The sequence below is a fragment of the Pinus tabuliformis genome, chromosome 2_1 (genome assembly GCF_031772625.1).
Source record: "Pinus tabuliformis cultivar Carrire ecotype Pingquan chromosome 2_1, CPIR1, whole genome shotgun sequence".
Classification (NCBI taxonomy): domain Eukaryota; kingdom Viridiplantae; phylum Streptophyta; class Pinopsida; order Pinales; family Pinaceae; genus Pinus; species Pinus tabuliformis.
In genome coordinates this window covers 636,408,336-636,552,514 of record NC_142299.1, presented here as the reverse complement: position 1 = coordinate 636,552,514, position 144,179 = coordinate 636,408,336, and the positions used below count along the sequence as shown (strand labels likewise).

Sequence of the window (144,179 nt, the reverse complement as noted above, 5' to 3'; positions counted from 1 at the left end):
GTAGAATAGGGTTTGGGAATAGTGGGATGTAGGGATTAAGGTTTGGGGATTGGAAAAAAAATAGATGAAGGGAATAATGTCTAAGGAGTTTGGGAAGGGATTAGGAGATAGGTTTTGGGCAAATGGATTTAGGGCATAGGGTTTTAAAAGGAGAATGATAAACAGATGTGGTATGAAATGTATGAGGTAGTTTTAGAGACAAATTAGGGTTTATTTTTTAGGGAGGTATAAAACACCAAAAATTCATGTAAACCCTAGTTTCAACTGAAAAGAGGCTCTACTTACTTGATAGGAGGTGACATGAGGCAATTGTAGTGATTGACGATGATTTTTAGAGGTTTGGAAGCTTCACAACCCAATGCGCAGTGCCACCAGCCCAATGCACAGTGCCTCCCTAATGCACAGTGCTAGTGTATTTTTCTGAAAAAAGTTTGGCTCTGATGCGCAGCGCCTCCCTGATGCGCAGTGCCAGCCTCCCAATATGCAGTGCCACTTCAAGGCTAGTTTTGGCTACCTTCCCGATGTCAAAATTGGGCATGTGATAGCTCATTAGAAATATTGTCGAGTCTACTTTCCAGAATATCTTGAATTTTTCAATTTGGAGTTCATTTGCCCTGTCAAAAGTCAAATCTCCCAATATTGTTCAAAATGTGCAGAATGAGGTTGCCTAAATGTAGAGTGCTATTGCAGTCAACTTTTGAAGGTCTTCCTCAACTCCAAATTGAGCTCATGATAGCTCATTGGAAAGCTCTCTCTAGCTAGATATCATTTAAATCATCAAGAAAGTCATTTGAACATCCCAACTACGTTAAATCTTGATTTTGCCAATGTCACTCCAGAAGTGCATCAATCCTCCTAAGGCCAATGATGTTTCCGACATTTCTCCCAAACCATGAAACCTGTGTAAAAACTGAAAGACATTTTTCTTCTTTGGTCAATGATGGAAAAAAACCTCTCTCATTTTTTTCAAATTCATCTTTTCTTGCTCAGAAACATAGTTTGAATAAAACCTATCCCGATATGTGGAACAGGGGATTTGTAGAAATGAAGGGGATGAGGGGCTTCTAAATTATTGAGAAAATTTTGGGAAGTAAGGAGGGATGTTAGGAAGCAAGGGAAGTGTAATTTCAAAGATTAAGTGAGGGGAAGGGGTCCAAAAGGGAAAAACACAGGCCTAGCCTAGCAAATTGTCAAATTGTAGCAATAAGCTAGGGTTTGTGGGAAAATGATGAATTTGAGGGATATCAGTGATGGAAATTGTTTAAGAAGGTATATTATGGATAGGGGAAGGTGTATAAACATTAGGAAACAAGTTTTATTGATCATTTGGCCATCCAACAAAAATTTTCTTCAAAATCCTAGGAGAGGGAAATGGGCCTTATCCAAGTACAACTGAAGCACGAACAAGGTGTAAAATGACCCATTGGAACCTGAAATGATGATAACTCTTTGAATGATGGTACACTTAGCCAAATGGTGAGACACTTGGAAAACTTTGGAAAACAAATCCTAGACCTAAGACCTAGTGATCAAATTTTACTTGAAGACTCACTGAAATGACAAAATTTGACTTTGACACCCTGAGACCACTTTGTAAGAGCATATTTGATCACTGATGGAAGGCTTCAAAGGCTGACACTAACATTGGCTCCATTGGGGATGGTAGCTCCTTGGAGGTGCCAAGAACACCGTAGACCAAGTAGCCTTATCCATTGGGCAAGGAGTCAAAAACACAAACTGAAATGGATGACTGAAAACTGACGACTCAAAGACACAAACTGACTTGAAACTGACTCAATACTAAAACACAACTGAAAAACTAGAAAATATGCTCAAAATGGAGCTTATTCAATAAAACCTACTCTAATTGTTCCATTCATCACCTGATCATGTGAAATGAAACAACCAATGCAACCAAGTAAGCATTCTAGCTGTTGTTTGAATTCTCTGCAAGCGCTTTCTTATGAACAACAAGAGAGAACTACTGAAAGGCAACTTCCATGAAAACTTGTAAACAGATCCATTGAATAATATGGATTCTCTATCCGACTCCAAAAATACTGCATAAGGATCTTGAAATTCATGTGCACTGGGACTTAGCTCATCCGATGGATTACTTTTCTCCTCCTCATACCATGAATGCAAACTTTCATCTAAGCTTTATGACGAGACTCTTGCTAAAAATGACAAAGAAACCGGCTGCCGGATCAAGTTTGTATCAATACTTGTTTCAAGCTCATAGTTAGCTAGTGGAGAAGGACTTTGACTGCAGACATCATCCAACACATCAGCTATTGGATCATGAAAAACTTGAAAAGGCTATTGCAACCCATTTTCTATTGGTTCCAATGAGATTGCATGATTTTCTACAGGCTACTCATTTGAAGATATACTATGAAAATTTCCCTTCAAAAACTGAAATGATTTGAAACAGAATGGTACAGAATCATCTTGCATCATTTGATCATATGTTCCAGATTCCAAGTCTTCATCTGCAACTTGACAATCAATGGCATTCGATGGCTGCAAATCTAGATATGAGAAGTCTTGAACAAGGATCTCATTGCCCTCTAGATGGTCCAGATCAAAACTTATTGACGGTTGATTTCTGATTGAATGAAAGTTGTCTCTAATGATCTGAAATGAAGCAAAACAAAAAGGCAAAGATCCTTCACTTACTTCAAAATTTGTTGCACTTTCCTCCTCACTTCCATAGCTGATATGCATCAGCTGATCACTGTATTCAAGCTGCTTAAAGTGGACTTCCTCCTTCCACAAACTAGCTGCTGATTTATCTGCAAAACTAGCTTCTGTTTGGAGGACATAATCATCATCATACTGATCAAACTGAGGCAAATCATCAGTATAAAACACATCATCAAGCATACATGTCATATCAATAGATCTCTCTTCTCCAAGATGATCTATAAAACAATCATTATCAGGTCTATGACAACTGGGATAATAAAGAAAATGTTTTGGATCAGCAACTTGTTCCTCTTCAATCAGCGAGCCATGGTCTTAAACATTATACTCATTCCTTGTGGTGATCCTTTGCATCATCTCTTCCACTACACTTACCAAATGTCGAGCTTTACCTCTAAAGATGTTGATTCCTCTGGATCTATGTTCTTCATCTCTTCCTCCTTCAACTTTGCCCTTCTGATCAGCAAATTAGCCTCTACATCTACAACATTGTTTTGTATCTCTTCAAGTGTTGCAAGGTTCCTTTCTCTTAGCTGAAACTCCATTTTCCGATCAAAGGCATCTGGGTAGTGCAAGAGAGTAGATCCAGGAGGAGGTCTTATATTAACTGGCATCGAAAAATAGACTGGGTTAAACCTAGCAGAAAACTGTTGTACTGTCTACCCTGGCAATCTTTTCAACTAGTTATACTCTTCTATAATCAAGAAAGGGTTTTGTCTAACCACCCACTTGTCGAGGAAAACTTTGACGAACCGCTGGAAATCTGAAATGCTCGCATCAGGCAAGGTTTTGAACCAACTCTTAACTTTTCCTTGCAAAGAAAGAGCAAAAAGCCTAATACTGACATCCTCTTCATCAAATTCAAAAAGGTCAAGAAAATACTCAAAATTCAGTACATGTCTCTCAGCAGTGATGTCGTCACATTCACCATCAAATCTTGGTAGATATAGGTAATGATTTTTAGGGAAAGCATGGGATATAGGAGGTAAAATCAGAGGCTTGTATCTATCTGGAATTTTACAAGGTATATGAATATGTACAGCAGGTGTAGAATCAGTCTTTGTCTCTTGAGGTTCATCAGTTTGAAGACAGTCATCATAAAATTTAGAAGAAGGGTCTTGATCAAGATCAAAAGCATGCGCATATTTTGTATCCACAATCTTCAAAGGGAAAGAATCAAATGCAGATCTAGGATCTTTCCTCAAATACAATATACTTTGTAAAGCCTTCTTGACATTCTCGGGAAAAGAGAAGAAATAATTTATAACGAAGAACATAATGTCTTGGATGAAATTCCAACTTGAATACCTGATATTTCCATATTGTCCTTTCCTGTTTCTGCTGGTCAGGTTCATCCTCTAGTGGAGTCCTTGGATCTGATCTCGAAACTGATTTGGAGTCGCCAGGTGAATGATTTCAGCCTTCCTATGTCTAATCATTGTCCACGATCAACAATCAAATCTGAACTTGATACATTTTGTTGAGGAACATAAAACTATGTTCCCTAGTATGGTCGCCACTATGTTGGAGCCTAGATCGACCTCAAGCTGAAGGGAGGCAATCTTAGGATAACCACAAACCATGCTTAACCTGGTAGCTAACCCTACCAGGTCGGGATAGGGCTCTCTCCTTGTCAATCTCAATTAGGATATTGGCAGTTAGGGCTTGAGATGACTGAATTTAATGTAGATTTTAGGCTAGGTATAGTAGCTCAGGGTTTCTGGTTTTATTTTTAGGTTTTGGTTGCTGGATCAATTGGAGAAGGCAGATTGGGTCCGGGAAATCAACTCAGGGATACAGTCATGTTTTGTGGGCGAGGTATACAAGGTTTTATGTACTATAAATGGATTAAGATGGTAGATTAAGACAGCTAAGGAGTTGAGGAGGGCATAAAGAAACTATGAATCCTCTTCAAACAGTTGAAAACAATGAAAACCAAATGCATTCCCAAGACAAAGCACAGTAGTGTATTTTGTCCATTCACCTTGATTCATTTAGTTTTAGAAGAGAAATATGGATTTGGATACATATAAAACATAAGAAAAACTCATTACAAACAAGAAACAATACATAAACTCACTGTCACAAGAATCCCACAAAAATAGCAATGAAACCTGGTTTTATTCCTTGCCAAACTTCTAATACAAATGTTCAATGAGTGCCACCACTTCCAAAAGAGTCAAACCTTTACAAATGACTTAGAAAAGACATCATATAGACCTCAAACCATCTGAACTATCCATAAGGGGTCAAATCCATGAGTCAAAGAACTGTTTCAACAACATCTAAACTAGGAACAAGAAATTAGGCAGTAGAACAGCTTGCCTCTAAAACTAAGGAAACTGATACATTTAGTTTAAAATCACCTTTGCTTTGATGTATCTACCCCATCAAGTGTTTTACATCAACATTTACATCATATTACATCATTTACCATGCAAAATTTACCAAGAAAAGAAGAAAAAGTCAACTGCTGAAGAGACTAGGCGAAATTTGACTTTTAGGCAAAATTGACAAAATTTGCCTGATGCGCAGCACCCTGAGCCTAATGCGCAGTACCGCTTCAAGGCTACTTTTGGAGGCCTTCCACTCATCCAAATCAGGCCCAAGATAGCTTGTTGGAAAGCCCTACCTATCTAGTTTCTAGAACACTTTGAATTTTCTGATTTGGAGTTGATTTTCCCCTTCAAAAATCAATTCTCCCAAGACTGCTTCCTATGGGTCTAAAAAATGGCAGAGAGGGCATTTTTTGAGTGTTTTTCCCCTTTTGGTGGCCAAGATCTTCTCCAAAATTGATGAAACTTTCTGGGTTTACTTATTTTTTGATGCTGAATCCAAATCTACAAGCCATTTGTCAAGAGTATGCACCAATTAAATGCGTAGCGCCGATGGCGTTGGGCATCAGCCGGAATTTCCTGTGTTGCCTAATTCAAAAATTGGAAAATGACAAAATTGTTTCAAAATTTGCCCAATTTTGGCTCAAAGATGCATCATGGGTTACTTTGTTGGGCTAAAGTCACATCAGCCAAAATGTTGAGCTTTTCATCCTTCTTTTTTCCTTTTAAGGCCCTCCTTAATCTTGCCTTAAGGTGCTTGACCCTCTTGTTGCATATTCATGCCTTAGCATCTTGTTGTCTCTATTTGCTTTCTTCAAAAGGCCCTCAAAGTGGATATTTACCATTTCAAGCCATATCTCTCTCTCATGATCCACTTAGCCCTCTCTAAATTAACTGACAAAGCTTGTATCTTGTCCTCTTGCTTCTTGATGATCATGTCTTTGACAATCCTTGGATCTTGAGCATCCAAGTCAATGACATTAACTCTTTGTGTCTCCTCATGGTCAACAAGGTAAAAATATCTCTCCATTTTTATGATTGTGAACACTTATGGTTGCATGGACAATGGTGAAGTGAAAACAGAGTGGAGGAATGAAGTTGACAGAGTGTATGGAGGGGTATGTGAATGTATGAGATGTAAATAGAATTTAGGGAATGTGAACGGGATTTAGGAAAGAGGGTAGGGTTTTTAGGGGAATAGGTAAGGTTTGTAGGGGAGTAGGTAGAATAGGTTTTGTATGTGGAGGGTTAGGGTTTTATGTAGAATAGGGTTTGGGAATAGTGGGATGTAGGGATTAGGGTTTGGGGATTTGAAAAAAATAAATGAAGGGAATAAATTCTAGGGAGTTAGGGAACGGATTAGGAGATAGGTTTTGGGAAAATGGATTTAGGGCATAGGGTTTTAGAAGTAGAATGATAAATAGTTGTGGTATGAAATGTATGAGATAGTTTTAGAGACAAATTAGGGTTTAGTTTTTAGGGAGGTATAAATCACCAAAAATTCATGTAAACCCGAGTTTCAACTTAAAAGAGGCTCTACTTACTTGATAGGAGGTGACATGAGTCAATTGTAGTGATTGAAGATGATTTTTAGAGGTTTGGAAGCTTCGTAGCGCCTCCCTGATGCGCATCGCCAGTGTATTTTTCTGAAGGAAGTTTGGCTCTGATGCGCAGCGCCAGCCTCCCAATATGCAATGCCAAATTCAAGGCAAGTTTTCACTGCCTTCCTGATGTCAAAATTGGGTGCGTGATAGCTAGTTGGAAATATTTTTGAGTCTAATTTCCAGAATGTCTTGAATTTTTCAATTTGGAGTTCATTTGCCCTGTCAAAAGTCAAATCTCCAAATACTATTCAAAATGTGCAGAATGAGGTTGCCTAAATGCAGAGTGCTATTGCAGTCAACTTTTGAAGGTCTTCATAAACTCCAAATTGAGCTCATGATAGCTCATTGGAAATAGCTCTATGTCTAGATATAATTTAAATCATCAAGCAATTCATTTGAACATCCAAGCTAGGTGAAATCTTGATTTTCCCAAGGTCACTCCAGAAGTGCATCAATCCTCCTAAGTCCAATGATGTGTTCGACCTTTCTCCAAAACCATGAAACCTGTGTAAAAACTGAAAGAGGTTTTTCTTTTTGGGTCAATGATGGACAAAAACCTCTCTCATTTTTGTCAAATTCATCTTTTCGTGCTCAAAAACATAGTTTGAAGAAAACCTATCCCGATATGTGGAACAGGGGATTTGTAGAAATGAAGGGAAATGAAGGGGATGAGGGGCTTCTAAATTATTGAGAAAATTTTGGGAAGTAGGGAGGGATGTTAAGAAGCAGGGTAAAGTGGAATTTAAAAGATTGAGTGAGGGGAAGGGGTCCAAAAGGGCAAAACGCGGGCCTAGCCTAGCAAATTGTCAAATTGTAGCAATAAGCTAGGGTTTGTGGGAAAATGATGAATTTGAGGGATATCAATGATGGGAATTGTTTAAGAAGGTATATTAGGGATAGGGGAAGGTGTATGAACATTAGGACACAAGTTTTGTTGATCATTTGGCCATCCAAGAAAAATTACCTTCAAAACCCTAGGAGAGGGAAATGGGCCTTACCCAAGTACAACTGAAGCACAAACAAGGTGTAAAATGACCCATTGGAACCTGAAATGATGATAACTCTTTGAATGATGGTACACTCAGCCAAATGGTGAGACACTTGGAAAACTTTGGAAAACAAATCCTAGACCTAAGACCTGGTGATCAAATTTTACTTGAAGACTCACTAAAATGACAAAATTTGACTTTGACACCCTGAGACCACTTTGTAAGAGCATATTCGATCACTAATGGAAGACTTCAAAGGCTGAGACTAACAAGTTGATCATAAGATGAGATGGGATACTCATTTAAAATTTTCTCTTTGGGCTAATAGGGTTTCTCCCAAAGCGCAACAGGTAAATCTCCTTTCCAACTTGTTTATGGTAACAAGGCAAGTTTTCCTACACGGTTAGCTTTTCTTGTCATGAAAATTTTGCAAGATTATTATAAAGAACTAGATGACTTCACAAGAAGGATACATCGATTGATTGAGCTAGAATAGGACAGAGCATTTTTTTAAGATCCGACCGGCTCAGAACCGACTCGGCCGAGTTGGTCCAAGCCAGGAAAAAAAATAAATAAATAAATAAAAATTAAAATTAAAAAATAAATAAATTAAATAAAAATAAATAAAATTAAATAAATAAATAAAATTAAAATTAAAAATAAAAAATTAAATTAAATTAAATTAAATTAAAATAAAATAAAAATAAATTTCAACCGGGCAGAAAATTCGGTTCGGTCGGCCGAGTTATAGCATGACTCGACCGAGTCAGTCATAACTCAGTCGACTCGGCCGGGTCAGTTCATGTGGCCAATAAACCCCAAAAATAGCGTTTTTTTATATATTTTTTTTTTTAATTTTTAAGATTTTGCTAAGTGTTGGGGACTCCAATTGGATTATCACTTCACTTTGATGTTTGTCCTGTGAGACTATAGGAGCAAGTGGAAATCAAGAGCTCAAAGTATTTTTCCTCAACAATGGCACATGAGGTTGCTAAGAAACAAAAATGAACAGCTTCTTAGACTAACCAATAATATTTAAAGTTTAAACCAAGTAGCAATCTTTTGGAGAATGTGAATTACTAAATTATGTTAGATTGCTTCAGCTGAACATACTTATAGCCAAATGTCCCAACATAAGCACTGTTAAATGATTTTTCAATTTATGAAGTATCACTTGCAACACACCAGATTACAATAGTACTTCCAATGATTGATTAATGAAACATTACAATATCACGTACACTTAATTCTGTTATCTGCTTAGAGTGTTCTCACTTTACAAAATAGCATTTATATATCAGTGAATTTTAAAGAGTATTTAAGCACAACAACTCAAGATTAAAGGAGATTGCTAACAGTGATTATGTGAGAAGCAACTTGACAGTCAGATTTAAATGACTATGCAAATGAAATTCTGAACTAAGAGGTTAGTATTTCTAAGATGGCATTCCAGAACAAAAAGCAATCAATCACCAAAGCAAATGCTGGAGCGAAGAAATGCACCAGACTTCAAAATATACCATTGTCAAAGGATATCAGTCACTGTACCCCACTGTCAGTCAAGGTCAGTCCACAAATATGCAAGAACAAGAGCTAGGATACTTACTGAACCCCTTGTGATTAGTCTGTGATTAAACTTGATTGTTTTAGGGTTATTATAATCAATCTTTAATGTGATTAGGCTTTGTATGGTAATGCTTCAGATCTGATAATTTAGGCAGTCTGCAATAGGTCACAATGGAGGAGAAACAGGGCACCAAAGTTCTACGGCCCTCCTCCAAAGATGCAAAGCTAATCCTGCAATCACAAACATTAGCCATAGATAGCCATAGTGATAATCCACTTGCTCCTATTTCTAGCCTCCTTGGTTATGTGTTTTTTGTTTTGAATCTTTGATCATGTATGTATTGCCATTGGACAGTGCACTGGGTGCCATTTTGATATAATGGATATATTCATGAGCCTACTTTGATCATATGTTGTCTTCCATCTATATTATAATGCTGTGTGTTTGGAAACATGAATGAAAGTCTTTAAAATTATGTTTTTTTATAAATAAATAAATATATATATATATATATATATATATATATATATATATATATATATATATATATATATATATATAGATAGATAGATAGATATATATTCAATGTATTTTTTACAACGACCGAGTCATTGAAATCAAGCCGGCCGAGTCGATACCGAGTTGGAGTCGGAGTCGACCCTTGGCTGAGTCAGAGTCCGAGTCAGAGTTTTAAAACATTGGGACAAAGAACATGTGTAGGGTAAGCTACAACAGTAATAAGATAAAATGAATACTTTTTTTGATAAAAAAATCTTAAGAAAGGGATTTTAACCAAGGTGATCTAGTGCTCAGATGGGATGCCAGGAAACAAGAAAATGGAAAGCATGGTAATTTTGACAACCTCTGGTTGTCTCCTTTAAAAGTAGTTGAAGCAAATGAAAACAACACATTCATTCTATAGAACTTGGATGGTGAGATTTTTACATTGCCTATAAAAGGCGATTATTTGAAACACTTCATTTAGTATTGAAGAATCTAAGAATTCTTTCATTCTAGGTCTAAATAGCGAGGGTGATTTAATTTTCCAGAGTAGGTGTGATCATTTTCTACAACATTTTTACTCCATAGGCCGAGGTGAAGACACTAGTTGTTGTTCTTAGCATCTCGCAAGGAGATGCGGTCCCTAGATGGAGTCGATGTTGTAACCTTTTTTTTACAAAATTCCAATAATTTGTAAATATTTGATTATGTGCGTGTGTGTGTGTCATAATGACCTGATTAAATTTTATTATGTTTTAAATAAAGTTTAAATTATGTAATAAATGTTAGTGTTGTGGTGTTAAAAAGAGTACATCTTCGAAGGAGCATCAAGCCCACCAAATGGAATTAATGGAAGAGAAAGTACCCCCCCCCCCCATCAACCTTTTGAGCTTTAATAGAAGGCCGAGAGGGGGAGTCTTTGTTTTGTCTGTTTATGAATACCACTTTCTCAACGTGGAGGAAACTAAGCCATTGCACTCCCCTCCCCCCACCCTACATTTCGTTTATGCGTTTGTGCCATACTTCTTTTCTGACGTCATTGTGGGACCCAACCATTTTAACGCCCACAATGAGTTAAATGATAAAGTAGTTGGCCAATAAAGTTTCAACAGTTGTCTTCTCATGGTTCGAGGGTAACAAAAGGGAAAAAAATAACTTTTTTTCACTGTCATGCATTGTTTGAACTACAAAGTTATGCACAAGAAGCTCATCGTGTGTTGGAACTTCAATTTCATCTTCAAAACACTATGATTAAATTTATTCTTGTAACTCCACTAAATTTGAATTTTGTTAATTGTAAAAATGAAAGGAAAAGCAGTGAAACCCTCGCTAGAAACCTCTGTAAACTTTGATGAGTTTCCTTTAATCGACAAAGAGGTCAAAGCTCGCTAACCTTAGAGTGAATTTGATATGTTTGAGCTTCTTACCTGGGTATTTCAAAATTTTCAAGACTTACATGATGTATCATTGGTGTGGGAGTCATATTTTGATCAGTCCATAATTCCCCAAACTCACCCATATCCCGAATTGATTTCCTAGTGCTTTGAACAATATCTTCTGAGTAAAGGGGACTTCTGTCAAAAAATGGGATGGTATTGTTTTACATAAACCTAGAGTCAATTTTGCATGAAAAATCATTGAGCTGCAGCAACTAAGTATTATTTTCCTAACTTAACATTTTATTTGTATTTTGTAATTACTATTAAAAAAATAGCAAATAATAATTACATAAGACAAATAAATTATTAAGTTAGGAGAATAATACTCAATTGTTGCAATTCAAGGAATTTTCACATGGTATCATAGCATTGTTGGTCATATCAAAGGCTTAGAGGCGAAGAAAGAGAGATTATTTAGTTTCAGAGGGAGATATGCGCACAATATTTCCAAATCTGTGTAGGCCAAGCCAAGGGTGTGAATTGCAAGGAGGCAGGAAATTCAATTTCTAGATTCAGCATAGAGGAAAAGCGTGATTTGCCTTAGAGAAGTAGTAGCAAGGAATGTGGGTTTCAGGAAGAGGTTCCGGTGAGAAGATCAGTAATTCGTAGATTATATCTGGGCACAGAGATTTGTAGAAAGGGTTTGTAGTTGCAGATCTGCGTAGGGAAGGAAGAGAAAAGCACAGAGAGGAAATTTCTAGAAATTCTTAGAGGGTTTCTAGTTTTCCAGTAGAGGAAAGGAGGTTATTTTCAGTAGCAAAAGGCTGAAGCAAACTTGCCAATCTAACCAGTGTGAATTTCAGGGTCAAGAATGTGTGTTCCATATCTAGAGAAGGACATCTGGAAGGTAGAGCGAGCTGCCCAAAGGGATAGTAGTAGGAAATGTGAATTATGGGAAGGACACCAAAGGAAAGTACAGAAGAATATCTGCACATTCCAAGAGGATTGTGAGTAGTAGAGAGGAAGGTTGAGTTGGTCAGAAAGAGAAGCAAATTTCTAGTGTATAGTTCTCCAATTCTTTGAGCTTCCCATAGATGGTCACAACAGGACTCAAAGATCAGGACAGACTTGACAAAGCCTCAAAATTTGGTTTCCGAAAGGAAAAGATGCAATTCCTTTTAGATGAGCATGGTCTGAAGGAGTTCGTGACAGCGATAATTATTGAACTGAAATATCTTATCCAGTTTCATGAATACAAGAATGATATAACAAAGCAAAGAGGATGGTCCCAAATGAGGTTTGGGATCACATAGTCCCACATATCGCATACAAGAACATAACAAAGGACATGTGGGGTGTCATTGGGAAGTTGTACCAGGACCCATCTGAGAATCAGAAATTGATTCTAAAGGAGAATCTAAGAACGACCAAGATGCAGAAGGGTGAGAGTGTTACATCCTACCTCACCAAGATTCATGGAGTCAAAGATGAAATTGCAATTGTAGGAGAGAAACCATTAGATAGTGAACTGGTGCAGACATCTCTAAACGGGTTTACCAAGGAATGGAAAACTTCCGTTCAAGGAATCACTAGACGAGATAAGCTACCAGATTGGGAATGTCTGTGGAGTGACTTCACTTAGGAAGATTTGAGGCTTAGCCTCGCAAATTATGCTACCAGTAGTAGTAGCAAGGGATTGAGGGTACAGAAGGAAGAATAAAATGTATCCCTCGCAAGAAAGGGAAAGGAAAAGAAGGGTCCCAGCCACGGACAAGACTCCAAGTAGAGAATAAGAAGAAGAAGAAGGACCTGTCGAAAGTCAAGTGCTTCAACTGTGGTGAGTTTGGCCACTACGTTACCCAGTCTCTAAAGAGGAAGAAGGACAAGAAGGGGCAGTAGATCGATGAGTTTACCTCCAGATAAGAGGAATTCGCATTGATGGTGGAAGCACTATTGGAAATATTGAGAGGGAGGTGAATCGGTATTTCTTATCAATTATTATATTTTTAACTTCACCGAGCATTAATTAACATAAATAAATAGTAAAAAACATCATTCAACAATGTGCAGACATTAAGATAGTGGAAAATATTTGTTTAGGTGGAAACCCCTCAGAAACAAAAACCACAAAACACTTCTTAATATTTGTCTTCAATAAAATGTACATCAATATTTTTAGGTCCAACTGAGGGAGGCTCTAAACCCCTAGTTTATAATCTCCAACTTGTAGGATCCTCCAATGCTCTGTTTACTAGCTACAACGGAAGGATTCTCCAACGCCCTAGTTTACATGATCCAACCTGAAGGATACTCCAACACCCTATTTACCAGTTGCAATTAGGACGCTTCAATTCCCTGTGCAGGATCCAACCAACCCTAGAACCACCCTGTCGCCATAAAGTATTCTCAGGCTCCAACCTGAAGGAGACTCCACTCTCCTACCTTGCCCCACCCTGCTGGCCTGATCAGCCGGTAGACCACATTCCACAATTTTCAGACTAAATCCACATGTGCTTAAAAATCAATAAAAAGGAACTACAATACAAAAACTTGTTATACAATCTGTTTCAATCAATTCTTTCTTATCTCAATATGCATACCAAACCTTGGCTACTGAGCAACTCATCCCTATTCAATACCAAATCAAACAGATGCACAACATTGCTACACTCTCACTGCCATTGTTGTTGCCGTTAAGGTCATTGCCATAGTCAAAGGTCACAACCATATAAGGTTACTTTCAAACCTCTAAGTTATTTTCATTTATCTCTTTCATGCCATGGTTACTATCATATCAAAGGTTATTGTGGCACCCATCATTATCATATGCTCAAAATATCACTGTTATACTATCCAGACATCATTGTTATACTTCTCTGACAAATGCATACAAGATCATTGCCTAATTAAGGTCATTGTCACTGTCAATTATACATTGTTATGTCTCCAAGCCATTATTACTTTCAAGTAGATTATTGTCATATCTTTCTTTTATGAAGGCATTGTCAAGAAGACAATGTCATATATTACTGCATTGTTACACATCTATTGTGTGAATACACTGGCATATATCATTGTCCAACTTATGACTCTCCAAGGATAATCCATGTACATGGATACGGCCACAAACCTCTGAAGATTAGATCCTCCTTTAACAATAAATTACTCTTGACCAACTCAATTTTTCTCACACATCTCAAACCCTGTCAACACAGGTAGCATCATCACAAGACACAAGTGAAGATATCAATATTTTGGTAACACTACAAATACATGATGTCAAATTATTTTTGCATCATAAACATTCTATCATTACAAGGCTTTGGTAGCCATCGAACTTTATGATAGAGCATGATCACTCCCTTGAATGCTGCACCAATATATAGACAACCAACTGCTCTACATTCAGCCACAAACCCTAATTTAACACAATATAAAACAACTCTAGTAATATAGTTGTGAAAGGAACCTCTTCAATAATAAAGCACAACAACCACCCTTTATATTGTCTTGTATCCTTCCAAAGGTGACAATTGTCGGTAGTACAGATTCATCAATATAAGATCCTAGTACAATTTCTTCATTTATAATCCTCAACAGTGACACTATTAATCTTGAGATACATACTCAAATTTTATTCCTCATTCTCAACATGCTCTAGAATTCTCTCCTTAGATATGTATCTTTATCCATATGTTTGATGAGTCGAGATACAATTGCACATTATGTGAATGATGTAAGCACATAGATTTATGTATATGCTTCAGACACGCACATTTCATCACACATGATCATGTAAAAGGCATTGCTCAATGTGTAACTTTGTAGATTCAAACACAACACATCTTACAGGACTGCAGTATATCGGTTGTTACCCAGTTACATAAGAGCATCAGGTTTCAGATAACAACTTCATATTAGGGCTTACATAAATAGGTTTCAAATCATTTTTTGAATCCATTCTTCTACCATAATTCAAGGTCGTAAGGATTCCTAACAGTGCCTTAAACGATAGTCCTTAGGACGTTGTTCTAGGCACATATTTTATTTCAGAATTAGTATGGTGTTGCTCCAAACGTTAAAATAGTATTCAAAATTAAAGGACATTCTTAACGCTTTTTAAGTTGCTCCAAAGATTTCAAGATATATACAACTTCAAGTATGGCAAGGAGATCACTATGTTAATCATGAGAACAAATTCAAATATCCCAGCGAATTTCTTCAACTCAAAAATTTGAATCGGACCATAGAAAATAGGTCTTTGAATAGAACACCATAATGTTCCAACAAGATCTACATAGCCTTGAAATATTTTCGTTGTGTCCAATGATCATTGATAACTGCAAGTTCAGTCACTATGAAAGAGTAGAACCATCGCATGATTCAGGGCTTCGTTTCGGGATAGATCAATCGTAGTTGTAAGTGTTCCACAAATCAAAACCACTTTTCCAATGACTCAGCAAAGTTCTGAGGTAAACACTTATCAGGTTGTTGTAGAGCATTGCAAAACCAAGGTCGCAAAAGTAAATTCGCATACTTAATCAACTCAGAAATTATGCCTGAAGAATAATCATGGCCGCAGAAGAGTGTTTATTAATAAATGAGGGCTAAAGCTATCTGCAAACACAAATTCAAGACAAATGAATCCATGGAAGAAAAATAAATTTTAACTCATAAATCCTTCTGCAACTTCGACCTACTTGGATACCCCTGAATGCAGATCAAAATGGATTGAACGATCTCTTTCTAAATGATCTATGTTCAAATTGTTGCATTCAATAAGAGCAAGACAAACTTTATATAGTTTGGGAGGAGCGTTTGAGAATATCAGACTACTTGCACTTTTAGGAGGGAAATTGAAATTGCCAACGGAGTTTATCCTTCTTTTGGAAATTGATTTGTTTGGAGGCCACAAAACAATATTTCCTTAATCCTTTAAAAATATTTTGTTGGACCATATTTTGAGGGGATTTAAACCACAAGTTTTCAATTTAATTCCTTTAACAAATATTGTGTTGCCGTATCATCATATTTTGGGAACCTTGACCAACAAATGGGTTTTGACTTTGGGAACTTTGACCAATAAATGGGTGCACCATATTTGACTAAGCTTATCTCTCAAATCGTGAGGGCTCTCATGGTGTGTCATATACCACTGGAATCAACTTGGCGAGGAGAATCCAACAAAGATGATCTTAGGAGCAGCCCAACTAATCTTCATCCTCAAAAAATTTAAACAAGTGTGGGGATTCTAGGGTTTTCTAGGGGCTTTTACCCATGGGTCTTCCAATTGATGACAAGTATCAAGAGTGTTCAAACACTGATGTTGGCATCAATGACAACACCATTCAACAAACAACTCTATATGGAAGAGGAGCATGAAACCCCATATTCCCAGGATTGGGAAAAGTGTGTGGGAGGAGCAACAAGAGGTCTAGATCTAGCCATGGCAGGCTTGATTAGTAGATCAAATCAAGTTGTTGTATATTCTTCACATGGATCTGTTCCTATGCTAAGAGAGCCCACAATATTTCAGTCGCAGGAGGATCGAAGTGTTAGCAAGGACCAATCAAATATTTGAGAGACAATGCAGAGCTAGTTGCAGTAAGATGTTCGAGAGACAGTGTAGAGCCAGTTGGGTTCAATCAGGTACTCGAAAGACAGTTGTAGAGCTAGTTGCAGTCATACACTCAAGGGAAAGTTGCAGTACCAGTTGCAGTGACACAGTAGATCACTTTGAGGCTCTCAAAGAGTCTAGCTTCAGAGGGAGCAGCCCTATGGACGTTATATATTTAGGATTTGAGAGATTAGTACACACAAGAGCAGTGATGGTAGCAATGAAAAGCAGGAGAGAGGTAGTGTGAATTTCCTATATGCAATAGGGAGGCAAAGTTCCAGCCAGATTCACTCCAGAACGGAGGCATCAACAATGTGAGATTAGAGTTGCGCAGTAGCAGCATAGGATGGTTTAGTTACAGGTTGTAGCAGTTGAATCAAAGATTGTGTGCAGTGTGAGTTAGTCCAGCTACATATTGTTCATGAGGGAGAAGATGAGCAGAATGGATAGTGGGGTAGTGTGTAGAACACCTTCATCACTAAGAGGGAGTGTTAGTTTTTAATGGATATGATAGCATCAGACAGGTTTTCTAGTCTATAAGGTGTTAGAGAGGCTAAGGAACACAAGGACTAAAAAACCTAGAAAAGGTTTTGAGAGAAAATACTTAGAAACCCCTCAATTAAATTAATTGATCAATAATTAAAAATTTCCTAAGTCTAACTTAGGAAAATTGATTAATTAATGGGTATTAATTAAGAAAAACGATTTTTCTCTAGAGACTTCCAGAAAAGTGATGTGATGAAGTCTAAGATGATATGAGTCATCGATCATGATTAGATATTGATCATTGATAATCCAGCAAGAGATTATAAGAGCAAACCGAAGGGACTTGGAGAGACACAATTTACAGGCTGTGAGCAAGGCAAATCGAGTTACCCAGTTTGCAACTTTTAGTGAGGGCGCAATTCGAGCCAAGGAAAGAGCGCAGTAGAAGTTTGCAATAGGGATAATTTCTGGAGAAATTCTTAGGAGGTTTTCGAGTTTCTGGAGGAGGAAAAGGGAGGCCGAATTATCCAACATGGAGGTTGTATTCTACACTGTGAGTTGTCTAGTTTTCCAGTACGAGATTCAAGAGAGGGATTGATTCTATAGCTAGAGCTTGTATCTAGTCTCAGGAGGCCTAGTGATTTGTTTTCAAAGGGATAGAGAGGTAGGACAACTCATCTATAGGTGTTATAGAAGCAGAAAATTTTTTCTCCAACAAATATTCTGCACTTTCAGTCTAACAGTGTGAATTAGCTAGGAAGTGTGTACTTGCTAGAAAGGCCAAATTGAGGAGTTGTGAGGGAAAAAGGATTTTTCCTAGTATTTTCCAGTGGATAGAAATTGTTGGAGGAAAGCCATTTGAGCATCCAATTGTAATTCTCTATATTTGTTTCATAATAAAAAAAAATGTCATTTGTTGCACTGGTTTTCCCTACAAGGCTTTTATGGGGAGGTTTAGTCTAAAATAACGGTGTCATTATTTTGTGTGTGTGCATCTATTTCTTAGTTCCTATTTATATTTTCACAACGTATTTTATTTGTGAAAAAATGTAGTGTGGTTTATTCATTATTTGTCATAATAACAATTACATATGACAAATAAACTGTTAATTTAGAAGAATAATACTCAGTTGCTGCAGTTCAAGGAATTTTCACATTCTGCAAATGTTAAGTATTATAATGCCCAGACAAATATAACCACTGAATGAAGAAATATTGAGTCAGTTATATCATGATTTAACCCTAAAATAAAAATCCACACTCCTTGAATCCTTTTTACTTGTTAATGCTCAAATACGAGAACACAACCCACCTTATTCCTCAAGTAGAGATGTCTAGACAGATCATTTCAACGGTATGTTATTTATTAAGGTATGACCATGATCAAATAGTAGATGAAATCATCCTAGGGTTTTTAGCCTCTATTCACCAATAAAAAAATCCTTAGTTAGATTTCACTTTAACCAATACCTATTTGAAGTCATTAATGACCGGCTAGAAAATTTCAGTGTTACCAAGTCTCATAGGTATCAGTTTGTTTTGGTCTATATGTTTATGTACTTGCAGGTGGAGAAATTATTTAGTATTCAATTACAAAAACAAGATTCCAATGGCAATGCACTTTCACCCATAAGTATGTTCAAAGCTCTTGTCCCCCATAACTCATCACTCCATTCATGATTGTCAATGGAAGATAGTGCATCACTCCATTCTATTTGGTTCCTCATGCAATGCCCTCAATTGAACATCTCCAACCACATGATTAGCATCCCAATCATTGTACTTTGTCATAACCAAATTGTGTAAGAACCATTCACACAAAAGACACGATCGTTGAAAATGTAACTAGTTTCGATCTTCATAATGTAATCAAAATGTACTATTGAAATATTTATTATATTCATTTATTACATTTATTATTATTAATTTTATTTCTAGTTAAAGCTTGTTCTTAATGCTTTTAGGGTTTATTGAGTCAGAATAAAATTCATTATGAGTCAAAGAATTGTATTTGAATCAAAGTCTTATTTGGACACTTCTAAAAAAAAAAAAAAAAAAAACATTTTATTTTCAATCAAAAAGAGTCAAAAAGTCAATTTGTCACTCACAAGACCATGTTAGCCCTGCCTGGACAAGTCGACCTAAAGAGGCACATATTCAACTTCCTTGATAGCTATAAATAAGAGACACTTCGACCTCATTTGATCACTTATCACACTAATCGATTTTTGTGCCAAGAAGAAGAAGAAATGCAACAAATTCAAAGGAGAGAGAAAAGTCAAGGGAGAGAAAAAATGTCAAAATTTTGTTTTTTTTCACATGTATGAAGATGTTGGGGCAACTCTGAGAATTGCAAGTCCGAATTTCTGCTTTTGACCAGTTTTGACAAGGTTTGACCAACGTTGACTTTGACTTGGTTGGAGGAGATTCGAAGGAGGTCTAACTTGGGTCTTTGTGGAGGTCTTGGTCTTGGGCATTGGATATCTCACTTTGATCTGATTCTATAAGAAGAGGATTTTGGGTTTTCCCCTTGTGGGGTTTTTCTTTGGCTTTAGCCTACATCTTTGTGTTCCTTGTCTCCTGTGATTTTTATGTTTTGAATATTTTGGCAATTGCTTGATGAAGAGAACATAATTAAAGTAATAAAATCCAACAACATTCACAAGTAATTGTCAAGTGAGAGGAATCAACCCTAATCTACAAGCACTTTGATTTCTCATTAGGGGAATTTTGAGGTCTAAAATGGGCCTCCTAAGGAAATTATAAAATAATAGTGGAAATAATAAAATAAGATTACATTACATCATCAAATTTTAGAGGGGAAAACAAAACAAAACAAAAAAAAACTATTTTTCAACTCGTATTTTCAACTTATCTCCCTATGGGTTTACTCAAATTTCGAGCGGAAGCACTCATTGGATGCAAAATTTGATTCCTCATCCAAGCAATGTCCATGCTGCATACTTTTGATGGAACCTACTACAGAAAAGTTGAGAAATACATTGAAAACATGATTGCAATCATGTTTTTTCATGTATTTCTCATTTTTCATGTAGCAGGGTCCATCAAAAGTATGCAACATGGGTACTCCTTAGATGAGGAATTAAATTTTGAATCCAAAAAGTACTCCGACTCGAAATTTGAGTAAAACCTTAGGGAGATAAGTTGAAAAAGTAGTTTTATTATTTTATTATTTTTTAACCTTTTTACTTTTTTACTCCAAAAATGGTGGATCATCCCCCATGGTTGAAATCGTCATCTTGAATCCTATTGATTCTTATAAAGTTTATTTTGGTTGTACATTTTTCGTAGGAGGCCCATTTTAGACCTCAAAATTGACCTAATGTCAACATGGTTTCAGAGCTAAGGTGAAGGAAGGAAGCTTGAAGATCACATCTTGTTGGCACTTTTGTTTGAATATATTCTTGAAGCGGCTATAATCTTCCCTCTCCCTCTACAATGGAAATATATATGAAGGTAGCGCTGAAGACTCTTAGGATTATCCTTGAATCTATCAATGGTTGCATCATCAAGTTCATCTCCAATCTATCTAAAGAATTCATGGATAGAAACATTTTTTCCACTCTTACAAGTTCATTTGAAGATGATAATACATGGGGAACATAGTCAACTCAAAACTCTATCAAAAGGAAACTCTTCTCACTTAGTGGAACTTGGAGATAAGAATAGCTACTCAGTCAAAGAGATTGAATCTACCTCCTTAGAGCTGGAATCTGGTGGAAATATTCATCTCAACAATATCCTTTATGTTCCAAGTTTGAAAAAGAACTTACTTTCTATTTCTTGCTTAGAAGATAAAGGTGTTGTCATTTGTTGATGGAAAAGTTATTGTTTGGGGAAAGGGACCAAGTATTCAAAATTCAAGGACTATTGGGATTCATGAGGGGAGGTTGTATATACTTCTAACACCTCCTCCTCAAGCTCTAGTACATTTAGACATCAACCCTTGTGACTTATAGCATAGAAGATATGGTCGCCTCCACTACAAGATATTTCCATCATTGAATCAAATGGTGATTGATATACCCCAATTAAAAGAAGAGCATGAAGGAGTGTGTAAGGGATGTGTCATTGGAAAGAATGTGAAGAAACCATCTACTAGCAGTGACACAAGATTCAAGGAAATTTTGGACCTCATACACTTTGATGTTTGTGGACCCATGGTAGAGAAGTCACTTGGTGGTCATCAATACTATGTAACATTTATTCATGATCATTCTAGAAAGATTTGGATATACCTCTTGAAGTCTAAGGATGAAGTATTCAAGAAGTTCCAAGAATTCAAGGCAAAAATAGAGAATTTGATAGAAAATAAGATCAAAACCCTAAGATCAGAGAATGGTGGAGAATATACTTCTAGAAAACTTGTGGCATTTTTCAAAGAAGTGGGAATTAAGAGCGAGCTAATAGTTCCCTACAATCCTCAATAGAATGTTGTGGTTGAAAGAAAGAACCGGTCCATCAAAGAATATGTAAGATCCATGCTACATGACGAAGACCTTCCCAAGTTCTTATGGGGAGAAGCTTTTGTGACAAAAGTTTACATACAAAATAGAGTCCTCACAGAATTCTTGCTGACATGACCCTGTTATGTGGAATTTTGCATCTACGGATAAACACAATTTCCCTAGGTGGGTAGCTACACCTAGAACAACAGAATTTAAGTGTTTAACCTTTTTCTATAGAACATAAATAAGACAAGGGACCTACTTGTTATCTTTCACTTTCCCTTTGTCTCCTTTGTATGGATCCCGTCACTCCTTCTCAAGCTTAATCCGCTCGACAAGTACCTGCAATCATAAACAAAGGACAAAAACCAATCAAAGCAAGAGATATATCTACTATAAGCAAATGGAATCGAAATCATTTACACATATAATCATCATACAGAAAGACAAGAATATGGGAAAAGATGTAAATAGCTTTATGAAGTAGAAGGAAGAGTTACAACCATGAAGTCCGATCCAATGTCACTCCTCTAGCTTGAGTTCCAACCGACATCACATCAAAAGCACAACACTCCGACAGCATAACAATACTTGCTTACAATCTCAAACCTCACACCAACAATATCTCCTTACAAATTCTCAAAGTCCAGCCACTAATCACTTAGATGAGTGCCCAATTATAGGAAAATGGAGGTGGTTTGGTCATAAATGAGGGTATTGAATGGCCTTCCAAACTTAGAGTTAGTTTCCATGGAGGAAGGGATGAGAGGGTAGGAGGTTACTTAACTCATTCCCTATCCAATTTCGAGCTCACAGGAGATGATAAGTGTGGGAATCTTCTAGAAGGCTCCAGAATATAATAATATTCCTAGAACCCTATGAGGATTTTGCTCAATCCCACCCAACGCAGGTCAAAGTGGGCCTAAGTGCTCTGAAATGCACCGTGACATGGGCCTACCTACACTGAAGCGCATTTACCCCTAACCAAGGCTGCGTTGGTCCCTCAAGGAGGCATTTCTAGAGGGCTTTAGGCCAGGAAACTTCCAAAGAAGGAGGCATTCAAAGTGATGACTTGTCTAGGGCATGTAGCAACTGGATTAGGGTTTGATGAGCCCTAATAGTATTTATCTGAATGTTGGGAGTGATGTGCCCAAATGGATCTGTAACAGACACCAGAAGAAGCTTTCACAGGAAAGAAGTCAAATGTTGATAACCTCGAAATTTTAGGATGTCTTGTATACATTCACATTTCCAAGGACAAAAGGAAGAAGTTTGACCCGACATGTATGAAAGGTATTTTTGTTGGATATAGCACCTCATCAAAAGCATAGAGAGTCTACATCAAGGAAGAACGTCATATTGAAGTAAGAAGAGATGTCATTTTTTATAAAAGTATTGAATACAAGAAGTCCAAGGATATTCCCATTGATCTTGATGAAGAAGAAGAACCTAGCTTTACAAACGAAGAAATTTCAAGGCAAGACAATCCTCCAAAACCCATATCTAATCATGAAGAACCTGAATGACCAAGTGAACTTGTGCAACCAGTCATCATTCCAGAAACTTGAAAAAGGCCATATTAGTTAAGATCAACCTTACAAGAATTCGAAGGATATGCAACAGCTAAAGGAACATTCATAGAAAGAAAGAAGCCTAAGAGATATTCAGGTTATGCAACTTACATGACTAAACTTATTGAACCAGAGCTACCACTAATGAAAAGGCAATCGAACATCAAGAATGTAAGAATGCAATGCTATAAGAATATCAATCCATAATTGTTAGAAAATTATATATTACGGAGCAATGGAACACATAAAATATTGCAGAAATATAAACACAGAAAACACACAAAACAAGAGAGACACAGATATACGTGGTTCACCCAGTTTGGGCTACATCCACCCCGAACAGCCAGTCCTTCCTTTCTATTATCCAGCAAAATGAAGAGACACAACCTACAGCAAATCCGTTGTAATATCCTCTGTTTTCTCTCACAGTCTCACCTCTTTGTTTCTCGCTCACACAGAATACACATCTATCACACAACCTCAAATACAATACCCTCATACAAAGAGAGGGGTTGCCTTCTAGGGCAAAAAACCCTAAACTAAACATAAGTTCTACCATCAGATCATCCGCCTAATGAACGGCCCAATTTGACTAGAAATTACTATACTTTTAAAGGCAATTTTACCGTTGTTTTTAGCTTCGGGGGTGCTGCCCCCGAAACCCCCCGCCAGGGGGGGCTCCCAAAGGTCGCAGCCACCCCCCCTAGACCCCCCCTGCAGTGAATATTTTACGGGCGGCGTTGCCGCCCCCATTTCGAACTGGGGTCCTATGTGGCGATACCTTTGAATATAGAAGATAATCAAGCTCCACACCCAACAATCTCCCCTTGGAGACTGATTGTAGCAACTCCACCGCTGCTCCATTTGATGGACAATGACTCCTCTTTGGACCTGACTGTTTCTCATCTTCATCGTCATCCTTGAAGACCAACTGAAACTGAGCATATTCTTAGTTTCTCCCTGGTTACAACTTTTGTTAGTATATCTGCAGGATTCTAGCTAGTGTGTATCTTTTCTAGCTTCAACTCTCCATCTTCCAACACTGATCGTATGAAATGGTACTTGAGCTGTATGTGTTTAGTCCTGGAATGAAATGCTGAGTTCTTTGCAAGATGAATGGAACTTTGGCTATCACTGTATAACGTGCCCATATCATGCTCCTTACCCAATTCACCCATAAACCTTTGTAACCAGATCATTTCTTTACTAGCCTCTGTAGCAGCAACATACTCTGCTTCTGTTGTTGAAAGTGCAACAACACTTTGGATTTTTGAAATCCAACCGACAGTTGTTCCACCAACAGTAAATACATATCCTGTAGTGCTCCTCCTATTATCCTTGTCACCTGCCATATCTGCATCAACATATCCCTGTAGAGAAATGTTTGCACCACCAAAGCATAATGCTTGAATTGTGGTACCTTTCAAATATCTGAGAATCCATTTCACTGCCATCCAATGTTCCTTTCCTGGATTGTTCATGTACCTGCTTACAACTCCCACTGCATGTGCAATATCAGGCCTTGTGTAGACCATTGCATACATTAAGCTTCCAACTGCTGATGCATATGGAATTTTAGACATATAATCCATGTCTTCTTGGGTCTTTGGGCACATTTCCTTACTAAGTTTGAAATGGCTAGCAAAAGGTGTACTAACTGGTTTTGCATTGTGCATATTAAATCTTTTCAACACCTTTTGTATGTACTCATTCTGAGACAATGTTAATTTGCGATTTTTCCTGTCTCTAGTGATTCTCATACCAAGGATTTGTTTTGCAGCTCCCAAATCCTTCATTGCAAATGAATTTGCCAATTTTCTTTTGAGTACATTTATTTCCTGCATGTTAGATCCTACAACAAGCATGTCATCCACATACAATAACAATATAATATAGTTGCCATCATTTTGCTTTTTCAGATAAACACAATGATCAGAGTGACATCTAGTATAACCTTGTTCAGACATAAACTTGTCAAATTTTAGATACCAGTGCCTTGGAGCCTGTTTTAAGCCATACAAGCTCTTCTTCAACCTGAACACTAGTTTCTCCTTCCCTTTCACCTCATATCCTTGTGGTTGCTGCATATATATCTCTTCCTCCAAATCCTCATGGAGAAAGGCTGTCTTTACATCTAACTGCTCAAGATGCAAATCTTCAGCTGCTACAAGACTTAAAATAGTTTTTATTGAAGTCATTTTAACAACAGGAGAAAATATTTCGTCAAAATCAGTACCTTTCTTCTGTGCAAACCCCTTCACCACAAGTCTAGCTTTATACCTCTGTTTTCCTCCATCTTCTTCCTTCAGCCTGTAAACCCACTTATTCTTCAATGTAGTTTTTCCTGCAGGGAACCTGACTAAATCCCAAGTCTGGTTATGCATTAAGGAGTCCATCTCTTCTTCCATGGCTACCTCCCACTTCTTCCTGCTTTCAACCTGCATTGCTTCTTCATAACATTCGGGTTCACCAGAATCAGTCAACAATAAATAATATAATGAAGGAGAGTATCGTTCAAGGGGTCTACTTATCCTGGTAGATCTTCTAACACCACCTTCAGGTGTTTGGGGTGCATGTTGCTGTTGTGGTGGTTGCTGTTGTTGATTATTATTATTTTCAGGCACCTTTACCTTTTCAGTGATTTCATCAAGAACTGCGTATTCCTTGTTTTCTTTTTCCTGTTTCTTTTCCTGCAACTGATTCTTATACAAGACCTTTTCATTGAATATTACATCTCTGCTCCTAATGATTTTGTGATTTCCGTAATCATATAAGCGATAACCAAAATCATTAGCACCATATCCAATAAAGGTACATTTCTTTGACTTTGCCTCAAGCTTTGTTCTATTTTCTTTATCAATATGGACAAAGGCCTCACAACCAAAAGGCTTTAAAAAAGAGTAGTTTACCTTTTTACCTGTCCATGCTTCCTCTGGAACACCACCATCCAAGGAACTTGAAGGCCCTCTGTTTATTGGATAAACAGCAGTATCTATAGCATCTTCCCAAAACTGTAAAGGCAATCCTGCATGCAATCTCATGCACCTTGCACGCTCCATGATTGTTCTGTTCATCCTTTCTGACACACCATTTTCTTGTGGTGTTCTTGGAACTGTCTTCTCCTTGCGAATTCCATGCTCTGAACAGTACCTATCAAACTCTTTGCTGCAATATTCACCTCCATTGTCTGATCTAAGACACTTCAATTTCTTTCCTGTCTCAATCTCAACCAAAGATTTCCATTTCTTGAAAGTATCAAATACATCAGATTTATTCTTAATACAATAAATCCAAGTTTTTCTAGTTGCATCATCAATAAAAGTAACATAATAACGAGAGCCACCGAGAGATGATACCTGAGCAGGTCCCCATACATCTGTATGCACAAGCTCTAATTTTTCATTCTTCTTTTCTTTCCCAACTCTGAGAAATCTGACTCTCTTCTGTTTTCCATAAATGAAATTCTCACAGAAGTCCAAATCAACATTCTTCAAACCTGGCAACAAATTCCTTGAGTGAAGAATCTTCATCCCCTTTTCACTCATGTGTCCGAGCGTATGATGCCATAATGCTGCATCTTCTCCTTTGGAAATTAAAGTATTAATAGAGTTAGAAATACCATTGCATAAATACAATGTACCAACCTTTTCACCTTTTGCTATTACCAGGGCTCCTTTGGTGACCTTCCAAGCTTTATCTGTGAAAGTTGTCACACAACCTTCACCGCCTAACTGCCCTGTTGAAATCAGATTTTTCTTTAGATCTGGAACATGCCTTACCTCCTTTAATAGCCATTGGTTTCCATTCTGCTGTTTTACAAGAACCTTACCCATTCCAACGATTTTACAGGATTTATCATCACCCAGATGAACTTGTCCAAAATCTCCTTGAACATAGTCATGAAAGTATTTCTTATCAGGTGTGGCATGGAATGAAGCCCCTGAATCTACCACCCAGGAATCAGTAATATTTTCGAAAGAAAGAATCAAAGCATCTTGTAACACCTCACCTGTTACATTTGCTTCATGATTTTTTTCTTGTTGTGCATCTCCTTCTTTTCCCTTCCGAGATCTACAGTCTTTCTTTAGGTGTCCTTTCTTTCCACATTTCCAGCACACTATCCCCGATCTAGACTTGGATCTGCCTTTCCTTGATTTACTGCGATATCCTGAGATCTTTCCTCTTTCCATTTTTCTTCCTCTAAACTCTGTTAACACCCAGGTTGTTCCCTTTGACTCTAAGGGAATACGGCCGGGGTAACCACTAACCAATCTTTGGATTACGGTTTCTAGCCAAACTATAATCAGAGAGGGCTCTCTCTTTTAGGTTTGTCTCTTTTCTGTGAATATTTTAGGCTAGTTATGAAGTGAGGGTTTTTGGTTTTTATATTTTGGTTGAGGGATGTCTTTCTGTTCCTGAGATGAAAATCTGCAGATGAGGTTAGTCCATTGGGCAATGGAGTCTGTGGCTATAGGTTGTTTGAAGTCTTGAGTTGAGTAGCTGCAATTACAGGGCCATTAAGATACTTCATAAAACAAATTTGAAATAATGATGATGATATGTAAATAACCAGTGAAAAGCAATTAAGAATTTTTCACTAAGCCGGGGTGTGAGAAAAAGATATATTCCTCAGGAGCAAAATTGAATTCCTGAAGAAATAATCCCTGTGAAAGATATAGTGTGAAAGTGCAGCATTTAAGAATTACACCTTATCTACTCTATCTGGAAGAAAACATTCATAACAGCTTAGATTGAGTTCAGGGTAATCTGTGATTAAATCCTGGACTAGTCTTTTTCCTTGCCATTAACTGTAAAGCTTTGAAACATGAATGAGAGATGAAAAGACTGGAAAACACATAAAACAGAGTTTTAAGAAAGACTTATTGAGCTATGAAATACGTAGGAATCCTGTAACTTTCAGCCAAACACCACAACGCATCAAACAACACCAAGCTTTTGAAATTCCATCAACTCTTTGTATTACTCTCTGAGAATTTTACCGCAAAAGAACTCTGAAACAGAAATCAACAACAACCCCTGCAAACTCATGCGAGGGGGAATTTATACAAGTGTTACATACAAAATATCTCAGGCATTGAGTCATCTGAGAAATGAATGCGTTCACCAACTTTTCCAGATAATAGATAAGAAAGTTATTACATCATTGAATATAACATAAATGCTCTTTATGTATGTCAGAAGATATTTTGACCTTTGGAGGCCATTGAGTCGGTCTGAAAGTTCTGCTTTCATTCTGGAACATGTGCGCTTTGTGGCTGTCGTGCTGTAGTTTTCGGCCCTGCCACCTGTGACTGTGCTTGCTGCTGTGGTGGCCGAATAGCTCGCTGAGTTGGCCCAGCCCCTTTTCTCCATGCATGCTGATATGTCAAAATTTCCCTGTGTATGACAACTTTGCATATTTCAATGAAAAACTTGATTTATTGGCTCTGGTTTGACAGTATTATTTGTATCAACCTGGTCCAGACTTCCAGTGTGGGCAATTGATGCCTCAAAATTGCCTCTATGGTCTCATCTGCCTCTGTGTATTTATAAAAGTTTGGAGGCACATCGAACAGATGATTGATTTCATTCATGATGAAAAACAGGTTTTCCACCCTGTTGTAGAGGATCTGCCCTGTTGCTGGCCCTGATTCTGCTGAAGTGCTGGGCTTTTCTGCAATTTGACTTGCAGCAAAGGCATTGACTCTCTTTGCATAATTTTCGTGGGTAAGCAGCTTTCCTGCACTGCTTAGTATGCTGGGGAGACCTCTGTTCTGCAATGCCAGGAACCTGTCCATGAATCTATTGGTTTCTGTCTGCATATCTTGGCTTCTCCTTTCCAATGTTTGAATCAGGGTTCTTAAGGTCAGGACCCTTTTGACTACTGAGATAGTCTCAGTTCTGTTGGTAATTCCAATGGTAGCCAGCTGAGAGCTTGTCTTGTGATTTAGCACATTGATCATTCTGTTGGCAGCATCCGGCATATTGCCAAGATTTTCCCTTGCTCTTTGGATCTCCCTATGTGCCTTTGCAATGAGCTCTGACTGCTCATGTATGGTCTCAATGTAATGCCACTGGTCAGTAATGGACTGGCCAATATTTTCCCATAGGACTGCCTTGAGCTCAGCTATTACTTTATCGAGTGTGAGCTCTTTCTCCAGCTCATTTATCCTCTTTTTGAGAGCCTTTATCTCTCTTTCCTTCTCAGCTACGTTCTGTTTGGATTTATCATATTTTTCATTTATCTTAGCCAAAGTCTCTTTGGCTTGATTCAGCTCTGACATTTGAGCTTCCAGGACCTGAATCTCATTTTGAAGTTTCTGCATATCCAGACTATGAGCCTGCTCTGTTGTTGGTGCAGCTGTTGATGTAGATGGTGCTGTTGGCTCTGTCTGCTGTAAAGGAGGGGCAGTGGTCTTAGGAGCTTCTTCCAGATTGATTATTTCTGGAGGAGGCTGAGATGTCTGACCTTCTTCCCTTTGCTGCAATGATGCTTGTAATGCTGCCTGTGCAGCCTCTAACTCTCCCAATTTTTCTTGAGTCTGGGTCAATTGTTTATATAGAGACACCAGTAATTGTGTGGCCTCTTGATCATGTCTCTGCTGGGCAACTTCATCTGTTTGAGGATGAATAGTGGCTGGGATCTTGAACTTTTTCCTTAAGGCTGCCATGTCTGCATCCCTTAACTTCAATATTTCTTGTATGCCCTTGATGTCCTTGGGGTCATGCCCAATCTCTATGATTATATCTTCTAGGGCCCTGATCCTGTTATCTTTTGCTTGAGAGGAGGCCCTCTCCAACTCCAGCTGAGCAGCTGTATTGTTTAGGCTATTCTCTAGCCTGTAATTGTCCAGTGTCTTGTCTGCCAAGGAAGCATATACCATCTCACCCGTTTGCTTATGCAATTCAATTTTTTCCATTGGGTGGATGTCTTTGGCCAAGACCTCAAGATTGGTCCTTAAGTAGTCTGAAGCAGATTGTGGCTGCAATGTAGTTGGCATAAAGTGACTCATGATCATCTTGCCTTCCTGAACATCATATGCAGGCATGAGTCTTTGTTGATTAGTGGGAGCTATTTTCAATAAATGGTTGTACAGCTGTATTTTAATGGGCTCATTCCTCTTCTTTATGTCAATGAACTGATGTTTAATGCTCAGTTCACCCTCTCTCTGCTGGCTAGAGGAGCTGACTTCTCCTCCCACTGTCCTCTCTTGTTCCTGTTGGAAGGAACTTGCAGATGCCTCCATACTAGGTGGGCCCATGCCCAAAGATTGCCCAATAGGCATCTCCTCCTCTGAAAGGGGATTCATTCTATGCCTCTTCTCACCATGACTTATTGATGTAGTCAAGGGAGTTTCTCTGTCCCTTTTTCTGCTTATGTCCTCCTTTTGGGGAGTTTGGAGGACTGATGTTTCAACTGTTGTCTCTTGCCTAGGGGGCACCATTTCGGGTATCTGCTGTTCAGTAACAATTGGTGCCTCAGCTGCCTTTTCTTGTTGTAATGGCTGCTCTTTCTCTTGCTGCCCCTCTTGTGGCTGTTGTACCTGTTGTTGCTGCTGCTATACCTCCTCATGAGGTGGTTGTTCTGGCTCCATCTCCTTTTCCTTGCCTTTGGCAGAGGTTTGCTCAGTATCCTTGGCTGCTTGCTGATTTGCTGTGGATGAAGATGCAGCTGTTCCCACTTGAGTACTTGGAAGGGTGAACACCTGTGCAGAAAGCTCTAGATCAGCCATTTTCAAGAGATTTCTTCGTGCTCTTTCATTTAGTTCTTCTTGTGTAATGGGTTCCTCTAAGGTCCCCCTCCTCCATTTTACTTGGTTTGCATATTTTTCTATATGTGGCAAGCTCACATGGTTATAGCCGGAAAGCCTATACTTGAGCCTTCTCATAGATACAAAGTGTTTGGGGTCATAAGGTTTCCAGAGGAAACTGGTTTTCAAGCCAAGGCCTCCTAGCATTCTATCTGCTTCTACCCAGCCTTCCTCTCTCTTGTTATAGATAAAGTGGCCAAGTTGGTTCCTGACTTTCAACTGTGCTTTCTTGCTTTTGCCAGAAAAGTGAAGCACATCCACATTGCCAAACTGCCTGAAGTATTCTAGGGCGAATAGCCTCATAGGCACATATCTGGGTAGTCTGTAGGGAGGCAATTCACACCCATATATCCTGATGACGGTGTGGTTCTGGTAGAAGTACCAGTCCCCAATGCTGTATGATTTGGATAGCTGAAGGATTCTCTGCATATCATCTGTGAGTCTTGGAGGAGGTGAGCTCATCAGCATAGACATGGCTGGGTGGATAAAGAGATCTATGAACTCACAGTAAGTATATGGAGAATCAGATATAAGGTGGAAAGCTGAGGACCAATAGACTACTGATCTAGGATTGCCATGGGCATCTACCCTTTTGATAGGAAAATGAAATTTCTCATGTTGATGATACAAGATCAAGTGGTAGATGTAGGAGGTGTATCTGAACACCCTTTCTCTTGCCAAATTCATCAATTACTCATGAATCTTGTCTGATATGTAGGTGGCATAGTCGTAGCAGATTGGTGACTTGCCAGGAGCAAACATAAGCATCATCACCAACACAGTTTCATCAATATATTCAATTGAATTATAGCCTAAGATGGGACTAATCATATCTGCAAGTTCTCTGCCCAGCCGGTTGAGATATACATGAACAATTGGAGGGTACTTCACACTGTCAGAGTCAACGTATAACTGATTTAGTTTAGTGACTTGAGCATCTGTCAGTTTAGCCCCTTGATTTATCAAGTCTATCAGTGACAAAGGGACCAACTTCTTCTGAGTCTTGAAGCAAAGCATGTCTCTGATGGCTTCAGGGGTAACATAGAAAACAACTGAACCAGAAGGGTCAATCACAGCCCTCTGAGTGGCATCATAACATTCAGCACACAGGTGGATTAGCTCAGGGAACTGGTTGACCTAAGGGAGCTTAAAAATAGGAAGAAAAGAGTCCCATATGCCCAGTACATCTGTTCCACTCTCATGCTTAGCCTTTAACTCATTCAATAGGTGAATGTGGAACTTACTGCTCATAAACATTTCTTCTGATATTTGGTAATCCAGGTCAGCTAGTGGCTTCCAATCCACTTCTCTCTGGGGGGCATTTAATGGAGCAACATTCAATGCTATCGGGGCTACTGGTGGATCCATGGTTTCTTCTAGGATTACAAATGGATGTTAATATGCAGATTAACACAAAGGAGTCTTCTTTAACAAAAAAAAGTGAATTGTTCAGGGATGAAAGATAAATGATCAGGTGCAGCAGTTGAAATACTGTTTGAAGTGTAAGTAAGACCACTGTCTGGTCTCACTCTGTCTTTTTATAATCAATAGGCACAGTTTGAGTAACTGGTTCGCGATTGCGCGAACAGAGTACAGATTTCAGTGAAAATTCAGGCAAACAAGGCTCAGCTGATGGTTTTCGGTCTCACGGTCGCAAATGGGGGCTAGGCAGAGGAAATTTGCCGGTAAAATTATAAGTTTCAGTGTCTCTTAATCTTTTTGCAGGATTTCACAGACAAATTAGGTGCATGGAGGATTAACGAGGAGAAATACCTGGTAAACAGCGAGCAATGGTCACGAATGTGGGTAGAAATGGTACGCCGGAGGTCTCCAGATCGATTCCAGCAAGGTGGCGCAGGTTTGAACGTGAAAAAGCATGCAGAGAAAGCAACAGCGAATTGGCAAAAAGTGTGAAAAAACGCGAAAATTGGCCAAAATATGGATTTTTTGGGACTTTGGCGCTTTTTTGGGATGACGTCAGCATGACGTCATCGGGTGGGGTCAAGGCCGGATGACGTCAGCATGACGTCATATGGTGATGTGGCAAGCTGCGATTGGTCCACGGGGATGATGCGGTGGCAGACACGTTGGCGCAGGGGCGGACAAAGATGCTGACGCGACGGCGGGGTGGCAATGACGTGGGTCTGACGTTGGACGGGCGGATTGACCGAAACCGGAAGCTGTTAGCGGTTTCCTATCGCACCGCTATAGATACGGAGGTGGTATTTGTCAGGCGTACCTCCGATATGCTGTGGGGGTGACGCGTGGCGGAGGCCTGACGTCACCCTCTGACAGATATCGGAAGGTATCTGTCGGACGTCGGGGCCGCTCCGATATGAATCAGGGCCGTCGGATCAAATGGGTCCGATCCGACGGTTGACGGAAGAGTGAGGTGTTCGGTCAATACGGACGGGGGCGGGATTTATTTAATATTTCTTTTGGGGATCTGCGCTCGGCGGAAAACATTGGGATATGGCGGATTTGTAATGTTTTTCAATAAAAGTAATACGACGCCGATACTTTGGATAATTCAAAAAAGTGGGTTTTTGGGTTTTATTTGCAAATGAAGCGGGTTATAGGTAAAAAGGGTTTTTTCAAGGTTTCCTTTGCCAACAAAGGGCTTAATGGGTCAAATGGATTCAGAAGGGGAAAAAGGGGTATGGCTTAGGGTTCTCAAACTGACCAGATGTCAATTTAGTCCCTGATAATGAACATATGGCTATAATGCCAAGGGAAGGGTATTTATACAATGCTTGGGGTTTATACACCGTAGTGTTATAATAGTAGGGAAAGGGTAATCATAGGGGATTTAGATAGTAGAAGTTAGGGGTTAATATGGATGAAAAGGGGAATGAGGAGTGATATCACTAAGTTTATTTGAAAACCACTTAGCTTAAAGAGTAGATCAAAATGAAAAGAACTTTAGACAAGAAATGTGGCTTATAAAGGAATAAGAACCACCATAGAACCACAAATTCTTCCACGGATTTCAACTAATGAGGGGATGTTAGTAATGAATGTGAAAGGGGGAAACTGGGAAGTTAGACATGCTCCTCTGCTTTGCTGCAACCTGATGGAGAAGAGGACCTTCTCAATCCATTGATATTCCTTCGCAGCTATGCTACCAAACACTCATTTGACCGGAATAATATTTCTGCAACCCCATCTGCCTACCCATCTACTTGCCTAGCATTTTTTGTTTCTTCTTGGAGGGTGCACTTAGACTTGCATACCCTTATTTGCCTTTTCTTTTCTCTGGCTTTTTCCTTTTGATTTTCTATCTACTGCTACCCTTATTGCTTCCAAGGTCCCAGATTAAGCAGTTGGGAGCCTTACTTCTCTACCTAAGCTACTTGTTTGCCAAGATTAAACAGTTTGGACAGACTTCTTTCTCTATTCTGCAACTGAAAATTTAAAACATGGCATGATCCAGCTTAAGCTGTTGGACCATCCATCAAAATTGAGTACCCATCAAGCTATATACACACAGTGTGTTCTCTTTGGAAATATGGGATCTTTGCATGGCCAAAGCAGAGCATATTTGGAACTTTTCATTGCCAATCATGAAATATGAAACCTATTGGTATAGGTAGCTAACAGTGGCTCCACATGGGGATGGTTTTTCATTTGAAAGACCAAGAACAGCAGGTCAGAATGCCTTGGCCCTTGACTGCTTTTACCAACACTTGAAGTATGCTGCTTTGAAATGCCAAAATTGTGTAGTTTCCTTCTTGGTAGATCTCTGAACCTATTTACCTTTTGCTGATAGTTTAAGAAAACTTTGAGAAATTGCATTTTTACATCTTAACAGAAAGTAATATCTACATCTGAATATGTACAAGGAACCTCAGGCTGCACTCATGGGTAGTAGTCAAAATAGTGCTTTAGCATCCTGTCATTCACAGGACCTTCAGCCAAGTCAGTTTCATTAAGACTTTTAAGGAAATAAGTATTGTTTCCTTGTACTGCTTGGACAGCAAATGGTCCTCTCCAAAGGGAATCAAATTTTCCATGTTTTCCTTTATCCTCTCTTCTTGCATCCCACTTGAGGACTTTGTCTCCAATGCTGAAGTCCTCTGCCTTAGTTCTTCTGTCAAAGGCCTTCTTTAATTTCTCTTGTAAAACTTGGACTCTGCTGAAAACTTGGTCCCTAGTTTGTTGTAAACAAATTATTTGATTGATCCTTCTTTGCATATCATTTGGTTCAGCTTGGCTCTCTTGAAGAAGTTTCATAACAGGAACCCCTAGTGATGAAGGAAATTTGGCTTCTAATCCATAAACCAACTCATATGGGCTGGTCCCAATTGATCTCTTGGTTGTTAGTCTATCTGCCCATAAGGCATTTACTAGCTTCTTATGCCAATTCTTCTTATTTTCTTCCAGCAGCTTCTTTATGATGTTTACTAGGCTTTTGTTTGATGACTCAGCAAGGCCATTTCCTTGGGGATAGTATGCAGTAGAATGGCCCAAGGTAATGTGGAACTTGTGGCAGAAATTCACCATCTTCTTAGATCTGAAAGCAGCAGCATTGTCTGTTATTATTCTATCAGGACAGCCAAATCTAGCCAATATGTTATTCTCCAAAAACTGAATGATTGTTGAATCATTAGCTTGTCTACATGGAGCAGCTTCAATCCACTTAGTGAAATAGTCTGTAGCTGTTAGAATCCATCTGTGTTGGCCTGAGGATGAAGGATGAATTTCCCCAATGAAGTCCAAGCCCCATTGTTGAAAAGGTCTCTCTGTTGCAATAGGCCTTAAGGGAAGAGGCAATAGCTTTCTTTTCCCCTCAAACACTTGACATTTATGACATGATGTGGTAAACTTTTTAACATCAGAGAAAACAGTGGGCCAATAGTAACCAGCCCTTAGTATTTTATCCACAGTGGACTTCCAATACAAGTGTCCACCACAGTCACCTGCATGAAATTCTTCCATGATTTTGTTAGTCTCATTTTCAGTCAAACAGTTTAATAAGATACCCTCATGGTTTTTCCAAAGCAGATTTCCATCCATAACACAAAATTTAGAAGCTTTCATTTTTAAGAACCTACATTTAGTTCTGGGCAGCCCTGGGGGAGCACACAGGTTTTGTAACACATAACAGATATCAGAATACCAGGGGGATTGTTCAAAGGCTACGTTGATCTTTGGAGTCGCCAGCTCCGGTTCACTGTCCAGTTGGTTGATGTCCAGGGCTTGGAAATTTGTTTCAGACATTAACTTAGCCAAACCTTGGCCTTTTATCAGTTTTGTAGGTTTTATTTCAATGTCAAATTCTAAGATGTTGGCAATCCATTTTCCCCTTCTGCCCTCTAAGTTTTCTTGAGTAAGAATGTCTTTCACAATTGGGCTTGGTACATAGGCTATAACATGGGAGTATAGGATGTAAATCCTAAAGTCTTTAATAGCTTTGACCAAAGCATATGCTTGCTTTTCCATGATCTGATATTTCAGAGGTGCATCTCTGAGAGCTCTACTGAAGAAAGCAATGGGTTTCTCATTTCCTTGGTCGTCTTTCTATAATAAAACAGCAGCAATTGTGTGTTGGGAGGCAAAGGAGAATATGATAAATTCCCTATCAAATTGTGGATTTGTTAAGACAGGGGTTTGAGTGAGGGCCACCTTTATTCCTTCAAAGGCTTGGCTTGCTTCTACTGTCCATTTTACTTTTGAATCCTTCTTAAGCATGTTATTGAGTAACCTGCTCAATTCGGCCAGATTTGGGATAAATCTCCTTAGGAAGTTGATTTTCCCCAAAAATGCTTGTAATTCCTTCACATTTCTTGGATGAGGCATTTGTAAGATGGCCTGGATTCTGCCTGGGTCAATCCTAATGCCATCTTTAGAGATAATGTGACCCAACAGCTTACCTTCCTCCAAACCAAACAGGGATTTCTTCGGATTTAAGGAAATTCCATATTTCCTGCAAGTTATGAATATCTGCCTTAGATGTTTCAAATGTTCTTGGTCAGATTTGGAAAAAGGTGTGAGGTCATCTAAATAAATGACAAGGAAGTCATGAATTTCTTTGGCAAAAGCAATATCCATTGCTCTTTGGAATGTAGCCCCTGCATTCTTCAACCCAAAAGTCATTTTAACATATTTGAAGGTTCCCCATGGGGTTGTAAATGTTGTTTTGTCCTGATCATCAGGGTGAACTAAGATCTGGTTAAAGCCTGAGAATCCATCAAGTAATGAGATCCTTGAGGCCCCTACCACTCTTTGGAGGATGTGATCCATCTTAGGTAAGGTATAGTTGTCTTTGAGAGATACTTGATTCAGATTTCTTAGGTCCACACAAAGTCTTATTTCACCAGTTTTCTTTCTTGTAGGGACTAAGTTTGAGATCCAATCAGAGAACCTGATTGGTGCTATGATGCCAGCTTTAAACATTTTCTGCAATTCTTTTTCAATTGAAGGAAGGAGCATGGGATTGATCCTTCTCAATTTTTGTTTGAATGGCTTTTGATTAGGTTTGAGAGGGATTGTGTGCTGTATAATAGAGGTATCATAGGATTTTAGGTCCTCATAACCCCATGCAAAGACATCTTGAAATTCTTTGAAAAGGTCAATGTATTTGGGTTTTTGATCAGGAGGTAATGATGCAGACAATTTTATTATTTTGGGCTTGTCAATGGTACCAATGTTGCATTCTTCAATGGCTGCATTTAAGGGCTGTATTTTTGGTTTTCTGGGAATATCATTTGAATCAAAGATGTCCTCTAGTGGAGTTAGGCCTGTTGGCAGAAAATTGTCTTTCAGCTCTATGATTTCAGCTTCAGCATTGGCCACTTCTTCACAACTGATTTGTTGAATTTGCTGAATGTTCTCCTTGTTGAAAATGGTTGGATTTAGCATTTGTTTTGCTGTTTTGGGCGATATTGGGTGATTAGTTTGTTCAAACTGTATTTGTGATTGACTTGCTCCATCAATGTCAATATTTAGTCCTGCAAATTCTTGTTGCAAAGTTAAAAAATTGTTTATTTGTATATCATCCTCAAATACTTGCCAATCTTTGACATTGTTTGGGATGGAGGGTCTGTGTTTTATCTCAGCTGTGAAACAATTGTTAGGATCTAATGGTAATTTGCAAGTACTTGCAAATGTGGCCAAACTATGAGCATGCAGATTATGGGTCCTAGAAATTTTGGTGATTTGGAATTCAGGGAAGGAGTTTAGTATTTCAGCAACAGCAGACCTATAAGACCTCAATCTTTTATCATTGGTGACAAAATTTCCCTTCACTTGTTGGATAACTAAATCTGAATCTCCCATGATTGAAACCCTGGCAGCTTGCAAGAACTTTACTAACTTGAGGCCTAGTAAAAGAGCTTCATATTCTGCCATGTTATTAGTACATCTGAAGTTTAATCTATAGGCTCTGCCTTCTGCATGACTGTTTTCTTTATTATGTACCCAAACTCCAGCTCCTACTCCTAATTTGTTAACTGAGCCATAAAATTCAAGAAACCATAGAATATTTTGTTGTAGGGGAGACTTAGTGATCTGTTCATGAGCTGGACTTGTAATTTGAAGTTCTGATTTTTGATCTGGTTTGTCTTCTAGGACAGTCTCATCATTTGATTGAATATGCTTGACAACTAGAGCAGCAGCAGTGTCTAGTGTTTGACTGACTGTTGCTTCATGGGTGGTAGCTTGCTCATTAGTGTCTTCCTCTTGTATGAGTGTCTTGGTTTCAACATCATTATTTGAGAGAGTTGCAGGGTCATTGAAGAGAATGTATGAGTCTATGTCTGAATGGACAGCATATATGGGAAAGTTTTGGGGCTTTTCTTCACTGCTGACCATGTATTTCATGAGTGTTTCTCTGTATAGTCTTTTTGGTTGCCCAAAAACAGAGATGGTGGCATATGACATGTCTAACTGCAGGGAACCTTGGAGTTTAGCCCCCCATGACCTTGATAACAGCATACCATACTTGGGTGGGATATCAACAACTACAACATCCATTAGAATTGTTTTATTTGGGTACTGGACAAGTGAGACACAGAGGTCTTTGATCAGGCCTAAGCACTTGACTTGGCTGGAATCAAAGGAGAATAAGTCCTTATATGGTCTTGTAATATCCAGGTTTAGTCTCTCCATGACTGATTTGGGCATCAGGTTGTGAGAGGCACCTGAGTCAAACATTGCATTGTGTAATATCTTGTCATGAACATGCAGGCTGACATAGAAAGGTAAAATGCCTATACCTGCTGTCTTTCCATCCACCTCTGGGCCGAAAAGTAATTCTGGGGTATCATCCAACACATTAACATCATCTTTGTTGCTAGTAAGTTGGAGGGATTTCCTGATTTGTTGTTTGTAGATGTTGTGTTTGGCCAATTCCGAGAGAGGAATTGCTATCTTCAATTTACTAATTTCAGTTTCTAGGTCAAAGGGTTTTTCGGATTGGGTCTTTTGGCTGTGGATAACATTTCTTTCCTTGTTCACTAACTCTTCTTCTTGATTCTTGTCCTGATTTTGAGGCTTGTCCTTCTTGCTCATCTCTTGAGGGGTGACACTTGGGTTAGGGTGCAAGGGTGATGCATCCATGGGCTGCTGTTTTGAAGAAGCTGGTTCAGTGACTTCTTCAATGGTTACTTCTTTTGTAAGCGAATATGTTGGGTCATTTGGCTCTGTAACTGTGGCTCTTTTGGGCTGCTGATTATCTTTTGTCCTTTCAGGCTGTGTTACATTTACAGTTCTGCTCCTTAACTTGTATTGTTTATGGACTTCATAAACAGTTGTGTCATAGCCTTGTTTAAAGTCAAAGGACTCACCTGATTTGGTTTGGAACAGCTTGATTTCATCATTCTCCTGATCTTCTTGTGTTAAGAAGACTTGACTTTCACCATCTAGACCCATTAAATTAATCTGAGAATCTTCATTTGGTTCACCTGATGTGGAAGTTTCAGCATAGTTTTCTTGGAAAGGGGGTCTTATGTCTGGGTCAGAACTGGCCTTGCCAACATTTGGATTTTGAGTTCTTCTAAAACTTGGATTCCTAGGAGGGTTGTTTTGTGGTGCTTCCCATGATGACTTTCTCTCAACTGATTCCACTCTTTCACCCAATCTCTTCATACCATTGAGTATTGCATCTAGCTTTTGATCAAAAGCTGAGGGTTCTTCTTTGAAGATATTTCTCTTTTCCAACCTTGCTCTGTTTCTTTTGGCAATCAGGTTAGCTTCCACTGTGACAGCAACCTTTTGGGCCTCTGCAAGGGTTTGAGGGTCTCTTTCCTTTAACTGATAGGCCATGTCAGGGTCAAAACCATCAGGGAATTTGTACAAAGCTAAATCAGGAGGGGGTCTTAAATTTTGTGGGATTGCGTTATATACATTGTTGAATCTTGCACAATACTCCAAAACAGTCTCTTGGGGACCTCTTTTGATAGTGTCATATTCCCCAAGTATGTGCAGAGGATCTTTCTTTTTCTCCCACCTGTTAGTAAAGGCTTGATACAGCTCATCAGGAGTTGTGATGGAATTTGCATTCAGGGATCTAAACCAAGTTCTTACATCCCCAGTTAGGCTTTGAACAAACATCCTCATTCTCACACTGTCATCATCTATTTCATAGGTCTCAAAATGGTCTTGCATCCTTTTGGCATGCTGAACAGCTGTCAAAGGGCCAGTGGAGTCAAAATATGAGATTTTGGTTTGGTAGTCTTGGGGTAGAGCTGCAGCGTTAGCTGGTATTTGCAAGGGTGCATATCTGTTAGCCATATTCACAGGGTTTAAGGGGTTGACAGGGATGAATGAGACAGGGATGACTGGTATAACAGGGTTAATGGGAGGGGTAGAAACTAGGATGTTAGTTAAAGGAGTATGTGCAGTGGATGAAGGTGTGAAAGGAGGACTTTGAGATGTAGAAGGGGAACTGGGGGAATCAAGGGTAGATCGAAACAGAACCTTGATTGGAGTTGGAACAAGGTTCGGGTGACCTGTTTCAGGAGTTGAATCAGCAAAGGTTTGCTGTCTTTGCTGTTTCCTGATGTTCTTAGGGATTATGTTGGGGTTATCAAAAATAGTTGGTGGATTAGGGTCAGGATTTGCCCTAGTATGCCGTGGATTTTTCTTGGGAGCCAGCTTCTAATTGTTTTTGGTTTTTGCAGGAACTTTTTATATCGGCAAGGACTGGATAAAATTTTGGAAAGGCTATATATGTTTCAAAGCTAAGAAGATTGACTGAAGCAGCTCTTCCCTAAAGCTGTTAATGTAACACAGAAACAGTTTTGAAGGCTTCCTGACTGATATACAGGCTTGATATATAGCTTTGGGAGATAGATAGTAATTGGAAAATCCTAAATAGTCTCCAGTGGAGTCGCCAACTATGTTAACACCCAGGTTGTTCCCTTTGACTCTAAGGGAATACGGCCGGGGTAACCACTAACCAATCTTTGGATTACGGTTTCTAGCCAAACTATAATCAGAGAGGGCTCTCTCTTTTAGGTTTGTCTCTTTTCTGTGAATATTTTAGGCTAGTTATGAAGTGAGGGTTTTTTGGTTTTTATATTTTGGTTGAGGGATGTCTTTCTGTGCCTGAGATGAAAATCTGCAGATGAGGTTAGTCCATTGGGCAATGGAGTCTGTGGCTATAGGTTGTTTGAAGTCTCGAGTTGAGTAGCTGCAATTACAGGGCCATTAAGATACTTCATAAAACAAATTTGAAATAATGATGATGATATGTAAATAACCAGTGAAAAGCAATTAAGAATTTTTCACTAAGTCGGGGTGTGAGAAAAAGATATATTCCTCCGGAGCAAAATTGAATTCCTGAAGAAATAATCCCTGTGAAAGATATAGTGTGAAAGTGCAGCATTTAAGAATTACACCTTATCTACTCTATCTAGAAGAAAACATTCATAACAGCTTAGATTGAGTTCAGGGTAATCTGTGATTAAATCTTGGACTAGTCTTTTTCCTTGCCATTAACTGTAAAGCTTTGAAACATGAATGAGAAATGAAAAGACTGGAAAACACATAAAACAGAGTTTTAAGAAAGACTTATTGAGCTATGAAATACGTAGGAATCCTGTAACTTTCAGCCAAACACCACAACGCATCAAACAACACCGAGCTTTTGAAATTCCATCAACTCTTTGTATTACTCTCTGAGAATTTTACAGCAAAAGAACTCTGAAATAGAAATCAACAACAACCCCTGCAAACTCATGCGAGGGGGAATTTATACAAGTGTTACATACAAAATATCTCAGGCATTGAGTCATCTGAGAAATGAATGCGTTCACCAACTTTTCCAGATAATAGATAAGAAAGTTATTACATCATTGAATATAACATAAATGCTCTTTATGTATGTCAGAAGATATTTTGACCTTTGGAGGCCATTGAGTCGGTCTGAAAGTTCTGCTTTCATTCTGGAACATGTGCGCTTTGTGGCTGTCGTGCTGTAGTTTTCGGCCCTGCCACCTGTGACTGTGCTTGCTGCTGTAGTGGCCGAATAGCTCGCTGAGTTGGCCCAGCCCCTTTTCTCCATGCATGCTGATATGTCAAAATTTCCCTGTGTATGACAGCTTTGCATATTTCAATGAAAAACTTGATTTATTGGCTCTGGTTTGACAGTATTATTTGTATCAACCTGGTCCAGACTTCCAGTGTGGGCAATTGATGCCTCAAAATTACCTCCATGGTCTCATCTGCCTCTGTGTATTTATAAAAGTTTGGAGGCACATCGAACAGATGATTGATTTCATTCATGATGAAAAACAGGTTTTCCACCCTGTTGTAGAGGATATGCCCTGTTGCTGGCCCTCATTCTGCTGAAGTGCTGGGCTTTTCTGCAATTTGACTTGCAGCAAAGGCATTGACTCTCTTTGCATAATTTTCGTGGGTAAGCAGCTTTCCTGCACTGCTTAGTATGTTGGGGAGACCTCTGTTCTGCAATGCCAGGAACCTGTCCATGAATCTATTGGTTTCTGTCTGCATATCTTGGCTTCTCCTTTCCAATGTTTGAATCAGGGTTCTTAAGGTCAGGACCCTTTTGACTACTGAGATAGTCTCAGTTCTGTTGGTAATTCCAATGGTAGCCAGCTGAAAGCTTGTCCTGTGATTTAGCACATTGATCATTCTGTTGGCAGCATCCGGCATATTGCCAAGATTTGCCCTTGCTCTTTGGATCTCCCTATGTGCCTTTGCAATGAGCTCTGACTGCTCATGTATGGTCTCAATGTAATGCCACTGGTCAGTAATGGACTGGCCAATATTTGCCCATAGGACTGCCTTGAGCTCAGCTATTACTTTATCAAGTGTGAGCTCTTTCTCCAGCTCATTTATCCTCTTTTTGAGAGCCTTTATCTCTCTTTCCTTCTCAGCTACGTTCTGTTTGGATTTATCATATTTTTCATTTATCTTAGCCAAAGTCTCTTTGGCTTGATTCAACTCTGACATTTGAGCTTCCAGGACCTGAATCTCATTTTGAAGTTTCTGCATATCCAGACTATGAGCCTGCTCTGTTGTTGGTGCAGCTGTTGATGTAGATGGTGTTGTTGGCTCTGTCTGCTATAAAGGAGGGGCAGTGGTCTTAGGAGCTTCTTCCAGATTGATTATTTCTGGAGGAGGCTGAGATGTCTGACCTTCTTCCCTTTGCTGCAATGATGCTTGTAATGCTGCCTGTGCAGCCTCTGACTCTCCCAATTTTTCTTGAGTCTGGGTCAATTGTTTATATAGAGACACCAGTAATTGTGTAGCCTCTTGATCATGTCTCTGTTGGGAAACTTCATCTGTTTGAGGATGAATAGTGGCTGGGATCTTGAACTTTTTCCTTAAGGCTGCCATGTCTGCATCCTTTAACTTCAATATTTCTTGTATGCCCTTGATGTCCTTGGGGTCATGCCCAATCTCTATGATTATATCTTCTAGGGCCCTAATCCTGTTATCTTTTGCTTGAGAGGAGGCCCTCTCCAACTCCAGCTGAGCAGCTGTATTGTTTAGGCTATTCTCTAGCCTGTAATTGTCCAATGTCTTGTCTGCCAAGGAAGCATATACCATCTCACCCGTTTGCTTATGCAATTCAATTTTGTCCATTGGGTGGATGTCTTTGGCCAGGACCTCAAGATTGGTCCTTAAGTAGTCTGAAGCAGATTGTGGCTGCAATGTAGTTGGCATAAAGTGACTCATGATCATCTTGCCTTCCTGAACATCATATGCAGACATGAGTCTTTGTTGATTAGTGGGAGCTATTTTCAATAAATGGTTGTACAGTTGTATTTTAATGGGCTCATTCCTCTTCTTTATGTCAATGAACTGCTGTTTAAAGCTCAGTTCACCCTCTCTCTGCTGGCTAGAGGAGCTGACTTCTCCTCCCACTGTCCTCTCTTGTTCCTGTTGGAAGGAACTTGCAGATGCCTCCATACTAGGTGGGCCCATGCCCAAAGATTGCCCAATAGGCATGTCCTCCTCGGAAAGGGGATTCATTCTATGCCTCTTCTCACCATGACTTATTGATGTAGTCAAGGGAGTTTCTCTGTCCCTTTTTCTGCTTATGTCCTCCTTTTGGGGAGTTTGGAGGACTGATGTTTCAACTGTTGTCTCTTGCCTAGGGGGCACCATTTCGGGTATCTGTTGTTCAGTAACAATTGGTGCCTCAGCTGCCTTTTCTTGCTGTAATGGCTGCTCTTTCTCTTGCTGCCCCTCTTGTGGCTGTTGTACCTGTTGTTGCTGCTGTTGTACCTCCTCATGAGGTGGCTGTTCTGGCTCCATCTCCTTTTCCTTGCCTTTGGCAGAGGTTTGCTCAGTATCCTTGGCTGCTTGCTGATTTGCTGTGGATGAAGATGCAGCTGTTCTCACTTGAGTACTTGGAAGGGTGAACACCTGTGCAGAAAGCTCTAGATCAGCCATTTTCAAGAGATTTCTTCGTGCTCTTTCATTTAGTTCTTCTTGTGTAATGGGTTCCTCTAAGGTCCCCCTCCTCCATTTTACTTGGTTTGCATATTTTTCTATATGTGGCAAGCTCACATGGTTATAGCCGGAAAGCCTATACTTGAGCCTTCTCATAGATACAAAGTGTTTGGGGTCATAAGGTTTCCAGAGGAAACTGGTTTTCAAGCCAAGGCCTCCTAGCATTCTATCTGCTTCTACCCAGCCTTCCTCTCTCTTGTTATAGATAAAGTGGCCAAGTTGGTTCCTGACTTTCAACTGTGCTTTCTTGCCTTTGCCAGAAAAGTGAAGCACATCCACATTGCCAAACTGCCTGAAGTATTCTAGGGCGAATAGCCTCATAGGCACATATCTGGGTAGTCTGTAGGGGGGCAATTCACACCCATATATCCTGATGACGGTGTGGTTCTGGTAGAAGTACCAGTCCCCAATGCTGTATGATTTGGATAGCTGAAGGATTCTCTGCATATCATCTGTGAGTCTTGGAGGAGGTGAGCTCATCAGCATAGACATGGCTGGGTGGATAAAGAGATCTATGAACTCACAGTAAGTATATGGAGAATCAGATATAAGGTGGAAAGCTGAGGACCAATAGACTACTGATCTAGGATTGCCATGGGCATCTACCCTTTTGATAGGAAAATGAAATTTCTCATGTTGATGGTACAAGATCAAGTGGTAGATGTAGGAGGTGTATCTGAACACCCTTTCTCTTGCCAAATTCATCAATTGCTCATGAATCTTGTCTGATATGTAGGTGGCATAGTCGTAGCAGATTGGTGACTTGCCAGGAGCAAACATAAGCATCATCACCAACACAGTTTCATCAATATATTCAATTGAATTATAGCCTAAGATGGGACTAATCATATCTGCAAGGTCTCTGCCCAGCCGGTTGAGATATACATGAACAATTGGAGGGTACTTCACACTGTCAGAGTCAACGTATAACTGATTTAGTTTAGTGACTTGAGCATCTGTCAGTTTAGCCCCTTGATTTATCAAGTCTATCAGTGACAAAGGGACCAACTTCTTCTGAGTCTTGAAGCAAAGCATGTCTCTGATGGCTTCAGGGGTAACATAGAAAACAACTGAACCAGAAGGGTCAATCACAGCCCTCTGAGTGGCATCATAACATTCAGCACACAGGTGGATTAGCTCAGGGAACTGGTTGACCTGAGGGAGCTTAAAAATAGGAAGAAAAGAGTCCCATATGCCCAGTACATCTGTTCCACTCTCATGCTTAGCCTTTAACTCATTCAATAGGTGAATGTGGAACTTACTGCTCATAAACATTTCTTCTGATATTTGGTAATCCAGGTCAGCTAGTGGCTTCCAATCCACTTCTCTCTGGGGGGCATTTAATGGAGCAACATTCAATGCTATCGGGGCTACTGGTGGATCCATGGTTTCTTCTAGGATTACAAATGGATGTTAATATGCAGATTAACACAAAGGAGTCTTCTTTAATAGAAAAAAGTGAATTGTTCAGGGATGAAAGATAAATGATCAGGTGCAGCAGTTGAAATACTGTTTGAAGTGTAAGTAAGACCACTGTCTGGTCTCACTCTGTCTTTTTATAATCAGTAGGCACAGTTTGAGTAACTGGTTCGCGATTGCGCGAACAGAGTACAGATTTCAGTGAAAATTCAGGCAAACAAGGCTCAGCTGATGGTTTTCGGTCTCACGGTCGCAAATGGGGGCTAGGCAGAGGAAATTTGCCGGTAAAATTATAAGTTTCAGTGTCTCTTAATCTTTTTGCAGGATTTCACAGACAAATTAGGTGCATGGAGGATTAACGAGGAGAAATACCTGGTAAACAGCGAGCAACGGTCACGAATGTGGGTAGAAATGGTACGCCGGAGGTCTCCAGATCGATTCCAGCAAGGTGGCGCAGGTTTGAACGTGAAAAAGCATGCAGAGAAAGCAACAGCGAATTGGCAAAAAGTGTGAAAAAATGTGAAAATTGCCCAAAATATGGATTTTTTGGGACTTTGGCGCTTTTTTGGGATGACGTCAGCATGACGTCATCGGGTGGGGTCAAGGCCGGATGACGTCAGCATGACGTCATATGGTGATGTGGCAAGCTGCGATTGGTCCACGGGGATGATGCGGTGGCAGACACGTTGGCGCAGGGGCAGACAAAGATGCTGATGCGATGGCGGGGTGGCAATGACGTGGGTCTGACGTTGGACGGGCGGATTTGACCGAAACCGGAAGCTGTTAGCGGTTTCCTATCGCACCGCTATAGATACGGAGGTGGTATTTGTCAGGCGTACCTCCGATATGCTGTGGGGGTGACGCGTGGCGGAGGCCTGACGTCACCCTCTGATAGATATCGGAAGGTATCTGTCGGACGTCGGGGCCACTCCGATATGAATCAGGGCCGTCGGATCAAATGGGTCCGATCCGACGGTTGACGGAACAGTGAGGTGTTCGGTCAATACGGACGGGGGCGGGATTTATTTAATATTTCTTTTGGGGATCTGCGCTCAGCGGAAAACATTGGGATATGGCGGATTTGTAATGTTTTTCAATAAAAGTAATACGACGCCGATACTTTGGATAATTCAAAAAAGTGGGTTTTTGGGTTTTATTTGCAAATGAAGCGGGTTATAGGTAAAAAGGGTTTTTTCAAGGTTTCCTTTGCCAACAAAGGGTTTAATGGGTCAAATGGATTCAGAAGGGGAAAAAGGGGTATGGCTTAGGGTTCTCAAACTGACCAGATGTCAATTTAGTCCCTGATAGTGAACATATGGCTATAATGCCAAGGGAAGGGTATTTATACAATGCTTGGGGTTTATACACCATAGTGTTATAATAGTAGGGAAAGGGTAATTATAGGGGATTTAGATAGTAGAAGTTAGGGGTTAATATGGATGAAAAGGGGAATGAGGAGTGATATCACTAAGTTTATTTGAAAACCACTTAGCTTAGAGAGTAGATCAAAATGAAAAGAACTTTAGACAAGAAATGTGGCTTATAAAGGAATAAGAACCACCATAGAACCACAAATTCTTCCACGGATTTCAACTGATGAGGGGATGTTAGTAATGAATGTAAAAGGGGGAAACTGGGAAGTTAGACATGCTCCTCTGCTTTGCTGCAACCTGATGGAGAAGAGGACCTTCTCAATCCATTGATATTCCTTCGCAGCTATGCTACCAAACACTCATTTGACCGGAATAATATTTCTGCAACCCCATCTGCCTACCCATCTACTTGCCTAGCATTTTTTGTTTCTTCTTGGAGGGTGCACTTAGACTTGCAGACCCTTATTTGCCTTTTCTTTTCTCTGGCTTTTTCCTTTTGATTTTCTATCTACTGCTACCCTTATTGCTTCCAAGGTCCCAGATTAAGCAGTTGGGAGCCTTACTTCTCTACCTAAGCTACTTGTCTGCCAAGATTAAACAGTTTAGACAGACTTCTTTCTCTATTCTGCAACTGAAAATTTAAAACATGGCATGATCCAGCTTAAGCTGTTGGACCATCCATCAAAATTGAGTACCCATCAAGCTATATACACACAGTGTGTTCTCTTTGGAAATATGGGATCTTTGCATGGCCAAAGCAGAGCATATTTGGAACTTTTCATTGCCAATCATGAAATATGAAACCTATTGGTATAGGTAGCTAACAGACTCTGCACTCAAAGCATTTCCCAATGTCTCACCGGAGCTTTTTCGTCGCATTTCCTCGCTAAGGATAGCACCGACAACATCATTAAACTTTAAAGTACTAGATCCAGAAACGGAGTTACTAATGGCCATTACCAAACCATTCCAACTTTCTGGTAATGAGCACAAGAATAACAGAGCTCTAACTTCATCATCAAAGTTTACCCCTACAGAACTTAACTGACTTGTAACTGTATTAAAATCATTTAAATGGTCGGCAACAGATCCACCTTCCGACATCTTCATATTAAATAACCGTTTCATAAGAAATACCTTGTTTTGAGGCCGAGGGTTTTTCATATAGTTTCGACAACGTCTGCATCAAACCCTCTGTCGTGGTTTCCTTCGAAATGTTGAAGGCGACTGACGCAGCAAGGCACAACCGTATTGTTCCGAGTGCCTTTCTATCGAGAAGGTTCCATTCTTCGTCTTTCATAACCGTCGGCATCTTTGTTTTTCCACCCAATGGTAGGTATAGATCTTTCTGATACAGATAATCTTCCATCTGCATCTTCCACAGCGAGAAGTTTTGGTCGTTAAATTTCTCGACCCTAAACTTACCATCTTCCGCCATTGCTCCCACTCGAATCAAGAACCCTTCTTTCCTGCGAGTTTATCAGCCAAATAGGCCTTCGGCTCTGATACCAGTTGTTAGAAAATTATATATTACGAAGCAATGGAACACATAAAATATTACAGAAATATAAACACAGAAAACGCACAAAACAAGAGAGACACAGATATACATGGTTCACCCAGTTTGGGCTACGTCCACCCCGAACAGCCAGTCCTTCCTTTCTATTATCCAGCAAAATGAAGAGACACAACCTACAGCAAATCCGCTGTAATATCCTCTGTTTTCTCTCACAGTCTCACCTCTTTGTTTCTCGCTCACACAGAATACACATCTATCACACAGCCTCAAATACAATACCCTCATACAAAGAGAGGGGTTGCCTTCTAGGGCAAAAAACCCTAAACTAAACATAAGTTCTACCGTCAGATCATCCGCCTAATGAACGGCCCAGATTGACTAGAAATTACTATACTTTTACAAGGCAATTTTACAGCTATTTTTAGCTTCGGGGGTGCTGCCCCCGAAACCCCCGGCCAGGGGGGGGCTCCCAAAGGTCGCAGCCGCCCCCCCTGGACCCCCCCTACAGCGAATATTTTATGGGCGGCGTTGCCGCCCCCATTTCAAACTGGGGTCCTATGTGGCGATACCTTTGAATATAGAAGATAATCAGGCTCCACACCCAACAATAATGAAGAATGATGCTTGGGAAATTGTTCCTAGACCTAAAGAAAAATCAATGGTGATTTCCAAATGGGTGTACAAAATCAAGCAATTGTGGTTGATGGAAGTATCGATAAATATAAGGCAAGGTTTGTGGCAAGAGGATTCTCTCAACAAGACTCAGAATTGATTACAAAGAAACTTTTGCTCCAACATCCAGATATACTACCATTAGATCATTCATTTCTATTATAGCTACTATGGGATCAAACCTGCATCGAATGGACGTAAAAACAACCTTTCTGAATGGGACAATTGATGAAGAAGTATACATTGAGCAACCTCAGGGATTCGAAGTTCATTGAAAGGAAACACATGTTTTCAAGTTGAAGAAGGTTCTATACGACTTGAAGCAAGCTGCTAGAGCATGGTATGCTAGGATGGATTCCTATCTACTAAGACTTGGTTTCGTCAAAAGTTTTGTTGATCCTAATCTCTACATCAAGATGGTAAAAAATGAACCTGTGATCATACTACTCTATGTGGATGACTTACGAATTACAAGTGTGGAGCTTTTTATTCAAGAATGCAAGAAGTAAGTAGTAGTTCAATTTTGTTTGAAGGACCTTGGGCTAATGCACTACTATTTGGGACTTGAAGTATGGAATTAACCTACTTAGAATTATCTTGTTCAAGGAAAATATGTGATCAAATATCTTGAAGAAATTTGGTATGATGGATAGTAAACCTATGACAACTTTGATGATCACTAATTTGAAGAAATTAAGGAATTCATATTGAAGCCTTGTTGATCCTACATCCTACCGATAGTTGATTGGCTCCTTGATGTATCTTCTGAACACTCAGTTGGATATATGTTTTGTGATGAAAACTCTTAATCAATTTCAGATGGAGCCAAGGCATGATCATTGGATAGTAGTTAAACATATTTCAAGCTATCTTCATTAGACTGTGCATCATTTTCTGAGATACGGTGCAGGAAATGAGATTCAGTGATTAGGCTTCACAGATTCATATTGGGTTGGCAGTGATGCAGATGGAAAGAGTACTACAGGTGGATGTTTTAGTTTAGGATCCTCTATGATTTCCTGGATGAACAAGAAACAAGACTCAGTTGCATTGTGTAGGGTTGAAGCCGAATATATGGCAGCCAATGAAGTTGGTCTAGAAGTAATTTGGCTCTTAAAGTTGCTTGCATATTTGTTTGCAGGACCTTTGGACCCTACCATCATATGTTGTGACAACCAAAGATGTATAAGGTTGACATAGGACCCAATTTTCCATGCTAGGACAAAGCACATCAATATCAAGTATCACTACATTCGAAGTTTGGTGCAGGATGGAATCGTGAAGCTACAATACATCTCCACTTACAAATAGGTAGTTGACATATTGATAAAGTATCTTCCTAATAGGAAGCTTGAGTACTTGAGAGACAAGATTGGGTTTGTGACTATTTCCTCCCTGGTTGAGAGGGAACGAGAATGGACACCATATTCTCTATGTGTCTTGCATTATGGCAAGGACTAATAGTCGTAAGCCTAGTAAAGGCACTAGTAGGGAGAATGGTGGATTAGATGAGCATTTGGGACCAATACTTCTTGAGGAATTGTATCCAAAATTGGAGTAGTCCCGAGGATTGATACTCTTTGAGGATAGGATATCAAAGATAAGAGTAATCCTAAGGACAAATATTCTTTGAGGATGGGTGATATCCAAGATAAGAATAGTCATGTAAGGACATACCCGGTGAACATCTGGATGGGTTATGTGCCTTGAGAGGTGGTGGTGGTGTCCAATTGTATGCCTCCCAGCATTATGCTCTAATCTAGTGGAGAGATAGAGCTTGTAAGTCAAGGCCTTGCTATGTTTGACAATGTTGGTTATGATGATGATGATGATGTTTATCAATTTGAATCCCTTCTTATGAGAATATTTAAGTTTGAGATTATCTTGTCATACCATTATGAATACCTCCCTAGTTAAGAGGGAGTGTTGAAAATGTAACTAGTTTCGGCCTTCCTAACTAATCAAAATGTTCTATTGAAATATTTATTATATTCATTTATTACATTCATTATTATTTTTTGTATTTCCAGTTAAAGCATGTTCTTCATGCTTTTAGGGTTTATTGAGTCAAAAGAAAAATCATTATGAGTCAAAGAATTGTATTTGAGTCACAAGTCCTATTTGGACTCTTTGTAAGAAAAAAGAAAATCATTTAATCTTCAACCAAAAAGAGCCAAAAATTCAATTTGTCACCCACAAGACCAAGTTGGCATAGAAGAGGCACCTATTTGACCTCATGGACAACTATAAATAGGAGACGCTTCGACCTCATTTTATCACTCATTACACTCATCTATTTTTGTGCCAAGAAGAAGAAGAAAAGAAAAAAATTGCAAAGGAGAGAGAAGAAATCAATGGAGAAAGAAAAAGTCAAAATTTTGCTTTTTTTTTGTTCACACATGCAAAGATGTTGGGGAAACTTTGCGAATTGTAGGTCTGAAATTACAGGTCTGAATTGCAAGTGTAAAATCGCAGGTCCAAATTGCAGGTCTAAATTGCAGTTCTGAATTTATGTGTTTGACCAGTTTTGACAAGGTTTTACCAGTGTTGACTTTTGTTGAGTTTGACTTGGTTGGAGGAGATTTGAAGGAGGGTTGACTTGGTCTTTGTGAAGGTCTTGGTCTTAGTCTTGGATCTTGGATATCTCACTTTGATTTGATTCTATAAGAAGAGGATTATGGGTTTTCTCCCTTGTGGGGTTTTTCCCTAGCTTGGGGCCTACATCTTTGTGTTCCTTGTCTCTTGTGATCTTCCTGTTTTGAATATTTTAGTAATTGTTTGATGAAGAGAACATAATTAAAGTAATAAAAGCCAACAACATTTACAAGTAACTATCAAGTAAGAGGAATCAACCCTAATCTACAAGCACTTTGATTTCTCAACAATGATCATCTTCATTACTAACAATGTAAACTTTGAAACAGGAACTGATACTGTTACCCGTTTCATAGAGATAGCAAAAAAGTGACCTAATTTTGAAAAGGGGTGATACAGAACAAACATGTTTTTTTTAGAGCATAGTTTTTGGCACTTTAATTCTTTTTATGTACATTACGTTTTAGAATCGTTTTAGAATGGTAGTAATTTTCATGGTGATTTTAAAAAGTGAGTATTCTGCATCACCCCATTTTTTAAAAGACTTGTGTTTTGGCTTTAAATTTTCTAATGTATAAAATGTAAGTAATTATTTTGTAAATTTGATCATTTTTGAAGTGGCCGTTTTCTTCACATTTTTTTGTTTCTTTATTTTTATTTTAACTTTTTTTTAGTGAGGTTTTTATTGTTTTGCATTTTTAATTAGGAGGTCGATATTTAGAATTTTCGATATTCTACATATTTATACATCCTTAATTAATTTTTCAATCCACATGAAATAATTGTTTCTAAAAAACAATATTTTTTAACAAAGAACATAAAAATAACCATTTTTAACATAAATATAACTAAAAAACTACATGTTTTGATAATTTTTTGATAGAACTGACATGTCAAAATCACAATTTTTATACGATAATTTTAACTAAAAATAGTTAAATAATAGCTTTTTTTATGAATTTCATGTCAAAAAAACAATAATAATCACTTTTTTCTTCAAAAAATAATGATTAACTTAAAAATCAATGCGAAAATTATATATTACAAATATTGAACGTACAACAACCCTAATTGAGTGTTTATTTTTCTCATAAAATGTCAAAGTCAAAACATTGCAAAGCTTTATTTACAAGCATAACTTAAATTTAATCAACAATGTCACGTAATCCAAACTCTTCATCCTCTAGAGTTTCATCATTGTCTTCTTCCACAATATTTTCTGTTTCCTTTTGCTCACTTTCCTCTTCTAATGGGTCTTTGATGTCTGCGAATCTCCCAATGTATGTCTTTCCAAACATTCCATGTAATGGTGGTTGGGGTTCCTTTGCCTTTTTTGCCACACGTGATTCACTAAAGTCCCCTTTATTCAACCCAATTTCTTGCATTGCATCCGGAAGAAATTGAAGAACATTAATTCTTTGCTGAATGAAATTGCACTGTACTGCATCTTTTTCAATTGCAATGCAATTTCTTCCTTTTTGAAGGCAACATGCTAGCGTTGCACCTAATTATCAAGCACAAAATAAATAATGAACTAAATTAGTACAATGGCATATTAATTGAAAAATAACATATTGAAATTCAATTCCATATAATAAAACCTACCTGAGCCAGAAAATAAATCCAGAACCCAATCTCGCTCATTTGAACAAATGTCTATAAGGTAGTTAATCAATAATTGTGGTTTTTGATAAATGTTAACTCTCTCTCCATTTTCTTTTGATTCCGGATATCAACTAGCGACCAGCCTGGAGGGCAGTTGGTCGCTGGGTGATTCTCACCAGCCAGGCGGGCGGCTGGTGGCTGGGTGATTCCCACCAGCGGGGTGGGCGGCTGGTGGCTACTTCATTCCCGGAATCACCCAGCTGCCCGCCTTGCCGGGCAGCTGGGTGATTCCGGGAATCAACCAGCCACCAACCGGGCGGGCGGTTGGTGACTCCAAAATCACCCAGCCACAAGCTGCCCGCCCGGCTGGTGGCTGGTTGATTCCAGGCGGGTGGAGTCAACCAGCCACCAGCCGGGCGGCCAGCTAGTGGCTGGATGATTCCGGGAATCAACCAGCTACCAACTGGGCGCCCGACTGGTGGCTGGTTGATTCCGGGAATCAACCAGCCACCAGCGGGGCGGCCAACTAGTGGCTGGTTGATTCCCGGAATCAACCAGGGAATCAACCAGCCACTACCCGGCTGGTGGCTGGTTGATTCCCGGAATCACCCAACCACCAGTTGGTCGCCCGGCTAGTGGCTGATTGATTCCGGGATTCAACCAGCCACCAGCCGCCCGCCCGGCTTCACCTAGCCACTAGCCGGGCAGTGAAGCCAGGCGGGCGGCTGGTGGCTGGCTGATTCCGAGAACCAACAAGCCACCAACTGTCCGCCCGGCTGGTGACTGATTGATTCCGAGAAGCAACCAGCCATCAGCCGGGTGGCCGGCTGGTGGCTGGTTGATTCCGGAAATCAATCAACCAGCCATTAGCTGGCTGCCCAGCGGGTGGCTAGTTGATTCCGGGAATCAACCAGCCACCAGCCGCCCGCCCGGCTGATTCCGAGAAGCAACCAGCCATCAGCCGGGCGGGCGGCTGGTGGTTGGTTGATTAACGTAATCAACCAGCAACCAGTCAGCCACCTGGTTGGTTGATTCCAGGAATCAACCAGCGACCAGTCGGCCACCTAGCTGGTTGATTCCAGGAATCAAGCAGCCACCAACCGCCGGCCCGGCTGCTGGCTGGGTGAAGCTAGGCGGGCGGCTGGTGGCTGGTTGATTCCCGAAATCAACCAGCCACCAGCCGGGGGTCCGCCCGGCTGGTGGCTGGTTGATTCCCAAAATCAACTAGCCACTAGCTGGCGGCCTGGTTGGTGGCTGGGTGATTCTGAAAATCAACCGGCCACTAGCCGAGCAACTGGCTGGTGGCTGGTTGATTCCAGGAATCAAACAGCCACCAACTAGCCGCCCGGCTGCTGGCTGTTTGATTCTTGGAATCAACCAGCCACTAGCCGGGTGGGCGGCTGGTGGCTCATTGATTTTCGGAATCAACCAGCCACCAGCCGAGCCGGCTGGTGGCTGGTTGATTTCGGGAATCAACCAGCCGCCTGCCCGACTTCACCCAGCCACCAGCTGGGCGGCCAGCTGCTGGCTGGTTGATTCCCGTAATCACCAAGCCACTAGCCGCCCGCCCGGCTGGTGGCTGGGTAATTCTGGGTTGATGCGGTTGGTGGCCGGTTGATTCCGGGAATCAACCAGCCGCCAGCCGCCCGCGCCCAGCTAGTGACTGGTTGATTTCGAGAATCAATCAGCCACCAGCCGCCCGCCCGGTTGGTGACTGATTGATTCTAAGAATCAACCAGCCACCAGTCAGCCGCTGGTTGATTCCGCGAATCAACCAGTCAGCCGCTGGTTGATTCCGCGAATCAACCAGCCACCTGTCAACCTGCTGCCCGCCCGGCTGGTGGCTGGTTGATTCCCGGAATCAACAAGCCACCAGCCGGGCGGCCATCTGGTGGTTGGGTGATTCGCGAATCAACCAGGCACCAACCGAGCAGGCGACTGGTGGCTGGATGATTCCCGCCCGGATGGTGGCTGGTTGATTCCCAGAATCAACCAGCCACTAGCCTCCCACCCGGTGGGTGCTTGGTTGATTCCTGGAATCAACCAGCCACCAGATGGCTGCCCGGGTGGTGACTGGTTGATTCCGGGAATCAACCAGCCACCAGCTGGCTGCCCGGGTGGTGGCTAGTTGATTCCGGGAATCAACCAGCCACTAGCCGGGCAACCAGTCGCCCGCCCGGCTTGTGGCTGGTTGATTCCCGGCTGGTGGCTGGTTGATTCCGGGAATCAACCAGCCACCAGCCTGGCAGCCATCTGGTGGTTGAGTGATTTCGGGAATCAACCAGGCACCAGTTGGGCGGGTGGCTAGTGGATGGTTGATTCCAGCCCCCAGCCACCAGATGGCCGCTCGGGTGGTGGCTGATTGATTCCGAGAATAATCCCCGGGTGGTGGCTGATTGATTCCGAGAATAACCCAGCCACCAGCTAGCCGTCCGGGTGGTGGCTAGTTGATTCCGGGAATCAACCAGCCACCAGCTGGGCGCCAGGGTGGTGGCAAGTTGATTCTGGGAATCAACCAACAACCAGCCGCCCGCCCGGCTTTGCCCACCCACCAGTCGGGTGGTGGTTGGGTGAAGTCAGGCGGACGACTGGTGGCTGGAAGCCACCAATCGTCCCCCCGGCTGGTAACTAGTTGATTTCGAGAATCAACCAGCCACCAGCGGGGCGGCCCGCTGGTGGCTGGTTGATTCCCGGAATCAACCAGCCACCAGCCCGCGGCCCGGCTGGTGGCAGGTTGATTCCACGAATCAACCAGTCGGCGGCCACCGGCTGGTGGATGGTTCATTCCGGGAATCAACCAGCCACCAGCTGGCCGCTTGGCTGGTGGCTGGTTGATTCCGGGAATCTACCAGCAACCAACCGCCAACTCGGCTTCACCCAGCCACCACCCGGTTGGTGGCTGGGTGAAGCCGGGCTGGCGGCTGGTGGCTGGTTGATTCCCGGAATCAACTAACCACCAGCCAGGCGGCTAGTTGGTGGCTGGTTGATTCCTGGAATAGATCAGCCACCAGCCGCCCTGGTGGCTGATCTATTCCAGGAATCAACCAGCCACCACCCAGCCACCACCCGGGCGGCTAGCAGGTGGCTGGTTGATTCCGGGAATCAACCAGCCACCACCCAGGCGGCCATCTCGTGGCTGGTGGCTGGTTGATTCTCGAGTGGTGGCTGGTTGATTCCAAGAATCAACCAGCCACCAACTGGGTTGGAATCAACCAGCCACCAACTGGGTTGGAATCAACCAGTCGCCCGCTCGGCTGGTGCTTGGTTGATTCCCGAAATCACCCAGCCACTAGATGGCCTCCAGGCTGGTGACTGGTTGATTCCCGGAATCAACCAGCCACCAGCCGGGCGGGCGACTAGTTGCCCGGCTGGTGGCTGGTTAATTCCCAGAATCAACTAGCCACCACCCGGGCAGCCAGCTGGTGGCTGGTTGATTCCCGGAATCAACCAGCCACCACCCGAGCGGCCATCTGGTGGCTGGTTGATTCTGGGAATCAACCAAGCACCCGCCGGGCGGGCGGCTAGTGGCTGGTTGATTCCCAGAATCAACCAGCCACCAGCCGGGCGGCCCGGCTAGTGCCTAGTTGATTCCCGAAATCACCCAGCCACCAGATGGCCGCCCGGCTGGTGGCTGGTTGATTCCGGGAATCAACCAGCCACCAGCCGGGCGGGCAGCCGGGCCGCCGGCTGGCTGGTGGCTGGTTGATTCCCGGAATCAACCAGCGGCCGGTTGGTGGCTGGTTGATTCTCAGAATCAACCAGTCACCAGCTGGGCGGGCGGCTGGTGGCTGGTTGATTCTCGAAATCAACCAGTCACCAGCCGGGCGCGGGCGGCTAGTGGCTGGTTGATTCCCGGAATCAACCAGCCACCAGCCGCATCAACCCGGAATCACCCAGCCACCAGCAGGGCGGGCGGCTGGTGGCTTGGTGATTCCAGGAATCAACCAGCCAGTAGCTGCCCGCCCGGCTGCTGGCTGGGTGAAGCCGGGCAGGCCACTGGTGGCTGGTTGATTGCCGGAATCAACCAGGCACCAGCTGGCTCGGTTGGTGGCTGGTTGATTCCAAGAATCAATGAGCCACCAGTCGCTCGCCCGGCTGGTCGCTGCTTGATTCCGAGAATCAAACAGCAACCAGCCGCCCGCCCGCCCGGCTGGTGGCTGGTTGATTCCGAAAATCAACCAGCCACCAGCTGGAGCTGGTGGCTGTTTGATTCCTGGAATCAACCAGCCACCAGCCAGCTACCCGGCTAGTGGCTGGTTGATTCCCGGAATCACCCAGCCACCAACCGGGTGGGCCGCCGGCTGTGGCTGGTTGATTCCCGGAATCAACCAACCACCAGCCACCCACCTAGCTTCACCCAGCCACCAGCCGGGCGAGCGATTGGTGGCTTGTTGATTCCCAGAATCAACCAATCAGATGGCCGGCTGGTGGCTGGTTGATTTCGGGAATCAACCAGCCACCAGCCGGGCAGCGAGCTGGTGGCTGGGAGATTCCGGGAATCAACCAGCCATGAGCTGGCTGCCTCACTGGTCGCTGGTTGATTCCTGGAATCACCCAGCCACTAGCCCGGCAGTGAAGCCGGGCGGGCGGCTGGTGACTGAATCAACCATCCACCAACTGTCCGCCCAGCTGGTGGCTGGTTGATTCCGAGAAGCAACCAACAACCAGCCGGCCACCTGGCTGGTTGATTCCGGGAATCAACCAGCCACCAACCGCCCGCCCGGCTGGTGGGTGGGTGAAGCTAAGTAGGCGGCTGGTGGCTGGTTGATTCCGGGAATCAACTAGCCACCAGCCGAGTGGCCAGCTGGTGGCTGGTTGATTCCAGGAATCAACCAGCCACCGACCGGCGGCCCGCCCGGCTGGTGGCTAGTTGATTCCCGGAATCAACCAGCCACCAGCCGGCGGCCCGGCTGGTGGCTGGGTGATTCCACGAATCAACCAGCCACTAGTCGGGCAGCTGTCTGGTGGCTGGTTGATTCCAGGAATCAAACAACCACCAGCTCGCCGCCCGGCTGGTGGCTGGGGTATTCCGGGAATCAACGAGCCGCCTGCCCACCTTCACCCAGCCACCAGCCGGCTGGCTAGCTACTGGCTGGTTGATTCCCGGTATCACCAAACCACCAGCCGCCTATCCGGCTAGTGGCTGGGTAATTCCGGGTTGATGCGGCTAGTGGTTAGTTGATTCCGGGAATCAACTAACCACCAGCCGCCCGCGCCCGGCTGATGAATGGTTGATTTCGAGAATCAACCAGCCACCAGCCGCCCGCCTGACTGGTGATTGGTTGATTTTGAGAATCAAGCAGCCACCAGCCAGCCGGGCGGCCATTTGGTGGCTAGGTGATTTCGGGAATCAACTAGGCACCAGCCGGGCGGGCGGCTGGTGGCTGGTTGATTCCCGGAATCAACCAGCCACTAGCCGCCCACCCGGCGGGTGCTTGGTTGATTCCCGGAATCAACCAACCACCAGATGGCCGCCCGGGTGGTGGATGGTTGATTCCCGGAATCAACCAACCACCTGTTGGCCGCCCGTTTGGTGGCTAGTTGATTGTGGGAATCAACCAGCCACTAGCCGGGCAACCAGTCGCCCGCCCGGCTGGTGGCTGGTTGATTCCAGGAATCAACCAGCCACCAGCCTGGCGGCCATCTGGTGGCTGGGTGATTTCGGGAATCAACCAGGCACCAGCTGGGCGGGCGGCTAGTGGCTGGTTGATTCCTGCCCGGCTGGTGCCTGGTTGATTCCGGGAATCAACCAGCGACCAGCCACCAGATGGCCGCCTGGGTGGTGGCTGGTTGATTCCGAAAATCAACCAGCCACCAGATGGTCGCCTGGGTGGTGGCTGGTTGATTCCGGGAATCAACCAGCCACCAGCCGGGCGGGTGGCTGGCGGCTGGTTGATTCCCGGAATCAACCAGCCACCAGCTGTCTGGCTGGTGGCTAGTTGATTCCAAGAATCAACCAGCCACCAGCCACCCGCCCGGCTTCACCCAGCCACCAGCCGGGCGGGCGGTTGTTGGCTAGTTGAATCAACCAGCCACCAGCCGCCGGGCCGGCTTCACCCAGCCACCACCCGGGTGGTGGCTGGGTGAAGCCGGCCCGGCGGCTGGTGGCTGATTAATTCCCGGAATTGATTCCCAGAATCAACCAGCCACTAGTCGGGCGACCGGCAGCCAGCGGCCCGGCTGGTGGCTGGTTGATTCCGAGAATCAACCAGTGGGTGGCCACTGGTTGGTGGATGGTTGATTCCGGGAATCAACAAGCCAGCAGCTGGGCGGCCAGCTGGTGGCTGGTTGATTCCCGGAATCAACCATCCACCAACCAGTGGCCACCCACTGGTTGATTCTCGGAATCAACCAGCCACCAGCCGGGTCGCTGGCTGCCGGTCGCCCGACTAGTGGCTAGTTGATTCTGGGAATCAACCCGGCCGGCAGGTGGCTGGTTGATTCTCGAAGTCAACCAGTCACCAGCTGGGCGGGCGGCTGGTTGATTCTCGGAATCAACCAGCCACCAGTCGCCCGCATGCTGGTGGCTGGTTGATTCCCAGAATCAACCAGCCACAAGCCGCTAGCCCAGCTGGTGGCTGGGTGATTCCAGGAATCAACCAGCCACCAGCGCCGGCTAGTGGCTAGTTGATTCCGGGAATAAACCAGCCACCAGCTGGTCGCCCGGCTGGTGGCTGGTTGATTCTGGGAATCAACCAGCCACCAGCTGGCCGCCCGGCTGGTGGCTGGTTGATTCCGGGAATCAACCAGCTTCCAGCCCGGTGGAGCCACCAGCCGGGCGGGAGGCTGATGGCTGGGTGATTCCCGGAATCAAGCAGCCACCAACCGCCCGCCCGGCTAGTGGCTGGGTGATTTCGGGAATCAACCAGTCACCAGCCGCCCGCCCGGCTGCTGCACCACCCCGGCGGCCCGCCTGCCCGCCCGGCTAGTGGCTGGGTGATTCCGGGAATCACCCAATGACAAGTCGCCTGCCTGGTTGGTGGCTGGGTGATTCTGGGAATCACCCAGCCACAAGCCGGGAAGAGGGAATCACCCAGCCACCAGCCAGGCAGCTGGGCGGGCCGCTAGGGTGGCACGGCCTAGGTTGGCGCCACCCCGGTGGCCCGCCCACCTGCTTCGCTCGTGGCTGGGCCGGGCATGCTGCTGGTGGCTGGGTGATTCCCGGAATCACCCATCGACCAATCGGGCGGGCGCGAGCAGCTGGTTCCTAGGCGATTCCCAAAATCACCCAGCCACCAACCAGCCGGGCAGGCGGGGTGGTGCGAATCACCCAGCCACCAGTCGCGCGGGCAGGCGAGCCGCCGGGGTGGCTCGGCCTGGGCTGGTGCCACCCTGGTGGCCCGCCCACCCGCCCGGCTAATGGCTGGGCGATTCCGGGAATCACCCAACCACCAGCTGAGCGGGCGGCTAGGCCGCCGGGGTGGCACAGCTTTGGCTGGCGCCACCCCGACGGCCCGCCCGCCCACCCGGCTGGTGGCTGGGCGATTTCGGGAATTGCCCAGCCACCAGCCGCCCGCCCGGCTGGTGGATGGGCGATTTTGGAAATCACCCAGCCACCAGGTAGGCGGGCCGCCGTGGTGGCGCGGCCTAGGCTGGCGCCACAACGACTGCCCGCCCGCCTGCCCGCCTGGTGGCTCGCCGATTTCGGGAATCACACAGTCACTAGCCGTGCCACCCTGGCGGCCTGCGCACCCGCCCAGCTAGTGGCTGGTCGATTCCCAGAATTTCCCAGCCAGCATCCGGGTGAGCAGGCTGGCCACCGAGGTGGCGCGGCCTGGACTGGTGGCCCGCCCACCCACTCAGATGGTGGCTGGGCAATTCCTGGAATCATTTTTCTTTTCTATCTAGCATGTTATGGTTGAAAACATGTTTAATTTATACTTAGGAAAGAAAAACGATATCCTACCAAAAACATTAATGTGTTTTTTTCCTCATAAACAACTTTGTTTGGCACATAAAAATTTGGTTTTACTAGCAGTTTTTAAAAAGTTTGAAAATTGACCCTAAAAGAAAAAATCATTTTTCCAGTATCATCACTTTCGTTTTGAAGCTATATTTTGCACGAAAATTTCGTAGTAAATTTCGTAGTCACTGCCATTTTTAAAACATGTTCAAAATTGACCCCTAAAAAATAAAATCATCATTCCAGTATACACACTTTTCATTTTTAACATTGTTTTTGATGTTTTTTCAGGGTTTTTTGGCCAGAGTTCCCATTTTGAGTTTATAGTTCCCGTTTCAAAGTTTACATTGTTTACTATTGTGAAAAGATTCTAAAAATTGCTTTGGTAAGCTAGTGTTGTTAAGGTTTGTTAAAGACAACCATGGTGAAGACAAGAATCTGAATGATCAACATTGAATTATTTATTATTAACAATGATACATATTTATAATACATTGGAGTGACCGTTGGATTCCATATTCCAAGGTCTCTTGGACTCCCTTTGACTCCTCACATTCCACACCAACCCTTAGAGGATTAGGTGTCTAACATTCCCCCCCTTAATCTGAAGGGGTATATATGAGTCCAAGAAGAGAGTTGTAATACAAAATGTGTGAAAATTCATGGCAACACAAGGTTGAATGTGCTCGTTGAAATGTTGGTACAAGCGAGTGGTTTAAGGATTACCACCAACACTGAAACGCTTAGTGCAGTTCCCGGAACTCTTCCAATTCTAGAAAGAAATTGAAATATTCTACTAGAGGAAGTGTCCCTAATGATTTGGAAGGGAGACCTTCAACCTGAAAAAGGGAGTTCTACAACCTATGGTGCTTTAAGGATGACCACCAACTCTGAAATGATTAATGCAATTCTTGGAACTCTTCCAACACTTGAAAGAAGTTGAAGTCTTCTGCTAACGAAAGTGTCCCTAATTCTTTGAAGAGGGAGAAGCTCAACCTAAAAAGGGAGGTCTCACCCCCGCATAGATGGTTGAAGGCTGACCACCAACCAATGGCATGCTCAAGGGCATCTCTGCCTCTAGCTACAACTCTGAATTTGGAATGGCAAGTTGTGGCTCAGGCTCACTTGGTGTGGCTTTGAAGCTTATATATGACCATAATTCCCCCCTCACCCCCCCCCCCATCATATACAAGGTGAGAAGATGGCGAAAAATTAACTGCAAGATTGTTCAATACTCTAGAACAAGTTCTGACATATGACTAAAATATCTTCTTGGTTATTGAGACTCATTGCCAAGAAAAGATCCATCCAGGATGAATATTTGTTCTTGCAGGAGGCTTAGAGTGAGTAGTTTTATGACAGTTCTCACATGGATGAAGATCAAAATAGTGATCTTTCATATGACGAACTCAGTCACAATGTTGGCATTTAACAATCTGTTGTGGCTACAAATGTGGAGGAGCATAATCTTAAACATGTGAAGGTGAACAGCGATGAAGAAACTCAACACTTTGAAATTGAATGGGCTTGGAATAGTCGGGAATATGAAAGAACACATCCTTGTCATATCCAAGACATGTTTTGTGCTTTTTGTTGACAAGATTTTCCCAAGGTCTGATGATTGGCTTGGGAAGTGCATGCTGGATTTCTACTTTTTCATGCAAATATGTTGTTTCATTATGCACTGAATGTGAATCTTCATCAACCTCACTTATTTTATCACTTGTTGGTTGTTGATGGGTGTTTGTTTTAACCTTGAACAGGGGATTTTTTTAGCAGAAAACAATTTAGAATGACAAATCTGTTGAAGCTCATCTCGCTGGAACTGGGACTCCAACTACAAAAATTTCATGTTCTCTTGTGCATTTTGTAGGCAAATTTTAAAGTCGAAAAGAGTTTCCTTACTGATTTTTACCATCCCATCAACACTGGAATGTATCAAAGTATTTAACAACTCTAATGCATTATCAAGTCTAGTCATTTTCTTCATTATCAAACTTACCCTTTAAAGAAATTGATCACAACTATTAACCAATGAGGAAGAAGCAACAGTCACTCACAATTCAATGTGACTCCAATATCCTCTATAAATGTGCACCAAATAACCAGTGTGCAATAACTCTATTCAATGTACATACCAAGACTTCAATGCAAGGACTTAATCCTCGAACCAACAAGCAACAATGATTGTAATGCATTCACAATCCACTACATATGCATGACAATTCACTCATGACCAGCGTATAAAAATAAACATAGCGACCAATATTACTCACTGCAGATATAACCAGCATATACCTCACATCATAAAAGTATTCATCAATTTCTTGACTTGATCCTTCCTAGATAATTTGTGGGAACTCATCAATTTTTTTTTACTAAAAAATAATCCCTCGCTATTGAGCCTCTCAAGGCCTTAAAGGATGGCTTGAAGGATTTGGATAAGAGGGTCGTGTATGGGATGTTGGCTTCTGAGTTTTTCGACAATATCAAGCCGATGGAGTTCGTGTTAAATTTGAAGAGAAGTATGAAGGCGGCTCCAACACATTCCCAAGATGCGAAGGATGTGGCACCCTTGGATGTTCCAGAGCTTTTGGCAAGTCTTGTTAAGCAATCTAGCCCATTACTTCATCAACTTGGTGTAAGAAAAAATGTGTGTGACAAAGTCTTGGATGTTTTATGCAACCATAAATGGAGGGATCAGCTTGACTTGAATGGTGCTTTGTCAACGAATGCCATAATAACCACTAAAGATAGTGAAAAGAGCACTAACGAATTTGATCTTGGATGACTGGAACAGTTGTTAATCCTCTTTTTTGTGCAGCATATTTGGCCAGAAGTGCGAATCATAATGTTACATTGCTTGTACATTTTCGGGAACACTAAATGAAAAGCATGAGCCTATCGCATTCAAGACAAAGGCATATGTTATTGTAGCTATGATAGTGTATGTGAAGCCCATGGTTTATACGATGAACTGTGGAATGGCCTTTGGCCAGGAAACAATGCTTCTGTCACTTGGAACCAAGGGTCGTCGTGCTCTTATGCCTAGCTCAACAACAAAATGAAATGGAGGCAGCGTTATATATGACAGAGGGAGGTGGGTTCGGACCCATCTTGATACAGAGGCAGTGGTATATATGACAAAGGGATATGGTGGATACACAGCGTTATATACGGCGATGTTATGGTGGATACACATATACGTTGGTGGATACAGCAGTGGCAACATAGTAATATGCAGAAAACACATATATTAAAAACGCAGTTAATACACGGTGGCAACACAGTAATATGCTAACGCATGTATATATTAAAAACGCAGTTGTATATTGAAACAATGTGGTATATCGGAGTGTGGTATGGTATGGAGCGGTGATACCACCAACTGGGAGTCGAGCGGTTTGTGGAGCGAGGAGGTATTAACCAGAGCAAAATTCAACGTATTTAAAAGCCTTCAACGAATTTAAAAGCATACTAGCACGGAACTCAATGCATATGTTGCATACTAGTCAATGAAGTTTCGGTCTTCAACAATGGTAAGAACAACACCAACACAGCGTATAGCAAGAATGGTCTTTAGCACACAGTAGGAACGACCAATTCAAAGGCACCGAGCACAGTGAACACAACATAGTCTCAAATGTTGGGTTGTGTTATGTTCTTTCCACGTAGTTAACAGGGGGTTTGAGGGGCACCCGTAACCCCACTTTATGGGGTTCGGGGCAGTCCCCAAAAAATTTTGGTTTTGGACCCTATGTTAGGTTGGGCAGACCCACCTATGGTTTTGTGCATAATTTTCGCACATGTTTTTTGGACGCGATGGTTTTTGGTCCATGGTATTAGACGCGATGGTTTTCGGTCCATGGTATTGGATGCTTCGGCATGTATAAATATGTATTATAACATTGAAAGGAACATAATGAAAAATCAAGCTGGTAGTTCCGGTTTTGGGATCCATGGGAAAATCTGTGTATATGTGTTTTATGTATTCTGCTCTCGCGTTATTTATTTTCTGTGTTTTAGAATTCGTATGCAGGTAATTTCTGTACAGGGTTAAAACCTACATTTGGTATCAAAGCAGATTCGGCTTCAAGGGGATGCCTTTGTTGCTGAGGGGTTTCGCTCGGGCCTGTGGTAGACCCTGTTCAGTGGGAGATCTGCGAGATCGATTCTAGTGGTGAAAAAATATGGCGAGTAGTGGAAAGATAGAGATCGAGAAATTTAATGGTCAGAGTTTTGAGTTGTGAAAACTCAAGATGGAGGATCTGTTGGTGGATAAAGATCAGTGGATCGCGGTAGATCCGGGTACTAAACCAACGGGAGTGTCCAATGAAGAATGGAAGAAGTTGGATCGAAAGGCAAAGAGCACAATATGATTGTGTGTCTCAGATTCAGTATTGCTGAATGTATCAAGGGAAGCTACGGCGAATGTTTTGTGGGACAAGTTAGGGACTTTGTACCAATCTAAGTCTCTAGTGAATAAACTGTTCCTGCGGAAAAAACTGTATAACCTGTGGATGAAAGATGAAGACTCGGTGACAGAGCATCTGAACGTATTTAATACTGTGGTAAGTCAGTTAGCATCTGTTGATATTAAAATTTAAGATGAAGATAAGTGCATCAGTTTGTTGTGTTCTCTACCAGATTCGTGGGATAGTCTGGTTGTTGCAATAGGTGACAATGCAACTGCCTTGTAGTTTGATGAAATAGTCTCAGCCTTGCTGACGAAGGAGATGAGACGGAAAAATATGGAGAGCCAAAATGGTGATGCCTTGTCTGTATGAGGACGGTCCCAGAACAGAAACAAAAATAAGTCATCGAGTGGGAGATCTAAATCTCCAGGAAAACCTGTAAAGGTGGTGTGATAGAAATGTGGAAAGGAAAGCCACTTCAAAAGGGACTATAAATCTAGCTCTTGACAAAGGAAATGGATCTGATGAGGCTCCTTCTGCAGAGGCGAAAACCACCTCAGATGAAAGTGGGGATGTGTACTTGGCTTCTTCAAGTACACATGTGGATCATGAGGCATGGTTGATTGACTCAGGTGCATCCTTTCACTTCACTCCCCATAGAGAGTGGTTCTGTGAGTAGGAGAAATATGATGGTGGTGATGTCTTCTTGGGGGATGACAGGAAGGCTAGAATCATTGGTCGTGGAAAAGTAAAGTTGAAGCTGTAAGGTGGAAGGGTTAGAACACTTCCGGGTGTTATACATATTCCTGCATTAGCCAGAAATCTGATTTCTGTTAGTAAGCTGGATGATGCAAGTGTAAAAATAGTGTTCGAGAAGGATACCTGCAAGATGGTTTGGGGAGCACTGGTATTGATGCGGGGTGTTCAGATTGGAACTTTGTACAAGCTACAAGGTAGCACTGTTGTTGATGGGTGCAACAGTTCCGTGGTTCCTGAAAGTGGAGCAGAAAATCTAGTGGTCTCTGGAAAAAAAACCATGCTGTGGCATCAAAGCTTGGACATATTGGAGAGAAGGGCCTTCGAATACTTCATGGTAAAGGTATGGTAGAAGGTATGAGTAATAGCTCTCTGGATTTTGATTTCTGTGAAAATTTTGTATACGGAAAGCAGAATCGGGTGAGTTTCCCCTCTGGTGGTAAGAGGGCGAAACATATATTAGAGCTTGTGCACGGTGATGTGTTTGGACTTGTGAAGGTTCCATCACTGGGCAAGTTTGTGTACTATGTATCATAAGATGACTTTTCAAGGAATACATGGATATATTTCCTTAAGAAGAAATATGAAGTCTTTGATAGGTTTAATGAATTTAAGGCTCTAATGGAAAACCAGACAGAGAAGAAGATAAAGGTGTTGAGGACAGATAATGGTGGAGAGTTTTGCAGTAAGGAATTTGAAGAATTCTACAAGAAGTGTGGTATAGCACGGCAGAAGACTACTCCATATACACCTCAGCAAAATGGAGTTGCAGAAAAAAATGAACAAGACGTTGATGGAAAGGGCAAGAAGCATGCTCAGTGGTGCCGGGTTAGGACAGGAATTCTGGGCAGATGCGGTGGATATTGCATGTTACCTGGTCAATAGGTCACCTTCACCAGCATTGGAGGATAATACTCCACAAGAGATATGGACTGGTAAGAAACCCTCTCTTTCACATCTGAGGGTATTTGGATGCGATGCATATGTACATGTTCCAAAGGAGAAAAGAACCAAGTTGGATAGTAAATCTGAAAAGTGCATCTTTATTGGGTATAAAGATGGCTTAAAGGGTTATAAGCTTTGGAACCCAGTAACAAGGAAGGTTATGTACAACCGAGATGTGGTGTTTAGAGAGGTGAAAGATGTTATTAAACATGAAGTCCAACCAAAGGAACCTGAGAAGATAGAGTTTGAGCTAAAGGAGGAAGAATCAGACTCTACAGCAAAGGAGGAATCAGAAGATGAAGACCCACAAACTCCGGCTGTGAGAAGATCAATTCGAGAAAGAAGACAGCCAGAAAGGTATAGTCCATCTGCTTTATGTTCAAATTTTGCTTTGTCTGTTACTGATGATGATCCCAGAACTATGAAGGAAGCAGTGGATTCAGAGGATGGAAAGCTCTGGAAAGAGGCCATGGTTGATGAAATGGCATCTTTGCACAAAAATGAGGCTTGGGATCTGGTGGAGTTGCCGGCTGGAAGGAAACCCATTGGCAGCAAATGTGTGTTCAAAAAAAAGACAGACGCAGAAGGAAAAGTGGAGAAATACAAGGATCAGTTGGTAGCAAAAGGTTATTCCTAGGTGCCGGGAATTGATTTTGGTGATACTTTTTCTCTTGTTGCCAAGGTAACTTCTATTAGATTACTTTTATCTGTTGCTGCTGCTTTTGATTTTCAGGTAGAACAGATGGATGTGAAGATAGCATTTCTTCACGGGGATCTGGAATAGGAAATATACATGAAGCAACCTGAAGGCTTTGCGGTGAAGGGTAAGAAAGAATTGGTATGTAAGTTAAAGAAGTCTCTATATGGGTTAAAACAGTCACCAAGGATGTGGTATCAGAAATTTGATACATTTATACGGAGACTTGGCTTCACCAGAAGCAAAGCAGAGCACTGTGTGTATTTTAAATTAATTGGTGACCGTGTTATTTATCTGGTCTTGTATGTGGATGATATGTTGTTGGTTGGAAATGACAAAGAAGTTATCCAGGATTTGAAGACCCAATTGTCCTCCAAATTCGACATGAAAGATCTTGGTGATGCAAACTATATTTTGGGCATGGAAATTAAAAGAGATCGGGCAAAGAGGAAGCTTTGGTTAAACCAGAGGAAGTATGTCGAGACAACACTGTAGAGGTTTAATATGCAGGATAGTAAACCGGTGAAGGTTCCTATTCCTGTAGGTGTGAGGTTATCTGCTGAATAGTGTCCCAAGACACAAGAAGAGGAAGAGAACATGTCCCATGTTCCATATGCAAGTGCAATCGGTAGCCTGATGTATGCAATGGTCTGTACTAGATCAGACATTGCACATGCAGTGGGAGTATTGAGCAGGTTTATGTCAAAACCAGGGAAGGAGCACTGGACAGCAGTGAAGCGGGTTTTCAGGTATGTGCATGACACTAGTGATTATGGTTTGTGCTACCAAGGAAGACTAGGATTGAACAGAGTGTTGGATATTCATGGCTTTGTTGATGCACACTGGACTGGAGATCTGGATCTGAGAAGATCTACAAGTTGGTATGTGTTTAACCCATTTGGAGGTGCAGTCAGTTGGATGAGTAAGAGACAATCTGTAGTGGCACTGTCAACTTCAGAGGCAGAATACATGGCAGCCACTCATGCAAGCAAGGAAGCAGTTTGGTTTCAGAGATTGTGTTCAAGTATGGGGTTAGTACAGGAAGCTTTAAGGATAGATTGTGACAGCCAAAGTGCACTTTTATTGGCAAAGAACCTCACGCATATCATTCAAAGACAAAGCACATTGATGTTCAGTATCACTTTGTGAGGGATATGATAGAAGACAAAAAGGTGTTGCTGGTAAAGGTGGACACTTTGAAGAATACTGCAGATGCATTGACAAAATCTGTGAGCTTTGAGAAGTTCTCTTGGTGTAGAGAGACAATGGGCATTTCAGGGCTGGAAAAATGACTAAGCTCTCTTGTGGCCCCCTGTGGAAAGAAAACAAGTGGGAGAATGTTCGGTTGTGTTATATTCTTTCCACGTAGTTAACAGGGGGTTTGAGGGGCACCCATAACCCCACTTTATGGGGTCCGAGGCAGCGCCCCAGAAAATTTTGGTTTTGAACCCTATGTTAGGTTGGGCAGGCCCACCTATGGTTTTGTGCATGATTTTCACACATGTTTTTTGGACGCGATGGTTTTCGGTCTATGGTATTGGACGCGATAGTTTTCGGTCCATGGTATTGGATGCTTCGGCGTGTATAAATATGTATTATAACATTGAAAAGAACATAATGAAAAATCAAGCTAGTAGTCTCGGTTTTGGGATCTAGGGAAAAATCTCTGTGTATATGTGTTTTATGTGTTCTGCTCTCGCATTATTTATTTTCTGTGTTTTAAAATTCGTATGCAGGTAATTTCTGTACGGGGTTAAAACCTACATCAAACCAGTTGCAACGTATACCATATGACTTTGTGTCAAATTGGTTAAGCACACCGCCATTAACAGTGGAACTCATAACACACCATCAATACACAACATTTAATCGAACACAGTCCTTCAATGCTTATACGCACCCTTCATTACACACCAGCATAGTTATAACACCGTTCAACGCACAACAACCGAGTGTTGATTCAATCCAATGTAACGTATTGGTTTCTAAGCAGCAAGAATAGATTACAAAGACAGAGAACCTGGCAGGTCAAAGTAATGCAAAGGCTGATTTTATGGATATATATGGAAAACTATATAAAAAAAATAGCAAAAAAGAGCGACAGATTAATGGTAGGAAACTGACAGGAGTTACAAGAGCGGGAGGAACCTAAAAAAGGGTTGGCTCTGATACCATGTTAAAGACAACCATGGTGAAAACAAGAATCTGAATTATCAACATTGAATGCTTTATTATTCACAATGATACATATTTATAATACATTGGAGTGACTGTTGGATTCCATATTCCAAGGTCTCTTGGACTCCCTTTGACTCCTCACATTCCACACCAACCCTTGGAGGATTAAGTGTCCAACAAGGTTCACTGTTGAAAATGCAACAAGATGATGGATCTTAGTGGAAAGGAGTTGCCTTCACTAAGGGGGCCCGCAGGCTATTTTTGGCGCAAAGTCTATTTTTAGACTATGTCTATTTTTAGACATATGGATCATGGTCTATGAGTTGCAGGATGTTGTTTATGGATGATTGGTCATGTTGGGAAAAATAGATTGACTTCTATTTTTGGTTCACAGCGGAGTGATCAGAGTCTATTTTTAGACTGCCAGGGTAAAAATAGAAACAGTCAAATACTATTAGCCCTTAGTAATATTTGGACTATAAACATTATCTTATCCTCTTGGAGCACTTCAGTTTGAGCTACGGATGTGGCACATGCAGCTGACAAAAGGAATCACGTGGTTTCTTATGTGTTAGTTGAGCTATTGCATGGAGGACTTCAGTTAGAACTCATGCATGTGAGTTCTGTGGAGTTGGATGTGGAGTTGATGGAGTTGTGTTCAGTTTGACTTGGTTGAACTAGTTGTATTTTAGTCTAACTAAAGAATACACTAGTGATGAGTTGTGTGAATTAAATATTAATTAATTCACTAATTATTAACTCATAAAGAAACTAAAGAATACATCAGTTAACTCAGTGCATGGATAGTTCAACAGAGACAGGTGTTAGAGGTAAGTGAAAGGGTGAGTTGTGACTATCAGTGGGGCATGATATTTTGCACATGCATGGGATTGAGTAATGTCAATGAGGATTGCGCAGTGTGGGCCAATATCAAGGCAATTGTAGCTTGTGCTCACGTGATTCTCTTGCAGGATTGTACAATGGAGGCAGGCAAAGCAACGGAGGAGATTTGAACCTGTGACTTGTTCGGATCTAAGCTAGTTTTGTGTGTAACAGGTGGAGATAGAACTGAGTACTTGTGAGGAGTATTGTACTATGTATTGTTACATGTTCTCAATCATTAATATACAGATAGTGTGGGGTTTTCAGCTGTAAGCTTTCCCCGGGTTACATATTGTGTTAATGTGTGCATGCGATTGATGTTTCATTGTTTTTGATGTTGCTAAATTGATGATCAACATAGAGGAGATTATGTATTGTGCATGTATTCCGCAATAGTGTATAATCGGGATAATCTCTGTGAATAAGTGTTTATTATTCAAAATTTCTACATGGTATCAGAGCTGTTGATCATCAAATCTACTATTCAGAAAGTGTTTACATTTTATTTCTTCAGGCAGAGTCTGTAATCGGGCCAGGTAGCCTCTGGATTCATCCTTCCTTTGGAAGGTGAGATATCCGGTAAAAGCCCATACAGTCAATCTCTGTACGAGAAATACTTTGTTCTCACGGATTGTAGATCAGAAGCAGTTGAGTTTAGAGCTGGTGGAATTCGAATTTGCAACAGTGTTTTCTTGGTATCAACGTGGCAATGTCTTTCAACAGATTGCGATTGGAGTATGCTCTTGAGGGCAGCTCGAACTATATTGCATGGAAGGACAGGATGGAGGCGGTGTTAGATGACAATGGGCTGAAGGAGTTCATAGAGGTTGAGGTCTCAAAACCTACTGATACTGCGCAAGTTGATGCTTGGCAAAAGAAGACAACAAAGTGTTGAAGGATTCTGTTGGAGGGCGTGAATGATCACATTGTGTCTAGCCTGCATGGAAAGGCTTCTCCATACTTGATGTGGAAAGCGTTGACAGATCTATTCCGAAGCAAGAGCGATCAGAGGAAGTTGGCGCTCAAGGATAAACTCAAAAACATTAAGTGTGAGAATGGAGACATTATGCCCCAGTATCTCACGAAGTTCACCCAGTGCCGGGATGAGCTGGGAAGTGTGGGGGTGACTATTGATGATGAGGACTTGGTGAGCTTGGCTCTCCTTGGTCTTCCGAAGAGTTGGCATTCCTATCAGGACTCTGTCAATGGTCGGGAGAAATTGCCAGGATGGGAGAGACTTTGGTCGGATCTTGTGCAAGAGGAGATCAGACGGAGCACCAGAGACAGTTCTTCATGCATGCATGATGAGGAGAATTGTGCCTTAGCGAGTAAAGTGAAGAAGGGGAAGGAGAAGGGTTCTCTTTCCAAATCCAATTCTTCCAATGATGGGAAGAAAGTTGACAAGTCGAAGGTGAGATTCTTTCGTTGTCATGAGTTGGGCCATTATGCTACTAATTGCCCAAAGAAGAAATCCAAGAAGGGATCCGAGGAAGGATCTAAAGGTGAGGCGCTTGCTTCACAGTTTGAGTTGGATTTCACACTCTTCGCATGCATGGTTTCATCCATGATGGGAAGTGGTTGGTTTCTTGACAGTGGAGCTTCTTTCCACATGACCAGTGACAAGGGTTTGCTCAGTACTTTAGAGGAGAAAGATTTCCAGATAATCATAGCGATGGGTAATGATGAGAAGTATAGTGTCTCAGGTGTAGGCACGGTTATTTTTCAGAGGGAGCATGGAGCTCGCCTTACCTTGACCGATGTCAAGTATGTACCAGGATTGAAGAGAAACTTGGTGTCGATCGCGATGCTGGAAGACAAAGGCTGTGATGTAGTCTTTAGTAAGGGAAAGGTTTTCCTTAGACACATCATCACTAGACATGTGAAGCAAATTGGTTCACAGGTCAAGAACTTGTATGGTCTTGAGGTTCAAGATGCATGCAAAGCCTTGAGCAGCGAGGCAACTGATGGAGACTTGGTGGTTGAGAGGGAGCATATACTACCTCTCAACATGCAGAGCCAGAAGAAGTCTCAGAGGATTGTAGAGGAGCCATGATTGGTGCAGCAGCTTCAGGAGGTTGTGGAGCAGCCACAACAAGGGAAGCTGAGAGGAGATCGAGTAGAGACATCTACTCATGCAGAGACCTCCAGTAGGGGGAAACTTCGAGCCAGGTGGGCTGAGGGATCGCATGCAGCCATACCTCCGGGTAGGAGGTGGGGTGATGTGGATTGATCGTCCCAAGGAGGAGGAGCAGGATCTTTGAGATACCCAACCTCTTGGATGAGACCTTGCTACGGGAGCCCCAATGTGGAGTAGCAGGAACTGACTGATTGGGTAGAGACAGATGCGGATGGAGCGGTAGAGAGAGCGAAAGTGTAGGGAATCCCAGGACAGCGCATAGCTAGCAGGTTGCAGCAATGCGATAGGCACAAGTGTTTTGCACAGTGCTAGGTGGCACAGAGAAGTGTGCAATGGTGCGAGGTGCATGGAGATGTTGCAGTAGCGCAGATGTCAGAGAGGGAGCACTTGTCAGCAGCAGGTAGAGCTTCAGCATCAGAGTATGTTCCTAGCCCAACAAAGTGGTCAATTGGGAGTGTTTTTGTTCCAAGTGTTGTTGGAGCAAATGGACCAGGCAAATGTGTTGCATGCAAAACATTCCAGAGTTGCAGGATAGGGGTTGCAAATAATCCATATCTTGTTGAGAAAGAGTGTTGAAAATGCAACAAGATAATGGATTTTAGTGGAAAGGAGTCACCTTCACTAAGTGGGCCCGCACGCTATTTTTGGCGCAAAGTCTATTTTTAGACATATGGATCATGGTCTAAGAGTTGCAGGATGCTGTTTATGGATGATTGGTCATGTTGGGAAAAATAGATGGACTTCTATTTTTGGTTCACAGCAGAGTGATCAGAATCTATTTTTACACTGCCAGGCTAAAAATAGAAACAATCAAATATTATTAGCCCTTAGTAATATTTGGACTATAAACATTATCTTATCCTCTTGGAGCACTTCAGTTTGAGCTACGGATGTGGCACATGCAGCTGACAAAAGGAATCATGTGGTTTCTTATGTGTTAGTTGAGCTATTGCATGGAGGACCTCAGTTAGAACTCATGCATGTGAGTTCTGTGGAGTTGGATGTGGAGTTGATGGAGTTGTGTTCAGTTTGACTTGGTTGAACTAGTTGTATTTTAGTCTAACTAAATAATACACTAGTGATGAGTTGTGTGAATTAAATATTAATTAATTCACTAATTATTAACTCATAAAGAAACTAAAGAATACATCAGTTAACTCAGTGCATGGACAGTTCAACAGAGACAGGGGTTAGAGGTAAGTGAAACGGTGAGTTGTGACTATCAGTGGTGCATGAGATTTTGCACGTGCATGGGATTGAGTAATGCCAATGAGGATTGTGCAGTGTGGGCCAATATCAAGGTAATTGTAGCTTGTGCTCACATGATTCTCTTGTAGGATTGTGCAGTGGAGGCAGGCAAAGCAGCGGAGGAGATTTGAACCTGTGACTTGTTCGGATCTGAGCTAGTTTTGTGTGTAACATGTGGAGATAATACTGAGTACTTATGAGGAGTATTGTACTATGTATTGTTACATGTTCTCAATCATTAATATACAGATAGTGTGCGGTTTTCGGCTGTAAGCTTTCCCCAGGTTACACACTGTGTTAATGTGTGCATGCGATTGATGTTTCATTGTTTTTTATGCTGCTAAATTGATGATCAACATAGAGGAGATTATGTATTGTGCATGTATTCCGCAATAGTGTATAATCGGGATAATCTCTGTGAATAAGTGTTTATACATTCACCACAAAGATGGCTATAATTTAGAAAGAAATGAATTGTTCCTTAAAGTAAATTGAGTGATGCAAGGAAAGAAGTTTATGGTCTCTAAACTTATGGACCAACAAACACAAGTAGTGCTTGTCATTTCTCAATTGTTATACTTCCAAAGTCAAAGTCTATACTACCAAATCATCCTCCTAAAGTTTTACCCTGTTATTTTGTTCTAGAAGTATGTTGTACTTTCTTCTCCCACTAAAGCCAATTCTTCTTCCAACTACTCTCCCATGTCTTTCTAAGTTACCAAGTCATCCTCTAATTCAATAATATTTGGCACATCAAACAACCTACTCCTTGGTCTTCTAATTGCTTTTTTTTCTTAGCTCTCTCCTAGTTTTGATTCTTCTACAATATCATCTAGTTTTGGTTCCTCTATGATATTACCTCATTCTTCTACCTAAATTGTATAAAGGTCAACCCTTCCTTTGCAAAATTTGTTTCTTCTACATCAACTCCATCAAGGACAACCCCTTCCTCTACAAGCTCTATTTTTTGTTTTCCATGGTCTTATGTGATTACATTCTCTTGAAACTCCTTATTTCTTTTAACAATTCTCTTTTCATCCTCCATCTTTGTACCAGTTATTAGGGTTAGGTTGGGAGGTTCTCCTCTCTCTCTCTCTCGTTCCACCTTTAACCTCATCCTTTTTACTCCATATACCCAATTGATTGAAGGCACTAGTCATTGTGTGTCAATCTTCTTTAAAATTTGGTATTTTTCTCCTTTTTAATGATAAATTGGGGTTAGGGTTTTACAAAATCTGTACTAACTAGCATAAAACACCTTAAATGTCATATACTTGTTTACATCCATTAAGTTGAAAACGAAAAATATCATTATTCATACATTTCATTAGCAATAATTATAGGGCTAACATCTAGGGTTTCCTAGTTATTTTGTGTATTTTAGACATGGAAAATTTTGCCTTAACCTTTTCTCTTATTTACATTTTTAATAGTCTTTGATATTTTATTGTCTATCATCATTTATAGGCTATTTTTATTGTTGTTGTCATAAATTTTGCAAGTTGTGAAGTGTCTTTATTTCAAACCCTAATTTATAACAACAATTATTTATTTAAAGGTAGGATGTGTTTAGAATCTATTTGAGCATCTTCTAGACTTATCTCAGCCATCTAGACATAGCCATAGGTTCTTTCAATTCACTACTTAATTTTCACCCAAAGCCCTACCTTATTTCATACATTTCTGGAGTGTCTTATTAACAAGCTCCTCTTAGGATATTTAGCATGTGCTAGGATATTTAGCATGTGCTTCCTTGAGTTGATCTCTGGGGCTTGTTGAGAAAACCTCCACTGGGGGAATAATATCCAATCACAAATCACAAAACAGCAAGAGAAAGACCACTCGGTGATAGTGGTTGCTGATTTCATTGTTGCTCTAGAGTGTCTAGTGATCCTTTGCACTACACTCCTAGATTTCGTAGTAACATAGCCAAATTAGGAATCTTCAAACAAATTCCATACCAAGTCTCTTTAAAATGGCTTGTAAATTATGTTTATCTTGTAATAGATTACGTGTTTGATGTACAGTAGTTCCATGTGCGTGTACCTATGAGCAAGGGAAGATACAATGCTAGGAAATTTTGTTACTTGATACACAAATTTATTATTAAAACATTTTCAACCACATTGCACTTATTGAAAAATAAAACAAGATTTATATTTTCTTTATAAAGGAAAGAAAATTGTACTTACTGAAAAATAAAACTAGATTTAGATCTTATTTATAAAGAAAAAAAAATTCACTGGGAACTGTCTCACTGAATATATAGGGGGAATGAGTATAGTTTTCTCTCATGTGATGTCATGAGGGCTCAAAACTTGGGGAATAAAGTCAATGTGCCCCTACAGTGGAGGCACAATTTGTCAAATTCAGCGTATTACCTGAGGTGTAGATATAAAAAATGCTCTTCACTCTTTCAGATTTATGAATGTTAGAAATTCCAAAATCACTTCAGTAAGATATTTATATGCATTTTACATATACAAACAACCACAGAACTGGAATTTAACCCAAAACATTCTTTGAATCCTCTTTAAAAAGCAGAAGCATAATTAAATAAAACATTATATATTTACTTGTAGGTCATATGCATCAGTTATGAATTGTCAAAACATATTAGAATTCATTACCTGTAGTTCGCATGCATCAGTTATGAATTGTCAAAACATAATGGCTGAATTCTCGTTCAGATTAAGAACTACCTGATAATTCAATCAATCAATTAAAAATGCCCATGACCTATGGCTGCTCATGTGTTTATTTAATACTGTAACATATTTTTCCAAAACTGCATACCAGTCAAAATCTTATACATGAATGCTTGTGTTTAGTATTTTACTACCTAATATATTTTCCAGAACTGCAATCTAATCAAAAACATCATCAACCACATTAGTAATACCGCAATCTAATCATAAACCTCATCAACCATTCAGTTAATAATAGTTAAACCATACTTTCAAGTATGTTCCATTAATTAAACTATACTTTCAAGTACGTTCCATTTGCCTGCTGGCCCAAATTATGTATGCACGTTTCTTAAATCTTCTTGAAAGCATATTCCACAATCTTAATTTACTCTCAAATATCTTCAATTTATTCTTACCTTAGTAGTCCCTCACTTCCCTGCTTTTTTGCGTCCGGAAGTCAAAATTTAAATGGCTCTCCCTTATACTAATACTATGCGTGGGCCATATTAAAAATATTGTCGTCCATTATGTGAATTTACACGAATTATATGAAACAAAATCCTTATTATTGCCAAAAATATAATGTTCAGACATAACAATGATGTATATGAACCCTGCCTCGAGGTATGTCACGTTTACGAAGATTTCTTATTGTGTGATCATTGTTTGAAAGAAGAGAAAACAATTCTGTAATACACGTCATAAGCACAGAGACTACTATGTTTGCCACCAACATGTTCCGCCGTTCGATATTATCAATTTCTCGAATTAAAATAGCAAAAGCCCTGAAATGCCTCCTTATAGCAATAAATCATAAAAATTCAACATCTGAAATTTTGGTGTTTGGGGAATATACAATATTACCCTCCAATTATTTATCTCGCCATGGCAAACCAACACGAGCATTACTTTTGCCACTTTCTGGACATGATTGCTTGCTCTCTCAGTTGACAGCAAGGTTTGTATCACATTTGTTCTTTCATTCGCCTTCAAGGTTTATATCACTTTCGAAAGACTTAACAGTACAGCATTCAAAAATACCAGAAAACAAAAAAGAGAAGCCACTGTTACTTAATAGGTAAGCTTACTTGGCAGACACACTGCTGGTGTGAAACTCCAAAAAACAAGATACGTAGTGCCATTTGACTGCTGACCTTTGCCGAATCGAGAAAGAAGGAAAAAAACAAAACAATATGTTATAATCACGAGTTAGGAGCACTCATAAAGATGTATACGTGACACTTAATGATAACAAACGGTCCTTTCAAAACCCTGTAGATAAAACATGAGTTCAATATTTCTTACATGAAGATGTAGAAATACAAATTCTTGAAGTCAGCTGGTAAAATCACGAGATGTTAAAGAACTTTTAACACCTCAAAAACGATCACAATATAGCAAGCCCCAGGTTAATCCAAACGCTATGTATAACAAAATCACGTCCCTAGACAATATTTTTGAAGTCTAGCAATGTCGACATCCATGCAAGGCTATGATGCACCTAAACACACTTGTGGTCAGATAATTTACAAGGTCTGCAAAAGTCAAAACCCAGGCCAAGGAATACTGATCTTGAATAATTTAAAGAGAGTCAACAGACAACCCACAAATTCAAACGTCTTCAAAACCATCTCCCCACAAAATTCCACCCACAAATCCAAAAGTCTCTGCACAAGCAGAAAAAATCTGGCAAAACAACAGAAGATTAGAATAAAACTCATCACCATGCTTCCACTCTTTCTATTTGCTGATCAATAGGACTTAGAACCCTTCTTCCTCTTGACTTCACTGCAGAATGGTTCATCTGAATCATGCACTGTGCATGGTCCTTTACATCTCCCTTGGTATCCTCCACAACATTTTTTGTTTTCCGATCACTGAAAATCCCATAAACTTTGTCAGAATCCACTTCACTCGTACCTGCGTAATCCTGATCTCCTTCTGAATGAAACATGCGAGGGCCTTTCCCAAATTGAAAACCATCACTTTTGTTAATTTTTTCTAGTATTGTTGCTCCTATATTTTCCCTCACTGCAACATCTGCACTGCTTGGACTAAAATCGCCAGCTCTGCTATCACCAGAAAGCTCATCATCATCTGTGTTATCCTTCTCGCCAAAATGAATCACAAAATCTTCCTCAATGTAATTGACTGAATCACGTGAATCCTCGATATCATCTTCAGTACTGCGGGAATACCCATCCATGAGAAACTCACCGCTACCACTTGTGCGTTCATCATCTGTGCTGTACTTTGCTTCACAATTGCCCAATGTCTGTGTTGTACTGTCATAACCGTCATCATCACGTGAATCTGCACAATAAGTTGGCCAGTGACCTAATGCTATCTCTTCACGTTCCCTCAATGATTTGAGAATTAAGGTCTTGAGGAAATTCATCACTTGAACAGCATGCATAAGGGCAGTCAAGGGATCTGACATCTGTTGGTGACAGAAGAGAAACATTACACTTTCAAAACCATCATTCACAAAATTTTCCAGTCAATATTCAGTAAAGGAATAGAATTTGAGGGTGAAGTAACTACTTGCGTCATATTTGGTGCAAAGACCATTGCAATGTTCCTTGCATTCATTTTGTTGTGCTTCTCTTCTTGTACAACATCTGTCATTAGATCAATTGCCCAATTTAAGAGGGCTAGTTGTGTTGGAGGAAGAAGCTTGACAAGTTCAACACACTCTTCTTCTGCATTGCACTGAAGTACTTGCTCAGGGGTGAGTGAGTCCAGCACTCCTGCTGGCAGCTCCCTAAACCATGCCTGTATTACACAGCATGTCATAAATTTAGCACCATCTGCGAGATGAGGAGCCTTCTACATAAAATGTTATTTTAAATAGAATGAAAATAACAAGCATATACTTGAAATATACCCATATCCAGCTCCACACATAATACAGATATAGCAATCTAGAAATTAACACGAAGAATATCAGCATTGAAACAACTGAAATTTGTTCCCTGTTTATGCCCATTTCCTTTTGCCTTTCAGCATACAGCGTTTGGGCACGTAGTGATGAGAAATGAAAAAAAACAAAAAACCTAACATCCTGGTTGACAAACTAAGTGCTTAACCATCTAAAAGCCAATAAGAGTTTTGTGCCTCGACCTAACACCATTGTTTTTTGTCAACCAGGATGTTAGGATTAATACCTATTTCTTAGGATTTGTTGATTTCCTAATGTTCTAGTTCATCAATAAAATAATGACTCGGTGAATTGTCATAAATATAATGTCATAATGACCAATCTGGGAGTTAAATGAAAAAGGGATATTGTCTTCAGAGCATATTTGGACAGACTCTATAAGACATCAATCACTCCGTTCCAATTTGACTGTATTGAAATATTCTGTTATTGAATCTCTAGCAACAACTGAATATAGGGATTTCCTTCTTCTCTCCAAGATCGTATCTACCTTTATGAGTCTTGTGGTAATAATTACTCGTGTGAGAATTTTTGGGTATCCGATATGCTAAGGTGAACCATTAGAACTCAAATTCATTACAGCTTTGATTATAGCATATGGGATCAGAGCATTAATTTGATAACATGGTATCAGAGCCATGACCATCAGTGTTTCACAGGGTCATATCCCCCAGGATGGGGGGCATGGTCATAAGATGAGGGGAAACTCAAGAAATGCAAGGAGAAACATTTTCCCAGTGTGAGGGGATGTGTTTCCCCAAAAAGAATACTTGTGGGCATCCCCCCTCAAGAAAATTTGGACGTCTCCTCTAAACTTTACGTAAAAACAATAATTTATGAGTGGAGAAGCCTAACATTCAACCCTAGTGCACCACAAATGCTATGCAATTAATGGTAATGTTAAATTCTTAAAGTAAAATCCTTCATTGTTTCAAGATGTTTGAGTAGTTCCAACTTCATTGGATTTCATATAGAGAAACTAAAATTTTAGATCCCACTCAAAATCTAGCAGACTAAACAGTTTTCACGATTTCAGAAGTGGGGGGAATGCAATACTTCCATTAGATTCCATCATGTCTGAGGGTTATGAAACTAATTCTATCATGTATGAGGGTATGAACTAGCATTCAATCAAGAAAACCAAGCCCTCTATGTGCCTCAATGTTGATGGCATTGACTGTTGAACTCGTCTTTCATGACCCTAGTAAAAATGTACCCATACTCACACAAAATCTTGATTTGACATGTTAAATTTTTTCCATCTTACTTTAATATTTAAAGGGTGATATTCATGATGAGAATCCCAGTATAAGCAATGATTTTGATGATATGTAGGTACTTGTTTGTTGGATTATAGTCCATAGAGGCCATCTAGAGCCTCTTTGTTGATGTATTTTTGGTTCAAAAATGGAATGCAGTCGATACAATTTTGGTTATACCCTCACGTGATATATATGTGAAACTTTGCATATTTGTGTACAATGCTTTGGATTCATATGGATGCACATGAATATTTATGTATTATTTTCAAAATTTGAATATTTATGTATTTTTTTGTCGACCAGTTTTTGGGTTCGGTTTTTTTTCCAGTTCCCATTTTTGGGGTCTACCAATTCAATGACCAGTTCAGTTCTCATAACATTGGTTCATTATCTATCGCTCATTTTCAGTTTCAACTTTTGAGTCTCGACTCTAGATACTGATGACCTCAAGCTGAGTCTTTGACTCATCACTTTTTACTATTTGATTTTCAGTAATTTCAATTTACTATTCCAAACTCCAGACTGGTATCTACTGTTTTGCTTAGTACTAATCAGATAATAAAATAATGTATGGTGAATTTAAATCTGTATACAATATTTTACTATTTCTATTTCATTATTGAATTTGAAATTGAATAATGTTTATATATATATATATATATATACACACCCGGATATCGACCTATCCCCCCTGAATTTCCTTACGACTTGTGGAGGTGCTCCCACATGTCATCCTTGTGCATCTCCCCATTCTCATGTCCACCTTGTCCCTAAAACCTAGTGGAACATTGATAACCATAATTCAGTGTTCCATGAGGGCATGTCCCACAAGGTGGAAGGTGCACCCACAGGTTTTCCATGCTCCAAGGATGGGAGGATACATGGGGAAACGTTTCCCCACATCCCCCCTTCCAGGAAAAATTTCAAAAAATGTTTCCTTGGTGTGGGAGATGCATTTCCCATAAGAGGGATGCGAGGGGGATGCCCGAGTACTCCCTCCAAAAATTTTGTCTAAGCCCCCATGAAGATAGAACAAAGATGAGGGATAGAGCTTTGGGGAGTGTCTGAGCTTGGTAATTAATGATGATATTAAATCCTTAAATTAACAAATATTCTCCCTTAAATTTTTAAGATTATTGTTAATTGTTTCAAGGTGTTTGATAGTGGTTCCAACCTCATCAGACTCCATATGGAGAGAGTGAAATTTCATATCCCATTCAAAATTCAGCACACTTAACAGATTTCAAAAAAATTCAGCACACTTGACAGTTTTCAAAATTTCGGGATTGGCAGTAGTATTGCATTTCCACTGGATTGCACAACACTGACTTTGCATGGGATGAAATGTTCTTGTTGGGATTTTATCATTATTATTTTATAATTTATTATTTATGGACAGTGACCCCCATGTTAGGGACCCCAAAATCCCCTCATCCTCTCTGAATTTTCCTAAAATTTGGAGGTGCTCCCACACATCTCCCTTATGTGTCTCCCCACTGCTGTACTTCCCCATCCTGGGAACTTTGTGAAACATAGCTAGATTTTATGTGAATGGCTGTATGAATTGTGAGAGGACTGTTCTTGTAAAAATGTTAAAATAGTGATCCACTCATACTTTATTGTATGTATGCTCATCACAGACTCTACTCTTATATGTTGAATGTGAAAATCAACATAGCTATGATTTTATGTGAATGGCTGTATGAATTGTGAGAGGACTGTTCTTGTAAAAATGTTAAAATAGTGATCCACTCATACTTTATTGTGTGTATGCTCATCACAGACTCGACTTTTATATGTTGAATGTGAAAATCTGTGTTGGGTATTCTACTTCAGATCTATGCAGATCTTTTTTTTGGGTCCGTTTGGAATGTGGTCTTGGGTGTGAAGGAGCTACCTGCAAAGGTTTGCAAACTTTTGTGAAAAAAGCTGCTGAAGATTCAAGAAGTTCAAGAAGCTGCTGATCACCAAAGAAAAAGCTAAGCAAGGTGCGTAAGCAATGACTTAGTGCAACAACTGTAACATTGTGTCTGGTGCCGTTTCTCCCCATCACAGAACTGAGATATTATGAAAGAGATCTGTTAATGAAACCTCTTTGCAGCTCTCACTGAAGAGATGGGTGTTCACTATTTTCCTACGGATGGATAATCCACATAATTATCCCTTGGCAGTATGATAGATGGTAGTGTGCCTGTGAATTTTAGTTTCATGTTTCAACAGGGCAACATGAAATTGCGATGGCACACATGGGAGTGTGTTCTGAAGTGCTCGGAAATGAAAGTGTGAATTTATTTTGAATTTCAACGCAAGCAGCAAGATCAAAAGCATCTTTGAATTATTCATGGCATTGGGAAGGAAATTGAGTTTCTCAAACCAATTTTCATGGGTTGTCATGTTCAAACTTGATCAGATCTGATTGGTTCCAACAAAGAACACAAAATTCATTTGCATGCATTGGAGATAAAGAACAAGGTACGAAGACTATAGTGGCCAAACAAAGGGATATAGGAAATATAGATCGATGATGAGCCATATGCATGGAGAAATTGTTTGTGTGTCAGATAAAGTAACACTGGATAATTCCCTTATGTAATGGCATGATGCTCCCTTATATTGAATGAATGGACTCTCTTCAGTGTCACAGATGATGAAATTTATCCACCTAATTAAGGGTGTAGGAAAAGGGTCAGACATTGAGGGGAAGCAGATTTGAATGCAAATTTCACAGATGACATAGCCAATCAGAGTCTGGCACAGACAAACTGAAGAGCCCATATTTGATGCAGAAAACATTTATTCCAATAGTCATTAAGGGAGAGTGTAAGGATTAATGCCTATTTTCCTGCTTTTGTAGATTTCCTAATGTCCAAGATGATAAATAGCATGTAGTTGCACATGTGGCACATAGAATTATCATAAATGTAATGTCATAATAACCAATCTGTAAACCACAAGACAAAGAAATATTGCACTAAGCATCGTAAGAGGATATTTGAATTTTAGAACCTCAATGGTTATGTATTTTGTTGCTGATATGTATTGTAATTGGTGCCATTTGGATATATTCAGTTATTCACCCTTACATGGTATATAGATAAACAAACTTTGCATAATTTGTCTCTAATGATTTGAAATCATGGTTTGGAATCTTAAAAAAAAAATCCATGAAAAAATAATTATTTTACGTATTTTTTTAAATGGTTCATTGAATCCGCGTCATCTGAATCCGAGTCAAAACCCAGTTTGACAGGTAGCCAAGTCAAAGACCGGTTCCACGCTTTAAAACTATGATTTGGAGTTAATAAAGGGATTTACCTTTTTTTATCCAACATTGTGCCCATCTTTATGAGTCTTGCAGTGATAGTTCATTATGTGAAATATTTGAGTGTGTTTGGTATGCTAAGCTGCACCATTAGAACTCACTCTCGTTACAGAACTTTGATTATAACATATATGATATAAAACTATAATATCATAGAGTATAACACAAGTTTTGGAAGGCACCCAAAGATTCCATTCACAAACATTCTACCACTACATATTTGTTAAAAGCTATCTAGTTATAAATTATGCACAAGGTTATCATTATGATCTATTTCTGAAAGACATTACCATAAAATATCTACAACTAATAATAATGGTTTGGAATCTTAAAAAAAATCCATGAAAAAATAATTATTTTATGTATTTTTTTAAAAGGTTCATTGAATCCAGGTGATCTGAATCCGAGTCAAAACCCAGTTTGACAGGTAGCCAAGTCAAAGACCGGTTCCACAGTTTAAAACTATGATTTGGAGTTAATAAATGGATTTACCTTTTTTTATCCAATATTGTGCTCATATTTATGAGTCTTGCAGTGATAGTTCATTATGTGAAATATTTGAGTGAGTTTGGTATGCTAAGCTACACCATTAGAACTCACACTCGTTACAGAACTTTGATTATAACATATATTTGATATAAAACTACAATATCATAGTGTATAACACAACTTTTGGAAGGCACCCAAAGATTCCATTCACAAACATTCTACCACTACACATTTGTTAAAATCTATCTAGTTATAAAGTAGGCATAGAGTTATCATTATGATCTATTTCTGAAAGACATTACTATAAAATATCTACAAATAATGCTTTTGACTTTCCCACATGCTTCTGAGAGTATTCATAATTTCATTACAATTAGCAAATTGTAGTCTTGCATATATGTGTAACACTGCTCCATAATTCCAAGGTTCCAGGCTCATATCATAATGTAATTCAAGCTGGGGAGCAGGCTGACAAAATTTACTATGGGTATTCTAGCAGCAATTATGCATGCCAGAGTAAATCTCTAGTTTGCTTTCATAATAGCACAAATTTCTTTATCCCGTCCGAACCAGGGTGACACATGGTTCCGAGTTTCTTAAAAAGAAAAGGAAATTAGAAATTACAACAGGCATACCTTTATCAAGCCTGCCAAACAGTGAACATCTATATCATTTGGCACAATCCCCTTATTCAGCTGGTCTCGTACATGCTCCTCTTGACTATTTTCTGCATTTATTCTGAATATGCCTTCAGCCTGAAAGTTTAGACAGAGAATTGATGAGAGAGAGCAAAATCAATTTATGTGAAGATCTTCAGATAATTTTCGAACCACCTTTTTATAATATAAAAGAGTCCATTATGCAATGAGTCGTATAACTACAGACCTTAAGACCTCCTTGAGAATACAATCGCTCCTGCATAAGCAAAAGAATAGTGGGCACACTATTTCCTTTTGAATCATATGTACACTGCATTGACTCTGCAGAGACCCCAAATACACTTGCACTGCAAAATATAAAATACAAAATAAATTCATTTTTCTGGTAATAATTTCCCCGTGAATTCGGGGATTTCCCTACCATCTTATTATCTATATTTTATTTGCTAGACTACTATACTTCTAAAGCTTCATTTTCATTCAGTTACCCCATTTGCAACTCCCCTCTCCAACTGATTGTTTTGTGAAGAGAAAGCAGAGCAAGGAATAAATGTATAATTGTACGAAAAAAGTTTAATGATTGATCACAATTACCACTATTGATAAGGACAATTCACAACAGTAGTGACCACAACAACCATACAAATTAGATAAAAAGCAAACTAGAGAGTTGCTCTAGATCACAAAAATCACACATTGCATCAACAACAACAACAACAACAACAAAAACAAAAACAAAAACAAACAAAATATATATATATATATAAGATGTAAAAGAAATCATGCCACGACTTGTGTGGCTAGCAATGCCTCAAAGTTCAAACATGTCTTCCTACATCAGGTTGAATCTTTATCCCGTTACTCAGGAACCAGGGTACAACCACAGATGTTACTGATAATCTGTAATTGCCAGATAGAGTGCAACCAAAAGACAATGTATAATTGCCAGTCCTATTATTTAGTTAATGTATAATTGTCGGAAAAATTTTAAAGATTGATCACAAATATCACTATTGATGAAGAGAAATCATAACAGTAGTGACCACAACAACCATACAAATTAGATAAAAAGAAAACTAGAAAGTTGCTCTGGACCACACAGACTGCACATTGCATCAACAAAATAGAGGAAATATATTGAAGATGTAAAAGAAATGCTGGATATTACGTGTGTGGCTAGCAACAACTCAAGGTTCAAACTCCAAATCTATCTTCCTAAAACAGGTCAAATGTTATCCCATCACAAAGGAACCAGGGCACATAAATAGGATTGTTGAAACCACCAAAGTTACTGATAATCTGTAATTGCTAGATAGAGTGTCACCAAAGGAATCCAGCCAGTTCTATACCTCATATTATGCATCTTAAAATAATAGTATCTGTATACCTTGTGTTGTTACTCGACAGTTTTGCAGAACAAGCTCCCCTAATTCCAATCTCAATCATATTGTGCCATGAATCTCCTTAAATTTAAATTAGAGATCCATCAAAAATTTATGTAGCCTAGCACAACAGAATTCCTAACTTTTCTTATACTATTCTCACCTACAGTAATTTAATTCCATATGTTTTGCCCACACCCAACAAGTTCAAATTACCAAAACTGTCACCCCGTAGCCATCCCCGCTTGCACACCCACCATCCCTAGTAACTGTGAAATCCATACATCTATTGAGGAAGTGTTTGTGTTGGATTGGAGTAGGAATCATATAAGATTACAGTCATCTGAAAGAATAACCATAAAATCTTAAGACCTGGATTTAATATATCTAATCATAATGTGGACATACCAAATTACTAATACTAATCCATCTAAGATAGTCTTCCATAAACTGTTGACTAACTAAATAATTTTAAAATAAAATGAATAAAATAACCTATTCTATAGTGTTTTTAATTCTGCAATTGAGCCAATGCTTGATGGTCATGATTAAACATTGGAGTGAATATTTGACAATCCATCAATGAAACTAATTCAGTGTCAAATGGCATAATTTCTTATATTTCAACAAGATTGCAGAAGACACATACAGTAATGTGTTGATGACATAACAATTAAAATAACCATTCTTCCATATACAACAAACATTGAACAATAATTAACAGCTGGCAAAGGCAACTTTAATGATAACTTTATGAAAGACCAAGAATTTTTAGAACTACCAGTATTTCAAAAAGGTGATATTAGATTTAATTGTTCAACACTGTCAATGAACAAGCTACAAGTACTTTTGTCAAGAATTGTCTGGAGTTGTGACTTACAAAAAGCAAATGCAAAATAATTTACTTTTGGCAACAGTTTCCCTCAAGATGGAAAAGAATTTGAAAGAAAGTTTATTTTAATTACATCAAGTAAATGCATGGTTTCATCAGTTGTGAACTGCTAAGAATGGAATTGGGCCCTTCTCCAAAAACCAACAGAAAAAGGAGAAGCCACAAAACAAGACATTGGAAAAATATGTAGCAATTAGAACTTTATTAAGACCTATTACCCACTAAAAAGTGAGTAACCAGTAGGAGAAAAATGTTCTCCTTATTTGTCAGCCAGCCAGCAGCCCTATGATTGCCCACAGATAGCTTTACATCAGAGCTCTCTACCTATGCTCTGGTCAGTGCTCAAAGGAACTTGGTTCACGGATCCTTTAACTTTAAATCTCCCATATAGAGAAGTCACTAGTGTTTCTATGGAAAGAAATGTAATCTTCCGCCCTCGTCATCCAAGGCCCTCTATCATAAACCTTGCCCTAATTCAATCCATTACCAATTTGAAAGAAGGCGCTAATGTAGTTGTGGTGGGCATCTTAAATTTCTACTTCTTTTCTTAATTCTTGGTAGCTAGCATTAGGGTTTGGTTTAAATTTGCATCTTATGGTAATTTTGCATCTATATGTCATTATTCTATTGGTAAAATTTTGCATCTAATAAATTGGAAAGGAAAATCTAGCATTAATTGCATTTTTATCACCAAATTAGGATTGATGTCCAGGATCCTATTGCTGTTTTATGCATCTTCAACCATTAAAAACTTCAGAAGTTTTCTTTTCCCTGGCATACACCTTGATAGCCTTTAATACTTTATTGACTCTCACTTTAAGAGGCTATTTCCTGGCCACTATATGCTTTCGCATGTTATAAACTTGCATTCCATAAAACACTAGTTTATAGCAGCCTTCTTGTAGTGCACCGGGTTTGTTGAAAGTGTACTTGATTGCTTGTATCATTTATATCAGCCATCTAAGCCCTGCTAGTACCTTCCTACATAACTATTAGACCTTGTATCACCCCTCAACCCTTGTTTGTTGAAAATCTTGTTGGGTGATATCTTTAGGGAAGCCTCCTTGCAAGGATAACATCCATCACTAAACAGCGGGACAAAGGCCACTAAAGTGAGAGTGGTGGCTAATCTCTTTGTTACCATAACAACTAGGTTTCCCAGTCCCTTGACTCATCTAGAGCGGGGCAATCAGATTTGGATAAGTTTGTCTTTTGGAATATTGTTGCTTCTAATTTATAGCATCCACAAGGAGGGACTTTAGCTATTTCATCTCCCCAGTAATTTGGTATTTTCTACCTCTTCCTTTTCTCTAGCTTAAATTTGATGAGGCGTCCAAGGGCAACCCAACCCATGCAAAGATTAGAGTTGTCCTATGGGGGCATCAATTTGCATGTTTCTCAAAAAATATTGCATTGCTACCAACAATAAGGCCTATCTACGAGGGCTTAAACTCACCCATGACCTAAAGGTTAAATAGTTCGTGATACATAATGATTCCCTAGTCAATATTCAAACGCTTAGCAAACTCATTATCGAAGGGAAATTCAATATTCAAAAACATAGCAAACTCAGTAGGAAAGGGCATTGGTTGTGCAACAAACTCACTAAATATCACTCATGCCCCTTCCAATTATTATGACCCTGTTGCCTCAAAATCTAGCATGCCTTGTGAGATACCTCACAAGGCAAAGACCAGACCTAGTTACAACAACGAGGTGGATTGTCACTCTCTCTCCAGCAATCCTTCTCCTACTCTTCAATGGAATTTCACCACACTAGAGGCTTCTTTGTTTTCACTAAGTCGAATGGCTTAAGCCTTAAGGTGATATGAATCAAAGGCTAAGCAAGGTAATTCTTTAATGGACTAGGGCACAATTCTTTATGTGTAGGATTAGTGTACCACATACAAAGCCTTAGAGAGGCACTTGACACCTAGGGTTTCAACTTTCAATATGTAGATCACCAAAGGAGTGCCTAGGCATACAAGCACTAATAAAAGGTTTACAAAGGATGTAATCAACAAATGAGAGGGAAAAACTTCAAATTAAGCCCCAAGTTGAAGCCTTAGCCAAAGTTAGGGTGTCTCTAGGGCAAAAATTGCTTAGGGAAGACAACAACAGTCCTATTAGGGCAAATCCAACTATGAAAAATGCTGGACTTTGTGTGTCAAGGATCAATCAAGGTGAATTCAAGCTATGGGGGCCTCAACATCCATCTAAAACTTGCCCTAATTGAACTCAGCCCTATGTTCTAGCCCTAGCAGCTTGCCTTAAAGAGCTTAGGAAAATGACGAAGAAAGAAAAATAAAGTTTGTCATTTTTTAGCACCACAAGGATTCCCAATGCCTTTCCCTACTTGGGTGATGGAGTCTTTAGGGCTAAATTTAAGGGATATTAAACTTATGCTTGGAGTTAAGGGGAAAACCCTAGTTTTCACTTGATAAACACTTGTTATCTTTTTATGAGGGGAGAAATTAAGCAGAGGAAAGCTCTCTAGGAGGTCTTCCATGGCATTCAAGGAAAATAATTTAACATGCAATGATCAAGCAAGATCTTCCAATAAATATATCCATTTAGACATGGAACAAGAGAAAAACTCTAGCATACATTCATTACATGAAAAAACATTAAAAATCTGCAATTCAACATATTTTTTCCAAGAAATAGCCTTCTTTCAATCCCAAAAAGACATCTCAAAGACACAAATCATTCTCCAATACCAATAGCTTAAAAAATATCACATCACTACAAGTAACGAGCTACAACTAAGCTAATTCGAGCTCTCTAAAGGACGTTGAAATCCACAAGTGATAATGAAAAATGAGAATAGAGTGAACCTCTATTTATAAGAGGCCAATCACATCCATTAATTCATTTGAAAGTCCTTGTTACCTACCAAAAGTGGGTGACCCCATAAGAGAAATTTTCTCCTAGTTATCTCTTCAGCCGACAACTGCTGACAGCACCAGTGTAGCCAATACATTGTACCATTTGATCTTTGCTCCCTGCATCAATCATATGTTCCCCCGCCCATCTTTCAAGAGCATATGTTAGAAGGTGGGCAATCCAACCCAAAAGGTATGTTTTTCATTGTGCAATCAGGTGCTTATGCTTGTTTTTCTTGGGCATCTTAGGCATGGATTATTGAGTGAAATGAAAGAAGGAAGGGCTTTGACCGTGGTTTTGTTCCCTCACCTTAAATGGGGGGCTAATCCTCAATCCTAGTCCTATGGGATCTCCCCTATTGACCTATGGTTTGAAGAAGGGCCCTACTTGGGAAACCCCGATTTTGGTTGTGTGGTCCTATTTTACCATTCCACATTTTCACTCCCCTCCGCACATTACAAGGCCTATTTCATCGTTTTCCTTCTCTAGGTCCACATAACCACAGGGTCCACAAGGCACTGGCACTCCCCTCCCTTTGTCCACATAGTTGGGTCGAGCCTAGAAATGTTGCCCTAGAGGTTGATGCAGTTAAAAAAACATTAAAAGCATATCATGGCCACAAGCAAGAAACAAAAGAAAATAATATTAAAAAATGCAAAAGATGGTCGGGACATTTAGTATAACATTTAGGCAAAAGCCAAACATGAGTTCTACCCCTTAATCATGGCCATCACCCTAGTTCCTAGGTCCCCATGAGTGCCCTCACATCATTGAGGAACCCATGCACATCCCAACCCTTGGTGGGCGATGAACTGCCCCACCTTACGGGTAATAATTGTTTCATATCATACACAACATGCTCTAATTTCCCAGAGCCCCAAGCAATAATACAAAAAAAATCAAGAAAAGGCAAAAGGCAAATAAAGAGGGGTGGAAAAACAAAGGTTGAGGTAACTCATGTATCCACGATTGCTCCCTCCTACATCTATACACCGCATATGTGGGCATCCCTCATTATTGCCATCCTTGTACCCATGGCATTTGGCCTTGAGACCCCAATGACCCCATCCATTTCATCATCATTCATATGCCACCTATCAATTGAAGGATGTACTAAGGACCTGTCTTTCCCCTTAAGGGTTGGGAACACCTAATAGGGTTGTTTATTAGCCACTCCTACCTAGGGAGGTAACACTATTACGAGATTAAAGCCCCAAATTTGGAAGGGAAGCCCAATATGAAGTCTCAATGTGCCCTTGATTAACAAGATTGGTTCACTTAGATGCATTAATGAATTATTGTACCTGATGGTGAGGATGCAACACTAGACATTATATGTAATTGGCAGGTGGTTTCATCATGGACATGGCAACTTAATTGGGGCCCATGTCCACTAGAGGATCATATTGACACCCCTAGGGGAAGCATTGAGAGCCACAGAACTCCCAACATGTGCAAGCATCATTTCATGCCATGGGCACCTTTAGCACCCGCAACAGTGTACTCGTTACCCCACATTATTCACGAGATAATGCACTTGGACTAGTGTGCCCCAACTCCAAGAGGGAAACCTTAGGTTCTTCTCCCTCAACATGTTCCTTGAAAGATGTATGATCTTGGTACTTGTTGAAGTAAATCATAAAAATCCTTTTCTCCCAGGCCTTAACCTTGTATGGAATGTAATGAATGTTCCTAGTGGATGAATATCTTTGAATTCTCCATGAAACTCCATTATCTCTTGAAGTAGGTGAATGTTTGAAATTGGTACCTAGGGCATCACTTTTGAGCCTCATTAGGGATGTTTTATCTCATCTTAAACAACCTAAGACACCATATGCCCAAAGGAAAAGGCAATAATCCAAGTCCTTGGTCGTCAAACTTCCTCCTTCTCCATAATATTTCCTCTTAAAATTTAGTCATTTAGGGCTAGGGCAAAAATCTAGGGCTTGCAGCGAAATTTTAGGGATGAGATTTTTTTGCAATTTGAGAGCCTAAATATCAAGCTTAAGGTCTAGGCCACATATGCTGCAAGTTTGGTAGGCATCCACTCAAGTTTCATCGATAAAATCTCTTGCACTAGGTGTTGCTCCAAGAGGGAAACCCTAGGTTCTTCTCCCTCAACTTGTTCCTTGAAAGTTGTATGATCTTGGTACTTGTTGAAGTAAATCATAAGAAGCCTTTTCTCCCAGGCCTTAACCTTGTATGGCATGTAATGAATGTTCCTAGTGGATGAATATCTTTGAATTCTCCATGAAACTCCATTCTCTTGAAGTAGGTGAATGTTTGAAATTGGTACCTGGGGCATCAATTTTGAGCCTCATTAGGAATGTTTTATCTCATCTTAAACATCATAAGACTCCATATGCCCAAAGGACAAGGCACTAATCCAAGTCCTTGGCCGTCAAACTTCCTCCTTCTCCATAATTTTTCCTCTTAAAATTCAGTCATTTAGGGCTAGGGCAAAAATCCCTTGCAATGAAATTTTAGGGATGAGATTTTTTTGGAATTCGACAGCCTAAACATCAAGCTTAAGGTCTAGGCCACCTATGCTCCAAGTTTGGTAGACATCCACTCGAGTTTCATCCATAAAATCTCTTGCACTGGGTGTTGCTCCAAGAGGGAAACCCTAGGTTCTTCTCCCTCAAATTGTTCCTTGAAAGTTGTATGATCTTGGTATTTGTTGAAGTAAATCATAAGAAGCCTTTTCTCCTAGGCCTTAACCTTGTGAATACGTATTTCAATTGAAAAACCTCAAAACCCTAAGTCTTGTGATTTCTTTTCTAGGGCTTTTCTTAGAGAGCAAGTTGTTTCCTTGAGGCCTTGTGCCTTTATTGAGCCTCTCTTTAGAATGAGCTTTAGCGTGATCACTTCGTACCCTATACCTAGCATATCTATTATAAGTGATCTCCTTCCTACCGAGACACCTCCCATCGGTGAAAGTCCCTAAAGAGTGGGGGTCCTTAGATGTGGTGACAGTGTGACATTGTCCTATTGTTGTTGCTTAGTCTGACTCCTTGTCCTATAGGCTTTCCCTCCTTAGGGCTTGCTAGATTGTGTAGTAACAGTCCTATAACAAGTTTAATTTCGAGTAAACATGAAGTGAATGGGTTACAAGCCAACCCAATAGCTCAATATATTGAAATAAGCCACTAATTTTCCACATGTGTGAACCAAAAATCCTCTCCAAGCATGACGTCATGCCCTTTTAGGGCTAGTAAGGCTCCAAAAGTGCAAAATGAGGGCTAGATGCATATCCAACCATTATAATCAACCATGAATTGAGGAAGATTCCTCAAATCAAGCCTCAAAACATCTCCATGTGTTGAAAAGCCAACTATGGGTGCCATCAAGATGATGTGGTGCAATTTCTCTGCAGCCTTGGGGCTCCATGAGGTAGTACAAGCCCTCCCTAATCATCCTAGGGATGATCATCATTTGAATTGTGGATCAAGGCATGCCCATCAATGTCAAAGCCAACCTGAGGGCATGCTAGATATGTTGGGTAAATCATTAAGAATATCCAATGCTAAGCAAAGCAAGCACAACATTTCAACATCCAATGGAACTCAGAGGTGTCAACCAATTGTTAGGATCATCAAAGTGCCAACACTCTACTATGGAAGGGCAACACTGCATCTGCAAAGTCATCACTATTTTTTATAATTATAGTATGGCCTCAGCATCATATACAGTAGGCATGGAATTAGTGTGCCTTCAAGGCCTTTGCTACTCTGTGAAGAACCACCTAACAAAACCATTTCAAACTCAAATGAAAGCAACCATCCAATAGCTATAATGGCCATAGATGCATCATAGTGGACCATACTTAAATGTTAGGGGCATAATAAGACTTCAAACTTGGATCACCTTCAAATATCTAACAAGACCAAAACCCATAGAGGTGGTTAGGTAATCAACCTTATTAGGTGCTTCTAAACCGTAAGGGGAGGTGACATTTTCAAGGTCAACCCTTCAATTCATAGGGGTTAATGACAATAATGGAAATGACAAGGAAAGACTTCATGGCTATGAGACCAACTGATGTAGGTCCAAATCTTGAGTCTATAGATGTATGGAGGGAATAATCCTAGAGGCATTAGTTACCCCTTTCCTCGTCCTGCTTTTTCCACTCATTTGGTGCACCTTGTACTTTTTTTTAGCGATGCTTTGATATAGAGTGTAGCTCAGGTGTCCAAGCTTGTTTTTAATGATATAGCATTTATTTACCGCTTAAGGATGAATCAGTGTCTTTCTCATTAGGGTTGGGACATGCAAGGGTTCTTTATGATGAGATGGAGCATCTAGTGCTCAATGGCTAACAAGGGGGGTAGAGCTCATGCTAGGATTTTGTCCATGCATTAATGATGTCCTGGCCATATTTTGCATGTTAACTTTTTTTTCTTTTGTTGTGGCCATTTTATGCTTTTATCTTTCTTGTAGCTGCATCAACCTCGAGGACAAAGTTTTTTGGCACTAACTCAAGGGATGCGGATGTATGAGTGCCAAATCCCAATGAACCAATGAAAATTAACATGACGAATGGATATGAGATCAATGGAGTGATGAAAGGTGTTAAGTATAGAATTGTTATGGACATGCTACTTCAATCCAAGTTTTCCAAGTAGTGCCCTTCCTACAACCCTAAGGCCTTAATGGAGGTCCCATTGGACTAGGGCTAAAGACTAACCCCGGCTGTAAGGTGAGAGAACAAGTTTATTGTCAAGATTGGTCAATCATCTAAATCACCCCTTTATCCATGTTGAATTCCCAAAAAAATAAGGAAACACACTTGACTGGAAAATGGTTAAAGCACCTACCAAGTGGTATCCACCTTCATTCAAGAGGAAAGTTGGATGGTGAGAGGTGTATGACCCTGCAAATGGCAGAGGAATGTGGTATATCATCATAATTAAGCAATATGTGGGGTTGTTGGTTGGCTAGCTATTCAGGGTAGGAGAAAAGTTTTCTTTTATAGGGTTACCCACTTTTGGCAAGTAACAAGCCCAATTGCCTTACTCTCACTTTGGCCTCTTATTGTAGAAAATGTACATTGATCAATGTCCTTTCATCTTTTCAAAGACGATAAACCTTTTATAGCTTATCATCATGAGAGGGGCATGTTACCGCTTAAACTATTAGGGGGTCCTAGAGGGGCACTTGCTAGGTTAAGAGCAACAATGAAGCTAAAGCCCACTGTCACCACAGCTAAAGCTTCCTACTCTTTACGGACTTTCACTGATGGGAGGAGACCTGATATATAGAAAATCATTTATGAAGGATAGATCAACTAAGATGGATGTGAAGTGATCTCAATGACCCTTTCTTAAGAGAGACTCAAGAGTGGGACTTGCTTGCTTTTTAAGCAAGGTGCAAGGTTCTCTAAGATGGGTGAATAGGGATTTGAGGGCTTCGCTTAGAGAATGTGACTTGTAAAGGAGCTTCCTAAACCCTAAAATCCTTGTGGAACTTGGTTTCCCAAGTGGTTTTTGAAGAGTTGACTTTGATAAGATATGGGACCACACGGGACCAAGTGGACCCAAGTTAGGTCAAGAGGAAGGAGTTTAGCAACCAATGATATACTTAACGTAATTAGGGAGGGCAAAGGGATCAAGGAATGAATTTTCAACAATGTTGTTAAAAGCGCGATCGGGATTAAATCAGCGCCGGGAATAAAGCGGAAAAAATCGGCAAAAGCGGGAAAAAGCGTTTGGCACAAAAATATTCATTTTTTTTTCATTTTTTTTCAATTTTTTTAATATCTAAACCATCTACAACATAAAATAAATACATTGACACATAAATATGATAAAAAAACTAATATATAAGATGTTTAATATCATTTCTAGCGCTAAAATCACACATAACAATGAATCATATCCTGAATAGTAAGTCCTGAGTCCCAACTCAGCCTCAAAATATCAACAAAAAAATATGATAATGTATCTCATCATGTCATAATGTCATATACAATAAAATGAAAGTCTAATCCTATTGATTTCCTCTGCCCCTCTTGCGAGAAAATGGCACAACTTTCTCTTTCCCTCTAGATGTAGAAGCTGGTGCCTATGCTGGTGGAAATGGCAGTGGAGTCTGACGTGCTCTAGAAGCTGAAGAACTAGTAGTAGCAGCTACAGGAGGCTGAGGTAGACGGAGACCACGTCCTCTACTGGTGGTAGTGGTAGCCCGGGTAGGCGGTGTCACCTCCTCCTCCTGCTCCTCCTCCTCCACCTGCTCCTCCTCCTGCTCCTGCTCCTGCTCCTCCTGCTCCTCCTCCTCCCCCTCCTCCTCCCCCTCATCCTACACTAACCAATCATCAGTGGGATCCATGAGAGGCCTCTCGGTCTCAACCCTCCATTCAGCAGTGGTGTCAATCCCATCCAATGAGATGGCTTCCGTATCAGGTGTCCTCTCTAGTTGTCTCACCCACAATCGAAGATTGTAGTAGACATAGACCATGTCATTAAGTCTATGGGACTCCAACCTGTACAAAGTTCATGAAATAATAATTAATATTATAAAAAAAATATTGTTTAAAACTTTAATGAATTCAAAAATTTATTTGGAAATTTGCAATATTTTAAATGTTTAAGTGTTAACCTATTGCACTTCTTGTTGTGTATTTTTTCAAATACACTCCAATTGCGCTCACATCCTGAGGAGCTGCATGTTTGGCTGAGGATGCGTATGGCAAGCTTTTACAAAAGGGGTACTCTGCCACCATACATCTTCCACCATGCGTCTACAACAAAATTACAAATAAAATTTTAAATAAACATAAGAAAAAAATGGAATTTGAAGAGACAATGAAATTTGAAACAAAGTTACAAAGTACAAACTAAAAAATACCTGGCATTTTAATCGTCCTATCAGTGACAGCCATCTCAAAGCCAAATGTGCCACCTGACATCTTATATGTCTCAATTTGTCTAGAGATCTCTATACGTTGTTCTGGAGATCTCACCATCTTCTGGACACAGGTTAATAATCCTTCCACGACCTCAGCATCAAAATCAAACCCACATGCATAAGAAAATGCAGGGTTCAGGAAAAGCCCAGCAGCATGAATGGGACGATGGAGTGTGTTGTTCCATCGCTCATCAATCACTTCCCATAGAAGGAGTTGTTTCTGAAACCCATCATCTCCCTTATCATCATAGTAGGACCGAATGGCTTCTTTGGCCCTGTCCATGGCTTCATACAAATAGCCCATTGCGGGCTTCTCACCATCAACCAACCGAAGAACCTTTACCAAAGGTTCAGTAACGGCGCACACCTCCTGCACTCCCGCCCAGAAGTCTTCCTGGTATGAAACTAGTCTGCATACCGCCTCTCCTTCTGGTTTGCGGCTCATTGACGAAGCACGCCACTCCTCTGAAAGAAACATTCTCTTCAAATCCCACATAGAATTCAAAAGGGATTGAAGAGATATGAAACTCGTCGCAAACCGTGTAATGGCGGGGCGCACCAACTCTTTGTTGTTGGTGAATCTTCTCATCAAGCTAAGCACAGATGTATGATTATATATAAATTTTGTGATGCTTTTTGATGAGTCAACAATATCTTTGACAAAGGGAATTTTCCCTATGTCCTCTAACATCAAATCAATACAATGGGCAGCACAAGGTGTCCAAAATAAAGTAGGATGCTTGTCCATAAGCATTCTACCAGCAGCAACATAATTTGCAGCATTGTCCGTTATGACTTGGACAACATTTTCTGCACCCACCTCCAAAATAAACACATCCAGCAAATCACATAAAGTTCTTGCATCTTTGATTTGATGAGTTGCATCAATAGATTTGATAAACATAGTCCCCTTGGGACAACTAACCAAGAAGTTTATAAGGGTTCTCCCCTTTTGGTCAGTCCAACCATCTGACATAACAGTGCATCCTGTTTGTGCCCATGATGCCCTAAAATCCTCCAATCTTTGGGTGCAGTCACGCTTTTCCTCTTGAAGAATCCGGCCTCTGAAATCATGAAGAGAAGGGATTTTGTACCCCGGGCCAACACTGGCAATAGCATCAACAACAGGTTGGAAAAATGGATTATTCCTTACAATGCTGAAAGGAATATCACTCCAGAGGAGAAATTTTGCCATCAACCTATCAGCTTGTTCTTTTTCAGTTCTTTTTAGCATTGAACCGATAGTTGGTTGTGAACCAGGTGTGGTTCGAGGAACAAAAAATGATGATGCAGCTACCGAATTGACTGACGCTGCAGTAGAACCAGTGCCACTTGGTCCACTTCCTTCAGCTGACCTTCTTAGTTGCCTTTTGAGTTCTTCTTTGGCCTCTCTAGTTTGCTCTAATTCTCCCAATGCTCTCATGGCTCTTTGGATAAGTTCAGGATTTGTATTTATACAGGGCCCCACATCACGTCCAGGGATTTGTGCAAGGTGGTACTTCAACCTGTACACCCCCCCGCTTATCTCCTTTCCACACAACTTGCAATTCAAGTTTTGTCTATCATTCGGAGCTTTAGGTTCACCATATTCCCAGAAAGGATCCAATTTCCTTGGCATGTTTGTTTTTGAATTTTGAATTTGCAAACCTATGGAAAAATAAGGATTAGGAAATAGGAATTTAGGATTACATAATACAAATTACAATTTAGCATTTACAAAATTACAAGTTAATTATTTCCAAAATCCCAATTTCCAAACCCAAGTTACCCAACCAAATGCCAATGGCAAATGCCAAAAAACAATGAAAATTCAAAAAACATAAACAATGTTTAAAAAAAATGAAAAAATAAAAAATAAAAAATTGGTTCTCATAGTCATAACAAATTACCCATCCCAAATCAATGAAAAATTACAAAAAATTCTTTAAAAACAATGAAAAACAAAGTTTTTAAAGAAGCAAAACAAAAAAAAATTAATCTACATACCGTTTTTATGGACAAATTGGTGATCTTGTCTTGGATTTCTCCTAAAAACACTTGGATTTGCTCCCAAAGTCGACCCAAACCCTTCAGCTCTTCTCCTTCAGCTCTTCTCCTCCTCCTCCGCGCGGCGACAGTCAGAAATGACTTAAAAAATTTCATTTTTTCTTATTAAAAGCCCGCTGCCCGCGCCCTCGGCGATTTTTTCGGAAAAAAGCGTTAAAAAAAAATCCGGCGATTTTTTGGGATAAAACGCGCGTTTTATGCGGTCTTCCGAAAAAAGCGCGATTTTTTGAAAAAATCGCGATTTTATCGCGATTTTAACAACACTGCAAAATAGCATCGAGTGCAATCCATCTTTGAACCGAAAATACTTCAACAAATAGGCTCTAGATGGCCTCTACCATCCAAAAAAATCATGCTACAATGAATACCTACATATCATCAAAATCATTGCATATCTTGGGATCTGTGTCATTAATATCACCTTCTAAGCATTAACATAAGATAGTAAAAATGTAGCATGTCAAGTCAAGATTTTGTTTGAGTGATGGGTACATTTTTAGTATGGTCATGATAGAGGAGTTCGACAACAAATGTCACTAACATCAAGGTAAATAGAGGGCTTGGTGCTCTTGATTAAATACGAGTTCCATACCCTAGTACATGACAAAATCCAATGGAAAATTGCAATCCCCCCAATCTTCAAATATTGAAAAACTGATAAATTTGTTGGATTTTGAGCAAGATCAAAAATTCTACTTTCTTCATATGAAATCCAATGAGGTCAGAACCACTCTCAAACATCCTAAGTCATTTCAAATTTTCTTGGTAATGTTAAAAATTTAAGTAAAAGGATGAAAATGAAAGATAAAGGAGAATGTCACTTTTACTTTAAGAATTTAAGATTACCATGAATTGCATATCAATACTAAGGGGCCATAGGCTTGAATATTAGGCTGCCCTAGTCAAAAATTCTTGTTTCCAATCTTCAATAACTCCCTCTATCGCTCCTGAATTGGCAAGGAGTGCAATTTTTTTTGGGAGCACACTTCAAGAGCAGATTCGGGGGGGTGCTCCGCCGCAACCCTGATTAGGCCTCCATATTGCACAAAAGAGAAAAACACTAATCAAGAGAAGTTATGATCGAAGTGTGACCATGAATCCAAGAGACAAATTAACACCCTACATATATGAGGCTAACCAATTCGATTTTACCTCTAATTTTCTCTAAAAGCCTCGAAAAACAAGTTAACCGTGATACAAGATGAATAGATCATCAAGCCGACCCCCAAAGATAGCCAAAATAATGTAATAACATGAAAATAAGCCTCAATTAACCCACACATGAGTAGAAAAGCCTCCAAGGGTGATGTCATCATCCAAAACGGCATGTCTCCCCATGACAAGGAGCAAAGGATAACCCAAGGGGTTTGTCTCGTCCCATAAGACATATTTCCTCATCAAAATGGTGCCTCAACACCAAAGAAAAACCCTCTCAATCCCATGCCATCCTCTAGAAAGCCCACATCATCATCAAATACATCATAAGGCTGACGTCATCATGCTAGGACATGACATCACTATGGTAGAAGGTGTAAAATCCCCTCCAAAGGGGTCCCAAGTTATCATCATCTTCAACCATTATCAATAGAAGAGCAATATCTATTAAGAAGGTATCATGCCAACCTAGGGGCGCCTTGTTATCTCTTGGGTGCACTTGATCTCTAAGCAACATCCAAGCCTATATCATGAATGTAAAAGGTCCCAAGGCTGAGGGAGTGCCTCATCAACTATCCCAAGTCAACCTCAAGTTCAATGTCCATCAAAAGGTGCCTATGTGCTCTGCATCATCATAAAAGTGGTTGGACATCATCTCTAAAGTGCTCGAGAAGTATCATATCATCCCTCAAGGAATCCAGGCTACATCTACAAGAACAATCTAGCACAAACTCTATGGAATTAAGTGAGATAAGAATCATGGGTACAAGAACCATAAGAGCATCAAAGTGTGCCATATTCAATGTCAAAGCCATTGAAGTACTTTAGACAAGTATTATCTTCAAATGTCTTTAGGTTATGCTTGTATACAAGTTATCATACTTAGGTATGGAAGGGTTATCACACACTAGGCTAACCCTTCAAATGATAGGTGCAAGTGGTATGTGTTATACTTATAGCTTGGGGTTTACTTCATGAAAGGTATCATGGTCATATACTAGGTTGTGTAAAAACCATCATTCATGAACACCTTTGTAGAGGGAGCACTTAGCTGCTTGAGTTACCTTCCCTTGTCTTTGTTTTCCAAGCCTCCTATTTGCCTTTTTCTTCATTTAATTTGGGGCCTTGCTTAACAAGATTCATTGATTTATCATGTAATAATGATAATATAATCCCCCTTTGATGATGGGTAATTCATCGCTTTAGGTCACAATGCTCTTTGAGAGTTCCTTTTACCTTGATAGGTGTGATATACATAGACACACTCAAGGATGAGTGGTTATACAAGAAGGGGTAGAGCTCAAGCTATAATTGGCTTTTTATTGCTTTACATCCCTTGCCATTCTTTTGCATTTTAACATTTGGGTTATGCTTTTTCTTTTCTTATAGCTACATCAACCTTGGGTATTTCAAACCCCTTCTTCTCATAAGACAAGCCCAACAAGGAACCAGTACGAGCGATTAACAACCAATCAAAAGATGGGATAATGAAATGAGGGGAATGATGACAAGTGTTTGGTATAAATAACATGGAACACTACCATCATCAAATCCTCCTATTTGTGCCCCTCCTAAACAGTGAAAGAAAGACCTTAAGGAAGGTCACACTAGACTAGGGGCAAATGATAACCACCAAGGCAAAAACAATGGCATGTAGTCCAAGTTCAACCCCTGATTCATACCAAAAAGCCATAAACAATAAATGAAGCACTCGAATGAAAAAATGGTTAACATGCCTTAAGAATAGATGACCCATCATAATCGAATGAGTAAGCTAGACCAATGAATGTACTAACCAAAGAATGGGCGAGAGGCATATGAGGTTGGCTCTCTATGGATCATATAAGGGTTGTTGTCTAGCAAGTTGCATCATAAAAGGAATATTTTCTCCTAAGGTTACCCATGTATGTATATGGGTAACATGTACCATCCATTCAAAAATCATATTTTGCCCATATTCCATCATTTACCCACTCCTAGAAGATGCATGATGCATTTCATCCATGTTCATGTAGTTTTTCCTTCATAACTAGCCTCCCATTGAGCATATTTCATTAGATCACCTTTTCCATGTGTGAACATGCAAAAGTGCTTTCGCATATTTTATTGTTGGTTAGTCAAACCCAAACCTAAGGTTGAAGTGCTACATTATTGGCCTATTTTATTATTGATTTTTAAACCTTGATTAAGGCCCCATTCCCTAAGCCTCAATTTACATAATGAACAAAAAGTACAAACCAAATATATAAACAAACAAACAAAAAAAAGAGAGAATAAAAATAAAAATAATACACCAAAAGTAAAAACAAAAAAAATCACTAAGGGTTGCAACTTATTGCCATGTGGTATACAACTTGAGAGTAGCATTTTTCTTTGGAACATGTTTAGGCCACCCATATTAAAAAAATAATATCCTAAGAGTGGTTGCCCTCATAAATATTCATTGGAGGTTATTTTGCCTTCATTCACATGCACACATGCCACCTTGTTAACTAATAGTTGACTGGACACACATGTTGAGGAGTTGGTTGAGCTTGCACAATTTTTGAGGATTAGTTATGCATGCTCCATATCCACTTGTCCACCTTCGTATTCATTTAACTATTTTTTATTCACCCCGTTTTCTAGGCACTCTCTCCTAGGAGGTGCACTCCACTAGAAGGTCCACTACTAGCTTGCAATAAACCATGTTCAAACCATATTTTAACCTTGATTATGGTATTTGATTTGGAACTTTTGTGCCCCACTATTTTAAGGATATTTTTCACATGGTTCAATATTTACATGTAGTAGGGATGACATGGATATCCTTCTTTTATTCCATGGACTTGGTCTCTTTCCATTTAGAGTGGCACACCTTCCTTGGTGTATTACTTAATGTTTGTATCCCAATCATTGTTATTCTTTCTCTTTTCCAAATAATATAACCTTGCAGTCTTTATTTACCAAAAGAAAATTTGCCCTTAAACTCACTCAAACAACCTCAAGAACCAAACAATCCTTAAGCATATCCTTTGAGGCAGCTCTAATTCAAATTATAACAACTTGGACAATAATGCAGAGGTAGTTAAATGCATGAAAAGAGCACAAGCATTATAATCTATTTATCAACATCACCTTGAAAGACAACATCTTGAACAAAAAGGTATTGTTATCAGATTCATTTCTTACAAAACCAAAGGAAAACGATAATATATAAAATTCACTTTGTCACGTGAATACTTATTTTAATTATGTACACTTGTAAAATAGGTTTCCAAGGGATGGATTTGCCAACCATTGATGGGAATTCATACATGAATGTCATCACAAGTTAGGGCAATAAAACAACAAAGGAGCAATGGGCACAAAAACAATTCTCCCTCAAATCTCAAGCAGTTTGGGACAACACAACCCTTGCCAACCCTAAACAAGTCAAGAGAAAACACATGTTGCCTCAACGCTTCTAAAAAAGAATATTTTTTGTTCTAGCCACAAAACACCTTACTCGCAACAACCAAATCATGGTCTCCTTGCTTGCCCTAACCAAATCAAGGAAAAAATATGTATCAATGCCTCTTTGTCAACCCCAACTAGGACAAAGGCCAAATACACTCCAAAGTTCTAAACATTGTAACAATAAGTTTTTAGAGTCATCTCTCAATTCAATCTCCTTATAACTATAGATGAGAAGCCCAATAATAATCTAGGGAGGCCACCAAAAAACTTGTAAAAGGACATAGAACCAATAACAAGAGTACAGAACAAAAGACATGAGCTTGGAACATGGAACCCCTCAATTCTCAAGGTGACCAACAGATAGAATCAAGTTGAACAGTGGGGTTAAGAAGAGAATTAATACCCCTGATTTGATTTTTCCATGATTACAAATAGGGTGGTACTTCCTCCCTCAAATCATGCTCTTCCTATGCATGATTACTTGTTGCCAATAAAGAAGATGGACATACATTTACTCCATTTCAATTCAATTTTTCATGTAGTGCCAAGGTAATTTAGTAAAAAAGCTCTTTAATTGCATTTCTTGTAAAGTGAACAGCATAGAAAAAATCCACAGAAATGTTCGTGCATCCTACACTTCATGGGGCCTTAACCCTTAAACTCCTATGATACAAAATTTGGAAAGTTAGCACCCAAGTTCTTTTTAACATAAGAATCACATAGTAACATTACAATATGATTTATAATATCAAAAAGTGCATTACAAATACTCCAATGAGAGGAAACTAAGATATTAATCTGAAACTTTTAAGTGTCCATATAACAAAACAATCCCAAGTAAAACCAGTGACCAACAAGGAGTGAGAGACTCAAAAATCCCAATATAATCTAGCCACCAACTTTGGCTTAACCCATAACCACAGAACAAAAAGTAAAAATAGAGGCATATAAGAAAACAAAACATGAATTAACAAGACTGCAAATACTTATTGAAACACCAAAAATGAACTATTAGTAAGGAAAAAGAAAGTTATATACAACTAAAACCATGTGAACAGTGAAACTCTATATGTTGAATCAACATTCTTTCGGAACACACAATATTGTGGGAAAATATTACAACAAAAATTAGGTTTACACGTGCCAGGGCAACACAAATGAAGAAACAAACACCCCAAAAAATCATCCTTTGAAAATTACTAATAGTCAAAATAGCAACAAAAGCAACAGACAGGAGCTCACTAAAATGACCGTCATTAAAGCAATGCAATTTCATTTTTACAAAAGATAGTTTAGAAAAGTTCTCTATTGACATGTAACAAGTCTACCACAGAATTGTTCTTAAAATAAGAAGAACCTTAGCCCAAAAGAACTTTTGTAAAACAGGAACAAAGATAAAATACCCTGCAAGATTAAAACAACTGTGCAGAAAGTATATGAAGAATGTATGTGGAATGCAGAATATTTCTTTTCACAGAAATGGCATTAATGATTACTAGTAACGACAAGCTTATTTTTCCAAAAGTCACTTAGGAATAAAAAGACCGAGATGAAGACCAAGACTGATGCAAAGATGGTTCAAAACTTTATGGAACCGTAAGAACACCAAGATGGAAAACTCAAGAAACACGTTACACAGCACATACTTGCTGCAAATCCAACAGAGGGCAGACTGGCCACTTTGTTGGAGAGAGTATCAACCCTAGATCGGGCATTCATAGCAGGCTATGTAATTTCCTATAAAGCTTGGAAATTGGGGAAATGAAAATAAGGGAAACTTTCAGAAAAGATAAAGAGCAAAAACTATTGAGCACATCTGTGGAAACAATTATTTGCTCATGAAAAACAGTTTGTATGACAAAATCTTTCAATTTTGGGCTGACAAAGATTAGGGCTCGAACATAACTTCATGCTTACTACACAACCGCATTCTCACAGAGCCTCGGCAGGCGACACTTGGCACATTGTCATAGCATTGTTCCAGACAGAACAATCCATTCAAACAACAATTTGTGAAAGTAAGGCATAAGATATTCTAGAAAACGAGTACTTCGAAAAACTAAAGCTACCGAGAAAATCTGTGAAAACAATTATAAGCTTATTAAAAGCAGTTTGTAGGACAACATTTTTCAATTTTGAACAGACAAAGATTAGGGCTAAACCATAACTCGAAGTTTACTAAACACCCGCATTCTCACAGCGCCTCGGGAGGCGACACTCGCCACATTATCACAATTATAAGCTAAGCAGTTTGTATGATAACATTTTTCAATTTTGACCTGACAAAGATCAGGGCTCGAAGTTAACTAGACACTCGCATTCTCACAGCACCTGGGGAGGCGACAGTTGCCACATTATCGCAACATTGTTCTAGACAGAACAATCCATCAAACAACAATTTGTGAAAGAAAGGCATAAGATATTCTAGAAAACAAATAATTAGAAAACGCACAAACTTAACGTAATGTGAGCCATGGAACCAAGAAAATGGAATTGAAAGGAAGAAAAGTCGAAATTTCTGGGAAAACAAAACATATAATTAATTCTGAGGTCACCAAAAATAGAAAACCTGAAACTGAAACAGATAACCAAGTTGGAACAAAAATAGATTTAAACATTGGCATGCATAAACACTAACTGAAAGACAATTCGCCGCTGTGAATATTTGTCTCGAGTCCAACATAATGATATATTCGCCGACGGGGCATTAATTCGCCAGTATCCACCAGGGTTCCGACATCTGAGTTCCGCTGCATCTAAAAGGCATGACTTTCAAAAAGTATGAGACCGTGTACAAGTCTTTGAGCGATTTTTATGGAATAATTAACCCTCATAACTCACACGTTACACCTAAGCTGAATGAGTCTGCTGCAAACTGTGCAGCCGCCCTTGGGATGCATTTCTCAAAGAGTTTTCAAAAATAATAACAATAATCTCTTCTAAAACATGAAGCAAAAAGAAATAAACAAATAAATTTGATGCAAGATGCCAGAAATTCAAAGTAATTATGCTAAATGAATTTTTCATAATTCAGCCAAAATGAGGAGGAACGAAAATCTGGGGAAAAATCTCAATGTGATGCAAGAAATGCAAAGGAATTCTCTTAAATGACTTTTTCGAAATCTAAACGAAATGTAGTTCCATTTATTTCACTAAGAGATTAGAATGGAGGTAGTAAGAGCTAAAATTACGAAGAAAGGGATTTTTCAAAATTCAGCCAAGATGAGGAGCAACGAAAATCTGGGGAAAAATCTCAATGTGATGCAAGAAATGCAGAGGAATTCTCTTAAATGACTTCTTCGAAATGCAAACGAAATGTAATTCCATTTATTTTACTAAGAGATTAGAATTTAGGCAGTATGAGCTAAAATTACGAAGAAAATGGACCAGAGACGAGCAAGAAACCTGGCACTGGGAACTCTTCTGGGGATCTCGAGTTCGAACTCGACTGGCAACCCCAGGAAGCCATTAAAACGGTCGAAAGTCACATGCGCAACATGTCTTACATTTGTCGGCCAACTTATCTCCATGTTCGAAGGCTCTTCTCGGTTTGCTCGGCAAGCAACTAAAGATCGCCTAAATGTCGTTAAGAGAACTGCTAGAACAGATAACTGTTCATTACTACTGTTATTGTTCTCATTATTGTGCTCATTTTTGCAAATCTTCATGCCAACGGCGTCGTTCCTCTGACATATGCAGTTTCTGGATTTCTTGACAGAAACTTTGCCGTCATTACACGGATTCGCTATCTCAGAGGCTGGGGTTTCATCGAAAGAAGAATCTCCAGCCGTCATGAAATCACTTGCCGAGAAGATCGAAGTTCCTGCAACAGTGGTGGCATCTTCGAAATCAGCAGCCGTGAGGGACTCATCTGAGCGATAGTGCAGCGGCGAGGATGACATGACCTCTGCCATGGCCTTCTCTGTTGTTCTGCTCTGTTGTTGTTTGTCGTTGTTGAGCATCGGTAGATTTAAAATGAGGGACGACTTCGGGCCAACCTTACTTCATGGCTCGCGTGCCAACGGCAGTTAGAGCTCGCGCTGCTCGCTGCTGCGTTCTCGACGGTGGAAGCTAGTGAGGTGCCGTCGGTGAAACGGGAATATCGTCGCCGGAGTTACAGTCCGGGAGGCGAGGCGGGTCAGAAAGCAATAAAAGCTGTTTTTCAAAAAAATCCGGCGTTGCAGGAGGGGCCAAGGTTGAGGCATTTTGCTCAGTTTTCGATGCGTTTCTGTCAGTGTTACTGACGTGGCAGTTTGCCGTCTCGTGACGCTGTCGGGATGGGTGTGTCGTTTAAACGAGCCCCCGGCGGGAAGTCGCGAGAAGCCTTCATGTGACCTGCCGCTCTGCTCCGACATTCCTCTAAAAGTCGTCGGAGGGGTTTATCATTTGAATCTCAGAATTTTCATGTGACTCAGATTCTGAGTTCATAATCACGAGTAAAGCACTACGGATTTTCACTCCCTTTTTTTTGGGTTTTTTTTTAAATGTACGAATGGATTAATAATATTAATATACTGGTGGACCATGCGGGAATGAAAGCGTGTGCACAGCCAACCGTATCTAAAATAGTAGTAAAACAAACCATATCTAAAATAGCGGACTTTATAGTAATATCGCTGACTTTAGTAATTAATGTTTAACAATTGTGGAAAATAAAATGCGGAAGAGATTACTCCCATTCCAAATTTTGTGTTTTGGTCATTATGTTATATTCTATATTTTGTCTGCGCGTTAATGATGCGAGGATTTTGGTATATAAGATTTTGACACAAAATTGAATTAATAATTTTTTATTATAAATGTGGGTTTTTTAATTTTTTATTTTTGCGCTAAAATAAATGTAATTTTTTAATTAATATTATAATTATTTTTCCATAAATATGGGTTTTTAATTTTTTATGTTAAAATAATTTCAAAAATAGATTATCCCAAGAGCTAGTTGTCATATCTGCATAATTTTCCTTGTTGTCTTTGAAGGCCTCACATTCTAAACTGAAATGTTTTTTCCCTTTCCACTTTTAAGGAAGAACAAAAAATGCATACTCTTTCCTCCTACACTTCTTTTGGCCTTTTCCAGAGCGCCCTGTTTCACAAGGGAGTTGATGAGATTTAGTCCTTAACTGAGCAATAAGAATTTTGACTCTCGAAGAGATATTGGCCTCTATGTATGCTTTTGGTTGATGACTATGAGTGGCCCGGATTAAACACTTCAATATAGTATTTTTTCTTTCTTCCTAGCTCCTTATCCCAAGTAAGCTTGTGGAATTTTTCCATAACAAAAGCTTTTATCCCTTTGTTGTTTATGGGACAAGCGTTCAAGCAAATACCCCATTTACTAAACCATTTGTTATTTTGCACAAATTGTCACAAAAAATTTCACCCTATTCAACCTAAAAATCTTCTAGAAACTCCAAAAAATCACACTTAAACATTACTCCTAATAATATATAGGAGTTGTCTTTAGTGCGACTTTTTGGACTTTCTTGTGCCAAAATTTGGCAGTGAATTTTGGGGTGAAATCTTGATTTGTGTTATTTAAATTGGTTTTTTGATGGTATATATGGATTCAACACCCCTAAAAAGCTCCTAGGGCACTTGGATTGTGCAGAGTAAGGGTATATATGGAGCCCCTAGGGCACTTGATTGTGCACGGATTACCAGAAAAACCCATCATAAAAACTTCTAAAAAATCGCACTAAAAACAATTCGTAATATATATAATATTAATTACACTAAATAATTAAATATTCTTTTTTATATATAAAAAATATTAAAATTTATGAATTAAAAATAAATCAAATAATATTAATTACATATATACCGTAATTAATAATATATCTCGAAATATATACCGTGTTAATTGTATGAGTGATTATTGTTTGTCGACCTAATGAATTTTTATTGCGAATATGTATTTTTTTAATAATTTATATTGATTGCACCAATGATTAGTGTTTGTGTATTAAAAATGAATTAAATAATTATAAAAATTAAATACTATTAATTATATAAATTTTAATAATATATCTGCAAATATATGCCGTGCTAATTGTATTAGTCTTTATTGTTCGTCAACTCAATCAATTTTTATTGTGAATATGTATTCTTTTAATCATTTAGTTTGATTGTACCAATGATTGGTGTTTGTGTATTAAAATGAAATAAATTATATTAATTAAATAATTATAAAAATATTGAGGATTTTTCAACTTAATAATATATTTAGATCTAAATAGTATTAGTATTATATGTTTTTTTATTTTTAAGTTAAAAGTGAATTAATGAAATTTTTTCTATTTTATGTGGTTAATTTTAATTAAAGTTTGAAGATTTTTAAAATCTGAATTTGAATGGTTTAATTTATAGAATTCAAATGTCAAGGATTTTTAAGGAATTGAATCTATTTATTCATTTAAAAATGTATTTTAAACAATAAAAAAATCATAATATTGCTTGAAATTATATCTCTAGATTGGGATGAAAAAATTTGTAAATAAGTTAAACAATGCATTTCTTCACTAAATATATATTTTTAACATAAAATTTTTAATTAAAATGAATTTTAATTTTTTTAAAATATTGCAAATATTTCATCACCTCTATTATTTAGTAAATGCATATTTTTAACATAATTTTTTTTATTTAAATGAATTTTAATTTTTTTAAAGTATTGCAAATATTTCATCAACTCTATTATCTTATATGGATGAAGTTTGGAGTTGCAATATATCAAGAAAATCATGGAGGAAGATTGAGTTGATATAAAAGTAATTGATAACCTAGAATCTCAAGATTGAAGGAAATACTCCCTGCTCTATCCTCTTGATTGAAGCTAGCTTATGCATAAGGATGTCCAATCTTGGCTAGAACATCGGAGGTAAAGGAGGAAATCAACTTGAAAAATAATGAGAATATTAAAAATATTATTAGCCTTTGCATAAGGATGCACAGTCTTGTCTAAACCATTTGGCGGTAAAGGAGAAGAGTATCTTGAAAAAAAAGGGCAATATTAAAAATATTACTACTTCCAAATTTAAGGATGAGTTCTAGGACTATAAGGAGTTAGAGGGAAAAAAAAGAATTTGAGATATTATGAGGTGATCAACACCAATCTCGAAAATAGAAATATCTTTTTGTCTTGACCAATGCTAAGAAGAAAATGAACATTGCCAATCTACAAAACTACATTGATCTAAGTAGGCTTCTCTCCCTTCTTTTCAATCATTGTAATAAAATGTTAAAGAATCTCAATTAATGGGTAGATTTTTATTTAGAAAAGTGCAACCAATTACATGATGAGCTGAGCATATTCTGTGAGAGAACCAAACAACCAATTACGTGATGAGCTGAGCATATTCTGTGAGAAAACCAAACATCCAATTACATGATGAATTTTTGTTTCTTTTTTTAATTAAAAATAATTAATTAATTTTTATAAATATGTGTTTTGTAAATAACTTATTTCTTTTTAAATACAATATAGTTAATTTTTTAAGAATATCTTAGATTTTGAATTCAATAATATATATCTTACGATATATAATATTAATTACATGGTCATAATAAATATTGAGGAGGGCTCGATGGAGACTGCAGCGCGAGGCGGATATGGTTAGGGTTTCGGTCGTGAACCCTTGTCTGCAGTACACCGCGCCCGTTTTACACTACTCCTTTACCGGTTACCTCACCTTCATCACCGTCGCAGTTTACTCCATCCTCCATCCGACGCCCTGCAGTTTACCGTCAACTTAACGCTCTGTCCCTGCCATTTGATGCCCTCCTTGCCGTTTCGCCTCGCTATCGACACCCGCGACTTACCCTGGTTACCTGCTGCTTTGAGGATCTCGTCGTTCCGAGGGTTTCACTAGCTGGCAGCATGGAAGACCTTGATGCTGTCGATTACACCGAAGATCCGTTGGATGGCGTCCCCATCTGGCATACACCCTATTCACAAGGTATGTATCTCCCGGATCCTTCGGACGGTTTAGCTGCCTACTCTACCGGTGACTCCCCGCGACATCCTCTCGTTATTCTCCCGGATATTCCCCCCACTTGGCCTGCTTTGTCTACTCCACCTCTCTCGCCGGCCTCCCTGGGTTTTGTCGCGGGTTGCCTTAACCCTAACCCTAGTTCCTCTCATTCTGCAGCGAATCTATGGCCCTACTCTACCGCACCGTCCTCGGACCCCCCTCCTCCCCCTCCGGTCGCCGGCTCACTTTCGGGTTGCTTCTCTAATATTACTCCACTCTCAAATCCTCTCCCTGTCACTGGTTCCTTCCCCCCTCCCCTTGCTCCCGCCACAAACCCTCCCCGTGGGCTTGATTCCCCCCCTGCACCGGCCCCCCCTCCGCCTCTTCCGCCGAGAACAGGACCGGGTAAAAAGTACCGTTGTTTCAGATCCAGGGAGGAGGACATTTTCCTCCGGCTCGAGGAGGACATCCAGTGGGGAGACATCATGGAATTTGCAGATAGGGTTTTGGTGGGTCGCATCAGAGGCCGGAATTACTCAGCCGCACGTTTGAAGGCTTGGGCTACAGAAGTTTGGGGACAACACCTGGTTGACATCCCCTTCGTGCAAACTTTTGTGAGGGGATGGTTCGCATTACGGTTCGCTCGTGCCGACCACACAAATTGGGTTCTCTCCTCTTTTTGGCACTTTGAACATGCTCCAGTTCTTCTGAAGCGCTGGACCCCCATGTTCGATCCGGCTACGGAACAGATCAGAATTGGCCCCGTTTGGAACAGACTCCCCGGTCTACCTCTGCAATTTTGGTCTGAAGATATCTTCCGCAGAATTGGTAATGCTATTGGTGTCTACATGGATTATGACAAATCATATCTCCACACAGGTATGATGGCATATGCGCGGTTTCTCATTAATCTGGATACCAGGGGAGGACTACAAGAACACATCACTATCCAGTAGAGGGACTTCTCCAGGAAGCAGATTATAGACTACGAAGGGATCCCATACAGATGCCGTCGTTGTCATAAGGTTGGTCACCTTTATCGGGACTGCCCACTACTGAGAAAAGGGTTGGCACAAGCACAGGAAGCGGCTCAGGATCGTCCCTCCCCACCTCCTGGCCAACCACAGACTAAGGTGCCCGCGGAGACTCCTGTACAAGCTGTAGCTGCTCCACTCATTCCGACTGGATCCCAGGCATCGCCTGCCCTCGCCCCAGATGTCTCTGAACCGGCGGGAGACGATTCACCGGGTATGTCAGCTGTCTCCACTTCTATTTTTTTCTCTTCTATGCATGATATGGCTGCATCTATCACATTGCATCGGGATGTTCACCCTCCACCACCTGCATCTGCTTCATCCACACCCTCCTCCCGGCTGCCCATTCCTCCCTCAACTCTAAATTGTCCCATCCCCTCCCCCTCTCCTTGCGTCCCGCCATGTTTACCATCTCTCCCCCCGCAGTCGACCGATCCGCTGCCGGCGCCCGTCTCCCCGCCCCCCCCCCCGATACTCTCTCCGCCCCCGGACTAGAGGGATTGGCACTGACGCCATTGGGCTGGTCCTCGACCCATCGCCCTCTCAACAGAAGCTTTCGCGAGGGCGTCCATCCCGACTTTCCAAAGCCAGACATGCGGCAGATACTGAAGTCGCTCTCGGACGACAACAGACCATCTTCAGGGCCCTTAGAGCGTTGAACAGCCCTGCCACCCATCCGACATGAAGATTATGTCCTTCAACTGCAGGGGGTTTGCTAGTACACCCAAAAAACTAGCCCTTCGGAGACTTCTCTCCCTCTCTCTATCGGACATCATCTTTCTGCAAGAAACTCTCTGTAATGCGGACTCCCTTATACCAACTCTCGAAGCCTGGTTACCTAACTGGACCTTCCACGCTATAGATGCGTCTGGGAGATCCGGTGGTCTGGCGATTGGTATCAATAACAGAGCGTTGAGAACCATTAACACCTGGGGTGGCAGGGGATTTATTAGCATCGATGCCCATCTACAATCTATGGATACAGTTCTCAGACTCATCAATGTATATGGCCCTTGCACTGACAGAGCTGCCTACTGGCATTCTCTCTTGAACTCTTCTCTCTTTCAACAGGATAACATTATCCTGGGAGGGGATTTGAACTTCACCTTGGGCTTCTGTGAATCTTGGGGGCATGCAGCCAGGATTGATCCTTTCTCGGAAACTATAACCACCCTTTTGGATGAACACCACTGGATCGATACCCCCATGGCAAAATTACAATACACATGGTCAAACAATAGAAGTGGAGATCAAAGTCTTGCCAGGCGGCTCGATAGATTTCTTATTAAAGAATCCCTCCACAACAAGATTACCCGTATAAGGCAATGGGTGGGATCTGGGGGCATATCTGACCACATACCGATATATTTGGAATTCTCTGATATTCATCACAAAATTAAAAGCCCATTCAAATTCAACTCCTCCTGGTTAAAAGACCCATCCTATATTCAGATGGTCACCGACTACTAGCAGAGCCACCCCATCGAAGAGGAGGAACATTTCACGGAGGGCTTTATCAGGAAATTATCGGAGCTCAAAAGGATCTCTAAGACATGGGCACACCAAAAGAGGCTCCGAGATGATCAATCCTTGAGGGAGGCTGAAGACTTCATTGCATCACATGAAGAGGAGGATGGTGGCACCTTTCCCTCACAGGAAAGAAAGAACATATACATGTCTCATATAGAAAAGCGAGCCCAGATCCTGAGGGACAGAGAGGAAAGCTGGAGGCTGCGCAGCCGAGCCATTTGGCTCGCCGAAGGGGATGACAACACTCGGTTCTATCACAAATTCGCCAATGGGAGAAAGGCAATTAACACTATATGGGAACTAAAAGACGATCGGGATCATATGGTCACTACACAAAGACTCCTATCTAAGTTAGCAACTGATCACTTCAGGAGCATCTATAAAGCTCCCCGTGAAACTAACATTCTTGAAATTATGAGAGTGGCTGAAAAATTCCCCAGATTTGTCGATCCGGAGGAACATGATGATCTCACTAAGGAGGTGACAATGGCAGAGCTGGAAGCAACTATCAAATGGTTCAAAAAGGATAAAAGTCCAGGCCCTGATGGTTGGACCATAGAATTCTATATTGCCTTCTTCGACATCCTGGCAGATGACCTATTGAAAATCATTGAACTTTGCAGACAATCAGGCAGGATCTCCATGGCCATCAAATCCACCTTCATCGCCCTTATCCCTAAAGCTGATCACCCTGTATCTTTCAATGATTTCAGGCCCATCTCCCTCTGCAATTGCCTCTACAAGATCATTGCAAAGATTATTGCCAATCGACTGAAGCCTATATTATCCCGCCACATCTCATCTGAACAATTTGCCTTCCTTGACCATCGTCAGATTCATGAAGCCATAGCCACTGCACAGGAACTTCTTCACACCCTCCACACTAAAAAGCAAAAAGGCATGATCCTCAAAGTCAACCTCACTAAAGCCTTTGATAGAGTAAATTGGTTATACCTCAGATTACTCTTGACTCACCTTGGCTTTCCCTTTGCTTTCATTAAATGGGTCATGTGTTGTATCACTGAGGTTGCTTACAGCGTTCTTCTAAATGGGGAGGCCACTCCCTTCTTCACATCGGAAAGAGGGCTCAGACAGGGATGCCCCCTCTCCCCCCTCCTTTTCCTGCTGATTATGGAAGGCCTGAGCAGACTTATCATATCAGCTAAAGACAGGCAACAGCTCTCAGGTATCTGCATATCTGATAATTTTTATCTTACGCACTTACTGTTTGTGGACGACATTCTTATATTCCTCAATGGAGGGCTGGGTGATACCACAACTCTACACAATATATTTCTACTATTTCAACTTGCTACTGGGATGTTGATAAATGAAAATAAATCTTCTATTACGATAGTTGGCTGCTCTCGACATGAAATTACTTATGCAACCCAGCGGTTCCCTTTCGCCTCATCCATGCTTACTGATGGCATCAAGTACTTGGGATACAGGCTGAAACCCCTTGGCTACAAAATTGCAGATTGGACTTGGCTCCTTGCCAAGGTGGAGAAAAGACTCCATATCTGGTACCATAAATACCTCTCAAGAGCAGGTCGCCTCATACTCATTAAAGCAGTCATAGAAGCCATGCCTGTATACTGGATGACACTGGCTTGGATACCCCGAGGAGTCCTAAACAGATTACAGAGCATCTGCACCAGATTCCTTTGGAATGGTAAACAGCCTGGGAGAGTTTTCGCTTGGGTAAAATGGGACACCATTGCTAGACCTAAACGATGGGGTGGATGGGGTATCAAGAGACTTGATCTGTTTGCAAAAGCCCTTGCTGCAAAACTTGGCTGGCTACTCCTGACTACAGACAGCCTCTGGTCACGAGTGGCACAAGCAAAATATATCAGACCCTCCCATCTCATGGATTGGTTCCGACAACAACACAACCCAGGTCTCAATATCTCAAATATATGGAAGGCAGTTTTACTCTCCCTTCCGCTCCTCAGGGAAGGCATCACCTGGCGCATTAAGAGTGGACAGGATGTAAGGATTGGTATAGACCCCTGGGTAGGATGCGGCAACCTGCACAGACTCTCGGATGGCCTTATCAGACACCTACACGACAGAGGCATAACTCATATCAATCATATCGGTGACAGTGCAAACTCCATCTTCCTACAACAGGCCTGGTACTCATCAGCTACCTTGGGCATCCCGGATCAGTGGCAGACAGAATGGAGCGATTTCACTGAGGCACTCACTCAAGCTAACATCAGACTATCAGAGGGACCTGACGAACTCATATGGGCCGTTGCCAAACATGGTCATTATACTCCAAAAGAGGGATATCTGAAGCTAATGGAACCTTATAAACCCCCGGACATCCTTCCACACTGGAATAAGCTATGGAAACTTCAGGCCGCACCTCGATGTCGTTTACTCATGTGGAATATCATCTTCGACAAGATCCCCATGGGAGTAAATCTCCTGAAAAGGTCCTTCCACGGCCCTTTCAGATGCCACCTATGTTGTTGTGAAGAGGAGAGCACGGATCATCTTTTCATCCACTGCACGGTCATCCGAACATTCTGGCACAGCATATCAGCTCATATACCCGATCTCAAGGATTGGAACGGGTCAAACAGCAAGGAAGCTTGGGGCAATTGGATCAGAGATCACGCGGGCAAACTCATAAACCTTCCCCTGCTCGTTTGTTGGGCTATTTGGATAGCCCGAAATCACATCATCTTTAATAACAGGCCCCCAAACTGGCCAAACATCCTGAGTCACACTATTGCTGACTTCAATCTGCTTCCTACCCGCGCCTTTACTCCTCTCAGCATTGATAAATCCAAGCCTTGGGCTTTCTTCAATGGCTCTGCCCAGGACACAGGTTGTGGCGGGGATGATGTCTTATATCTGAATGAATCACACTGCTATAGAATTCAGATTAAACTCCCAAATGGCACTAATAATTTTTCTGAACTCAGCACAGCCAAACACATCATATATTTTGCAATACAAAAACATTGCAGACACCTCCAACTTTTTGGTGACTCCCAGACTGTTTGCAATTGGATAAACTCTGCATCACAATGTTATACTTACTCTTTGAGAAACATACTTGACGAAGCCAAAAGACTGATCACTTCTTTTGAATCTTTTGACTGTCGTCATATTTACAGGGAACAGAATGCAGAAGCAGACCAACTGTCCAAAGAAGCAGCGCACAGCCATCTAGAACAATGGCTGATACAGGAGAAGATTGATGGAACATTCCATCAATATTATCACCGGCCCTATATAGATCTCAGCAGGAATGGGTCACCGACCCATCCATAATATCAGACTTGGGAAATGCACTTTTTTTTATATGGTTTTTTGTACAGTTCATCATGACTATTACAGTGCTCTCTGTGTAGAGCAAGCTTTTGGTATTTAAAATTTTGTATCTATAACAGTTAGACTCCCTGCGAGGAGATCTAGTACACTCAGGTTTTTTTTGTGAACTTTGACTGGCCAATGGCCACATATGAATATGCAATATGCATCTGCAAAATGTAATTTCTCCCTTTTAATAGAAATTACGACTTTTTCCTAATGGGAAAAAAAAAAAAATATTGAGAATTTTTCAATTCAATACTATATATTCTAATATATAATGTTAGGGTTTATTATTTACCAATTTTAATTATTAAAAAGAGCGTAACTTATTAATTTTTTATATATTAGTGTTTATTATTTACTAATTTTAATTATTAGAAAGAATGGGTTTTTTAGTTTAATTCGTTTACATTAAAATGAATTTATTATTTTCAATTATTTTATAAGAAATTTTAGGGGTTAAATTTAATTTATATATTGATTTTTCAAAAAAAATCACTTAAATTTTTTATCATAAAAATATTTTATTCCAAATTTTTATATTATAAAAATATTTTATTTCAAATTGTTAACCATATTAAAAATTATATAAAATTTGTAATATTTGTATAAAAAAACTTTTGAACTTTTTATGGTTGTCATTTAAAAAATAATAAGATAAGCTAGTGTTTTTCACTTTAAAATGATTTGGATCATTAAGAAATTCTTGATTTGTTACATTATTTTCTAATTTTTAAGAGTATATTTTAAAATTTGAGATTAACGTTGCAATTTGTGATAAACGAAAATTAGAGTTTTTATTTATTTGGAATTGTGATCAAATTATTTATTGTTTAATACAAAAGGTTGGAGATCCTTAGTTTGGAACATTGGATATACTTTTATCATCTATGCCAATTCAAAAATATTAAGCAAAATTCCTAGTTAAATTGTTCCTACCATACATGAATCTTACACCATAATAAAACTATGTGAATAACTTTATATTTTTGTTAAATCCTTATCGAATATATGTTTGAAAAGAGAGCTCATTTGCAACATGGTTGGTGATCTTCACCCTTGATATATCAAATGCTAAGAACACTAAATTTGTATAAGTGTGATTTTTTTCTCAATTTTTTTACATTATTATAAATATTTATCTATTAGGTATTTGATCCAGTTCAAGAGATTTCATGTTACATTACATATCTCTTTCATGCTCAATTGTAAAAGAGACTCAAAATACAATAATATTATGTATATAGAGGAATGATTGGTAAGAGAAAGAGAGGGAGTATTTAGTTGTCTATGAATTGAATGATTATATGAAACAGCTAAGTTTACATTTTGTGCGTTACTTTAAAAAAACAATTCAAACAATTACAATTGCGAGAGCTAGTGGTACAATCATGGAATTCAAATCATAAACTTGGTTTACACAATTGGATATGTTCATCTTCTTTTTTACCAAGCATTTATTACCCTATTGACTCTATTTTTATCAATCTACTTCCTTCCCACCTCATTTTTTAGCCAACATTCTTTTACATCTCACTTTACCCTCCTAAATTATTAATTTTCGTCTCTTTTTATCCAAAATTAATATCTTCGTGATGTTAAAATATGACATGTGATGTAAGGGAATGCATTACTCAATTTATATCACTCAACATAACCTTTCCTCCCACATATACTTGGACTATACCCACCTTGTCGTTTCACACTTCACCCTGTTGGAGTTAGCTCTTATCTGCATTGTTACATGTTTTTCATGCCATGAGATGTTAAGATTCAAATAGTTTTGCACTATAATATATGACTCTTAGTGGAAGTTCTCTATCTTTTGTTGTTATTCTCTTTTGGTATACTTCCTAAAACTTCCCTTGTAACATTCTTGTACATTATTTTTCAATGTCTTTGTCTATTTGGGCATTTGTCTCTTTTATATCTTACTCTTCAAAGCATTTTACAAATAATTGATTCTATGTTTTCTTCCTCATTTTTAGCTCCTTTAATGATTTTAACTAAACAATTATCCATGGCTACCATTTTATGTCTATATAAAATGACTTTTATCCATCCCTCCAATTTTATTAGGTATAATCTTCATTCAACTACGAGTATCTCAGAAAGGGTGTTGTTTTTTAACTCTCAAGCAACTTGTTATCACTGGTTTTCTTCTCACTCAATATAATTGTATATGTTTTGAGATATAATCGGTCCTTGTAATTCATATTTATAAAGCTGAAGAATATCTTCTAATTCCAAATCTTTCCCCTATGTCTATTTTGTTGTAGGAAGAATGATGTATTCCATCCTTTTGGTACTTGTCTTTCCACACTTCTTACTTTTACTCCTCATTAAAATCCTATCCCAAATATTTATAGTGTAATAAAATCCAATCCCACATATTTAAAGCTATGTTATCTTTAGTGGCTTACCTTCAAAACCAATAGGTGTGTTATGTTCTTTAATAGAAAAAAAACTACCATCTTAATTTTGCATATCTTCACATTCCTCCCAACCTCTATACAAAAAGTCTATAAAGCTCCTAGATAATCTTATAAATTATCTAATTTCCTGGATGTTAATATCGCATTATTTGCATGGAAACAAAATCTTTGTAGTAATCATTATTATGTTCACTTTTGTCCCTCCTTTCTTACATATCCATTCCTCTAACTTATTTATATAAATTCTTTAAAAAGTTGTATACATATATAATTTTAAAGATTTATACATTTCTAATTTTAACCTTTATTTACTTGTATATTATTTCTTCTTCAAATTGAAACTCTCGTTTACTTTTTATAAATAAAAATAAGAATTATTTTAAAATAAATAAAACAAATTATTATATATTTTTCTTTAAATCTTTTATATTTTTGCTCAAGGTTAATAAACGAATACTCAAATCATCCCATCTAAATTGTGCTCTCAAACGAGAATAATGAATGTTTAACCAAACTAGTACTCAAACCATCCCATCTAAATTGTACTCTCAAATGATAATAATGAATGTTTAACCAAAGTCGACACCTCCTCATATGTTATATAAATAACATATTATAATTATTTAATTGTAAACAAAGTTTTTAACTAAAGATTATTTTAATGTTAATGGGCGTATTTCAGATAATTGGGTGGAATGATTATTATCTTTCTTATTCATATTCAAATTTTCACTAGCGATATGATGAGCTATAATACCTTATTGTTATAATGATTTTGTGCCTATGAATATTGTTGTATTGACTTAAAGCTCCTTATAAACTCTTAAATAAGTATAGCTATGAATTGCCCTCAAACCTTAAAATTAGATAAATTAATTTCTTTCTTTAAAAAAACTTTATGAAACAATCTTTTAACTTAATAAATAAATTTTTAATATTTAATATTGAAAACTATATAATTAAATCTCAATTATATATATAGTTATTTACATTGTAATAAATATGTCTCAACCAATGAGATTACCAAAGACTATAATGAAAATGACCTATGGAATTATACATTTAATAATGATTTGTGACTTAAATAATTAATCTCCAATACAATGGCCAACAATAATGAAGTGACATTGATGTAATGGGGAGGACAACTCATGGAGAAACCCTACGCTGCAACAACATATCTACTGCCAATGCCCTTAAAATTCCATGTTTCTTTCACCTCTGTTTACAAAAAACTATGATGAAAATAACATGTGGGATTATACATGTAATAATGATTTATGATTTAGATAGTTAGTTTTCAAGATACAATGGCCAACGGTAATGAAGTGACATTGATGTAATGGGGAGGACAACTCATAGAGAGACCCTACAATGCAACAACATGTCTACATAGCTAATGCCCCTACAATTGCATGTTTCTTTCACTTCTATTTATTCTTCAACCAAATCATCGGTTGTTACCGCTCAAGATTCAAGACAACCACGGCTTGTCGTCCACTCATGGGCCCTCCCCACCCCCATATTGTCATTTAAAAAAAAATATAGTTGTGGGATGGATTATTGATGTGCAGGTTTAAATATTTCATTTTTTATTATGGTTTAAAAGGACAATAATGAAAAAAAAATTAGTGAAATATGAAATTGTGTATGACATTTCTTGATGAGATAAGAGATCGATTTCCGTACAAAAAATTAAATGTTAATTTTATAATAAATTTGGGATGGTTCATCTACTACCTTTTGTTGTTATTCTCAAATTTTAATTAAATTAAATTAAAATCACTTAGACCATTCATGTTAAAACTACAATAAAACTTATTGTAATTTTCAAATAATTATTAATAATGATGTTTGGAAATGGTTTTTTTCTTTTTTAGTGTGGTTCATGAATACTTTGGTCGATGAGTGGTCACTACGTCCACGGAAAAATCTAGGCTAATCACCCCTCGACCTACTGGCAAGACCTAACCCCAAGGGCTTCAGGCAGAATCGACCTTGTGACCTCCCGATGGCGAGGCACAGTTTTTGACCAGCTGAACTAACCCTTGGGACTTGGAAATAGTTATTTATCATATATAAATATGTTTTCATTTGATTAGGATTAATACTATGGAAGGAAATTGTTACCTATCCCAATTTTAGTAAAATTAAAACATGGATCTTATCCGTTAAAAAAAAACCATTAACATTGGATGAAGTGGTCTCATTTAATATTATTTGGTCGTTGCTGAATTTTAAAAATATATGCCATTGTCGTGGTTCACCAATAACAATTTTTTTAATTAAAATACATGTGTTCTACGAAATAAGGTGGCGTGGCTCACGATAGTGTTGTGGGAGGTAGGTTAGGATTTGATGAGTTAGATTTTGTTTTAATTAAAATACATGTGTTCTACGAAATAAGGTGGCGTGGCTCACAATGGTGTTGCGGGAGGTAGGTTAGGATTTGATGAGTAGATTTTATTATTATTATTATTAATTTGTATAGTAGATTTTTATTAATATTAAAAGATTTTATATTGAAAGTTATTTAAAAGACATTTAAAACTTTGATTTGAGAGATTTTGTTTTCTATCCGGGATAAGTATAGGTATTGCCAAATTTATAGACGACCAAAAAGATGAGTTGATAATGCCTTATTTTTGATATCTGAGAGCTGGAGATTATAACACATAATTTTCATTTCCTAGACCCACTAGGGCTCTGTAACTGAGCCACGTAAATCCAAAAAGGAGCTACAGTAATGTATATAGTCACCCAAAAACTAAGCTGACAAAAACATCATGATGTTGTTCGCACAAAAAACACAAATTGTCACCCATGACATAACAACAGACAGAGTGCTTGGTGGACTTGCTAGTCCAAGATGATTATTGGCGATGTGGTGGAAGGGTTGGCATGAGGAGAGGCCTGAGTTTGAGTGTTAATGACCGCTAGCACCTCTTGTTGCTCATTTGATTCAGTGTCTGAATTAGAAACCACACAACGTTCTACTCGAGACATTCTGACTACTATATGTTCCAAGTTATATCTAATATCCCTCAGAATTCTCTTGATCTCCTCCTGCCCTGCAAACAACTTGTAGTTGTCTACTTGCTTATCTCTAATTACCATGTTGAGTAGAGTTTCCAGTTGTCGATGTAGGTTAATGGAGTGAAGGAAGTGAAGCTTTTTCTTGCGAAACTTCCCCGGGTCTGGTACCCACTTGAGGTTGTTGCCTCCTATCTCTGAATCTGAGAAATAAACATGATCCCCAAACTCTTTTGCCTCTAGATGGAGAATTTCCTTATGGACTTCCAGAGGAGCTGCCTCGAAAAAGTTGGCAACAGATTCCCATCCAAAAATATGTCATTGTTGCATCGAAGGTGACTTAGGAGTGCCACCCCTACAACTAAGAAGGCGTTGCTGAGGAGCCATAAAGGTGATTGACCTGCAATGCAAACAAATAGAAATTGTGGTATATTGACCAACTCTGATGGACGAAACCAAGGGATAGCAAGGTTCACTAACGAGAGGGGCCACAAACACTAAGGGGACACCATAGATAGACTTATGTGAACGAAAAATAAAACTTGAAAAACCACGACATTGGCAGACCGGGAACTACCCATAACCCCAAAATTTATGAACATTGTTTACTGAAGGAGTTGGAAGGACTTTCAAAATTGAAATATTAACAAAACCATAAACCCTATTAAAACCAAATAGAGAAGGTACCTGGGTACCACACTCCACAGACCACAATTGGGCAGCTAAAGGAAATCCCAGCAGGGTCCGAGTTATGAGGAGTCGTCGAGGGTAATACTGCAACCAGTTCAAACAACGAACCAGACCCTAAATTGTGAAGGAAAAGTACAAAGAACATTGACCCCTCTGAATAAGAAACGATGGAGCCAAAAACAAGGTAAACGATGAGCAGTTACAAACCAAAAGACTAAGATATGACCTAACCTCTACAAGGCTATGACACAACCATACATTAACAACCTGAGTAAAATAACATAATAGCATACCTCTGCACCAACCTAAATAGAACAATGATTACAGATACACACAGGCCACAACATTGACACTATATTCCGGCCACCTTGAGTCTATGGCCATGCAAATATAATGAGTTGAGGACATGAGAGACCAAGCGTGTAGAATGAGGTAAAGAGTATGAACGCTCTTCATGGCGAGTCAGGTGTAGCGTATAGGTCAATACTCTATTCTTCCAAGACCTTTGAACATGATTTGCTCATAAATGAGCTTACCTCAGCTATCAGAGGTGACTTCGCTCGCATGCAATCCACCATGAGAGGGGTAGCCCAGCTGAGAGTAAGCAAAAGACATTTTGTTGGAAGGGAACTTAACGTAAACAAAAACGCTACCTCCCACCTGCTCACATTTAAGTCAATCAAACTTGAACAGGTGTGAAAAGGCTAGGGATAAAAAAAAAATCAATGCGAAGGGCATGTTGCACCAAGTGTAGAGCAGAGGTATGACACTGAGGACCGCCACCCTATTAACCAAACAAATAGTGTTGCATGTTAATAATTATTTTACCCTTGTTAAATTGCCACCGAAAAACCATTTTAGCGTTAAACCAGATGCCGACGGAAACTCCAGTTATATCTCCTGCCATGAAAATTTGGTCGTGAAAGCACCCGCATCAAGGAGGATTTGATGAATTAGATAATCAGACAATATATAATAGTTTGGCCTTACGAGTATGGAGCCTAGTGAAAGGCCAATTATTTGATTCTTTTTTTTCCTCTTTTTTAAAACCAAGGAGAACATAGGCAAAATATTTTGCATTATATTACAATTTTGTATATTGAAAAATTGAAGGAAAAGTAATTTGTTTCACCTTACTCGGTGAAATGGAAATATAATAAAAGATGTTTTTGAGTTCATTAATTTATAATTGATAAATCTAATAAATGATGTACCTAAATTCCTTTATCTATGATAATTAAGAGGTCTAAGTTCTTTCTTGTAGTTTAATAAATGATGAGTTGATTCAATTAAGTAAAATATCATGACGCTATATAATTATAGTTGAGTGTAAAATGTAAGTTATGATTATGGTTTGGAGTATGCCTTAAAACTGCTTTTGCTAAGAGTTCGTCTTCCTCTGACATAAGGTGATGGGGGCCCAGCCCACGTGGTCCCGCGCTAGCCTAGTCCTATGTGGACTTGCACTGTTATTTGATTTTGGATATGGTGTGATTGCAATTTATGAGGTAGGTGATTAATAATCAACCCACGGTACTTCCCTGGGCTCTTTCCGCAACACCTGTCCTTCTCGAGATTTGCCAAACCCTAACTTTACTCCTTCCCCTTTTCACTGCCGGTTCGCGCTCATTTGGTCATTTTCACTCTGTTGCTTTGCTCGCTGTGGTTTTTTCAGGTGTTCGGCTCCGCCTCTGGTTCTTGTCCGACGTTCGGCACTGTGTCTTCAGGTGAGGGTTTGTTCTTTGCTATGTTTCATTAATCTCCGTTCGAAATGGTGCTAACCCTCGCAGCCCCTCTGTGGTCAGGGTTTCCCTTTGTTTCTGCGACTTATGGGTCGGTTCACTACAGGTATGGCTTTGCCCCTTCAGCCATACAAGGGTTTTGCTTTCTGTTGTCTCCTTTACAGCTTCACGGTATTGTTTCTGTTGCGTGGGTTTGGATTTGGTTATGAACCCTAACGTTGCTCTTCTGTGGTGGTTGCAGGTGACCGGTCCCGTGGCTTTGCAGGGACTTCGACTGTCTATCTTCCGGGTAGCTCTGTTCTTAACTTAGTCTCTTCTGTGGTCCTTCGTCTTTGCTGTATTTGCTTGCTTCGGTGGTCAGTATGCGAGATAGCAACAGAGTCTGGTCTTTGTATTATGTCAACCCGTAGCCGTAGCTTGGAGGGTTTCTGTGGATGCTTTTGTTTAATGGCTTGGTCCACCGTATCTTCGTTGCACAGTCGACTCGTAGCTGTAGCTAGGAGGGTTTCGGTTAATTCTTTTACTGGTTGGTTGGGACCAACGAGTCCTCGTTGCACAGTCCTTTCATGTCACGGGAATTTTATAACCCTGCAATGTATTTACACAGTGGTATGTAATAAATATTGAAGTTCGGTGTTGTTGCTTACCAGTTTGACTGTGGACTGTTGTATCTTGCGTTCTTGCTTGTCTCTCCTCGCCTTATATTCGCTCTTGGTCTCGGCTGGTCATGAGACTTTTGGAGTCGTGATACTCCGTTACTGTGTCGACCTGCAATGTATGGAATGAACAGAAATATATGTATGTGTATTCTTTTGGAGTAATGAAACTCTGTCACTGTATCTGTCTGTAACGAATGGAATGAACAGAACTATATATGCATGCGTATTCTATCTTAGAGGACATAAATCTTGCAATCTTGAAATTAGTTGTGCACTGAACATTTGATGAAGGAAAAATGTATTTTTATTATTCTCTTTCCAATGCTTTGCTCCGGAACCCTCCTGGGTTATTTCATCTGTCTTTTTATACAATAGTCCAGCAGTTAGATAACTGCTTGGTAGTTACTACATTACAGTTGCTTGGCAGTTACTATCAGTTTACGCGACTTGACTATTTGTTTGTTTATCTGTTTCCTCTGTTCCATAAGGGTTTACTGCTTACATTGATTATTGTCATTTATCTAATTCTTAACAACTCTAGTTTAAGACCTGTTACTACAGTCCCCTAACAACTCTAATTAAGACCTGTTACTACAATTAAAACAGAACAGAATAAATAGAAATTTAAGCTAATAGAATCAAATGCTGTAGTTGACCTTGGAAGAACAAAATAAAAAAACAATAAGAACTCTGACAGTCTTGTTGTCCATTTGTCGAAATATTCATCTTTCCCAATCTTCTTCAGAAACTTTGTCTGCCCCTTCTCGGTCTTCACCCTGTCGACCAGATGCTCCTTCATTTTCAATTTTGCAAAGTGTGTTCCCTAAATCTTTTGCAGCTCACCATAGATAATTCAGATGGACCAATGATTTTTTATTTTAATATTACCATGTTAGAGCTCTTGATTTGTAGTTTCTTTTCATTTGTTACATTTCTTAAGTTAGGTGAGGTATGGTTCATATAGAAACCCATCAAGGTTTCTATTGGATTGTGCAAAGGTTAAATTAATATCCACATGGGTTATCTAGATGTTTCCTCAATAGTTACATTAACCATTGAGGTAGGTGAAGATTTGACAATGTGAAAGTTGGAAACTCTATCAACACCATAGGTGCACAAGTTATGATTCACACAAATAACACCAAAAAATGATGATATGGAACATGTGAAAGAAGACTCCATCCACAATGAAGTTAAGGGCACAAAAGCAATTGATGGAGTGCTCATATGATTTTCTAGGAAATAATCATGATCACCATTCAAAATTCGTTAAAATGGCAATGAAATTTTATTAATGATAAAATTATTTTAGTGAGTGTTTTAGTTTGACATTTTGGTGAAGAATTTATAATGATGAAAATTATCATTTATTGAGATCAGTTGTGAAAAAAAATGATGGAATATACGTAACATGGAAAATCATTAGGCACTTCTTCTCATTCTAAAGATGGTACTTGATGTAAATTGGTCATTTGCAATTTTTGCAACCTAATCCAACATGGACATCGAATGGAACCTAATAAAAGTCATAAAGCTAACCAGTCTGGGGATTTGACTTCGTGACCTCCTGCTTATAATTCACAATACCAAACTACTAAATGTAACCCACTAGACTAAGATGAATTGTAATTTTTCATGTATTTGTCAATTAATTAAGTAAAAAATATAACAATTTGTTAATATGATAATGAATTATTACTAATGACATGAGTATTTTAGTGAGTTTTTTAGTTTGACATTTTGGTTAAGGATTTATAATGATGACAACCACCATGTTTTTCAACCTATGAATTAATTAAGTGAAAAATATGACAAATTCTTTAAATGGTAATGAAAATTTAAGAATGGCATTAGTGTTTTAATGGATGCTTTAGCTTGACATTTTCATTAAGGATTTATGACAATGATGATTCCCATCCAATAAGATCAACTTTGATTTACAAAGCTAGACAATAAAACTAATTATTTTCATTTATGAAGTTGTTCTTATGATCATTTGAAATGAAATATCATAGATTCTTTTTGTTCTCAAGCATTAACAAGTTATAGAAAAATGTATTGTTACATATGCTATGAAAATTAGATCTATTGTTTATTTAAGTCGGGAATAATAAGAGTCAATTCGGGTTATCTTGGGTGGTTGGATAGAACCATTATTATCCTCCCCACCCAGGTTGAAATCCTTGTTAATGACATGTTGAGCTTTGATGAACATTGTTGTAATGACTTAGAGGCTAATAAAATCACTTTTGAGAGAGCATAATTGTGGGTTGACCAGATACCAACAACCTCACTCTTGCTTGAGATGCTAATCTCTCAATCTCACATTAGTCAGGTACCAGCAACCTCACTCTTACTTGGGACATTGATCTCTCAACCTCACTCTTGCCTTCAAGCCGAGAGAGACATTGATATCTTTCCTTAAAAAAAATAAAAAAAATTGAGAATTCCAAGAGAGATATATTGGTCCTCCTTTATTCATCTCACACATTTTACAATTTCTTTTATGCCAAGATATTTTGGGTCTTATTCACCATCCTAATTCACTATGATGCTCTTTATCTTTACAATATTTATTCTTTCAATGAGCTAATAATGATAAATATGTTTTGTCTTCTAATTTTGGATTAAAAACTTTAATTATCTTGTAATTATTATATTTATACATAATTATAATTTTATTTACACATTTCTTGATTTAATTTTCACTAATAAAATATTATACCAAATATATTAATTACATCTTTATAACTTAAATTTGTATTATGAAATAAATACTTTATTAAATATTTAAATTTTAGATTTTGATTGAAATTTTATATCCATAAACAATAATCATCATATCATATTTAGCAAAATTAATGATCCATTATAAATTTGTAAAACTAACTGAATAAACAAAATTAAAAATCAAATTCAAAAAATGTTATTAGAATTACAACACGGTTGAAAATCTTAACATTGAGCATAATTAAGAAGGCCTTCTCTTTAAAATTGTCTACGAACTAAAATAGACCCCTCTTTTACACACTAACCAGTAATATAAATACTTAATATAAATATACAGCGTTTGTAATCACTAAATGTGGATCTTTATTGACTAGTTAAAAATTGTGACACCGCCATAACAAAATTGTCAAAATATGTAAACAAAATTACAATTTTAACACTAAAAAAAGGAGAAATAAAAGTCCAACTAATAATTTATAGGCATTTATTGCCAGGCAAGATTCATTGAAAAAAAAGAACACATAAGGCCGTAATGAAGACACTAAGTTCCCTCCTCCTTTTTTGGAGTGGTACTTCCCTTTTAACTTTATAGCTATCCTTGTACGGATTATATAATTATGAATATTCTCCAAATTGTACAAGGATTTATAAACCATGAAGAAATATGTATTCGCAAATTATTAATGATTAGTTTTAAATAACATGTAATTTGGAAAAAAAAAAAAAAAAGTTTCAGAGAGGCAAATTTGCTATTCTTTGAAGCGGAACCACAAAGCCTTTGTAAAATTTATAGAGTAAATGTGTTCATAATTTTTTTTTTTTTTTTTAAATTTAAAACTTATCTAAATCTTTAATGGGGGAGGAAAATGAAGTAGCCTGCCACTTCACTTTTTGAGCAAATGATTTACGAGGGGTGATGTAGCCAACCCCAAGCATGTAAGCATAAAGGAAAATAAGGTAATTTATGAGGTAAGGGCCAAGCCCACCACCTCTCTTAGCAAATTATTTATGAGGGGGTGGTATGGCCAAGCCTAAGCATGTAAGCATTAATTGTTCATGTAATTATGCCAAGTGGGATTTCGCTCTTTCTTTCTGGCTTAGAATCTAGTCATTTGTGTATTATAAGGTAGAATGGGCCCGTGCCCCTGTCATAGGTGGTATATTTTAGGGGTGCCATTAGTGTTGAGGGGCCAACCCAAGAAAGCTCCGCAACACCTAAAACAAATATTTTTAAAAACAAATATTTTTAAGTAACGACTATATTAAACGTCTAGCTTTTAAAAAATAATATTTAAATAATGATATTATTTTATTAATTTATTAAAAATATTAATATGTAATGGCTATATTATTATTATTATTATTGAATAAATAAATAAAAATAATATAACTTAAGATTATAATAAGTTATATAAATATATTAGTCCTCTTGTTATTATTTTTCCTTGAGAAGTAATAGTATATAGTGAAAATACTATGTAATATGCCATTTTCATACAAAATTGTAAAAGAAATTAATGGAGCAAGTTACAAAAATGTTGAAAAGAATAATGTGGCTACAATTAGAATGTGGATTAGGTGAAATCCCAATATTAATGGGAAATGGTGGTATGTGTGTCAATATGAAATGGGGTACTAAGCTAAAGTAGTTCATGTAAATGGAGTATTATCATTAAGCAAGGGAAAATGAGAAAATGAGACGTAGGTCAGTGAAGCTATTTCTTTGATCTCATGGAAACATATTTTGGGGATAGAAAATAAGGAAAGAGCAATATGTAGTAGTATGTAGAGAAAATACTATGTAATATGTCATTTTAATACAAAATTGTCAAAGAATTTAATGGAGCAAGTTAAAAAATTGTTGAAAAGAATAATGTGGCTATAATTAGAATGTGGATTAGGTGAAATACCAATATTAATGGGAAATGGTGGTATGTGTGTCAATATGAAATGGGGTACTAAGCTAAAGTAGTTCATGTAAATGGAGTATTATCATTAAGCAAGGGAAAATGAGAAAATGAGATGTAGGTTAGTGAAGCTATTTCTTTGATCTCATGGAAACATATTTTGGGGATAGAAAATAAGGAAGTGCAACATAAACAAATATGATATGTTTTCTATATATTATCTTGAATACGTATTTCAAAAGGATAAGAACGAGCTTCATAAAAGATGGTTCTAACCTAATGACTTGTAGACATGAAATAGATGCCACAACATAAAAGTAGACGTGAAATAAAAACCAACAATGCATATGGAGAAAAAATAGAGCTCGCATGGGTTTGTACCAGAGATAATCAAATCTAGCCTTAAAATAGTGCTCAAAGTGAAATTTTAAAATAATTTGTTCATTTTCAATTTTGCAAAGTGTGTTCCCTAAATCTTTTGCAGCTCACCATAGATAATTCAGATGGACCAATGATTTTTTATTTTAATATTACCATGTTAGAGCTCTTGATTTGTAGTTTCTTTTCATTTGTTACATTTCTTAAGTTAGGTGAGGTTTGGTTCATATAGAAACCCATCAAGGTTTCTATTGGATTGTGCAGAGGTTAAATTAATATCCACATGGGTTATCTAGATGTTTCCTCAATAGTTACATTAACCATTGAGGTAGGTGAAGATTTGACAATGTGAAAGTTGGAAACTCTATCAACACCATAGGTGCACAAGTTAGGATTCACACAAATAACACCAAAAAATGATGATATGGAGCATGTGAAAGAAGACTCCATCCACAATGAAGCTAAGGGCACAAAAGCAATTGATGGAGTGCTCATATGATTTTCTAGGAAATAATCATGATCACCATTCACAATTCGTTAAAATGGCAATGAAATTTTATTAATGATAAATTATTTTAGTGAGTGTTTTAGTTTGACATTTTGGTGAAGAATTTATGATGATGAAAATTATCATTTATTGAGATCAATTCTAAAAAAAAAATGATGGAATATACGTAACATGGAAACTCGTTAGGCACTCCTCTCATTCTAAAGATGGTACTTGATGTAAATTGGTCATTTGCAATTTTTGCAACCTAATCCAACATGGACATCGATTGGAACCTAATAAAAGTCATAAAGCTAACCAGTCTGGGGATTTGACCTCGTGACCTCCTGCTTATAATTCACAATACCAAACTACTAAATGTAACCCACTAGACTAAGATCAATTGTAATTTATCATGTATTTGTCAATTAATTAAATAAAAAATATAACAATTTGTTAATATGATAATGAATTATTACTAACGACATGAGTATTGTAGTGAGTTTTTTAGTTTGACATTTTATTTGAGGATTTATAATGATGACAATCACTATGTTTTTCAACCTATGAATTAATTAAGTGAAAAATATGACAAATTCTTAAAATGGTAATGAAAATTTACGAATGGCATGAGTGTTTTAATGGATGCTTTAGCTTGACATTTTTCATTAAGGATTTATGGCAATGATGATTCCCATCCATTAAGATCAACTTTAATTTACAAAGCTAGAAAATAAAACTAATTATTTTCATTTATGAAGTTGTTCTTATGATCATCTAAAATGAAATGTCATAGATTCTTTTTGTTCTCAAGCATTAACAAGTTATAGAAAAATGTATTGTTACATATGCTATGAAAATTAGATCTATTGTCTATTTAAGTCGAGAATAACAAGAGTCAATTGGGGTTATCTTGGGTGGTTGGATAGAACCATTATTATCCTCCCCACCCAAGTTGAAATCCATGTTAATGACATGCTGAGCTTTGATGAACATTGTTGTAATGACTTAGAGGCTAAGAAAATCAATTTTAAGTGAGTATAATTGTCGGTTGACCATATACCAAGAACCTCACTCTTGCTTGAGATGTTGATCTCTCAACCTCACACTGGCCAGGTACCAACAACCTCACTCTTACTTGTGACGTTGATCTCTCAACCTCACTCTTGCCTTCAGGCTGAGAGAGACATTGATTTCTTTCCTTAAAAAATGAAAAAAATTAAGAATTCCAAGAGAGAGATATATTGGTCCTCCTTTATTCATCTCACACATTTTACAAATTCTTTAATGCCAAGATATTTTGGGTCTCATTCACCATCCTAATTCACTATGATACCCATAAAAGATTTGTTCTTTATCTTTACAATATTTATTTTTTCAATAAGCTAACAATAATAAAAATATGTTTGATCCTCTAATTTTAAATTAATAACTTTAATTATCTTATGATTATTATATTTATGCATAATTATAATTTTATTTACATATTTATTGATTTAATTTTCACTAATAAAATATTATACCAAATATATTAATTACATCTTTATAACTTAAATTTGTATTATGAAATAAATACCTTATTAAATATTTAAATTTTGGATTTTGATTAAAATTTTATATCCATAAATAATAATCATCCTATCATATTTTAAAATCTAACAAAATTAATGATCCATTATAAACTTGTAAAACTAACTTAATAAACAAAATTAAAACTCAAGTTCAAAAAATGTTATTAGAATTACAACACGGTTGAAAATATTTACATTGAGCATAATTAAGAAGGCCTTCTCTTTAAAATTGTCTACGAAACCCCTCTTTTACACACTAACAGCGTTTGTAATCACTAAATGTGGATCTTTATTGGTTAGTTAAAAATTGTGACACCGCCATAACAAAATTGTCAAAATATGTAAACAAAATTGCAATTTTAACATACAAAAGAAGGAAGGAATAAACGTCCAACTAATAATTTATAGGCATTTATTGCAAGGCAAGATTCATTTAAAAGGGACAACACATAAGGCCGTAATGAAGACACTAAGTTCCCTCCTCCTTTTTTGGAGTGGTACTTCCCTTTTAACTTTATAGCTATCCTTGTACGAATTATATAATTATCAATATTCTCCAAATTGTACAAGGATTTATAAACCATGAAGAAATATATATTCACAAATTATTAATGATCAGTTTTAAATAACATGTAATTTGGACATAAAAAGGAAGTTTAGAGGAAAATTTGCTATTCTTTGAAAACCAAAAAGCCTCTATAACATTTGTAATTTGTTCATAAAAACATTATTAATTTTTTCATAAATTTAAAACTTATCTAAATCTTTAATAGGAGGACGTAGCTTAGGAGGTAGGGCCAAGCCCATCACTTCACTTTTAAACAAATGATTTATGAGGGGGTGGTGTGGCCAACCCCAAGCATGTAAGCATTAATTGTTCATTTAATTATGACAAGTGGGATCTTGCTCTTTCTTTCTGGCTTACAATCTAGTCATTTGTGTATTATAAGGTGGAAAGGGCCTGTGCCCCTATCATGGGTGGGATCTTTTAGGGGTGCCACTAGCGTTGAGGGGCCAACCCAAGAAAGCTCTGCAGCACCTTTGGAAAACTCTGTCTTGTTTCCTCCTAGAGTGGTTCTATCTACGCTTCTTACCAGACTTGTGGTGAATTATTTCAATATGGGTGAAGGCCTTGTTTGAGGGACGTGGTTGACTCAGTACCTGCAACATGCGTGGAGAGGCGGGCTAAAAGAGCACATGGTTTGCTTGGATGAGGAAATTCGTAGGCAAGAGTGCATTCTCTAGCGATCTAAGTCACTAATGCTTCTTCCTTCCTTCAACATCACAAATCTAGTTCACGAACAAGTTTTCAGTCATGGATATTATCTTATTTCCCCACCTGTATTGTCATTTCATTTTGCATTGAGTTAATTGGTCTATATATAGCCAAAACTATTGCATGTGTTGGGCTCTAGGTGCATGACTAGTGGTTGTACGCTAACAATTTTGTTTACTCTCCTGTTGGTAACGTATCTCTTCGCTCTGGGATGTTAAATTCTTTCGTCCAATGTCAGAACCTTTGGTTTGGCTTGTCACATTCTCCCTCACGGTTCTACACGATCCCTTTCAGCTTTCATCCTTCTATTCTTGATAAACCCTGTCCATGCCCTTGGTACTTCTATCATTTGGGTAGCATGCCTCCACAGTGCATGCGAAGCCGTTGAGGTGGCAAAGACCGCAGTCATGCTCAACAACAGGCACAAGAAGTCGTTGATATTTTTCACTCAGTTGTCCCTCCTAAAACTCGTAATAAAGTTCGTCACCTTAAATCCCTTATTGTTATGGAGCACCAAGTGCTTTCATACTCAAAGATACTAGAGGAAGTCTCTCACTGGGTTCCCGACCTTGGTCACACGAGGGGAAGACCCTCTTGGGCAGGGTCTTAAAAGGAAAACAGGATGAGAGATATGATATCTATTCTGCATTGATGACATTAAACGTGCTTAGCAATATCAACGAGTTTCCCTAGAAAGAATGGAGGCCAAGATAGCTCATTTAGAGAGCCACTTTCAACGTGATATTGATACTCCAACTCCTCCAAGATCCAACGCCAAATATCTTGCACTAGTTACTTCCTCTGATCCCTGATTGTTTGTAATGCCTGATAGCAACTTTATGTACAATAAAATGGTAGCAAATTTTATTTTGGATAATTTTATTATATTGTAGGTGGTTAAAAATATTTGGTTTCCCTCATGAGAGATTGAAACTGCCTACAATAAACTCTATTTAACCTATGTTTGTCTAAATATTATATCTTGATATTATGATATTCTAAGGCAATAGAAACATTAACAAATAAAAATAAATTATCCAAACCTACACTTACATAGATAATTCTCATCATTTTCAATTATTTCTTGTTTAAACAATGTATGATTAGAAATAGAAATTAAAAAAAGATATATACACTTTGTATTTGGGCGAGAGGCACTTTATAACCCAGTGTAGGGTAGATGTGTAAAAGTTAAGTGTTAGATGTAAATATTTTTTAAATTCATTTTTTTTTTATATTGTAATTTTGTTTTTATTAATAAAACTATGAACATTTTTTTAGATAAAAGAAAATCATTATATATATATATATATATATATATATATATATATATATATAAACATCCATTTTACCATATAAATTAAAATAATGATTCGTAACCATATTTAAATTAAATTAATAAATACATAAAATTTTAATATTTACAATATAACAAGATTGTTAACCATGAATATTCACTCTCATTTTACCACGGATATTATTAACTTGTAAATATGCTATTTTACACTACTATGGGGAATACCATGTCTTATCAATTCCACTTGCCCAAAAACCATAACTCATTTCAAAATCAAAATATTTTATAAATGTTTTATTCTATAACATTTTTTTAAATTAAATCTAAAAACAAAAAGCTATGAGACATGTTGCACTGGTGTAAATGTTTGTAAACATTTACATGTGAGCTCAATTAAAAAATAATGAAATGTTAGAAGTAATTGCCTAGAGAGGTGCTCTCCAACGGAGTAGGGATGTTTTAATGTCATGTAAACATTTTGACTGGGTCAAAATAAAATAAAAAGATTAATAATGATAATTATCAATAGAATATTTTGACTTGGTAAAATTGATGATGATGATGATGATGATGATGTGTCCATTAATACCAATGTGGTCTATCAGACCGATAATAGATTAATTGAGACTCTTTAATATTTTATTTCTACGATAAAAAAGAATGGAAATAAGTGTTCCTAGATCACTATAGTTTTGTTGACTTAACAAGTCAAAAAGGTTGGTAGTGTGGAAAATGTTCTGGAAATGAGAACATATATGAGTAAGAGCCAGGCAATCCAAGAGAAAGTGTTTTTCATATTCAACCCTCTTAGAATAGCAAAGGTGATAGATTCTTTCATCCTAAGGTGTTTTGGGAATAAACCAACGTCTGATTTCACTTCGAAGCTCATGAGAATTGGTTCTTATCTTCACAATGTTTATTTTCTTCTTAGCATTGGTCAAGACAGAAATATAATTTTGGTTAGCAAGAGTGGAGTTGATCACCTCCTCATAATACCTTAACTTCCTTTTCCCCTCTAACCCCTTATCATCCCACAACCTATCCTTAAATTTGGAAGGAATAATATTTTTAATATTACCCTTCTTCTCTAAGATAATCTCCTCATTTATCCCCCAATAGTTGAGCCAAACCTAGGCATCCTTTTACCATCCCTACTTGAGACGAAGGTGGGGTTTTGGCTAGAGTTAGAAGAAATTTTGGGGAACCTCTTGGCTTCCATGTTATAAAATTTCTTCTTATACATCAGATACCTAAACATAGTCATGCTTTTGATGGGGGGAAAGCTAGCTTCAATCAAGAGAATATGATAGGTAGTATTTCCTTTAATCTTGAGGTTGCAGGTTATAAATTACTTTTGGATCAACTCGATTCTCCTCCACTATTATCTAGATATACTGCAACCCCAAACCTCGTAGCTATATAAATTAACAGGGGGGATGAGAGTCTCAAATAAGAACTTTTTTACTCCAAACCCAAAGATCAATCAACTTACACCTATTTTCAAGCTCATAATAAGATTTATAGCTTCCCATAATCTTTTTCTCAATGCTATAATTCTAGTTGAGTTGATTATGAATATCAATACCTAAATATTTGTATGAAGAAACCTTCTCCAAGTAATTGTTATCATAAATGAAATTATCATGATTGATCTTTTTGGATTTAATTATCACGACTTTAGTCTTGTCAACATTAACAATCATACCCATCTTAATGTAGTAATCATGGAGGATTTTAAGTTGCTTGTCGAGATCATTATGGCCTCTGGCAAGAAGAATGATATCGTCAGCATAAAGGAGAAGAGTAATGACCATATTAGCGAGCTTGGGGCCATTGCTTCCCACAATTTCCAAACATTCTTCTAGCTTATCGATGTAAATACCCAAAAAGGCAGGGGGAAGGGGACACCCTTTCTTAATTACAATTAATTATAATTAATAATAAAATTACCCTAGATCCATCTTAACTCTGGATTTACCAAGCGCCGAGAGGATCAAATCTCTTGAGATGCAAACCTCTTTTAGAGTAAAAGGATATTTGATTCCTCTCGACGCTTGGTAGATTTGGAATTAAGATGGATCTAGGCTAGTATGACCAATACTATAAGTATGTTGCAAATTTAACAATAAGTCGTGGGAACAAAAAACATACATTTATATTGTCTCTATTGAAATATAAATTTATTTTTAAGCGTGTGTGAACGAAATAAAGTTGATTTAGACTATAACATATTAGTAATCATGTCTAATTATTATTTAGGAAATTGGGATATTATGTTATTGGAGTATACAATTCTTTTTTGATGTATTGAGGTTTTGTCCATTTTACATTTATGTTAAGACCTTCGTTTCTATTTTTTTCCTCACCATTTATATATATATCTATATATATATATATATATAAAAGTTAGGTATTACATTTCTATTTTATTTTTATAATTTTGGGGTGTTTTTAACATTATATTTTAAATATAGAAAAAGTTTATAAAATTTAATTTATCAAACATTTACGCTGAGATTTTTCTTTAATAAAAGTTCATCACTATATTTGGTTTATATACATTTACAAAAGATAATTTTATAAATTTATTATCTTAATTCTTCAAAAAAATCTTATAAAAATATAGTCTTGAATAAGAAAACATTACATTATAGTTCAACATTTTCTATAATGTTATAACAAACTTATTTTAAAAAACATGAATATGAGGACCCTGTATAGAAAAACAAAGAAATATATCAAAAAATAATTAGAGAATGAATGGATACACCCCCTCTAATCTCCTCCATAGCCAATGATAATTGCATGTGCCATTGATCATCCTTTGATAAATATTTTGCAACTATACACAATTATTAGAAAATATGAGTAAAAGAAATAAATTCAAAAGAATCTACAATTTATTTTATATTTTCTCTAATTGGCCCGAGAATAATGTTGTGAACTCAAGAACATCATTTCATTTGATTGATCATTGGAGAGGAGTTTCCAAAAACATGAATATGGATTACACTCCTCTCAATGCATATTTTCACAAAAGTCTCAATGACATGAGCTTAATTAATTGTTCAATCCAATGACTAAACTTGCTTTGAACTTTACACGGTGATGATAATAAAAGTAAAGAATGCCTCTAACACTGCTAAACTCTAGATGACCCTACCTATCTCTATAAAGATACCCAAGGTAACGATTATTCAATTTGCAATTCACCCCATTGTCTTTAACCTCCTTGATTAATAAGCATTCCATAGTTTGAAATCATAAATCTCTCCTAAACATAAACTTGAAAATAATGGAAGAAACTTTGTATAAAAATTATACAAATTTTGGGAGCTTCTTGTTAGTTAGATTCCCCACGAAACTACACATGGAATATATTTGTATTCCTTTAACTCTTCCTTTTTATTAAACCATCTCCTTAAATAGTCTTCTACTAACTCATCAACCCACAAGTTTGACACTTTTGAAAACTATTTAACCTCCTTCCAAATTTGTTGAGGATACAGACAATGAATAATATAATGAAATTCAATTTCCAACTCTTTTCTATTCAACATGCACATCCATAGACCTTGTATACTCTTCCGAAATGTGTTACATGTCAACTAGCCCAAAAAGGATTCTAATTTTTCCTAGAGCTTTTAATTTCTAATTTAACTCACAATTAAATAAGCTCTTGAACTTTTGAAGAAAACATAGCTTTGTAACTGATATGAGCAAAGCATTCTCCTCCATTCTTATTTTGTTACCATGTAGGAGTGTCCATATCCTCCCTTGATTTAATATGTCCTTTCTTTGGACTCTCTAGATAAGTGTTCCATATCATTATTTGATCACCATCTATTTCCAAAGAATGTGCTTATCTCTAGCCTTGCTACCAAATGTCTATAGCTAAAGGACCTTGTGCAAACTCCTTTTTCTTGAAAAAGAACAATAAAATATTATGGTAGTGTTACCAAATCCTAAAACATAATCAATTCCTATCCTCGCCTACTCAAAATCGCAAAATTTTCGAGCCAAATGTTCTCTAATAATTTGAAAAGTCTATACTAGAGCCTTCAAATGGTTGAGATACCTGGATAGTGGATACATTGTCCATTCAAAATACTAACTCTTGTAAGGTTATTTTTTAGCTATAAATTTTATTGGCACACAATTATAAAGTAATAATAAATATGTAAAATATAAGTTCATACATTGGAAAAGAAAGTTAAATGTTTTGAAAGTTTAACTTTTTTCTTTTAATTTGGTAAGACCCATAATGACCATAAAATCTTTGTTAAAAATTATAATTTTAAATTACTAAAATCATTAATTTTTTTAAGCTCACCTAACTTTATACTATATAAAAAATAGTACATGTATAGGTGGTTGTGGTTTACCAAAATAAAATCCTAACATTAGCCAGATGTCCAACTAGATAAGCAAAGTGAACCTTATAGTTTTGAAAATGTATATTAACATACTCAATTGTGCCATATAAAGAGTTAGCATGTTATTAAAACTATTAAACAACGAGCATCTAAGCAACATAACTTGAGAAGTAAGTAAAAAGGAGATAACTTAAGAGGGCATATTGGGAGGGCCTAAAGGGAGGCCTCCTTTTCTTTTCCTTTGCATGGATTATGGCTCTTTAGCTCATCATTTATGATGATAGAACTGGTGTTGGATGTGGATATACTCAAGAGCTCCATAATCTCCTCCTTTTCATCACATCCTTCACTATAAACTCTGAAGCTGAGACCAAAAACAACCTGACAGAGTATCGTAAATTTAGCCTCCAATCTTTGAACCCTATCAATTGATTTTTTTTTTTCTTCGTAAATACTAATTCTATTAAAGAAAATAAAAAGGTATATACAATGAGGTCAAAGCCTCAGAGGAGGCCGCGGCCATTCCTCAACCAAAAACTCAGAGACATTACAGTTCAGGCTTCCTGCCGAATTTACAGTACAGACTACAAAATTTTGTATTCGGGCCCTGACACACTGAAAGAGATTACCAGGACTGATTTCGTCATGCCCTTCATTGACCACAAAAACAGAAAAGCAACTATCATAGCCATTTTCATAACAAAAAGCAGAGACTATAATGGCATTTGCCACAATCTGTAACCAGAGTATGAACCAGACAGAGACACCTAACCTCAAAATTAACAGCACAAAACCAAAATTGCATAGGCCACCCGGCAGTGAGGAGACAGTTTTAATCTGCATGCTTTGGTGAATCCGGCATATCCCTATCCACCTGGCTGGAAGAAGCTACCCAGGTCACGAAACCGCTTTCATCAAATGCCGTTGCGCCACCATCAGGAGTGGTCACCAAATTTAAAATCCCACCTGCACTTTGAGCCGGGCCGCAAGCCAGAATATCGCTCTGAGTCGGATCCAGGGGCTGTTGAGGCGTTTCCGAGACATGGGCATCCTCTTGCATGTTGTCCGCTTGAAACACCATCCCTGTCATGTCCCCTAGAAGCACACTGTCTCCCTGAGATTGAGATGGGGTAGTCGGAGCCGAGCTGACCTGATTGCTTTCTTCCTCCGCGAGAATGATGGTGATACTTGCTGTCAAAACAGGCCTGTTGAGCCGGCTTTGAAAAGTGACCCTGGAGGTCTGGAATGAATTATTCGGTATAGGCCTAGCTTGTTCCAGAGGCGGAGAAGAAGGGGATGCTGAGGCGATAGGGACAACATTCTGTGGAACAGGGCGAGAAGGGCGGCCTCTGTTCCCGGTATGGCTGCCTCTGCGAGGGATACCTCGGCGTCGAGGCATATTCAGAAATGCAAATTGACGGAGAGAGGGATTGAGGCAGAGCAAACCAATAACCGGAGGAACGCAGAAAGTTTCAGAGAACTTACAAACCCAGGCTAGCAGCCAAATTCGGAATGCCAAACAGGGGTACTGAAGCGGTTCTGCTTCACCATAAAAAGAACCAGTGACTGAGACAGGCGTATTGATCAGATCCATACCTATAAACCAATCTGTCTGCCGATCAACCATGCTCGCATTAATGCCTGACTGCAAGACCAACATTCGAGACTGCCCAGTATTGATTTCACCTGCGTTTAAATCCATTTGCCAACCTGCTACGCGTACCATGAGGGCCATCCACCTGCCGTCTGCCAGGCCAGCTGCCTGTGTAGTGCGGCTCCTCATAAATAACTATTAATGTCACCCGCATCCGGGTAACCCTATCAATTGATTTAGGTTCATATAATTTATTCATTTCCATAACAATGGCTACCGGAGTTTGGGTCTCTAAAGCTCTTGGTGTCTCAAGATTGAAAGAACTTGGTATTATCATCATCCCAATTCTCGAACTCAACCTTGATTTGTTGGGATGGGGTATTTTGATGCCTTTACTTGATAGAATTAACCAAGGCTTCAATTTTGGCCTAAAGTTTAGGAGAGGCATTTTGTTGGAAGCACTGCTTAGCTTGTCTAACAACTCTCTAAGCCATTTTACCTTGAGGGTGCAAGTAGGTACTCTTGCATTACTACTTTCACCACTTGAGAATTTAAGCCACCTCTGTCTTTCTTTACTCAAGATCCACCTAAAGAGCCACAACAATAACAACCCTAATATAATGAAAGGCCAAAATCCACTGCTTGAAATGACCCCTAGAAAAACTCGTTCTTGCTACAAGGACTTGTAACCTCATGGAGTAGAGTGGGTATTGTTAGTACCACTTATAGAGAATAATCAATGATTAGGTACCCTTGCACA

General features: G+C 39.1%; 2 protein-coding genes across 2 annotated transcripts; one reads left to right on the top strand and one right to left on the bottom strand.

Moving 5' to 3' along the window:
• Nucleotides 1–79,273: 79,273 nt before the first annotated feature.
• On the bottom strand, nucleotides 79,274–109,560 carry LOC149202156 (rho GTPase-activating protein 2-like). Its single transcript, XM_089403115.1, has 5 exons — nucleotides 108,780–109,560; nucleotides 86,896–87,016; nucleotides 86,646–86,765; nucleotides 80,541–80,771; nucleotides 79,274–80,436 (listed from the first exon to the last, which is right to left on the bottom strand). Exons 1-5 carry the CDS (start codon nucleotides 109,334–109,336, stop codon nucleotides 79,717–79,719), a joined length of 1,749 nt encoding a protein of 582 aa, XP_089259241.1. The 5' UTR covers nucleotides 109,337–109,560; the 3' UTR covers nucleotides 79,274–79,716.
• Nucleotides 109,561–115,059: 5,499 nt separating this feature from the next.
• Nucleotides 115,060–127,454, top strand: LOC149202155 (uncharacterized). The gene is made up of 4 exons (XM_089401501.1): nucleotides 115,060–115,707; nucleotides 115,852–119,183; nucleotides 127,078–127,129; nucleotides 127,251–127,454. The coding sequence occupies exons 1-4, from the start codon at nucleotides 115,060–115,062 to the stop codon at nucleotides 127,452–127,454; spliced, it is 4,236 nt and encodes a 1,411-aa protein (XP_089257627.1).
• Nucleotides 127,455–144,179: the final 16,725 nt, after the last annotated feature.

Bases quoted from the DNA above. Each gene is read 5' to 3' on its own strand.
- LOC149202156 (XM_089403115.1), bottom strand. From the start codon at position 109,336: ATGCTCAACAACGACAAACAACAACAGAGCAGAACAACAGAGAAGGCC. The intron at 87,017-108,779 runs GTTTCTTGCTCG...TATATTTTGCAG, and splicing joins AGAAGAGTTCCCAGTGCCAG to TGCAAGTGTATTTGGGGTCT. The intron at 80,772-86,645 runs GTATGCCTGTTG...TGTGTAATACAG, and splicing joins GTTTGGCAGGCTTGATAAAG to GCATGGTTTAGGGAGCTGCC.
- LOC149202155 (XM_089401501.1), top strand. From the start codon at position 115,060: ATGAAGATTATGTCCTTCAACTGCAGGGGGTTTGCTAGTACACCCAAA. The intron at 115,708-115,851 runs GTGGGATCTGGG...GACTACTAGCAG, and splicing joins TTACCCGTATAAGGCAATGG to AGCCACCCCATCGAAGAGGA. The intron at 127,130-127,250 runs GTGAGGGTTTGT...GGTTCACTACAG, and splicing joins GTTCGGCACTGTGTCTTCAG to GTATGGCTTTGCCCCTTCAG.